At 40.5% G+C, this 138,174-nt stretch overlaps 1 protein-coding gene across 4 annotated transcripts; it reads left to right on the forward strand.

Annotated features, from left to right (window-relative positions):
- Nucleotides 1-18,296: 18,296 nt before the first annotated feature.
- On the forward strand, nt 18,297-70,524 carry LOC126175333 (2-aminoethanethiol dioxygenase). Of its 4 annotated transcripts, none has more exons than XR_007535551.1 (3): nt 18,297-19,228; nt 28,364-28,529; nt 68,310-70,524. XR_007535551.1 is itself a non-coding variant. In XM_049922052.1 (2 exons), exons 1-2 carry the CDS (start codon nt 18,519-18,521, stop codon nt 68,156-68,158), a joined length of 717 nt encoding a protein of 238 aa, XP_049778009.1. In that variant the 5' UTR covers nt 18,300-18,518; the 3' UTR covers nt 68,159-68,293. The 4 variants fall into 4 exon arrangements, 2 of the variants coding, with proteins under 2 accessions (XP_049778009.1, XP_049778008.1); XR_007535552.1 differs by lacking the exon at nt 68,310-70,524 and adding an exon at nt 68,152-68,259; XM_049922052.1 differs by lacking the exons at nt 28,364-28,529; nt 68,310-70,524 and adding an exon at nt 68,152-68,293 and having other exon boundaries at nt 18,300-19,228.
- Nucleotides 70,525-138,174: the final 67,650 nt, after the last annotated feature.

The following is a 138,174-nucleotide window of genomic DNA, read 5'->3' on the forward strand; positions in this document are numbered from 1 at the left end:
TTTACTATTATTATTTTGATAATTTCTTTTCATGTACAAAGTTAATGTTACTAATAAAATAACACTCCTCAACCTATGTACTGCAATTATTAAATACCTGTCAGGGCCTGTATACCTATAAAAATTCATGTTCACTAGTTCTCCGTACAACTGTAGCATTATACTCACCACCAGACCCAGTGTTAATAATTGATAACTACTTGTTAACTATTTGTTACACTACTGTTAACTACTGGGCAGTAGGATTTTTATGTAAGTCTAACTACCCCACTATTCAAAGAAAACTACTCTGTCATTGTGAATCACAAGATCGTCTGATCTCATGGCTCTAGGTTTCGTCGTGGATGTCGTCGTGAAAATCTGTGCACAATAAAGTGCACGTCTGCACACACAAACATACACAAATGAATGATTAGGTGGGTCTCTTCTTCACTTTATGCTTCGGCTTGTTTGCTGTGGACAATTATAAACTACATGGAAAGTTTAATATAAATTACTGCAAGCTTCTTTAGTCATATTTTTACGTACCTTTACTCATGTTCTTACTCAGTACTACCTTCTCTGTCGCTGTTACGTTTCTCTGGCGGTCTCTTCTTTTCATCTTAATAAACTAACATTTTATTTTACTAGTGGCACATGAATATTTAAAGCTATTAGTACGTTATATAAAATCACTGCTTATCAACACCACTGTCATGTCCTTATGTATTACCCTCTGTGTCATGTGCTTTGAACGCACAGCTTTGTACTTTTCCTTTATTACACTTGTCGTGTCTATAGCTTCTTATTACACTTCCATTTCTTGTCCCTCTAACACTCAAAAAATATTTCGGTGCATTCATACGGAATTCCGTAGAACTGGCCACCATATACCCGAATAATCCGTCTATTTGAACAGCATAAGTACAACATTCCCATACAAATAAAGGTGCGCTCACGCGAAGCCACGTGGAGCTGGCCACCTAGTAAATTCTCGTTTTTCTGAATGCAGACTAATCATAGTTCGACAACACCTGCATGTCACTGCAAACCTATTAGCAAGTCACTCATTTATGATCCCATTGCTAAACATGTAAAATAGACACTCATTTCTGAAATTTTTTACTGACGTTCTCTCCTCATACGTTCCACATCAACTGGTTAACAATTTTTTATCTATTCAGACATCTTTACAACTATTTTGCAGTACCACGTGTCTCTCAATTTCACTTTATTCCTTCATGGACAGATAGCGTATCTTAAACTCTAAACACCTTCTAAAACTGTACGCCCAGCTTCTGTCACATAGGTATAACCTACCAAGAAACATAGCCTAATTTTCTTACCCAAGACATCCTGCCCTTTTATCTACTGTAGTACCTCTTTTAACATGATAAAATTATAGAAAATTTGATAAATCTACAGATCCCTTCAGTGTAACACTTAACTTAATTGCTAACTATATACTATACTATACTTTTGCCATACAAGCTCCCGTCAGTTCTCCCTACTTATTCTATAAATGGTTTGAGATGGCTCATATGATGGAGTCCCAAAGATTTTTCCTGTTTTTACAGACTCGATTAAAAACCGCATTTGCCTGCTCTAGTCTTCTTATACGGACAGGGCCGCTGAATCTCTTGAAGAACTTTTGACACAGCTTCATTTGTTTGTTGGACAACGTTGCACCTTGCGCTTCTCACCAGCGACCCGATTATTGCACAAAGCCTGCTCCACTATGGCATTATGCTGTCAGCGCGTCTTTTGTGGAAAATCGACCAGTCCTCGAATTTTATCTGGAGAGTCCCTATTCTTCAGAACCATCATAGGTGGCATCAGTGTAGTACTGTGGGGAAGCTCGTTTATCACACCCTAAAAATCTTTAAGAAATACATCCCAGCCAGCATGACTCTTTCCACAGTATAATCTACATAAATTGCCCAAATCTTTCATCGTTCCCTCCGTGGTGTTCAAACTTGGGTGAAACCTACTGATAAATATGAGATTTATCTTATACCTCCTTAATGTTCTTTTCCATACCTCAGATTTATATTGAGGTCCATTATCTGAGATAATACAGTCTACAGTTCCCACTTGGTTTATGATGTCTCTACACAAGCCTCTACTTACAGTTGCACCAGTCGCCCTTTTTCCTTAGCTTCTCAGGAATAATTGGGTATAAAGGAGTCCGGGTTCCTAGTCATGGATTTCGCTTTTTGGCAGTTTTTACAGTTGGCTAGTACTTTCCATATGCGTTTCTCCATGTATTTAAAGTATCAGACACTCCACATTTTTATAAAACATTTTCGTGGACCGCAATGTGCGTAACTTAGATCTGTGTACCATATAAGCTTATTTATTAACTCATTTGGTATGCACACCACCCACAGCGAATCATTAATGTTTGCCCTATAAAACAGAATCCCTTTTCTCAAAAGGTACTGCTGTCTTATGCAGGCCTGCGCCCGAACCTTCCATTTTTCTTCTATTTTGACTAAATCAGGGTCCTTGTCCTCCTCATTCTGGATATTCTGCATCGTTCCAGTAACGAAGTTTTCAAATGCCACGCCTTTGAGATAGAACAACGAAAAGTGCTCTTGCTCTAATGCTTCAGCCATCTCTTCTGTTACACAGATAGGTGAGCAGGACAGGGCGTCAGTGATGACGTTTGTCGGACCAGGTGCACAGACCGTTGAAAACTGGTATTCCTGAAGCACAGCTACCCATCTCGCTAGTATTCCAAGAGGAAGTGGCCCGCATCTCGTGGTCGTGCGGTAGCGTTCTCGCTTCCCACGCCCGGGTTCCCGGGTTCGATTCCCGGCGGGGTCAGGGATTTTCTCTGCCTCGTGATGGCTGGGTGTTGTGTGCTGTCCTTAGGTTAGTTAGGTTTAAGTAGTTCTGAGTTCTAGGGGACTGATGACCATAGATGTTAAGTCCCATAGTGCTCGGAGCCATTTGAACCAAGAGGAAGTTCGGCGGTTAGGAGGAACTCTAGGGCCCTATGGTCCGTATAGACTTTTGTTTTTCTACCGAACAGAAAATACCTGAACTTTTTAAATCCCTATACTATTGCAAGGGCTTTAAGTTCGGTAACAGAGTAATTTCTTTCACTTTTGGATAGTACCCTGCTACCAAAGGCGATTGTTCTGTGTACTAATTTGCCATCTTGTTCAAACTCCTGAAACACCAAGACTCCCAGACCGGATTTCGCCCTGTCATGAGTCAGGATGTGGTAAGTCAGGATGTGATAAAATAGGAGCATTGACGAGTGCCGCCTCCAAATTATTGAATTCTCGGTCTGCACACTCATCCCTCACCCAGGGTGTTCCTTTTCCTGTCAATTGGTAGCGTCTGGGACTTGGTAATGTTTCCATATAGATAAAAGTCTTATAGAAATTTATTATTCCTAGAAACCCTCTCAGTTGTTTTCTGGTTGTAGGAGTGCTGAACTTTGCACTTGCCGCCATCCTCTCTGGGTCGGGACTAATCCCTTGTCCTGTTATCACGTGTCCCAGAAAGCTAACCCTAGTGTTCCCAAAATAAGACTTCTCAATGTTTGCGGTCATCCCGTATCTTTTCAAACTGCTTAACACTTCCTCTAAGAGTTTGTTTTATCCCTCCCAGGTCTTTTCTGCTTTCAGTATATCGTCTCTTTTAACTCTTCACTCAATATTTTACTGAAGCCACTGATAAATGCAGCTGAAGATATATTCAATCCAAAAGGGAGCCTTTTGAATTGAAAACACCTTCCGAAGGCAATAAAGGCCGTGTATTTTCGGCATTCAGGACCGAGCTCAATCTACCAAAAGCTCGAGGGCAAATCAAGTGAGGAAAACACCGAATCCCCGTGAAATCTTTGAAGCAGCTCCTCAGGCCTTTCAGGGCGATCTGTCTCTATCACAATAATGGTATTTATTATCCGTGAGTCTAACACCATTCGAATTCCACCGTCCTTTTTGTTTACTATGCGTAGTTATGCTATGTTAGCACAAGGCACTGGTGAGGGGAATACCGATCCAAGGGAATTTTGTGAGGATGATAGACACAGGAAAGCCCATCGTGGGCAATCTGATAGTGAAGATGCAGAACAAAGACACACTGAGGCAATTGCAAAGATACAGGAATATAATGTAGAGAGTCCAAGTGAACGCAGAACAACTAGGAATTGCGGTAGATCGCCGTCAGTGGCATCGTCATGCGGCAGCACTTCAGGGGCACAAGGTGATGACTTTCTTGAATATTAAGAAATGGAAAGGGAAAAGGGTAGAAGATCACCTAATAGTTGAGGAAGAGAAAGTCACAATCAGAAATGGGGAATAAAATTCAAAAGGTCAGCGCTGAATTGGGAGAGCAAATAAAAAAGGGGAATGATGAAGTATGCTCTGAAATGGGAAGTAAAATACAAAACGTCAGTGCTGAAATGGGAAGTAAAATCCAAAACGATAGTGCTGAAATGCAGAAGGACAGCTCAGAAATGGGAAACAAAATTCAAAATGTTAGTGTCATAATTCAGTCAATAAAACGTGAGACGAGGGAAGTGAAAAATGATGTAGTGACGCTCCGAACAAAACTAGAACGAGAAAAAGCGAATGTCAGAAGAACTGCGAGCGAGGCGCGATTACTAGCGAGGGGCGCGAAGCGAATTGCTATTGAAATATTAGAGAAAACGAAAAATACGACGAAGATAGGTAGAGGTGCACTAACGATGTTGCATAGGTGCGTGAAACAAGTAGAAATAACGCAGCTGCAAAAGACGGAAATTGCTTCAAATAAGGCATTGACCGAGGAGCTCTCCCAATTTAAACAGAACATAGAAAGCGAAATTAAACAAATATCTCAGGAAATCAGGTCGCTACCAAGGCAAAAATCACCTCTCAGAAAAGAAATAGTTGGTGATTTGGAAACAAGATATACCAAAAGAGCCAGTTCAAACGAATGTGCTCGTACGTAAGAGTTGCTCATCAACTACAAACTGAATGCGTATCTGCAGAGCAACAAAATATCGCTAGAGATATGGGCCCCGCGTCTACACAGAGCACGACTGGGTCACAAATTTCGAATACGGAGAACGGCAATGAGATATTTCATATGCATAATTATTACCCGATAATGCGCACCACAAAACATTTTTCCACTGATGAAAACATAACAGGGATTAGTAGAAAGGATGCCCAAAGTAACGGTAGACCGGAAACGTCAGCGCCAAGTGAGAATGTGATTTGCCGAACGGGAAGAAATCCCAATGAAATTTTCGATTTTAAACATTTTATCTTTGTACGAAAATTTCAGCAATACAAAGACGAGGGTAATGCTTTACACCCGAAAACTTTTATTAGTCAATTTGATTTATCATTACCTCCTCACTGGCCTCTGATGTACAAACTGGACTTCGTATTTTCACATATCGAGGGAACAACGGCCGAATCAATGCGGAACATTGCCAAAACGTGAACGTCATACGAAGAGCTCCGAGATGCATTTTAAACAAATACTGGTCCAAGGAGACACAGAACAGGATCAAACAGGAAATAATTATGAGTAGAGACTTAGAGAGTTGAGGGTTCCGTAGTCTGGTGAAGTTTTCCGAAAACTTGACCAAGAAGAGTCAGTATTTCCGACCCATGCACACCGGCTGAGATCATGACGCTGCCAATTTCCTACCAGCAAACGCTCGTCGGGCGATGTGTAAGTTATGTAGAAGGATTCAAGAGTATCCTAAGAGAGAGAGAACGTTCGCTTTCAACGAGCAGCAGATGCGAGAAAGACGTAGGCACAAAGACATGCAAGACGAAAACAGGGAGACCATGGAGAGAATAATAAAGGCCATACTTGGCAAAACAATGCAAATCGTCTGCCTCAGCAAAACATGGACCAGAGAGATTGTAGCGGGAATAATGGACAATGGAGGAACTATGGCAGAGAATATAGGCAACAAAATGACTGGAGATGGGAGACACAAAATAATGGCGCATCATGGGGCGACAATAGAGAAACTCGAGAATGGTCTGACTGAGGATGGAGTGGACTGAACAACAACAGGAATCGGGCACAATCGATTGGAATTAGACCATCTAACCCTGGGAGAGTACACCAAGATAACACAGAAAATGAACACTGACTAGGCCAGACGAGGGGCACTAGAGAAAATGCGCTCGTAAACCGTCACGGAAGTAATAATATAAATATTATAGAATATGAGGACATGACTGAGATATTACTTGAAGAAAAGGAAACGTTACCTAACCAGGACATCTATCCAGTGGTAAAAATACAAATTGGAGGAATTAGGGGTACTGTGGTAATAGACAGTGGAAGTGAACTCTTAGCTATTTCAGATAGGCTGTTTGCTAAATGCAAAGATTGAATTGTTCCACTGGTGCTCACAGTACAAAAAACAAAGGTACGAGGTGCGTTAACTGGAAAGGGTATGGAAATATTGCAACAAACACGTATCGACTTTGATTGCCAAGGACACCATATGATTGCAAATCTGTTCATAATACCGAAACTAACAGCTGATATAATAATCGGTGTAGATTTTCTCTCAGCGCAGAAAGCTATCATCGATCTAGGAAGAGGGGAGTTAACGTTAGGGAAAGAGAATAAAATAAAAATCAGATTTGATGAGAAGGCAATAAAAGATCAAATTCCGGCGAGCTGTCTAAAACGGGCCAACATGCAGTTAAGAGAGAAGAGTGTAAAAAATATGGTGACAATAGAGTAGAGTTCAAATCAGAATGTGAACATTTTAATGAAATTAACAGTAGAAGTGATTCGAAACTTGAGAATCTGGATAACATAGATAATAAGGACAGAAAAGCTTGCACTCAAAAATAACGCAGAGATCTTCGTACCCAAAACCGTATGCATTACGAGGTATCATTATAAATTTGAGGTAAAGAAACATAGACCATTTCGGGCACCCCTTTACGCCATCCCATGGTCATACCAGGAAAGGGTTCTAAGTGAAGTACGAAGAATGGAGGACGAAGGTTTAATTGAGGCCACGAGATCTGCGTACAATAGTCCACTACGCATAGTAGACAAAAAGGACGATGGAATTCGACTACACCACGTATCTGTAATTTCTATATTGTTACAACTACTGCTGTGTTGTGCTACTAAGTGCACTTAATATGGACTGACCCCTGATTACAATTCTCTCTCAAAATACACTCGATTTGCAATACTCACATTTATTATGTAATGGCATGTAAGATAACTATCTACAACAAAGAAGCTAAACTAATGGTAACATCGTGAATGAGCAGTGTTGCTACGATACAACAAAATACACTGACACATTACATAATATAAATCAATAAATGGCAGCCAGTGAGCTGCAGCGCAACACCTCTGAAAAGAAATAGAATAAATACACAAATATTACTTTTAATGTTATCGCATGACTTTACCACTGCAAACTATACACGCAAGCAGGTGATCACTATCAATAACACCTAAACATTAAATGGAAAAAAAAAAAGGTTTGAAAATTTCCGAAGTTTCAAACCACTTTATGACTACTATCAGAAGTCTAGTAGGACCCTGGCAGGAAAAGCCATATCCAAGATGCTACTCTATGCGGGTGTAAAATGCATGTGTGTAACAGAAAATAATAAACGCAAAAATGAAGATTTGGCCCTGTCTCACTACCCCCTGAAGCAGATCATAGGATCTCTTAATTCTATAAATTACAATCTAAACATAAATGACTGATGAAGGTATCTAATACTACTAAATGATAAATGTTGTTTCTTATTATACGTTTATTGCAGATTAAAAAAGAAAACACCCTTTCTGACAAATGTCTATATTTCCTAAGTAAAATTTATAATCAATTGCCAAACTCTGCCCCCTTTTTATTTCCACGCGATCTAACATTAATAACGTGAAATGAGCGACATTATCTATGTATCAAACGTTAGAAGACACAACTTTCAAAGATGATCTACAGTGGTGTGGAACCTCAGTGGAAATTAACTAACGTGATCACAGCTGTTTAGCTTTATAGCCCTAATAAGTCAAAGCAATTTACGATATCACCATATCTACTGCATCTGGTGCGTCGGCGTGCTGCTTCTCGTACACGTCTGCGTTGATGGAAGAACTCCAGCCACAAAATGAAACTCTTTCAAACACTAGGACGGCAGAAAGTGGTCCTCTGACTAATGCTCTCTAATACTGTCTTCTCCTCTCTGTGTTCTACAGACGAGAAACGCCTACTCCCAGACACAAGGACAGAGTTCTAATAAAGTCTCAATGTAAGTATAGACAGAAGAAGTGCTCTCAATCACCGAATGTTGCATACTCAATGACGACTTCCAACCTGGAGGCGAAGTGCAATTGTGAAGTGAATTGTATTGGTTCGCAACAGTACAGTGCCTAACTGTTCTAACTATAAACTTTCCTGAGAGCAAAGACACCCAGTCCATCTGTCTCAACAAACCTGATATTGAGCGATCATCATACCTTCTTCACTTCACCGCTGGCCTCCCAGCAAGGCTCTGCTCCCCACCGTCGTAATTACAAAAACATTCTTCCGAACGCCGACCAACCATATTTTAGTCTTTCATCGTTCAGCGCGGAGAGTTTGCGAAGAAAAACCTATACTCGTACAATGGTAGGCTTCTGAGTAAAACTCCTTGGAAATAACCTAGCCTGCATGGTTTCCAAGGTGTCGCTTCTTCATTCATCTCACCTGCGTCCAAGATTATCAGCGTTTCCAAACTATAATCCTTCCAGTTCAGCAACAACATCGGCCGGTCACGACTTTATTCTGCTCTAGCGCTTAGGTGCTACGATTCCATCTTGCTATTTCCTGTATTTAAGCAGGACCAACACACTTGTGTGGGTCTTCCACCCAGAACTTCAGTTCCGCCAGCCATTTCATTTCCACTGGCATTCCAACCTCTACTAGTAGAGGCAATCATTCATTATGCCGTTTTTATAATAAAGACACTCCGTCATCTTTCATCCAATAAGCGTTAACAATTACTTACAAGATGTACGTGACAATGTCAGTCTCCTTTATATATTCATATATATAATCTACAGTCTATCACATGATACCTAATTGTGTTTTTAGATCACGGCAAAGTATGGGGATAAGTGCTTGTAAGGTGCGAAATTACAGCCTCTTTACAACTACATTGTCGACTTTTGTTAAAGGTTCGTCACTACCTTCACAATCACTTACCTTTCTTATCGTTAATTTTCCTTCAATCTACTCGACCATGAATGTTCTCTGCATGCAAAACAAAGTTCTCTGTTCTTTGCACTAGCGATACTAATTGGCGTAATACATCTTTTCTGTTGGTTTTCGTCATGCACATATTCTTCAGAACTGAATTGCGTTAACACTGTTTTAACATTCTGCAAATAATTTTCACTTGCTGCAACTTCGTTTCTTATTGATTGTGTCAAGGATTATTCCACACCAGTACTAAATTTCGTGTTCACAATTTTTTGGCTGTTACAGTGTGCTGAACCATATTCACATGACGGATTCATCGTATTTAAATTCGCCATATAAAACCGGTAAGCCACACACGAATGAGTGGATATAGTCTACTTCTTTTCATCACTGTTTTAGGCACTATACATTCTAAGTTAATGAGATTCAGAAATTCGACAAAGTAATTCACTATTATGTCTACGTATGATGGCATCTATACTTGGCCACTGTTTCTATGTTTCGATACAGTGTATCGATACGCGGAACTGTTTCAGTGTTTCGGAACGGCTGTGGTTCACTGTTTCGAAACAGTGGTGTTTCATTCCGCCGCTGTCTCGGATAACCGGACCAGATTCGATCTCGAGCCAGACACAGAAACTATATCGTTGTTTCAAAATAAGGCTGTTTCAGTCCACCTGTGCTTGGAACGGACTAATTGTATCGAAACAGTGATGTTTCATTCCGCTCTGTGTCGGGCGAGATTCGGGCTCGGCACAGGTACTGAAACACAACATACCACTTCGTGAAACACTTTCAAGAGTGTCGAAATCTTTTTGACAAGCAATAGCATGAAGCTTAAGATATCCGAAAATAAAGCTTCGTTTCTAGCTGACTGTCCTATTCCGAAATGGCGTAACATCTGCTTTATAAACACTAACCAAACAACAAAACAACGCATACTATTCACATTCAAAATAATAAATAAGTGAAAATAATTCAGTTAAATTACACTTTTTTTATAACATACGCTTCTCTGTTCATGTACAGTAATCATATTACGAAACGCAAGTAAGCCTACAACATTTCGAATAAAAAAAGGCGTAGAGTGACAGTTATTAGACATATACGTAAATTTGATGTAGGTATAATTGCAAGCAATCTGTTTGACATATCACTGATAGTGTAATGGTGAACGGGAATGGCTGGCAAGCATAGTGAATTTATAGTAACGGTTAGAAACACCTTGAAGGACAAAACTGAAAAGTATGAAAGTCACACGACACGAAAGCAGCGCATTTGCTGCAGGAAATACGAAACTACCAAGACACCTAAGTGATAGTTTCACACTTTCTGCGATATGATTAGCGCTCGCGCACCTCATTTGTGTTTATATACTGTATAAGTATGTCCATACTTATACAGTAGACATTCAAGATGATAAAATGTGTAGATTTATTAGATAACAAAACACAAACTGTTTCACTGTTTCGAAACAGCGTATCAAAACATTGCATTGTACTGTTTCATTTGTTTCGAAACAGTTATGTGTATCAGTTTGCCCATCTCTAATGGCATCTTGAACTGCTTCTGAATAATACCCTTACAATTCTAAAAAAAAACTCTCAAACTTTTTGACCCAATTCATGTACTGACAGGAGTTTAAGCCAAAGGCCTGAAAATGACAGAATGTGTGTAATCAAAATCGGAATTTTCTTGCCATTTATACACCTTAAAACTTCAATTTCTGCAACACATTTAGCATAAAGAATGTTCCAGAACTCGGAATATTAATCTTAATATGCCCTGGTAACTTTTTCACATTTAGTTCCAGAATGGAAATACGTATCAATTCCAGTTGATGTTGCCGGCTGAATTTTATTTTGGTTTAGCCTACTGGTTTTTTCTCTGGTTTTTCACAAGCTGATATTTTGTGACCTTTCTATCAATACTTATAACGCTGAAAAATAAAACGGTTAGCACCACTGTCATCTGATTTAATATTATTATCAGACTTTGATTCCTGCCCTGATTACGACAAAACACTTTCGATGACTTAATGTAAACTTCCTTGACAACAGCTTTCCTCTTTGTCTCTTTATCCAATAGTCCATTCTTCACGAAATTTGGTGTTAATGTACGTAGTGACAGTTTTTCTAACATTGTAAGTAGATTCCCTTATTCCAACAACATTGTCAACAACAAATGGCAAATAATGTCAGTTTCTTTTAATCTTCCTCCAGACCTTAACATAGAAATTAATTTGAGGAATTGTAGGAAACGATCAAAAAGTAAGTTATTTGTTGAGTCAAATGTTATTATTAGCAAAATTTTCCAAATTAATAACTAACTTGGCATTCCTCTTCGTTCGAAAACAATGCACAGCTACAATTTTGCATGTGGGTATTCTGGTTGTTGAAGGTTTATTTCTCGCTTGTCATTTATTTGTTTCCATGTCACTGTTGCTATTTATGTTTACATACTGGCATTTTCTCATTTGGAAGTAGTGAGTGGAACAATAGATCCTGGAGAACGGAGTGACAAGTGGAGAAATCGAAACATTTCCAATATATTCTTCTGTTTCAGTTCAGTAAAGGGGCGACAGCAGCAGAAGCAGTCAGAAACATTTGTGCCATGTATGGGAATAATGCCATTGTACAGAGCATGGCTAGAAAATGGTTTTCTCATTTTAAGGAGGAGTGTTTTGACATTAGTGACTCTACACATTTGGGAAGACCTTTGGGATTTGATGAGTATCGTTAAACACATTAATTCACAGTTATCCACGTCATTGTACTCAATAACTGTCAAACATGATGAACTATGATCATCATGTGGCATTTGCATGCAATAGGGAAGGTTCAAATATCGTGTTGTGGGACCACTAGATTCAAGCTAAAGTCTAAAAAAAATCACTGGGTGATATCTGCTTGCTCATCATCAATTGGTGCATGAACTGTACTAAACAGTCCTATCCTGTGTCATTAATTGTGGTGAGAAATGGAGTCTATACGCTAACATAAGGAAAACAAAAGAATAGTTAATTCCAAACAAAGTAGTAACTTCCCATGCAAAGACATGTGCACATCCACAAAAGATAATATTATGCATCTGGTGGAACAGTGACAGTGTGCAGTACTAAGGATTGCTTCCCTGAGGTATAACCATCACTGCTGAATTTATTGTCAACTACTGACTCACACTGCAGGAACAGTCCAAGAACAACAATCAGGAAGAGCAAAGTGATGCTACTTCATGATAACACCCATCTGCATTCTGCTGTACTGACAAGAAATGCTATACAGGAATTGAGGTGGGAAGTCATCCCATTCCCACCTTACTCACCTGATCTTGCGCCCTCAGGTTTTAACCTTTTCTGCCTTCTATCGAACAATCGTCATAGAATTTCCTTTCTGCGCTCAGAATATGGCTTGACGAATTGTTCACCTGAAAATCACGTGATCTCTACTGCTCTTGGAATCTAAAACTTGTCCCAGCGTTGGCAGACTGTTGTAAATAGTGAAGGAAAATATAATATTGGTGATTGAAATCTCTGTTATGTCAATCTGTTGTGATTATTAAACATATGGAAACTTATGCGTCTACCTAATAATTATCCGAGATTCTCTGTATGATTTGAGACTCATATTTGCTGTAACATTTTTGAAAGGTGCTAAATGCACATCTTTGTTTGCATATTCTTCTGCTGAAACATTTTCTTCATATAAGGGCATTTCAGAATATTTCATTCTGATAAATTCCAGCAAGTGCATCTCATTTAAAAGTACCTCGAACTGAAATTTCCAATTATGTACTAAAATTGTTTCCAACAAACAGTGAAATTTTGTATTTCTCTACCTTACCATCTTTGGTCAGTAGTGAAGTAACGTCCAAGGCAAAGGAAAAAATTATACAGGCATATTATATGTGCTATAAACAATGTAGTGCGGGACAATATGTTGAGAATGTGGGTTTCACGGGAGGCGTGCCAGAGATAAATCCCTGCAGTTGCGCTATCCTCTGTGTCCTCGGTGACTCACATGGATAGAGTGTCATCCATGTAACCAGGAGATCCCGGGTTCGAATCCCGGTCGGGGCACACATTTTCATCTGTCCCCGTTGACGTATGTCAACGCCTGTAAGCAGCTAAGGGTGTTCATTCCATTGTAATTTCATTCTAACGAGCTTCTAGGTCACCGATGGTATCTGTTCTTTCGGACATGTCCGAAAGAACAGATACCATCATAGTAGATATATAGTTAAGGCTCATCAGCCACTTGACCATCTTCTTCTTCTGTGTGAATGCACAAACAGTGGCCGAACTCTTACGGGAATCGGCAACGCGCCGCGAGTAATGAGTATAATGGGCGGGGCCACCATGAATGTAGTGTGGGACAATACGCTGAGAATGTGGGTTTTGCGGGAGGGGTGCCAGAGATAAATCCCTGCAGTCGCGCTATCCTTTGTGTCCTTGGTGGCTCAGATGGATAGATCGTCTGCCAAGTAAACAGGAGATCCCGGGTTCGAATCCCAGTCGGCGCACACATTTTCATCTGTCCCCGTTGACGTATGTCAACGCCTGTAAGCAGCTAAGGGTGTTCATTCCATTGTAATTTCATTCTAACGAGCTGCTAGGTCACCGATGGTATCTGTTCTTTCAGACATGTCCGAAAGAACAGATACCATCTTAGTAGATATTATTGATATTACTACAGTATGTGTTTTTGTGCCTTTATTCTACTGAAATTCTCAATAGTGTGGTTGAAATGTGCTTTCATTCGAAATTTTTCTTTCCGTTAATAAAATGGACAAATTGGCTAGTCATTCTTGATTCATCATAGAGAGAAGATAATTTTGTACTAGTTCCAATTTTGAAAACACTAAACTGCATCTTATTTACTGAACATGTTTTGGCCTTGTTTGGAATTTGATTAAAAGTGGTCTGATACTGGGGGAGAGGGAGGAGGGGCTTCCAGTTCTCGAGGTCCTCGAGTTTTGGATCCCCTAGTACCAATCGCCTAGTGCACACCACCCCATCAATCTGACCGCCCCCCCCCTCCTTTAGTCAATCACTGGTTTGGACACACATATTTATGCACTTTGGAGCACTAAACCGTCTTTTGTTCTAAATGAGCCCCACTAAATGAGCCCCACGCCATAATAGACTGCAGGAGGATCTTGGAACAATACTATTAACTTTCCATCAAATACTAAAACACTAATGGAGTAGAACAGTCTTGAAATTAACAATTTAATATCATGTTACCTGCACGATGTGAACATAAACCTCTGATGTATGTAGGCTAATTCACAGTGGCTGTCACACTGAGTCACATCTGAACACCATCAAATCAGAGTGTATTCACACTGTCCATCACTCTGTGTCTTTTATTCTTATTTATTTACAGCATGTGGTCAGCGCTGTTCAGTTATTGTAAAACCTAAATAACTTTTCACTTTCTGATGTCTGACTCCGCTTGTGGAAGAACACTCAATAAAAAAAAACATCCAAGTCGTCATGGAACGTTAGCAATATGCCATGAAAACCGAATACTGTACAGTAAGTCCTGCAGTCTTGGCACTAGATAACTCAGCAGTCCCGATATCTCAGCCACCCCTGCCACATCCTATGGCGGGGCAGATAACCGTTTTCCTCACGTCACACTCCAATTCCTCCATCATGAGACTGACACCAGCCCTCTCCATCTACCAGCACCCTAAGCCATGGTTAGACAATTCATTAATCGCATGCCGTAAGACGATGTGAGCTGTTTCAAAGTTTTTGCATACTTTACAGTGCAGTACTCTGCAATGGGATCTTCTGTTAAGAAAAATAGGTTAACTTGTCTATCGAACACAAATTTAGCACATTAAAGACACGGGATAAGGGAAAAAGAGTCAATGCAATAGTTAAGAACTTGGGAGTCGACAAAAGTACGATCAGAGACTGGATGAATAAGTGGATGGTCATGGATTCTTGATGTGTTAAGTGTAGACACACTAAAAAAAAGAGGAAAAGTGTAAAGGAAAGTGAGTTTAGTGAGGTAAATGAAGCACTTAGCATTTGGTTTTGCCAAATGGGAGAGAACAGCATGCCGATTAGAGGACCGAGCTTGCAAAGCCTTGGAATTTTATGAAGAATTAGAAAAAGGCAATGATCTTAAATTTGTAGCAAGCACTGGCTGGCTTGGTAGCTGGAAAAAACGATATGGAGTCCGAAAGCTTAGTATCTGTGAATGAAAACTATACATGGAGATTATATCTCAGTTTAAGGAAAAGTTTCAAAAATTTATCGAAGTTGAAGGTTTGAGCAATTGTACAATTGTAATGATACAAGGTTGAATTATAAACTTTTACCAACTAAAAGTCCTGCTTTCAAGGAAGAACAGTAGCTCCTGATTTTAAAAGGAACGAAGAGAATGTCACATTCCTAGCATGCAGTCACAGAACAGGTGACTACAAATTAAAACTTGGTCTCATTGGAAAATCAAAGAACCCACATGCCTTTAAGCATACTGAAACGGATACAATTTCAGCTTGATACCGAAAACAGTCAGTTGCTGAATGAGTGGTGTAGTTTCCAAGGAATAGTTTCATTAGTTGAGCATTTTTTAAAGTCTAAATATCTATCAAGGAAAGCTACTCTGATTTTGAACAACACATATTTGCACCCAGACACTGAAGAGTTAAAAAATGGGGACATAAAATCAATATTATTACTACCCAACATCTCAGCACATGGACCAAGGATTTTGTTTAGCCTGAAGAGAAGACATAGGCTCTAGCTATTTTCCTAACTTCTGTCTGCAAACGATGAAAGATCTTATCCAAAATTTGAAGAAAATTGACCTATTGGATGTTACTCAAAGGGTGGCGATCTCCTGGAACGAGTTAGGGTCACAAACACTAGTTTGTTCCTGGAAAAACTCTTGGTCACCAGAGGAATGAGTTCATTGAATATCATGATACGGAAAATGTATACTTAATTGACCTTGGTAACAAAGTTCCTGAATGCAAAGAAGCCAATGGAAATGAAGTCTAGGAGTGGTTCCAGAACGATGCAGAAATTATTGCTGCTCTCATAAGTAATTTCATGAAAATTATGCAAGCATTGAGTTTGAGGTCTTTACTGTTCAAGATCCTAAAATATTACATAGTGAGGGATTAAAGGCTGTTCAAACTGCTTGTCAGTATTCTGAATAACATTTCCATCGGTGAATTTGAGGTCTTTACCGTTCAAGATCCTAAAATATCACATAGTGAGGGATTAAAAGCTGTTGAAACTGCTTGTCAGTATTCTAAATAACATTTCCATCGGTGAATTTGAGGTCTTTACCGTTCAAGATCCTAAAATATTACATAGTGAGGGATTAAAGGCTGTTGAAACTGCCCTTCAGTATTCTAAACAACAATTTACATCGATAAGAGATTTATTGTTCCTTTTCATCTTCATGATAAAGCAGCAAGGTGCAGAGTGCAGTGCAGGAAACACCAGGGTATTACGCATTTCTTTTTGTTGGAATTGTGTGAACAATATATTTCGTGTGTGACGGCGCAAAGTGCACTGTGTAAAATAGACCTCTTTGACATTGTCTAACACTCTTTGTGTGCGCTAATTATTCTGTTGTGTTCGCTGTAATTTTGGTTGTTCTTGAATGTGCAAATATAGTTATTAGTAAGATGTCCTTTTTTCTCCTTAATACTTATTCAGCTGCGCAAATTCCAATACTTTTTAAAAAATTATTGAGTTCTTTTTTAAAGCAGGCCAGTTAATTTTCACTAGAGGAAGCTGTATGCCTTCATGAAGTAATTTTTTGAAGTTTGTCTTATGACTACTGTGTTCATTAGCAAAGGGTCTATGCGTTCATAAAGTAATTTTTCCTCAATTTAAGTGTAGATAGAAATATATTCGTAAGTTACATTGATATAAAGTTCATATATTAGGTATTTTATTAAGTTTATTTGTACAGTTTAAGTTTGAATTGCAGCATTATTTGTAAATTGTTGTATCTCAAACAACAAACAAAAGTATTTTATGACGAAACATTCATTCTTTTTTTTTAACACCTTTTCCGATAACTTGGCATTTTCACGAAATCGGCCACTCTACAGTCCTCGTCAGGCCAAGGTTTCGAGACTTCATGAACTGATAAACATGAAAGGAGATTTAAAACCAGAAGTATTAAGACGAATTAAATTGGGCTGGCAAGCGTATGGGAGGCACTCTTCAATTTTGAAGTCTATTTTTGACCAACATATATTGCCAGTAATAATTTATGGCTGCGAAACATGGACATTAAATGAGTTCATTGTTAGGAAGCTAACAGTAGCCCAAAGAGAAATGGAAAGATCAATGTTGGGTTGCATGAAAAAAGACAGGAAGAGAGCAGTTGAAATATGACAACGAAGCTCACCAACATAATGGAAAGAGTGAATACATTGTAATGGCAATGGGTTGATCATGTTGTTCGAACAAACGATGGTAGATGGTCTAAACTAGTCCTAGACTGGAGCCCAATTTACCAAAAAACACCTAGAGGACGACCACCAGACAAATGGGACAGAGATATAAGAAAGACAGTGGGATTCAGTTAGCAACGGGAAGCTCAGGATCGGAAGAAATGGAAGATCTTACTGGGATAATTTGTTACACGTCGACTCAAAGGAGGCCACATTATTAAGTGATAGAACTGGCTGATGATATATATTAAGAAGGTACAAAAGCACAAGATCCACTACTACGTCATTTGTAAGTGCGGAGGAATAAGACAACTTCTGATGTTAGTAGATGACGACGCCATGAAAAATTTCTCCCTGAGAAATCTTAACATGACATGATGGTCCGCTGATGCCTATAAGAATGCCGCCATTTGAACTCATCAAATATGCCAGCCAGTTGGAATTGGCCTAATTTTTAAATTTATGTATGCGTATAATAGCAGTATATTGAAGATTTAACTGTCTTCAGTAACCTCCGTGTAGTGTAGTGGCTGTATTGTTTCCAGTAAAGAGTCAATAATATTGTATTTTAAAAAACACCACTACAACACTCTGTATGTATACCCTTTGCTGTAGGTTATCTTATCCTACATGCGTATTTTCATCTATGATAAGCGGAGCTAATCGTTTAACTTGGTTGATTATTTTGAGACACGTTATCATGTTATTACATGAACAGTAATTCTTACGCGTATTGTGGCTCAAGAAAGGAAGCTTAACATACATTTTTATTTATTAAATGTACTTACTGTTCTGGTGTGTTGAAATATTGCCGCTTGGGTTGCTAGCGTATTCTACCAAAAGATCTTTGGTAGTAAGTTAATCTTTCAACTGCGCAGACTCCCCCCCAAAAAAAGGCCAAAAAATGGTGACACTTATGGAGAGGTTATGGAAACAGGCATTACGTACATTTTCAAAGCGAAATGTACTTTCACAGCAGTCATTCGAAGAGAGCTTTTTGGTACTGAAATCATTAGCTGATGCGGTAACTGCTGCGGACGTTAAACTTGACCTGAAGTTGCTGGAAAGGCATCCCTTAGGTCCTCTGAGCAGAAGAAAGCCACCTGTGACTTACATCGAAATATATGAGGATGATAATGTTACTATTGGAATATTTATTTTAAAAGCTGGCGTCAAATTACCCTTGCATGACCACCCTCAGATGTACGGTATTTTGAAAGTGATTTCAGGAACTGTTACCATCCAGAGCTATAGTGTTGTACCAAGTGACCGCATAAGTCCTAGATGTGGTTCTGAAGCCAAGTGTGTGTATGCAGAAAAACTACCAGAAGTGACAGTGAATCAGAGTGATAATTCATGCACTCTAACGCCTACAGAACGAAACCTGCATGAAATAAGAAGTGTAGATGGCCCAGCAGCATTTTTGGATATCCTGGCACCACCTTATGATTCAGAGACAGGTGACTCTGATCTGACAGATCGGTCGTGTCATTACTTCGTCGAAGTGCCGTGGACAAGTGATGTTTGTGACAAAAATATCAAGAGGCTTTGTGTCATACCCAGTCCACCAGATTTCTGGAGCGATTCTGCGCCGTATAACGGCCCAGAATTACGGTGGGTACATTAGCCGATTAATCTGTTTTTGTCTGCACAGAAATCACAAATCTTTGTTGCTCTTAGACTGTATGATCGCAGATGAAGCAGGTAATAACACACCAAGAAATGTCAGAATTTCTGTACAGCCGTTAACAATCGAAAAGTGCATAATGTGTTTGAGTAGTACGTGCCCCACTTCATACTGATTAGGCTAGATATTTTGTGAGCTGTTAGGAGTGCCATAGTTCTGTGAGACTGGCAATATATAAGTACCACCTAACAGTGATATTGATTTGTTTTGTTTTGAAAACGTGTTTATATGTTTGTAGTCCTGGAAAAGATGAGATATGCTGGCGAATAATGATTTCAGAATGACAGATGCAGAAATTTATTACAGTCATTGAAGCAAAACTTTGTAATCCCTACTAATACTCTTATTAGGGCTAGTTTGTTTCTTCATCCAGGGATCATGTAGGATTTGCATCATAATACAGTGGGATTAAATAGTGCAAATACGTAGGGGTGGCATAGAACACACAATGATTTTGGGAGGACAGGACACGTTTACCTTTTCTTGTAGATACTCCAGTTGTTACATTTACAAGTAGCAGATTGTACCTCCTGATGCATCTCAGGGAAATCATTAGCACTGGCATTTTTTTTATATTATTTATTTATTTATTCAGTCATGATGGTGTCATCTCATAGCGATAAAGAATTTGTTATTATAAAACAGCGAAAATAAATAGATAAGTATACATATAGAATACACAAGTATGTTTCTACAGGAACAGGACAAGTGGTTGGCCATGGCCTTGCAGAAGGAACTATCCTGGCATTTCACTGAAAATTGCTTAAGAAAATATGCAGTCGTATACTCAGTCAGTTATTTTGTTGTCAATGTGTGTTTTCAGCAGCCAAATGCTTCTGATCACCTCAGTATTTATTTTTCTGAAATTTATTACATTGAGCTATTACAGAAAGTTTCATTTGTCAGTTTTTACTTCCATTTTTAGTTATTGGCATTTGAGCATTTAAATTGCTTAGAATAATTATGCTAATATTTTTTCCCTTGACATATAGCGAAATTATAGTTGCCATCCAATTACAAATAGTGGTTTAGGGCACTTCAATACTAAACATCCTCACATCTTGAATAATTTCACAACAAAATTTGTTTAGCATACCTGTTAACTATCCTTACTACTCCTGGGGGTCTAGTTTATTGGGAATGAATTGGGTGACTCAGATTCTAGTCTTGTGTGGGAGTAACCATCAATTTTCCTGGGACAATAACATTGGTAGTGAAGACTATACCAATAGACCATTTAAAATTTCTTAGACAAGCAATTTAATCAGTTGACAAGCATTCAACTCAAGTTGATCTTACATCAAAATAAGTAATTCTGAGGAGTTACTGACACCCACCTCGTAGGTTCGTATCCTTCATGAAGTACCCTACCAAAGAACATGCTTCAATACAAGTTATTGTATGTTACGTGCAAGTTATGTCATGAACATATGAGAAGGGTTTCAAGTGACTCAATCTAATCACTATGCTATGTTTCTTTGTGAGAATTTGATTAAATATATTTTGTGCCAAAGAATTGTCTTGGAGAAAGAAGTGAAAAGTGCTAATAAGAGTTGAAGGAAAGTTTTGCCAGAATATAAAAGAATATAATTGCTTTTGGATCAAAGGAGATCATTCACCATAAAGCAAGTGTTGACTAGTATCTTCACAAGTGGTCTCTTCTTATATTATCATGATAAATGGTAGACAGTCTCCAATTGTGTTCCATATTTGGCTGCTGTTCTGGACCTGATTGAACTACCAAGATGAATGTTATATGCCCTGGCATGTATCAGCAACAGTGTCCTCCTCCAACTTATATTCAAACATGTTCAACATCTCTCATATCTCGCACATAATCATTGTCATAAAATTCAGTTCACAATTCAACAACTGGAAAAAAAAACTGAAGGAGAGTACGGTTAAAAGGACTGAGCACCTGAATTCTAGCAGCTAATATCAGTTGTGAGCAGAAAAGCCAAACTCAGTATTGAAGTTGATAGGAAAAGTATGAAGAAGTATGGAATTGAACTGGGCAGCTGTTGTTACTGTAGCCATATTGGGCTTGCAAGTAACAGTGAAAGGCAACTTTGCCCATTTCTGCATCTGTCACTCAGTTTGTTGTCCTGATACAAGTGCATGTACTGACCCCTACACTTGATAAATTTGGAAAACAGAAGGAAACAATTCTGTAATAGAATATTCATTGCTGACCACATGCCTCTCCATATTCGCATCCAGTGACACCTGTGGGCTGAGGATGACACGGTGGCCAGTCGATACCGTTGGGGCTTCATGGTCTGTTTGGGCGGAGTTTAGATTTTTTGTCTCTCTCTTGAGCTCAGACCCACACAGATATGTGATAACAAATATAGTATGTCAAATAAACGATACTGCATATAGTCAGTCACAAACTGTGTCCCATGGTGAATAGATCTCCACAAGTTGGCCCTCCAGCAGTACAACATAAATCCATCACTGGTTCAGGAAGGGGCATCCTTCACCGTTTTCTTATGATTTCTATAGTGATGACCATAACCAGCCTAAACACATGTAGAAAAGTAATGGAACTAGCATATCAACTTTGTCAACAAGTAGCTATTATATTTGATAGTAAGATCTGTGACATCTCAACTTGAGGAACAACTTTTAACTAATAATAACACAGCCAACGATTTTCCAGTCATCAAAATGTAACACTAGAGTGTGCCACCTGCTGCTAGGTACCTTCTCACGCACTACCTTTGAAACACACTGCCCATATATGGTGTTACATGCCACAACACGATGATGTGATGTTCACAGCTGAAGATTTCTGCTGACCCAAGATTTTTATAGCTACTTTCTGTGCCACATTAAGTCTGAGTGAGGGGTAGCAAAAGATCTTTTCTTCATGAATGTTACTGTTATTTTTTAATCTAATTGATTGTCGATAATGAACTTAATAAAAGAGTTAGTGTACTATGATAATGTCAGTATGCCCAACTATTTTGTCTGCATTAAATTCTATAATGGATACCACATATTATCTTTATTATATATGTCTCTGCAACAAACACTTTCATTTTAAGTGACAGGTTATCCCAGAATATAATGTCATAAGTCTTTAGTGTAAGAAAATAGGAAAAAGTAAGCCAACTTTTTGAAATTTTCATCTCCATAATCTGGTGTCATTAGTAGCACAAAAGTTGCAGAACTTAGACATTTAAGAACTGTAATTTGTGACTTCCAATTCAGTTTCTTTTCTGCATAAACACCTAAGAATTTATAATATTCTGTTTCATTCATTGATTTTTCCTCGTACATTATTTCCATTGTTGTGGATCGGCCATATATGGTATGGAATTGCATTGTTGTGTTTTGTTTAAGTTCAGGGCCAGTCCATTAGCAGAGTATCAGGCAATAATATTCAGTAAAATATTGTTTACATGTTCATGTGTTGAAGTTTCTCCATGAGGTGTGGTTATAATAGGGCTAGTTGCATTGTCAGCAAAGAAGACTATTTCTACTTCTTGGAAATGAGATTATAAATCATCAAAGATAATTATAATTAATTATATTTTAACATCCTAATGGTACACCTATTATGATTATTTCCCATTCTGACAATCCTGTTTCATTTTTTATGCTCTGTGGGTTTTTTAATGTAATACTGTACATTATTGTAGATAACGTAAGCCAGTTACTGGTACTAGCTAGATCTGACAGTAGTATTTGAGCTTCTCTGTTTAAGAAAACAGTGAACTGCACCATCAAATGCTTTGACAAGCCCCAGAAAATACCGGTTGGTAGTGTTTTCTTATTAAAATGTGTATAATATGGTTCACAAATTAAAAGTGGCAGGGTTCGTCAAGAGACCCTTTTGAAATCCAAATGGAGATTTATTTGAAGTATTTTATTTTTGAATCGGTATGTTATTGTTGTTGCATACACAATCTTCTCTAGTACTGTGAGAAGGAAGGATGCTGCAACACACATTTATTAGCATCTGCCATACTACCTTTCCAGTAAAAAAGTGGCATATAGCAGTCTGTATGGATATATTCCTTGTGATAGAGATGTGTTGCTTATGTGACTTAATAAATTGCCTATATATTCCTTACCTGTCTTGTCAGTTTCTCTTATGACTGTTGCACAGTGACATTTAATTTTATGATCTGAAATTTTTATTTCAGATGGTATACACAGGTTTGCACTCTCCCTCCCCCCCCCACCCTCCCCATCTCTCTCTCTCTCTCTCTCTCTCTCTCTCTCTCTCTCTCTCTCTCTTTCTCTTGTTCTTTTAAGTGAATTTCTTTAAGGGAGCACAGTATTCCTTATTACATGAAATTAGTTGAAGTCTATTAAATTCGGAATTGACATTAGTCACATTGTACACATAGTACATATAATCAAATCTAAATCCCAGTCACCTTCCTGTAATGCTGCCTTCAAATTTTCAGTCTGTTTATTAATTACTCCATTTTCCATAATACCACTTCATTGTAATCATTTAAGTTATCAGTTGGCTAGTTGTGTGTCATGGTCAAAGAGTCAGTAAATGACTAGATAAACTTTCATATCATAGAGTAAGTGTTAACTTTCAAATCACTATCATTGCTTTATTTGTTTAATAATCATTTTACAACAATATATGATCTGTCAGCATAATACAAGGAAAACATAATCATATATACAGAAAAATAAATATAAAAATGTCTAATGATTAGAGAAAAAGGGGTGGGGGGTGACATGTTGAAGGAATCACCCCGAAATAGTTTATAGGAAAACCACACAATATCTAAACCAGAATGAATGGGCTGAGCAAGACCTCCCATATCTTAGAGCAATGTATTAACAAATGCACTATCTCAATTGGTTATACATAACATACAGTTCTCTTATGTACATACTTGAGACAAGTTAATTTAATAATATAAGAATGGTTATGAACTGTTTCTTTAGTCCTTTCAGACTTTTCATTGTACAAAACTCCACACTCTTGCAGGTGTTTTTATAGCCATGGCCATGCTGCCATTCCTCTGTTTACATGTCAATCTCTTCCTTTATGCCTGTCTGAGGAACTGGGCCAATTTCTCCTCATGATGAGTGAGATGTTGAATTCAGGAAAATAGTGAGATATTGGTATCCCACAACAGCAGTTTCCGTTCTGTATTATTCACCTCTACTCTTGAGTTTTCTAAGTAATCTTTAACTGTGTAGTATGCATTTTTACGGGGTATGCTATGCGATTGTCTTATTAAGTAAATGTAGTGTAGTTATCTTTTTCATCTCCTTTGACAAATTATCATGCAATTTTAATCACTGAAATAAAATGCTGCACAAGAGATTAGTTTAGGAATTCACTTGCTGCTATAATGATACCCAGTTTTAAATACTTGGTTAACAACAAGCCATCAGTCGTTATCCATACAACTTTTATCTGCAGTTTGAAAATTGTATATGTGTTATATGCATTTAATCCATGGAACTGAATGTACATGGGGTTAACATGTCACCACAAGCATCTGGACTGTTACTCTGTAATGATAAGGTTCTGTGGATACAATATGTTGAAAACACTATTACTGTCAGTATTTTTGTGTGTTCATTCCACATAAGTTGACAATGTATATTTATCCCTAAAACCTTTGTGTTTACTGTATAATGGGTAAATTTATCATCTGTGTTTTAAAGAGACAATAGTTCTACCCCCTCTTAAAATGCTGTTTGTTTTCTCTCGTTTTAATGCCAGTTTATTACATATCTTTTAGCCTAATTGTACCGTTCCTTCATAGTGTTATTTGTCAGCTCAACAAGGAGCTCTGATGTTATACCAGTGACTACAATGTTGTTGTCATCAGCAAAGAGAATTTTGTATCCATGTCTTATATTGTCTGAAAAGTCATAGACACCTGTTGAGAATGTAGTTGGTCTCAATAGACTGTCTTGAGGAACACCTATGTTAAAATGTTTGCGATCATGCAATAGTTTCATTAAAAATTATGCATCTTTGTAACTGTGGGCCATCCCTCACCTTTTGTACATTATTTTCCATATGTGACTGGAACCTCATATTAGCTGTTCCTTTTATGTACAATAATGTTATGTAACGAAATTATGTACTAAGGTAAAAGGCACCTTTCATTCATTTCTAACTCCCAGTTACTGCACACACTATGCACATTTTATTTCACAATGTAACGCCACACACACTATCAGCAGACATAAAACCTAGTGCTCTCAACAGGGATGACTGTGTCACAGATATATTTTCAGAAATAACTTTGGGCAAATGCTGGAATGGTTCCTACTGTAATGCCACTACCTGTCCCATCCTTGTCGAACTAGCCCTGTATGTATGTAAAAGCCTTACTTGAGTTATGTTACTTTTGTTGTAATTTAATTGTAGTACTGACACATGACTAATATCATCGTAAAAGTGATCCATGGGTGAATACTACTACTACTACTACTACTACTACTACTACTACTACTATTACTAAGTATACCATTTTTATTAACTCTGCTATTGTAATTTTGCTGCCTTGGAAGCTAAACTGTGCTTCTTTAAGAATATTGTGTTTATTCGGATAACTCAGTAGTAAGAGTATGGAAACTGGCCTGTAGTTTTTATATTTTCACATCATCTTTCTGTAGCTGAGGCACAATCTGTGAATGCTTGAAATACTCTGGAAAGTTATCTGAATTGAAAGACTCATTTATTATATCAAAATCTACATCTAGCACTGGAGTATCTCAGTGACACTTTCACATTTACTGAACAAATCTGTAATACAGTTTGCTGTTTCTCTTGTTGTCTTCATGTGTTATCTCTCCGTTCTCTCTGGTAACGGTCCCATACTGTTGAGCAGTACCCGAGTATAGGTCAAATGAGGGTTCTGTAATCCACCCCTTACATTTGTTTACTGCTGTTACTGTGGAATCTGCCAAAGAATCTCAGTCTGGCATCTGCCTTTCCTTTAATACTTTTTATGTGGTTGTTTCACTTTAAATTACTTTGCACGCATACTATCAGGTGTTTAATAGATGTTGGCTGCTTCCAGTGACTGTTCACCAAACATATAATCATACAATAACAGGTCTTCCTACTTCTTTATGAGCAACACATTACATTTGTGTTTGTTGAGTGTCAGCTGCCAATTCCTGCACCAAGCATCAACCTTCTGTAAGTCTTCTTTATTTTCTAGCTTTGCAGGTTCTCTATGTACAGCATTATTCATAAGTACCTCTGAAACCTTGAGAGATGCTCTACCCACTGATATCTGTCATTTTATGCTATGTTCCTTGATGACCAGAAGGCATTCAATACAGTTTTACACTGTTGTCTAATGAGCAAAATGTATACTCTTGGAATATCAAATCAGTTTTGTGGTTGTGCTGAGGAATTCTGTGCAAATAGAAAAAGCATGTTGCCATGTCGTCGTCATCGTGTTCAGTCTGAAAACTGATTTGACATAGCTCTCCATGCTGTTGTATCCTGTGTAAGCCTTTTCATCTCTGAATGTAAAAGTAACTTCAGAGGCATTATACATCCATCACTGTTCACTATGTATATATGCACTGCATGACAAATAAATTAATCAGCCAGAGGATGTGGTCAAATATCTGTGTAACCTTGTATTAAAGTACATATGCACCATCAGTGGGTATGTAAATGACATAGAGCGAAAATTGTCTGTGATGGGTAGAATGGCCACCAGAATGCCTTAATATTGTTTGTGCACCGTGCTGTTAATGGGCATGGTAGGTTGTATAAGGGGCATGACAGTGTCAGATGTTGAGTGATCACATACTCATGTGAGGCAGTGTTACCAGCATCTGACATGGTTTGGAAGGGTCTTCATTGTGGGTCTCCATTTGGCCAGTTGGTCAAATCATTGATATCCAGATTTGTGGAACATTCAGATGTCACAATCGCCTAATGTTGGCTTTCGGGGAACATGAAGGCAGCCATATGCATCGTCAAGGTACCAATCAGGTGCACCTGACCACCGCATGGCAAGATCACCATATTGTGCACCAAGTAAATTGTAACACCTCCATATCTGCACCTGCAATCCAAGAACAAGTGTATTGGTATGAAGTACTGAGTGCTATTGATGGGATCTCAAATTCTCGATTACCATCCATTTGGGTATCAGAAGAAATGAATGCGTAATAAGGATTAATAACATTGCAGCTTTAATGTGGTAATACTTTGTTATTTTTTATTTTTACTAAGAATTAATAATATTGCAGCCTTCAATACTTATAAACTTAAAACTAATTAGGAAACTAAAATCTTAGGGAACATTCAGTGGCTTATGAATCTTGACAAGGCAGAGCACACCTATTTCACAGCAGGGAGAGAAATGGTGGCTGTTATTTATGTTGCCTACTTTCAGCATCATAACTGCTGTTATCTGTGTTGCCTACTTCTGAAAATCAAGGTACACAGCATGAACCTGGATGCTGGTATCTACTGCAGAATTTCTCTGTCCATGTATGGTTTCATAACAACTCATCTAGTCCTGCTGACTTCTGTTTTTGTAATTTTTGTGTTGTTCTTCTGACTTCCTGCTCTGATGTGGCTTACATTGTTGGTCTGGCTGCAAAATTCATTTTGGATGCTACACCTGTCTCAGGGAAATTTTGTCGCAACTTCTCAGCAGTGCCTGAGAAATAATCATTTACAGTGGTGGCCAGTTATCATGTGCTAACAATTTAGTACTGGAGGGCAGTGTGGAGGGTAAAAATCGTAGAGGGAGACCAAGAGATGAATACACTAAGCAGATTCTGGAGGATGTAGGCTGCAGTAGGTACTGGGAAATGGAGAGGCTTGCACAGGATAGAGTAGCATGGAGAGCTGCATCAAACCAGTCTCAGGACTGAAGACTACAACAACCACAAACAATGTGTTACAACACACTGTAAATACCACAGTAAAATTATTTTATTTTGCTTTGAATATGAGCTGGAAATTGCACTAAAATTATGACATTTCTCTTCGAATGCGAACCGGAAATCGCACTAAAATTATGCCATTTCTTTTTGAATGCACGCTCATATGCAAATTAAACATACAAAAACATGTTTTGTAGTGCTGTCTCGTGATAACTAGAAACCAGTGTCGAGTGCTGAAATGACTATCAGCCGCTCTCCGATCAACTCAGAGAAGCGACGCAGCTGTGTGTTTTCTACTGCGCATGCTCTGTTATGACATCATCCCTTCTAGCTCTACAAGTGCTGTGTTGCTCACAGCACCAGGTCAGTATTTTTATTTGAAATTGCATGTAACGTATTGTGAAAACGTAGAGTATGAGGACTTACTAAAGGGCTGTTGTCCCGATGGCACTATGGGAAAGTGTTTACACACTGATAATTCCAGCTGATATCAATATTTTTTCCATTTTATTTTATTCCTCACAATGTTAAACTATTATAAAATTTAAAAATAATGGTTCAGTGTATATACGTAAAATTAATATACTCGATTTAGTTATGATTACTATCATGTAGGTCAAAAGGCTGTAGACTAGATTGTGGTAAAACAAGTGAGTATACGAGAAAATTTAGTAGGAGTGTTTTTTCTGTAGATGACCTATTAAAGACGACCTTTTCCAGTAGGCCTTTGGATGAGAAAGTGAGATTTAAAGAGTTAGGTAGATGTACCTCAAATGTAAATGTAACAGCAGAAGAGTGTGTAATGAGGCTCACCGAATTGGCTTACATAACACTGAACACTTCGAAATATCTGCAAAATATTTTGATCAGTTTCTTAATTGCCCAGAAGCAATCCATAAACTAGAATACTCGAACACTCATGAAAATTTAGAAGACGATTGACCTCCACCAAAAATTAAAAAAAAGAGGGGGTTAAAATTAATCTTTGAGAAAACTTGGAAAACAGAAAAACTCCCAGGAGAGTGGAAGGTAGCCTCGATTCATCCACTACATAAAAAAGTCAATAAACAAGACGTTAACAACAACAGAGGAATTTCTTTGCAACCAGTTGCATATAACATATTTTCCAAGATTATACTAAATGGAGTAAAACCAGCACTGGAGAGTAATGTAGATGAATATCAAGGTGATTTTCGGAAGGAAAGATCATGTTCTAAACAAATATTTAATCTGAAGTCAATCATTTGCCCCAGATTACTGAATTTAAAAAATCGATATTTTTCTTTGAAATAGTGTGTAGCGTATTGTGCAAGTGTAGAGAATCAGGGATTTTAAGCACTGTTGTTGTGGCTCCACCCTGGGCGAGTAGTCTAAAGCATAGACTGGTAAGTCGTGGGCCCAGGTTTGATTCCCACAGATACCAACATTTATTTTCATTTTATTTTATTCAATGCATTGTTAAACTATTAATTATAAAATTTAAATAGTTTTAAACATTTCAATTTATACACATTGTTGCTATTCAGTTTAGTTTTGATTACTACCTTTGTAAGTCAAAAGACTGTAGGTCACCACATTGTAGGACATTGGTGCAATATTGCATGAGGTGCCAATATTCATTTACAAAATTTACTAGTTATTCTGGATTTTCTATAAATCTACTCCCATTTTTATTGTTCTATTATTGTACTTGCGTCTGCCTTCTCTAGTCATTCTTTAATGATGTCCCATGCTACTTTTTTCCCAAAAAAGCAGTACCCTCAGTTGCATCTTTTTGTAGTTGCGATGATAATTTAGGAACTCAGAATTTGTACAGAGTTATTTAAAGGAGTGTTATATTTAAGAGCCTCAGAAGACTTTCTAATGCCTACGCACTTGTTTTCTTTAGCTGTTGCTGCTGCTGCTGAAGTGACCACTTTTGAAAATGTCTCCTCCAAAATTAGTTTAACAATCTCTAGAACTTAAAAAAAATGCATCTTCTTTATTTTATGTATGCACTTCATCCCAGGTTTGGTTTGCCAATACACTTGAAAAAGTATGTATTTTAGGCTGAAGGAAGACTTTTTTATATGCCCATAGTTTTGTAGTACTTCCCAAGACTGTGTTTATCATCCACCATTAATGATCTCAGAGACCAAGATAAACTCTGCAGTGTTTATTAATAATATGCTGTCTGTACGAATACTTGCTTTCGCAGCAATATCCATTAATAAAACATTCTCGGCTTTCAAACCTCATCAAGTGGTTTACTGTCCACGAGCTTTCGGCTTCATTTGATGAGACGTCTATTATTAAAGGAACTAATGGCTTCTGGGATAGCGTGATAAACGAGGCCATAGAGATTAGAATTTCTGACAACACCTTCAATAGAGATGGTGGATTGCAGCTGAGTACAGCATGGGATCTGGTGTTGAGGGAGTTGAAGTGGGCCCGGCGGTCACACAGCCAAAACATTACCATATATGGTGCGGGACCGAGCACCAGTGAAATCATGAGTGACGGTGCGGCTATATAAGCACGGCAATGACAACCACATGACAGTCATCCACTTGACAATGGCAGAGGAGATCTCTGCCAAAAGGTCGTGGGCAGTGAACCACTTGACGCTGCTTGAAACCCAAAAATGTTTTATTAACTGATATGCTGTCTGTTAGGGTCTGCATTCCTGTGTTGAACCGGGGGGGGGGGGGGGGGGGGGGGGGGGGCGGGCAGAGGGCAGAGGAATTAGCAACAGGGCTTAGGCGATGAGTGTTAAATAGCATTACAAAATCATTTAATTTTTCTGAGTCATTCAGAAATTTAATGTTAAAATCACCACAGATTATAATTTGATTTCTTTTGTCAGCTAATTGTTTCTGTATGAGAAACTCATTTTGATTATGTGTGTCAGTTTCCTCATCTAGAAAGGCTTTTTGAGTGTTTCTCAGCTTTCCTACATCGTTATTGTCATGTATGAAGTCCTGACTGCGTAGATGTTTAATGTTGCATTGACATTTAAATGTATAGGTGGTTGGTTGTTGACAATTTAAACATGTTTAAAATTTGTTTAGTTTAATTTTGCTGGATCCAAATTGCTCTTGAAGGGATGGTTGATATGGGCCAGTCCGTATATCATCTAACCCGGCTACCAAATCACTGAGTTGAAACTGGATGGGCTGACCTGCCATCCACTATAGGCCACTAGAATATTTTAAGATTCCTTGCCATTACAACTTCCTGTCCTTACAGTGGTAAGCCATCTTTTATTTTGTAATGTGTGCACTTTTCTTCTTTCTCCTCCAGTGCTATAACATTAGCGGAAGAGAGATTCCTACTTGTTCACATTTTTTATCTCTGAACTTTGTCAGAATTGTCAGAAGTACTTGAAAGCTTGTGAACAGTTTATGTGCTTCATTTTGTGTCAAACTTTGCAAATAATGTATTGGTATAGCAGCAACCTTACTTGTATTATTGCTGAATTAATCATTTCTTAGCAGTGTCCCCTTTACAAATCAATCCCAGCTAATGGTGAAAGAAAATATGAAGAATTAATAGATTGTCTTCCAAAATGTAACAAATAATGATAAAGGGGAAAAAAGAGAAAGAAGAGTTGCACTTCTGCTGGAATAGTATTTGAAGAGAGATATTAGTTGGTAGATTAAACACCTTTCAGTAGAGCAGATGGTGTTTTAGATGGACTAAACTGATTAAAGTAATACGGAAAACCTTAGGGGATTGGTTAATGGACTGAGCCGAATACGATGTACATCTCTGCTGTCTGTCCACAAACTTGTAGTATTTATACATTTATGTTACTTCCACTTACTTAAGTGAAAATTACAGAGAAACTCGTGTAGAGCCTCCAAAGGCTTTGTAATTTAATGACAGAAATACATATCCTTACTCTTAGTAGATTACAAAATTAAACATTCTGCAATTTTCATTGGTGTTTGTCTTAAAATGAAAGAACCTATTTTTTATCTAGTTTCATCTACAGTGCGCTATGGAAAGATTTGTGACTTATGTGTTGGTGAGTTGTCGGTGCAAATTGGTTCACGATCGTGGGAGTCTGTTCTTTCCACCTGTAAAGTGAACATGTTTGTTATGAGTTTGAATATTTCTTCTTATCCTTCTTAATAAACCCTTCATGAATGGGATTGCACCACCTATTTTACTGCCTTATTTAACTGTACAAAAGAAACAGTCAGTCCAGACATCTGCAGTTGTCGATTAGTACTTTTCGGTATGCACAGCAGCTCTGACAACCGGCTCCACATGTCATCAAGGAGCTCATGGTGTGAAGACGGTTGCTTAGACTGAAACCAGTTACTAGAAATAATAAGTAAATAACTGTAGCGATCTGGGCTTTTTCTGTTCTACTATGAAATGTGACCACTGCCAGTCTGCTGCGATATCAAAAATTATTATTATAACTGCTTAGGAACTTAAAAATGCCTATTCAAAATAATAAATCTATCATAGCCGCCAGTAGGATACTGTTCAAAATCTCTTTAAGCACCATGTGCTTATTTTGACAGTATAGGAGGTGTGTATATCATATCTGGGCACTGTTATGTATTTTAGTTTGTAGCTTGCCACTTTTTTTTGTATTCAGTAAGTTCAAACCACATTCACCATTCTGGTTTTCAGTTGTAGGAAATGGTAGGTGTATTAACAGGCCTGTTGTGGTCAGTGGACTGAGTGTCGGCTGCCAAGGCAACAAGACATTTGCACAAGGGAATAAAAAAGTATGATGAATTAAAGTAAGAAATAGTGGTAAAAGTAAGTGAAATGAGTGATCAGTATGATCTAAAAGTGACTAGGTATGTGATTCTTCTAGAACAGAAGTTTATATTTTGAACATTGAGCATGATCTTCATTTGGCATCAGTTTACCGACACTGAAGCTAATAAATGGTCAGAGTTACATGTCTGAATGTATTTCTGTTTCTTTTAAAGAACCTTTTGTGTAATTAATCAACTGAGACAACAAAGTTCCTTTACAAAGGAAAACCCATGAGTATTGCCACAATTTATTCTCATACCACTGGAAATATGAATGAAATAGATGTCAGTGGCAGTGGCATTGAGAAACAACTAAAATCATTAAAATTGAACAAAGCTCCATGGCCCGACGGAATCCTTATCAGATTATATATGCAATTTGCAGCTGAGTTAGCCCCTCTGTTAACCACACTCTTTTTCTGTTAACCACGCTCTATTGCAGATCTTTCAAACAAAAACCTGTGCCTTGTAGTTGGGGGGGAAAAGAACAGGCCACCTCCATCTACAAGAAGGATGGCACAGGTCACATCCATCTACAAGAAGGGTAGCACAGATTTCAGAAACATCCATCAAGCAAGCCTAAATTAACATTTTTCACATGAGACGTACTGAAAGTTATGGACCAAGGCAGTTAGGTAGACACACTATTTCTCAATTTCCGAAAAGCATTTAACTCGATGTCACACCTAGTTTCTTATCATAAGTATGATAATATGGGGTATAGCATGAAATTTGTGGCTGGATTGAGGGTTTTTTGGTAGTGAGGACACAGAAAATTGTCTTGGATGGAGAGTCATCGACAGATGTATGTGTAACTTCGAGTGTACCCCAGGAAGATGTGTTGGGACCCATACTGTTCATGTTGTATATTAAAGACATTGTTGTTGTGGTCTTCAGTCCAGAGACTGGTTTGATGCAGCTCTCCATGTTACTCCAATCTACATCCTTCTGAATCTGTTTAGTGTATTAATCTCTTGGTCTCCCTCTATGATTTTTACCCTCCACGCTTCCCTTTGATACTAAATTGGTTATCCCTTGATGTCTCAGAATATGCCCTACCAGCCAATTCCTTCTTCTAGTCAAGTTATGTCACAAACTCCTCTTCTCTCCAATTCTATTCAATACCTCCTCATTAGTTATGTGATCCACCCATCTAATCTTCAGCATTCTTCTGTAACACCACATTTCGAAAGCTTCTATTCTCTTCTTGTCTAAACTATTTACCGTCCACGTTTCACTTCCATACAAGGCTACACTTCATACAAATACTTTCAGAAACGACTTCCTGGCACTTAAATCTATGGCGATGTTAACAAATTTTTCTTCTTCAGAAACGCTTTCCTTGTCATTGCCAGTCTACATTTTATATCCTCTCTACTTCGACCATCATCAGCTATTTTGCTCCCCAAATAGCAAAACTCGTTTACTACTTTAAGCGTCTCATTTCCTAATCTAATTCCCTCAGCATCACCCGATTTAATTCGACTACATTCCATTATCCTCGTTTTGATTTTGTTGATGTTCATTTTATATCCTGCTTTCAAGACACTGTCCATTCTGTTCAGCTGCTCTTCCAGGTCCTTTGCTGTCTCTGACAGAATTACAATGTCATCAGGTTAACCTCAAAGTTTTTATTTCTTCTCCATGGATTTTAATTCCTACTCCGAATTTTCCTTTTGTTTCCTTCACTGGTTGCTCAATATAAAGATTGAATAACATTGGGGATAGGCTACAACCCTGTCTTACTCCCTTCCCAACCACTGCTTCCCTTCCATGTCCCTCGACTCATAACTGCCATCTGGTTTCTGTACAAATTGTAAATAGCCTTTTGTTCCCTATTTTTTACCCCTGCCACCTTCAGAATTGAGAGTATCCAGTCAGTGTTGTCAAAAGCTTACTCTAAGTCAACAAATGCTAGAAACATAGGTTTGCGTTTCCTTAATCTATTTTCTAAGATAAGTCGTAGGGTCAGTATTGCCTCACGTGTTCCAACATTTCTATGGAATCCAAACTGATCTTCCCCGAGGACGGCTTCTATCAGTTTTTCCATTCGTCTGTAAAGAATTCGTGTTGGTATTTTGCTTCTGTGGCTTATTAAACTGATAGTTCAGTAATTTTCACATCTGTCAACACCTGCTTTCTTTGAGATTGGGATTATTATATTCTTCTTGAAGTCTGAGGGTATTTTGCCTGTCTCATACACAGTATTAATGAACTTACAGACAATATTAATAGGAACTTCAGACTTTTCACAGATGATGCAGTTGTCTACAATTAAGTACAAGAAAGTGAAGAGATATTCAGTCAGGTCTTGATGAAATTTCAAATTGGTGCACAGTTTGACAGCTTGCTTTAAATACTCAGAAATGTGTACTTCACAAAACAAAACAAACAAAAAAAAAACTAGCTTATTTTATCACTACAGTGGCAATGAGTCACAGTTGGAATTAGTAATATCATATAAATCCCTGAATGTAAAACTTTGTAGGGACATGAAATGAAGCAGTCGCATAGGCTGAGTGATGTGTAAATCAGGTGGCAGACTTTAGTTTATTTGTAGAATGTGAGGGAAATGCAGTCAATCTACAGAGGTGATTGTTTACAAATTACTCATGTGAGAACAAACAGGTGACCATAGAATGCTGGCTTTCAAAGCCGTTATTTGTGATATTGCTGATATTTGTTTTATGTGTATTAGGCTGTCATCCAACCCCCTGCGGGTTCGGGGGTTAGAATACGCCCATGGTATTCCTGCCTGTCGTAAGAGGCGACTAAAAGGAGTCTCAACTGTTTCGGCCTTTAATGTGATGGTCCCCATTGGGGTTTGACCTCCATTTTTTCCAAATTCAACAGAAGTACGAGCCTTTTGGGGAAGGACATCTTACGTGGTGCACCATCAGTCCTCTGTGCCCTATGACCTTGGCACTCTTTATCATCTTGGCATCGTAACTGCACCCTCCATCCCTCATTTTGGGCATACACACCTGATGGATTGTGTAAGTTACGCCTTTAGTGCGTTACCATCTGCACCCATGATCACTATGGACTGCCCATGGCACCCAAAATCCAGCACGGTAGCCAGCCCGTTGTGGTGGGGTCGTCATGTACCCTCTAGGTTGTAGCCCCCTGACAACACAGGGATCGTACTGCCGATGCCTGAGCTGACACCTCCCCAAGTAAGCCAAGGAGTAGATGCCCATCTCTCTGGGGCATCGGGACTCCTGGCAACAGCCATCCTGCCAAGTGGCCTTTGCTGTGGCTGGGTGGTGCCCGTGGGGAGAGCCCCTGGTCGGAGTCGGTGGCATCGGGGCGGATGCCCCGCAATGAAGCGGGTGAAATCTCAATCTGGTGGTCACAAGACCGCCAATGTCTCTAAGCGTGGTAAGGTGGAATTTAACGCTGTGACATATAACCCCAAATCGTTCCCTTCCCTAGCCACACCATGGGAGGAACGTAGGGCTGCAGACAGACAGGAGCCGTATTCACCGCAATACCTTGTGTGCAGCAGAACTGATGGGGATTCGTTTTTGGGGACTAAGCCTCTTTTCTTTGTGCACAATCTCGAAGATAAGTTTGGGGAAGTGGTGTCACTTTCCAAAATGAGGCGCGGGGCCATTCTGATACAAGCAGCTTCATTTGCACAGTCACGGGCATTACTCGCCTGTGAGAAGCTCGGTGACATCCCCGTTACCGTCACTCCCCATAAGTCCTTAAATTTGGTCCATGGGATTATTTTTCATAAAGATCTTCTGCTACAGTCTGATGACAAGCTACGGGAGAACCTGGCACAATGAGGTGTACACTTTGTCCGTCGTGTCTTTAGGGGGCCCAAGGATAATAGGGTCGCTACCGGTGCCTTCATCCTGGCCTTTGAGGGCGACTGCTTGCCTGAGAAGGTCAAGGTCATGATCTACCGGTGCGATGTCAAGCCCTATGTTCCACCCTCTATGCGATGCTTCCAGTGCTGGAAATTCGGACACATGTCCTCCAGATGCACAGCCAGCCCCATGTGTCGTGATTGTGGACGACCTTCGCATCCTAATGCTCCATGTGCTCCGCCTCCCACGTGCGTTAACTGTGGGGAGCATCATTCTCCCTGCTCACCAGACTGTGCAGTCTACCGACGAGAGTGGAAGATACAAGAAATTAAGACCTTGGACCGTTTAACTTACCAAGAGGCAAAGAAGAAGCTAGAACGACTCAACCCCACACCTATGTTGAGGAGTTATGCTACCGTCACACTGCCGCCACCAGTTCCTGCAAAGACTCCCTTCTCTGTTGGCCCACAGAGAAATCACGTTATGCCTGCCCCACCGCTGATACAGGCCACTCTCTCTTCCACTACTCCCGAAAGACCCAGTTTGGGAGCAGTGCGGCCCGAACAACCGGGAACGTCAGTCCCCACCTCTCAGCCGGAGAAGCGACAGCCTTCTCCAGCTACTCTGCCGGAGATGCAACAGCCTCCTCCGGCCTCCTTCATTCGGAAGGGGTCCCTTGGGGGAGTCCCTTCCAAGGACTCTACCAATGTCTCCCAAGACACTAGCCAGTGGCTGACGAAGCCACCAGCTGCTGGTCGAAGGGTTTCATGCTCTTCCTCTGTTCCTGACAATACGTCAGGAAAGCCCTGCCAGCATGCGCACCCTCCTCCCAAAGACAAGAGAGAGAAGAGGAAGCTCTCTAAAAAGAATAAGGACCCAGTGGTTCCCGCGCCACCACTTCCTGTTAGTTCATGCGCACCCTCCTCCCAAAGACAAGAGAGAGAAGAGGAAGCTCTCTAAAAAGAATAAGGACCCAGTGGTTCCCGCGCCACCACTTCCTGTTAGTTCAGCTTCTGGGGATGAGGTCGAGCTCTTTGTGTCCCCTGATGACCTGGATCTCGCAGTCTCATCAGAAATGATGGAAGTTGCGACGTCAGTCACTCAGTTGGTGGCAGCATGTGACTCTGCGAAGTAATTTGCCTTTTCAGTGCCTTCATGCCCCTACAGGACACGCTTTGTACCATCCTCCAGTGGAATTGTGGCGGTTATTTTAGCCATCTACCTGAGCTACGCCAGCTTCTAAGCGTGACACCTGCTTTCTGCATTGCCCTCCAGGAAACCTGGTTACTGGCAATGCGGACCTCTGTCCTTCGTGGATACAGGGGCTATTACTGTAACCGTAGCACTTACCATAGTGTGTCAGGTGGAGCCTGCGTGTATGTCCTTACCTCTGTATATAGTGCTCCTGTGCCCCTTCAAACATCATTGGAAGCTGTGGCTGTCCGCGTAAGGACTACCCAGGACATAATCGCCTGCAGTGTCTATCTCCCTCCAGGTGGTACAGTCCCCCTGACCGAATTGGCTGCACTTGTCACCCAACTTCCCACGCCTTTTCTTCTCCTGGGGGATTTTAACGCCCACAGTCCCCTGTGGGGAGGAACGAAGATTACTGGCCGAGGCAGAGATGTCAAGAATCTCATCTCCCAACTCGACCTCTGCCTGTTAAACACTGGCACTGCCACACATTTCAGTGTGGCGCATGGCACGTTCTCGGCCATAGATCTGTCGTTGTGCAGCCCAGGGCTTGTACCATTGATCCACTGGAGAGTCCATGACGACTTGTGTGGTAGTGACCATTTTCCCATCTTCCTTTCACTACCCCAGCGTCGCTCCCCTGAACGCTTGCCCAGATGGGTATTTAGCAAGGCAAACTGGGAAGTGTTCTCCTCTGCTGCCACTGTTGACTCCCCACGGTACCATCGATGTGGCAGTTGAGACACTGACTGCAGCGATTGTTTCTGCTGCAGAACATACCATTCCTCGTTCGTTCGGGTGCCCACAGCGAAAGTCAGTGCCTTGGTGGTCGCCGGAGGTCGCTGAAGCCATCAAAGAGCATCGGCGGGCTCTTCAGCGACATAAGCAGTACCTGTCTTTGGAGAACCTCATTTTCTTCAAACGTCTCTGTGCTGAGGTCCGGAGGCTCATCAAACTGCGGAAACAGGAGTGCTGGGAGAGGTACGTTTCCACCATTGGTTCCCGTGCTTCATCCTCCCAGGTGTGGATGAAGATTCGGTGCATCAATGGACTGCAGCACTCTACGGGTGTCCCAAGGCTTTCCATCCACGGGGCGCTGTGCACCGATGCCGATGTAATCGCTGAGCATTTCACTCAGCACTATGTTCGGGCGTCTGCGTCGGGGAATTACTCGCCTGCGTTTCGCGCGCTAAAACGCAGGGAGGAAGGCAAACGGCTTTCTTTTGCTTCTCGCCACCCTGAGGCGTACAACGCCCCATTTAGTTCGTGGGAACTCCAAAGCGCCCTGTCACAGTGCCCCGATACAGTCTCTGGGCCAGATGGCATCCACAATCAGATGCTCAAACACCTGTCCCCGGACTGTCAGCGGTGTGTTCTTGCCATCTTCAACCGCATGTGGGGCGATGGTGTCTTTCCGTCGCAGTGGCGGGAAAGTACCATCATTCCGGTGCTGAAGCCTGGTAAGGACCCGCTTAATGAGGATAGCTACCGGCCCATCAGCTTGACAAACACTCTGTGCAAGCTACTGGAACGTATGGTGAGTCGATGGCTGCGTTGGCTGCTCGAGTCTCGGGGTCTTCTGGCTCCGTGCCAGAGCGGCTTCCGTCAGGGCCGTTCCACTGCCGATACTTTAGTCTTTCTCGAGTCTGCAATCCGCACTGCTTTTTCCAGGCGCCAACACCTCGTCTCCGTCTTTTTCGACCTCTCCAGAGCATATGACACGATGTGGCGGCACCATATTCTCACCACATTGCATGGGTGGAGACTCCAGGACTCTCTCCCCATTTTTATTCAGAATTTTTTATCTGTTTGGACATTCCACGTTTTACTTGGCACATCCCATAGTTCCCTTCATGTCCAGGAAAACGGCGTACCACAGGGCTCTGTATTGAGCGCGCCACTTTTCCTTGTGGCCTAGTCTGTCTCACCCACGTTATATGCTGACGATTTCTGCATCTTTTTCAGCTGCTCCACCATTAGTGTTGCAGAACGTAGGTTGCAGGTAGCCATGCGCAAGGCGCAGGCATGGGCCCTCACCCATGGGTTTCACTTTTCTCCTGCGAAGACTTGAGTTATGCACTTTTGTCAGCGTCGGACTGTCCATGCCCACCCTGAGCTCTATCTTCAGGATGCCATGCTCAGGGTTGTTGACACTTACCGTTTTCTGGGATTGCTGTTCGATGCCCGGCTTACTTGGCTTCCACATATTCATCAGCTCAAGCGTCAGTGCTGGCAGCATCTGAATGCCCTCCGCTGCCTCAGCAACACAACTTGGGATGTAGATCTCCTCGGCACATACCATAAATCGGAGGTTATCTATACAGATGGCTCGATGGTTGATGGCCATGTGGGGTACGCTTATGCTCATGTGGACTGTGTCGACCAGCGTTCCTTGCCGGAAGGCTGCAGTGTTTACACTGCAGAACTGACAGCCATTTTTCGTGCCCTTGAGCGTATTCGTACCAGCACTGGAGAGTCCTTCGTCATTTGCAGTGACTCGCTTAATAGTCTGCAGGCTCTTGACCAGTGCTACCCACACCATCCCATTGTTGGTGCCATCCAGGGGTCCTTTCACACTCTTGAACAGCGTGGTCGTTCAGTGGTGTTTATATGGACCCCGGGACAAGTTGGGATAGCGGGAAACGAACTCGCCAACAAGTTAGCCAAAGAGGCTACCCGCAAACAGACGCTGGAGATTGGCCTCCCGGCAACTGATCTCCAATTGGTGTTGCACCGTCGGGTCTTTGGGATGTGGGGAGACAAATGGCGCACTCTGTCTGCACCTAACAAGCTGCAGCGAGTAAAGGAGACCACGACTGTGTGGGGTTCCTCCATGCAGGCCTCTCGCAGGGATTCTGTTGTTCTGTGTAGGCTCCGCATTGGTCACTCTTGGCTGACGCATAGTCATCTGCTGCGTCGAGAGGACCCCCCTCATTGTCGCTGTGGTGCAAACATGACGGTGGCCCACATATTGTTGGAATGTCCTCTTTTAACCGCCCTCAGGCGAACTTTTAATCTTCTGGGTGATTTATCATCTCTTTTAGGTGACAGTGTCTCTAAGGCAGATCGTGTTTTAAGTTTTATTCGAGCAAGCGGCTTTTATAGGTCCCTCTAATTTTATTGCGTCACCCTCTTTTGTGCTGTATAATTTACTTAGTTTTGTGTTGTAATTCGACTCCACCCTAATCTTTTAGGCTGGAGGTTTTGACGTGTTGCAGAGTGGCTGGCTCATCCTATTATTTTCGTGATCAGCCAGCCACAGTCCTCTGCTGTACAGTTTTAATTCCTTCTTCCTTTCTTCTATATGTTGCTGTGCTCCGTTTTCCATTTTGTCTTACCATTGACCTTGGAGCTTTTCTTCCCCCGGAATTTTTATTTTGGTGCTTCGCCTGACTGGTGGATAGTTTCAATATGCTCTGTGTTATTATGAAATAAGGGACCGATGACCTTTGCAGTTTGGTCCCTTTAATCTTTAAACCAACCAACCAGCTGTCATCCAAAGCAAAATTCTCTGCTTCACATTTCGTTTACCAATGCTGGAGACATCATCAAAGGTTTTAATGACTCAGAAAGCTATTGCAGACACAAACAAGCTCAGAAAGTCAAACAGTTTACATGTATCCATGATGGCAGTTCGTGATGCCATCAGCCTCCTGAATAAGATCGTGAAGTCACATCAGTGTATGTTACAGAGCTCCTAATGGGAAAGAGCTATCTCTGTTTGCTCTATGTAACACTCAGGTGCTCATCTTTTGTAATTTCAATCATTCTTGTGTTCTGTTGAAATTGTATTTGTGCTTCTGTATTTCTGTGGCCTCTCCATACAAGCTAGCTTAGTAATTGTTAGATCTTCCTGAAACAGTGGTGCCAGAGAAACGAATGTGGTGATTTCCCGGTCCAGGTGTGTGATCTGCTACTGCTGATTTATTCATCTTGCCCAGGTAACAGTTGCTCTTGTATTCATTAAGGCAGGTTTTAATACTTCTTTTTGTAGTTCCTGTGCACACTTGGCCACAAGTGCAAGGTATTTTATTTACTCCTGCTGTGGGATGCGGTGTGCTAAAGTCCTTTCAGTATTCAAATATTTGTGCACCTTTCTTATTGGTTTAAACACTGTACGTTTTCTGAGTACTCTGCTGATGTGATCTGTGGTGTTTTTTATATATATATATATATATATATATATATATATATATATATATATATATATTAATGAAAGGAGAACTTGTCTCTTAGTTGTTTGTTTTTTCCTTAGAGGCTCTACAGCTTTTAGTATGTAGTTTGTTATTTGTTTGTCAGAGTAGCCATTGCTTCTGAATGTTTTCTTAAGTGATTGAGCTCATGTGACAAGTACTGTGATTCACTTATTCTCTTAGTTCAGTCCACCAATCACTCCTAGTTTCTGCTTGGGATCATGAATGGAATTTCTGTGAAAATGTCTATCCTTGCGACTAGTAAAGACTAGGCTTTATGCCCTAAATTGATTGTGGGGCAATGGGGAACCTGCTCATCACAGATGTAGTGAATTTTTATATGAAGAAAACTTGAAGAAGAAGCCCTTCAGATGGCAAAGAAGAAATCTCATATTATTGCCTTCAGTATATGGATGATACTTTTGTTACACGGCCTCATGGGGAAAAAGAACACACTGAATTCCCAAATCTTCTGAATAATGTTAATTCTAATATAAAGTTCACTATAGAAAAAGAGAAAGGAGGTCGAATTTCATTTTTAGACGTAGAAGTACTTTGGATACATGACAGAACTTTGGAACATAACATCTACAGAAAGTGCACTCACACAGGTAGATATCTTTGCAGACATTCTGATCAACCCAAGCAGAAAAGAGGAGTGATCAAAACATTGGTGGACCATGCTAAAAGAATCTGTGAACCACACAGTTCTTTGAAGATGAGCTGAATAATTTAAAAATGGTATTCAGAAGAAATGACTACCCTGCATTACAGGTTTGCCATCAATCTGAAAATTGAAGGTTTAGGCATCTAAACTGAAAATTATTTTACTCAGGCAGAAACAACAATCAGGAAAGAGAGATGGGGGGAGATTTTTTTGTGCATTGCATTTGATTCACACACCCCAAAGCAGAACATTTTGCTCACTGTAACAGTAGAATCACTGTACAGTAGATTTGGTGGGTGTCTCACCCAGTTTTTTGTGTGTAAGCTCATTGAGCAAAGAGACAGTGGCACACACATCAGGCGAAACTGAATGGGGGTCTTGTTAAGTTAAACTGGAGGAGGGTCTGTTTAAGTTTCCCTGTGAATGGGTCAAGCTGTGTGAACATCTTGTTGACATGTTTATACTGTGGTGTTTGTCGCTCATTATGCTGAGTGTGATTTGGCTATAGCATCAGTGACCAGTGCTGGATCAGCTTCCAAGGTGTGCTGTTACGAACACAGCTATGTGTCCACTTTTGCTACATTGATTACATTCCTCATCCCAGAAAGAACATTTGGAACAATAATGCATAATGATAAAACAGCAACCCAGAAAAACCTTTGTAGGTTATTTTGGAGGAACTGAAGCATGCAACTCATGACATGTTCTGTGGGCATAGGTGTTACTATTAACAATTGTGTGCTGTATCACTATCCATTGAAGAACACTCTGAATTCTCTTCATGTGAGAATTTGCATGTCCCCCAATCCCTGTTGGAAGACATATCAGATGACTCCCGATCTCAATACAATTCACAGGAATGGGAAGGTTTAGACATGGTAAACACCACATGTTCTTAAACTGTAGAGTGTGCTCATTTTGAGATTTTGTTAGCTTTAACGATTGCAAGAACCTCTTCCAACATGGAGGTTTCTAATTTCAAGGCTTGCAATGCTTCAGTCTGATAAGGAACACAATGAATTATGACATTGCACACCAAACAGTCGGTTCATGATTTTGCAGGCCATGTTTTCACAGGTAAAACAACACTTTTGGAGACACTTTATAAATGTCCTGCCCAAGCTGGTAACTGCAGCAACTACATGCTGCTTTCGTTCATTGTAGGGCATCACTGTACATGTTAGTGCCTCCTTGGTGCAGGCCACACTGTCTTGTGAGTGCCACCTATTGCTGACCATGGCCATCTCCATAATGGTATTGGATCGAGAGCCTGTGTTGTCATTATACTGGAATTCAAGAATGTTGATCGGGATAGTGTTTCTTCATGGCTGCAGAGGAAGAAGTAAAATTTGGATCCCATGTATGACTGTAGTAAATAAATACAAGAAAGTTTCATAGGAAACTCTTTAGGGAAGGTAAAGTCATAAGTCTTCAAGAGGTTATACCTAGCATGAAGTAATAAATGTTGGTAAGAGAACCTGAATGTCTTCCCTGGTCTTGTGACTGTGTTGTCTTTTGATGTCAACAGAAATGTTTATTGCAATATTGTATATTTTCACATAACATTTTATGGTGTATGATGGAGAGGCTTATCAGGTTTTGCAAAATCCACTGATATCATTTTACTCCAAAACCATCAGTGTTTTCTACTTTATCTGTATGTTACTCGATTAGTTCTCAAAACAGCCAACTGATTAGTTTTTTGTTTACATGTATATATCAAATAGTATATTAAGATTTCTGTGGTCTCATGCATAATTTCTCTGCTGTGGGATTACTTTGACCACTGGGCATTGTTACCCACTAGAATTACATATACACAATTTACTGAACAATGTTGATGCCAACGACAGTGTGGACCTAAGGACTACAAACATTAAGCATCAGTGTATAGATGAAGTCTCATTTATAATTTTTAATGTGCCTACAACTAAGGAAAACAAATATCAGTTGTATATTGCTCAAATTGCGAGCTGTTGTTGTCCAGGCAGTGATTCAGGTATAACGTGTAATGTCAAATATCTCCAGAAATAAGAAATGAGGTTTGTTTGGCCACAGGTGCTAGATATTGACACAATAAATGAAGAATGGATAACCTTAGTTCTAACTGCACTGGATGTTTTGAAATGAAGATTTAGGTTTAAGATGGACGAGATGTAAGTTGTTATGCTCAATGAAATTTGGAGCTGTGTGCGTGGTACTCTATCTGCGTACCTTTCGTTATATTTATAATCTGATGATGCCTCATACTGTTTGATTTATGTATCGTACTAGGTATTTTCTTTTATGAGGCTTCATAAGGCAAGTCGAAGTTTTAATATGTTTTTGAAATATTGACCACAATTCACAAATGGAATGGTAGTTGACAGTCATGACGGAGGTATAGGCCAGTGAATGTATCCCCAAATCCAAGCTAACTTTAACCACCTACAATTTTTTCATTATGTACTCTGCATTTTAAAAAATGCATCCCTCTAATTAGTATGTAATCCTTTTATGCAAACTCCTCTGTTCACTAACATAAATATAAAAGTTAAAAAGCAGTCATGATAATCACATCAAGTTAAAATGTGACCTGAAAATTGTTCAAAATATTCCCAATATACGGTAGTTATATTTTTAGAGACCAAGCCAAGTAGTCATTTTATTGTTCTCCTGTAGTTCTGGAGTTTTGACAAAGTTTTTATCACATGCATGGAAGAAAATATTCCTCCAAGCATACTTTTCCTTCAGGAGTAAAAGTCATTTCTGATTAAAATGATTCAAAATTCAAAATCACGTTTGACATTGCACATTATAAGAAGTTTCAGTGATTATTACTGATTTGAAGCTTTAAAATGGAATAAAGAGTGGATGCGTAAGAACGTAATATCCTGTCAATAATATTATGTGCTCATAAGAGATGAAGTGTAAACCCAGGCAAGAAATCAGCTGTGGTCTTTTTTTGACAGAACCATATGGCATTCACCTTAAGTGAAGTCAAATGAAAAAATAAATCTCATTGACCAGAGTATCCTTCTCCTGAGTGAAAGTCCAGTGCCTTAACCATGGCACAGCCTTACTCGGTAGACATCATTGCACAAATTACAAGGATGAGACACATTTATCACAGCAGTGTGTGAGAAAATGATTAAAGCTCTCACATATTCACATGCTGGTGTTCTTGTATGAATTGTGGCGAATTTGAGTAATAAAAAGCAGCTAAGTCAAACCACAAAGCTTGCACCATTCAAAAATGTTTAAAATATAACATAGCTGCTTTGCTGAGACAAAACAAGCATCGTTCATGTGGAAAAAACTATGAGGGTTGGTACTTTAATAGTGGCAGCTGTTAATAAACCTTTTGCAAAATAGATACCTGTTTCAAAGTTTTACTGTCCTTCTAAGTAGTCACCAGTGTTGTGTATAAACCATTGCCCACAATGTGGATGTTATGGAATACTTTAGCAGTGTCACTTGTGTTGATAATTCTAATGGAGCAGTCTTTTGCCAGATGAGTCTCTGTAACAGTTCTGAAGCAAATGCCATAAAGTGCTTCCTTCAGTTTAGGAATCAAGTTGAAGTCACAGAGGCTTAAGTCTGAGGAGTGTGATGGGCGCTACAGCACTTCCCAGCTCCATCTATCAAACAAATTGGTCACAACTTGTGCCATATGCAGTCAAGCAAGTCCTCCAAAGTGATGGGTGGATCCTGAAGGAAGTGTCACTGCTTCTTTTTCTAAACTGTTCATTTTGAAACACAGCATGTGACCAACTTAGAGAAAGTGGCAGTGGACTTTCTGCAGGACCCACCCATCATTTTGCTGGTCTTGCTCATGTGTGTGTGGCACAAGTTGTAACTGATTTGTGTGAGTGATGGGACTGGGAAGTGCTGTACCATTCCACCACACTCCGTGGACTAAGCTCTTGTGACTTCAGCTTGACTCCTAATTTGAAGGAAGCACATTATGGCATTTGCTTCAGAACTGTTACAGAGATTAGTCAGGCAAGATACTGCTCCACTAGACCTATCAACACAACTGATGCTGCTAAGGAAATCCTATGACTTTCACATCACTGACAATGGATTGTACACAATGCTGGGGACTACTTTGGAGGACAGTAAAACTTTGTAATATGTATCTATTTTTATAAGTTTTAAGTACATAGTTGCCGCTATTAAAATTCATCCCTCATACATAATGCATGTGAGTAAAGTTGCTGCAGAGGCTTAAGATGCTGAATTCATGTGAAATGGAGTGTAAATCCCTGCCCAGTCATTTTATGTGGTTTCTTTAAACCACTCCAGGTTAATTCAAGGGTGGTTGCTTCAACATGATATGGATTTTTCCTTATGAGCCCTTCACTCCTCTACTAAAATAGCTCTCCCCCTTGTCTTCTTACATCATTATCGACAAGGCATTAAAACCTCACTTCCTTTCTTGTGAGTAAGGGCTTAGAGAATCATTTATTGCAGTGTGAGAAACAAAAGCAGATATGAAGGCAAAGTAAAAAGTTCCTTGCCTGGCACAGAGAAAGCATTCATATACAAGAGCATATGCAGAATCTGACGTAGAGGGGGCAACTCGTATTAGTTTCATGGTGAAATAGATTTGAGGCTTCATGACCAACAGTTTTGGATGCACTTGGTACTAATCAACATTTCTTCAAACTGATCTGAATTGATCCAGCAGCAAGTGTGATGGGGTCAGGATGTGAGTTTAGTTTGTGAAGATAACTTTTTCTCGGGTTTGGTGGAGGGAGAGGAGTAGCAGCTTTGTCCCCTCTCTCCACTTCATGTTGATATAAATGAAGTCTGTTTTTTGTTATGCTAGTACAAGAACAATAAAATGAATCATATAGGACCCTAAGAATGCTTTCGTTCATGCTGACTTCTAGATTAGTTATGTCGTTTATGTTTCAGTCAAATATATAAAGTGGACTATTGTGCTGTCATAAAATTCACTGTTTTGAACAATTTATCACCAGTAGAAGTTCACCGAAAGTTTGTGAAAGCTTATAAGAAGCCTACTCCTTGATTTTTAACATTTAAGAAATGGGCAACTAATTTCAGATGTTGTGATTCTCTCTTAAAGATCACTGACAGGAATCAGTTTTTCAGCAATAAATTTATTCAGAGGATTCCATACACTACTTTTTTGTGCCTATTTTATTCCAAAAACGAAACAGAAGTCAAAGCAGTGGGTGGAAGCAGGTGGCCCTGCACTGAAACAACAAAGACCCTTTTATCTCCCACATAAGGTGGGACATAGATGCATAATCATGCTCATGCAGTATTGTAGTGAGATATCAAATAACTCTTGTTATAGCTTTGTGGGAACATTCTTCTAAATTTTCATCTTTGCTTGTGACAGATGTGTAATCAGGACCTAGTTGTCCATAATTTGTTTGTAACTAACTGTTGTAGTAGAGACAGAAGCTTTCATGGCTATGAATGACATTCCTGCTATCAAAATTTTATTCTTAAAGTAGATATTTCATTTGTATGGAAAGGAAATTTCACTTACTTGCTGACAAAGAGAATTCTGATAATAATTTGGAGGGTCCTATGGCAGACTGGACAAATCACAAATTACATATTTTGAGATATTCAGCTCTAAGGTTCAGCCACAGGGGAAAGACTCAGTTAAGACACTGGGGATAGTAAATGACATTCAGTACAATTTAATGTATACTCGGTTTCATCTGTTATCTATCCAAACAAATTATGTGCATTACAGACCTGAAAAAATTATGGCCATTAGAGCTAACTACAATGAAAAACAAACGATGACACTGTCTCATCACAGATGTTAACCATACAATAGTCATATTTCTTTCAACTAAGGACTATGTTGTAAGCTGTTAAGAGATGATGTCTTTAGATAGAATTTCGAGGGTTCTCACTTATCTACTAACATTGCTTCATCACTGGAATCTCCAACACTCTGAGTAGCATTTAGTAAATTCTTGTAAAATTCGTGGTGATATGGAGAATGCAGCACAGGATTGACTGTAGGACTTCCTTCTTTACACTCATAAGTGGTTTTCCAATGGGGTACTTGAAGTTCAGGGCAGTGACATTAAGATTAGCTGGACAGTCCGTTACACATTTAGTGAAATGCTGTTCATAGCATTTCACATCATCGTTGTGTGTGAACTTCAGGTGCTTTACATTCACTTTATATTTGCTGATTGTGATGTATTTTTTGTTCATCCAAGCTGGAGTTTGTCCATAATTTTTTCCTGTTTTTTTTTTTAAACTGTCAGAGCATTTCCACCACATGGAACTTTCGGTTTTTAAGTCTGCATGTGTTGATGGTAAATATGTTGGCTGCATTTAAGCTTGCTCTCAGTGTTGATTGAAATTAGTATAACTGGTCTGAGAAAGCTGGCCTGGATTTTAAAATTTTTGAGCAATCTCTTTGATATGCTGGGTAGGATCTTGAACTTTAGAATGGTTACAAGTTGATACTTTTGTTGTGGTCACCACTAGAGTTTGAATAAAGCATTACAGTTTCTTCTATAGAATTAGTATTTAATGCCTTCGAAAGACACAGTCTTGGCCCTCGGCCTGGCATTCTCTCATGCTAAAGTTACATAAGTCCTTTGGACATGCCCAAGTCATGGACACCCCACATTAAAGCAAGAAAGTTATTTGCAATACACAGTATCTGTGGGGACCTTGGGAAGTGAAACTATCTTTTGTAGATCAAATGTCAGTACCTCTTCTGCCCCCTCTCCCCCGTATTTTGTTGCCTTGAAAAGTCAACTTGTTGATTATGCCTTCGCATATTCAGGATTCCTGTCAAATACACTAAGAGACATGGTTTTTATTTTAAATATGTCATAATTTTTGTGTAATTCTCTTACATGGAAGTGAACCAAATGTGTTCCTGATGTTTAGTTGCTGATGTTCAGTTGTTGTAATAACAACTTAGGAATATGTCTATACACACATTCAGTTTTGATCTTCAGGCTATGCTTATTGTTCCAAACTTTATAAATAAGTTCTGTGGGGTTATATATCCATGTTCATTTATTGCATGAACATCTACAAACATACTTTCCATGTTGGTGTCTGTATTACACTGAAACAACCTGACAGCTTGTCATGAGATTTGATGTATACATTTTTGAAAATGCATGCTTCCTTTGTGATTTTTACTGTCGCCTACTCTGAGAGGCCCCTTCAGCAGTCCATTTTGTTTTGGAAGCTCCATCACATGCTTGTTGTGATGCAAAGGAGCCTTCTGGTGAACTCCAGCCACCACATGCTGCCCAGGGAGTACCTCAAACAAATAACAATTCAGTACAAATAAATATTTGTTCTAACATATAATCTCGTATATGAAAATGCAAACCTGCACATTATTTGAAACCTACACTTTAACATAACAATGATAAACAACAAATTTACTAATTTATATATGACAACGAATGTACAAAGAACTTCTCACCTCTAACTTCAGAGGAAGAACCCCGAATTTCACTATGCAAAAACTCTGCACCCTCTTATGCATATTCCACTACATAGTTCTCACTTTACTCTCTAGATGGCACCATAGCACACCTACAAGTAGTTAGGTCGCTTCCATGTGTAACCTCAACTTCATACAATTGTTTTAAACCTTTTTTTACCCAGATCTGTGTAGTTTTAAATATAAAATGTACCTTCACTAACTGATTGACCAGGAGTTAGCAAGTTTTCATCATTAGAACCACACCTGACATCAGCATCACTGTCATTTGACTTGTGATCTTTTGTGTAGAAATTTTTCTGCTACCTTGTCAGTAGATTAGTTCACTTTCACAACAGAAACATTTGCAGATTTTACATATGCCGGAAGTTCAAACATGAACAATACTACTCAGTGTCCAGACACAGTCTTGGCGCAGTTAGCCATGTGAATATTTGCAGTATTCAACATCAATTTCCATGACAAACTTAAAAGGTCTAAAATTTATAGTTGGTTCAGTCAGGTGTAAGACCATACATCTAGACTAAAGCATTAGCCCTTAGTGGGGAGGCAGGAAGATGACCATCACCATACTTATGGTATTCAGTAAGACACACATGCTTTATGGGTCGTGCCAAATGGCTGTCACCTCAGGAATCTCATCTTTTGTTACCCTTGGGGTTTCAGACTTGAGGAATACCAACAGTTATCCTCTGTTCTGGACATGTTTCAGTGACCACCATGCCATGGAGCACTGGAACATGAGGATCTTGACTTAATCCCCATCCTCATATTGCAGGTATGGTAAAAACCTCTATTGAAAACCCTCATCCTCACTCTCAAGGTGTACTATGTTGCAGAGGGATGGATGAAGGTGAAGCAGCCATTAGTGTGCTATCTTTAAGGTATTTTCAGGCTGCCACTTGTATAAGGTATGTCCATATAAGTGCAATTCTGTCTAGATTGGCTTGTATTTTTGTAGTTGCTTCTAGGAGATTAGTGAATTTTACATCAACCACAAACACCCCCAGTTTTTCTAGTGATCTGTTGGGCAGTATTAGCACCCAAACAACCAATAGACTCTGTGTGACTAGCCCACATTAGAAATCTGTCAATAGTAGCTAAATTAATGTCAGTTACAAGCCATGTCCTGTGTTAAATGATGTAGACTACTTTTGTGGCCAAATTTGTGGGAGATGCCTTTGTGAAATTACGTCCTTTGTATATAAGTGAATCCACTGTGTAGTGGCTCAATCCTGGCAAAAACATAAAAATGTACCCAAGTAACCCAGCCAATAACATTCAAATTTCCTTTGTGAGTATGTTATAAACATTGAGCCGCATACCAAGCTGAATGACAGTAAATGAGTTGTCAGCTCTAGGGACTACATGGACTACAACTTAAATGGGCAGTAAATAATTGTGAGCTTGGAAAGACACTCATTGTACCAAAGTTAGCTGAGTACACATGAGCTACTTTAATCCATCTGGAAGTTATGCTTTATTCATGTAATCCTAAGTGCTGCTTCAAGTGTCGACATTTGGTTACAATGCCACAGTGTGTGTGGACCAAGCAGCATGCAGCAGATGTGGTTCAACTGCCCACAAAACAAATATACACCGTTCCACCCACGTGGCTAATTTTTTCCAAAGGCATCCAGTTTGGAACAGGGGATGTCTTTGTAGAAGAAGAAGAAGGAAAAAAGGATCCATGAAGTAAAAACTGCATGATGTATCTCATATTCCGAGGCAACAAAGATATTAAGGCCACTTGGCTACCTTTTATTCATGAACTCTTTGCTTCAGAAATGAAATGGCGTGCACTCAAGACCAGCATTGTCACCTAGACAATGTCGCTCTCAGGAAATGCCAAAACCTGCATATTTACAAGCAGTTGCAGGTGTACACTAATACATCTTTGTCATTGTCTCCAACAGGAAAATATACCTTAAAGATCAGCTGTAAAGCTGTAAAACCATGCAATATTGCAAGTAACTCCCCACCCTGTATCCACTTGTATTCTCCCAACCTTCTGGGATGAAAGAGAAAAAACTCCTCATTAAACTACCTGCCATGGACGAGTTCAAAACCCATGTGGAAGAATGGAAACTTCTCACATAGGGAAGATCCTTTGCATGTCAAACAATTTAAAGTTTTTGATGCCACTGTGCTATTCCCTACATGATGTGGACAACCTGTGTGGTGTAGGAGCTAAAGATGAAATGGCAATGTTTGTCAGTGTCAAAAATCATTCGCCATCTCTCACTCAACAACTGACTACAAACAGTCGCTATATCAGTACAGGTGCATTGTATGGTACATATGCCTTCCTTATATCTGCATCCTCTTGAATATTTAGCTGAAGAGGTTCTTACGTATAAGACTGAGCAGTTTCCCCAACAGTTCCTCTTATGTGGTAATTTGAATGGACACTTGTGCTTGTGGAATCAACAACCACCTGCTGCAGGGATCAAGCCTTTGAGAGACTCTTGTTATCACCACACACATCTACGGAACATGAGGTAGGGCACACACTTCAGCACTGCTATGGCTCATTCTCTGCTATTTGTGAAGCCTCACTATGCTGTCCAGCCATTGCACAGACCACTGGGTATGCAATAACTGCACTTGTATGGGCATTGTTTGAAAGTAAACTGCCTAGATGGATGCTAGGCAAAGGGTAACTGGATGGTTTGCATTGAGTGTGCTAATTTCAAACATAGTACAAGTGTCTATAAATCGGTTTACAACTTTACCAGCATGATCTAACACAGCACTGAAGCACCCATACCATGGTCTTCATACAAAGTAAGATGATTTTCTTTCCTCTGATGCAATAAAGAATGCCGTTGTTGCATTAGGGGCTGATGGACAGTTCTGCATAGGTTCAAATTCTGACAAACTGCAGAGAATCTTATAGCCTTTATGGTGTTACAGAACTATTCAAGAGAGCAATAAGAGATCATGACAGCAGTTTCCAAACAAACCAGAGCAGTCCATTAACAATACAGTTTTAGGAAAGACAATTAAGGAAATTTCAGTAAGAAGTGTGAAGTGTACAGTTGCTGCCCTGATGTGAAACTGATGTCTCTTCTTTAAAAATGTTGAACATGGTGCACTGTGATGGAATTAGTCTGGCCACTGAGGCCTTTAGAACCACCCTGTACTGAGCCTTTGCGCGGAGGCTAGTGAGCCACTGCTCCACATCAGGTGACAACTTCTTATGGTGCAACAGACTTACAAAACAACATCCATGCCAAACATTCCTGTGTACCAGACCATTGCTCAGCCACCGTTTGAAAGGCATTTTCGTCATTGACAATGAGCAACAAGGCCCTATTGGGTTTGTGTGAAGGATTGCCTTTTAGAGATGGGTGTGGGTGATTTTAAAGTTTAATACCAAGGTTGGAGCAGGATCCTACAGGGGTGCAGAAATATTTTAGACTTGACAAATTATAAGAAAGATTGCACTCCATCTTTTACATTTCAGTCTCCGTTTATTAACATTTTAGATGGTCATCACAGTTTTAAAGTTGTGTATACTGAGGGTTCCAAATGAGGGCACTCCTCTAGCTATTCAGTAGTGTTTCTCGACTATGTCTTCAGGATTCGCTTTCCCTGTAAATATACTGCATTTACTGCAGAACTCCACAAGATCTGGAAAGTGCTTGAGCAGTGAGATATTTTGAGGGCAAACAGTTTCTCATCTTCCCAGATTCCCTTAGTGCCCTGCCATCATTGCAACACATGTACCCAGCAGAGAAAATGCTCCAGCTAATATGTATTCATCTGTACTCCCTTCAGCAGTGAGGGAAGCAGATAGCATTCTGCTGAGTGCGAATTTTGGAAAATAAACAGGTAGACCAAGCAACCAAGGAGGCCTGCAGAGAACATGATGTGACACAACGTGACATCCCCTTGCAGGCTGTCATTTCACTGTTGCATTGGAGATATATGTGAGGGTGAGGGGAGGCTGTCAATGACAAATAGTAAGCTGAGGTGGGTGAAGCCATCTATCTGGCCATGGCATTCTTCACACTGATCACTCCAGTGGGTTGAAGTGTCACTGACTCCTAACACATAGCTTACTACTCCGGTGAGTGGACCCTCCAATCTGTGATGCCTGTGGCATGCAAATCACTAATGCCACATTTTAACTGAGTGTACTGTATATTGTGAGACGTGGCCAGAGGCAAACATAGATGGTGATCTTACCTCTTATTTTAGCTAATGATGATATTTGTGGGTGGCCAGGTGTTTGTTTAGGGTGTTCTCTGTGCAGTTTTTCAATCATAATCCACCACACTCATCTCGTACAATTTTAGTATGGGTGCTAAAAACCATATCATCATCATCATCATCATCATCATCCATGTATGAGCTGGCTTCAGTATTGTCTTTGGCTTGTGGCACATCACCTAGTTATGACCGGATCCATTACAGCATAATTTTATGCATACTTTGCACTGTGCTGCCACCACTGTTGATACATGAAGATATAGAAATCACTACCTCAGTTGTGCTAATGCTTTAACTTATAGCAGCATTTACATTCATTGAATATAATCAAGAGACAATTGTTTGACATCTTGTGGAGTGAGCTCAGTTTTCTGCTGTGTTTTGACACAATACAGTTGGTAGATTGCTCGTGTACACATACAAAGTGTGTTTGGCGCACATAGACTTGGCTCTTTCTTAGTTAATGGCAATATATCATGAGGATATGTATATAGCTACACACTACTGGAACTGTTTTAATATTCACTTCAGCATTCCACAAGATCACAGCCACTTGTCACCTGATAAAGATCAATGAACACAACTTATTTTGAGAATTAAAATACTTTCTTAATAGCAGCTGAGGTGATGACTTTATCTGTTACTGGATGTCACAGCACGTCACAGTCAGAAATAAATAAATTTTCGTTACCTTTTTTAATTGTATCTGGATGACAGACCATTTTGTGACTCATAGAAAGGTGAAAAGTTAATCCTATTTCTAAAATCTGGGAAATTCCCAAGCATAGCATAGAGGAAAGAACTTGAAGATGATTTTCAACCACTGCCTTGTCTGCTTTTGAAAATCCACACAGTGTTCAATGAGTGTTCTGGAGCTACCACTTCACCATTAAAAACTAAACCCTACAGTATGTGACTAGAACAGGCCTGCCAATGCAGATGTAATCTAACAAATGGAAGAATGCTCCTCTCAGAGCACAGAAAAGGTGAATATATTCCCCTTTACAAGACACTGACAGGCAAGTGAGCAACCAGCTGCCTCATTCTGCCTTTGTCACCAAAAGTTTTGGCAATATGAACATATTTGCACTATTTTAACACAGAACTTTCTAAATCCTTTTACTTGATACTTTACCTGTGGGTAGCGAGATATTGATGCACACATTGAAGCTTTGGAAAAATTGCAAAAACAGAGGAAGCCACCAGGCAGAAGAGCTGCCTGCAGAAGAGTAACCCAAACTAACAGTAAGTGAGCAAAACACGACAGACAGATGCAGACAAGACAACAGACTAGGACCAGGACAAGGACAAACAACCTAGAAGACAATGAGGCACTAATTGAAGTCTTCTCCAAAATGATAACGAGGCCTAGAGCAATGGAGAGCGAAATCCAAAATGCACCTAGTACAGCGAAGATAGCTCAACAGTTTAAAGTGCGAGCACCGAACTACCAATTATGCACTGGGTTGCCACCTATGTACCAGCTACATGGAATGCTACTGGCTGCTGTATATAAGTGGCAAGATGGAGGCACTCTCTCTGTACGAGCACAGCACTACACAGCTCTGGTACCCCATAACAGCCATCTAAATCCATCTCCTGTGGCAGGCATTCAACCCCCACAGCACCCGATACACAAGTTAAGACTTCATCCTCATGGTCACCAGAAGGGTGAGACAAAGGCAGCAGTTCAGGTAAGTTCCTTGGGCGAGGAAGAAAAGCGATGACAGTGACGTTTTGATCACTAGATTTGATTTCTTCTTTGATGAGCTTCGGCCCCAAATACCCCACATCCATCTGTAACTGAGAACTCTACTCTTCTCCAAAGGGCAATGAAGACCTGCATTGTGCAGGGTTGTAAATAGGGTGCAGAAGTTTTGCGAATGCTCCTGACAGGAGGGTCCTGTAACAATGAGATCATCCAGATAATTCACACAGGCTGCAATCTACTGTGTGTCAGTTGTTCCAGATATTTTTGGAAAATTGCGGGGGCCGAGGCAGTGCCAAACGAGAGATGCTTGTACTCATATAAACCAAAAGGTGTGTCACTGACAATGTTCTGAGATTCTCATCTAAGGATAACTGAAGGTAAGCATCATCAAGGTCGACCCCTTTTAGCAAGTTTCCATGGAATAGGATCAGTTTCGACCTGTGATTGAGCATTAATTGTAACATGTACATCATTATTTAAGACTGATTATGCCTTTCATCGTTCAGTCTGGAGCATAGCCCCCCTTATACAGTTACTCCATGATCCCCTATTCAGTGCTAACATTGATGCCTCTTCTGATGTTAAACCTATTGCTTCAAAATCATTCTTAACCGAATCCAGGTACCTTCTCCTCGGTCTGCCCCGACTCCTCCTACCCTCTACTGCTGAATCCATGAGTCTTTTGGGTAACCTTGCTTCTCCCATGCGTGTAACATGACCCCACCATCTAAGCCTGTTCGCCCTGACTGCTACATCTATAGAGTTCATTCCCAGTTTTTCTTTGATTTCCTCATTGTGGACACCCTCCTGCCATTGTTCCCGTCTACTAGTACCTGCAATCATCCTAGCTACTTTCATATCCGTAACCTCAACCTTGTTGATAAGGTAACCTGAATCCACCCAGCTTTCGCTCCCATACAACAAAGTTGGTTGAAAGATTGAATGGTGCACAGATAACTTAGTCTTGGTACTGACTTCCTTCGTGCAGAAGAGAGTAGATCGTAGCTGAGCGCTCACTACATTAGCTTTGCTACACCTCGCTTAAGTATGCAATAGAAAGTGAACTGCACAACACCTTGAACTGCATCAAAGGTGTTGACACTTGCAGGCATCTGGTTGATGTTCCCCAAGAAGAACTGAAAGCTGAGTGATCCGGGGAAGGCGTTGTTGATGTGCAAAACATTATGAAAAGGGTGGATGGCGATCTTGTCAAATCAGACTTTTTATACTTGCATTTAACAGCACCAAACTTCCAGAGTATATTGAGGCAATTTTCCTTTGACTAAGTATATGGCCTTATTTCATGTACCCAGCGCACTGTTTTAAATGCCAGCACTTTGGGCACACTGCTCTTGATTGTGAGAGAGAAGCTGCTTGAGGCGAATGTGGTGAAGACACCCAAGGCAGAGTTGGTTGTTCCTCTGCTCTAAAGTGTGTCAACTGCTCTGAGGATATCCTCATCAGGAATAGTGACTGCAGTGTCTTCCTTGAAGATTGGAACTCCCTGCCCTCTCCAAAGATCCAGTTTTGTCCATCGATGCCACTACCACCTCCATGGTTGTGGCTGTGGAGCCTCCTCAGACAAAAAATCTAAATCAAAGGTGAAGAAGCACCCCTGACAGAGTTGAGAAGTACATAGTCCGGCAATGTCAACATCATCCTCTCGGATGTCTCTCTCGAATCGTCTTCAGATGCAGTGGGCCTTGATGTCAGATGTGGGCAATCAGCTCACCCCAAAACTAAGCCTCCACTCATTGCTGGCTTGCCTCCCCTGCAGAAAGTCAGGATGAATGTGCTGCCCACATGATAAATGGCTCCCATCCTGCAGTGGAACATTAATGGATTCAGGACACATGTGGAGGGACTAAAACTCCCAGTACGGGAACACACCCTGTGCTTTTGTATGCAGGAAATGTGTTTTAAAGTGTCTGATCCCGTGGACTGTCAGGCTAAATGCTGTATCGAGAGGATGACCTGACTGGGGAAAGAGCCAAAGAAGGGAACACTGTCTATGTGAATAACTACTTCTCTGTTCTCCCCCTGGCTACTGACCTGCAAGCAGTTGCCGTTGAAATTCATGTGTGTGAGGATAACTAGTTGCTCACAGTATCTACCTCAAGATGCAATAGACTCCAAGGCTCTCGCAGATCTTATGGACCAATTGCTCCGACCATTACTCATACTGGAAGACTTAAAGATCGACCATCTCTTATGGGGCTTGACCTCTGCTTGCCCTCGGGTATTTATGCTCTCCAGCCTACGCAGACTCTGTTCGGTGGAAAGTCATTGATGACCCCCATTCCACTGACCACTTCCTACTCAGCTAGATGAAACATTACCTGATGAGTGACCACCAAAATAATGGTCAGCAGGGCTAACTGGATGCTGTTCAGTCAGCTTGGATGTATTTGAACACTGTAACAGTGTCCAGGAATGGGTGGACCACATTACACAGGTAATCTGTCATGCTGCTGACTCTCAGGTCATCTTATGAGGCAACATCTACCTTGATGGATTGTTGAGTCCTGCTCAGAAATCCGGGACAGGCGTGTGGCTCCTTGACAGTTTAAGTACTGCCCAACAGCAGAGACCCTCACAGCATTTCAGGTCGCGAGAACCAAGGCTTGATGCATAATTAAAGAGAGCAAGGGAAGGCCATGGCAAGCATTCCTAGACTCCATCAGCTGTTCCACTTGTTTTACAAAAGTATAGGAAACCCTCAGCAGGATTTCTTGTAAACACAGTCATTTACCGACAGCAGCTGTGCTGAAACAGGAGTGTCTCGAAACAACGCCCCGAGACACCACTCATATGGCAGCAGAACATTTTGCAAAAACTACTGCCACTGCCAGCCAGGATCCAGTGTTTTACCACTACTGTGCAACTGTAGAGAGGGCCAAGTTGGACTTCATACTCAACAATTCTGAGTCTTACAATCATCCATTCTCCATGTGGGAGCTGAACATAACCTAGTTGTTATCAGAGTATCATCTTAATGAGCTGTGTAGGAGATACCCTGGAGTGAATGGTTAACTGTTGTTTGGTGTGGTTGTTAGAGGCATCTATTCAGCAGACTTTCCTACATAAACATCACTATCTCGGCATATTCCTTGATATCAGTAAGGTGTACGATACTACTTCGAGACAAAGTATTTTTCAGCGGTTTTGTAGTCCTGAGTTGGTGACACACTGTCAGATCATTTGGAGCAGGAGAAAGATATGTTTTAAGTGTTACCCTCTTTGTCATAGCCATTAACAGTATCATATCTATCATCAGGATCACATCTACCATAAGGAGACCCGTGCAATGCTCCTTATTTGTGGGCAATTTTTCTGTTTTCTGTTCGCCCTCCAGTGTTGCAACAGTGACTTGTCAGCTGCAATTTACTGTGCAGAGGTTAGAGGAATGGGGTGCAAAGACAGGTTTTCAATTTTCTACAGATAAGTGTGTGTGTGTGTGTGTGTGTGTGTGTGTGTGTGTGTGTGTGTGTGTGTGTGTTTCATTTTAATCATTTCCTTTGTTTTTTTAATTCACCTGACTTGCATATGGGGGATACCTTTCTACATTTTAAAGACTCAGTAAGGTTTCTGGGCCTCATTTTTAACTCCAAAATCTCTTGGTTACCATACCTGAGAGACCTGAAAGGCAGAACCCAGAAGGCAATGAATATCCTACAATGTCTGAGCAAAAGGTCGTGGGAAGCAGACAGAGCACAGCTGCTCCAGTTTTATATGGCTTTTGTGTGTTCACGACTAGACTGTGGGTCCACAGCGTATGGATCAGTGAGGCCTTTCTACCTGGATATTATTGATACTATCCACTGTAAGGGTATTAGGCTGGCCAAGGAGGCCCCTTACCCATTCTCTATGCTGAGGCTAGGGAACCGCAACTCACCATCTGGCGGCAGCTCCTCGTAGTGCATCAGACTTGCAAGTTTCTTGCTGCTTCGACTTCACCTGCATACCATACTGTTGCTTGTCCACCTCTGGAATGCCTTTTGTCAAGTTGTCCATGAGCAACAATACTGTTTGGGATCAGTGTGCAGTGTTTATTTTGCTGGAGTCACTTGTAGTGGAGCATTTACAACACCAAATCCAGGATTTTAAGTGCCTGCCACCATGGTTACTGCAGAGGTCCAGAGCAGTTTTTGATTTGGTGCCGTGAAGGAGAGATTGCACTCCTACATATGTTTTTAATACATCAGTTTATGACATTGTAACTGAGCACCACTATTCTACAGCTGTCTTTACAGATGGGTCGAAACAGGGGGACTCCGTTGGTTGCTGCGTTGATTTCTCTGATCGTGTCCTTAAAGTCTGACTGCTGTCTTCAGTGCAGAATTATATGCGATCTTGTGAGCACTGGAGCAGATTAGATGTGCTTCAGGTGCTAAATTTCTTGTCTGTTCTGATTCTCCGAGTGTCCTGAACTCTCTACAATGCCTATATGCAGTAGACCAAATTTTACTAGACTGTGTTTTATTTTTGCACCAGAGGGCAGTGGCAGATTTGCCAGCAGATCTACAATCTATTTTAAATGACATTAAAACAAATGTAGTTAGAGTTCTAAAATTTTGCGATCTGTCCAATTTGTTTCCATAAATTTTATGGAGATATTATTAATGTGTCAGCAGGGTGACTGGCTAGCCCTTGTTTTTTTCTAAGTGATCAGCCAGTCACATTTCCCTGTGCCTTTCTTTTATCTGTTCTCTGGTTTTATTTCTGTTTTAATCCCATGTCTGGTACCTGTCACTCTTCTTCACTGTATTAGGGCCTGTGAGATAGTGTGATTGTGTGGGTCAGTGGGAATTAGGGAGCGAATGTCATTTTATAGTTTCCTTTTCACTGTGTGACGACAATTTTTGTCATTTTATCCATATCTATTTCCTTTAATATATGTAAAGGTGGTGATAGCCTTGGCTTTGAATGCCTGTAAGCTCCACACCCTCCCTTTCACCCTCCCCCCCTCTGCCACACACACACACACACACACACACACACACACACCACACAGTACTCACTGTCCCCTTTTCTCTCATTGATTTACAGTGTATACCACTGCCAGTGTCTCCTCCGTCACTCATACTCTCTCCTCTCTCACTTACACTGTCTCTTATTGTCTTTCTTTGCCACAGCCTGTCCCCACCGTACCTCAGTAGCTCAAAAATGCTGGAGGGTCCAACTTGTTCTTTCATCGGCACCCAAGTATTTAAAATTTCTGTCCAAAATGCAGCATCCCCTATACCTACATGTTCAACTGTGCCGGTCTGGGAGGGTCCAGACACTCCAAGCCTATGTATGGTCTCCACTCATATGTATTTTTCATTTCCACTTTCTCTTCTTCCTTTCTCTCTTGTTGGCACCTTCTTGTCTCTCTTCCACCTTCACTGTCTTTGTGCTACTCAGTTTTAGCACGAAAAAGTATGCATAAGTTTGCATGCTGTAATGTTTGGCGGGGAAAGCAGAATGAGGATTCAGTCAGCTGGTTCTCCACTTTTCTGTTAGAGTCTTTAAAAGAAGAATATATTCGCCTCTTTTGTGCTCTGACAGGAGCATTTTCTGCTTGTTTCACTATTTTCCATGCTACAGCAGGGTGCGCTGCTTGTATAAAACAAATTCTGTAGGTCTGTAAAGTTTTGAAAGTTTATTTGTTTGGTTCATCATATTTATCTATTTTAACACACATAAACAACAAGTAATTGTACATAATAATAAGAGTAACACGAACTCTTTTGTTTTACATTTTTTATGGATGCTTTCCTCATCAATCACAATTCATCGAAAATGTTCAGCTTATGATTGTAGAAGGTATGCAACTTTGCATCCGCCATTTTTTCCCCAACATTTGAGGCTTTAATCAAACAGATTGGTTACACATGTATCATTCAAAGTATTTTCCATCGCTCTCCCATCTTTTGGGCAGTGTACGAACCCCGCGTCGAAAAAATTGTTCATCTTTTGAAGCAATCCACGAATCAATCTAATTTGTGACTTCTTCATGAGATCGCAAGTGTTGGTCAGCCAAGCCATGCGCCATTGATCTAAACAGATGATAGTCAGAGGGAGCAATGTCTGGAGTATATGATGGGTTGGATAGGCCTTCCCTTTTTAACATTTCTAAGTACGTTTTGACCTCTTTTTGCAACGTGGTGTTGAGCGGTGTCATGCTGCAAAGTCACTTTATTGTGCCTCTCAATGTATTGTGGTCGTTTTTCTTTTAATGCTCTGCTCAAACTCATTAACTGCATTCGATAATGAGCACCTGTGATTGTTTCACTTGGTTTTAACACCTCATAGTACACGGCGCCAAGCTGGTCCCACCAAATGCAGAGCATGATCTTGGAGCTGAGAATATTCGGTTTGGCCATCGACGTGGAAGCATGGCTGGGATATCCCCATGATTTTTTGCATTTCGGGTTATCGTAATGAACCCATTTTTCATCCCCAGTCACAATGTGCTGCAGAAATCCCTTCCGTTTTTGCCTGTGAAGCAACTGTTCACTAACACACAAATGCCATTCGACGTCTCATGGTTTCAGCTCACACAGGACCCAAGTTCCTTCTTTATGAATCATGTCCATAGCCTTGAGATGTTTTAAAATGGCTTGCTGTGTCACTCCCACCAACTGCCAATTCTTCTTGAGTTTGATGCGAGTCTTCACTCAGCAATGTCTCCAATTCTGCATCTTCGAAAACATTCTCTCTTCCACCACTATGCTGGTCTACGACGTTAAAATCACCATTCTTCAAGCGGTGAAACCACTCACGACACGTTCTTTCACTAATAGCATCCTTACCACACGTACTTGAGAGCATTCGATGAGACTCGGCCGCTGTTTTCTTCATATTGAAACAAAACAGTAACACCTCCTGCAAATGACGAGAATTAGGCTCGTAAACTGACATTTTCAATCAAGAACAACTTTATTATGCAGAGACAAATTGACTAATGTTTGAATGAGGTTATGTTGACCAAGGTCCAAGCTAACTGCCTGACGTCTATGATCTGTTTCTTTCGGTCTCTACTTACCATTGTCGCCACCTATCAGCAAATAGCGGAAGCAAAGTTGTACACCTTGTAAATAAAGACCAAAAATGTTGTTAGAAATATTTTACTGGATTTACAGTTTTTCCTGTTCTATATAATTTTTATCATTCATTTTAAGTTCTTTTCAGGCATGTTAAGACCCATTTTATCCCATTTTTGTCACAGCAGTACCACATTGTGCATATTTGAACAGGCATGAAGTGCCTATTATACAGAGACCATGCATCATAATGTTGGTGAACAAGTAGTGCCTAAAACACCGTTTAATGACCCCAGAACCCTTTGATGACCTATGAACCTGTGTCATGGGTTCACTGTGTCAGTTACAACTACATTTATGCCTCAGCCCAGGTATTATGTTCAGAAATTTAAGTTTCACCCCAGAGAAGATCCTCTTAAGAACACATGGTAAACATTTTGATGATTTACCATGAATACAAAGTGTAGAAGTGGCTGCCCCCTGGCCCAGCATTGGTGCTTTTTGCCCTCAACAATCAGGGATTTTCAGGTGTATCTTGGCAATGGATAATGATTTTCGAAAATGGGAAAATAGGGTGTGTCAGTGAATGTGTAAAGGCTGTACAGTTAAATTTTGAGCAATTTTCTACATTTAGTTACTTAGGTAATTGCACCCCACAGTGCAAAAATGGGTTTTTGTTGTTATCTGCTTAAGTACTGTAACAATGAACAAATGGAGCATTTGGAAGCCACCTAAGGTTTCAGCTGAGAATTCTGTTTGTGTGCTTTTTAACCATTCTTGTTCTGATTTTAATAAATTTTCAAAATTTTAAATAACCAGTGAAATTTCAATGTCACACATTTAACTTAAAGCGTACCTGTTTGATACACATTAGAGATCTGAGAACTCCTCCCAAACAGGCCATGAAGGCCCAATGGTACTGACCGAATGCCGTGTCACCCTCAGCCCATAGGCATTTTTGGATGCGGATATGGAGGGGCATGTGGTCAGCACACTGCTCTCCCACCCATATGTCAGATTCCGAGGCTGGAGCCGCTACTTCTCAATCAAGTAGCTCCTCAATTTGCCTCACAAGTGCTGAGTGCACCCCACTTGCAAACGGCACTCGGCAGACCGGATGATCACCCATCCAAGTACTAGCCCAGTTCGACAGCGCTTAACTTCAGTGATCTGACGTGAACCGGTGTTACAAGTGCAGCAAGGCCGTTGGTAGAGATCTGATAGCATGCTCCTTAATATCACCATGTATTTTAAAAGGCAAGAGCCATAGTTCACTGAGAATGGATCAAACCTGTATTCTCCAGTTTTACAGAGCCTTTGTGGAAATGCAGATTGATATTAGTTGTGTGGAATTGCAGATTGATAGTAGTTGCATCATTTATGGGTTTACTAGATCATTCTGTTTAAAAAATAATAGGTTTGTTGCATGGTGAGGGAAAGAGGCTTGCTGTTTGAGCCTTTAGGGCTAGCTATATGCTCAGCATCTATTCTGCAACTGGTGGATCAATGTTCAACATCAGGTAAATATTCCTCATGATGCAACAAGACTATAAAATGGTATCTGCACACCATATTGTTACTTATTCACATACAAAATAGATTTTCATCCATGCTGTCTGAGAGTAACAAGCACAAAGAATTGCCTTTTAGAACTGACAGTAGCTAATAACTAAGTTTTACAGTAAGACTGGAGCCGATCAACACCTTGGCATCTTAAGAGACCCAAAACTCTCTTTTGGCAAATTTAAAGAACAAATGTACCGTAGAGATAACTTCTGAGAATTCATTTTATTACTCATAACAATAAGGGAAATTCCTGGATGGAAAAATTCATAAAACAAGGGAAAGGCAATAACTTACATATAAAGGACTGGCACATGGCACACACAAACATGTAATAGAAAACAGTTAACACTAACTTTCGTGCTCTTGCTCTTTTTCTAGTAAGATTACACACACACACACACACACACACACACACACACACACAAATGAGCACAACCACAGTAGCGATGTGACTGATTATTGAAAGCAGTTGCCTGGGTAGATGGAGGCTGGCAGGGGTGGGGAAAAAAAAGGGCAAGAGAGAGACAGAGAGGGGGATGGGTGGGAAATGGGGGGAAGGGAGGAGAGGTTGTGTGTGTGTGTGTGTGTGTGTGTGTGTGTGTGTGCGTGCGTGCGTGCGTGCGTGCGTGCGTGCCTGCGCGCGCGAGCGAGCTATATTTTTCTGCTGTATTAGTTTTGTACCATACATGTGCACACTTACAAAGAATGGACGTTTCAAAGATGAGCTGCCTTGGCTATAGGTAATCTTGTGTGAGTATAAAACAGTAGTAGCTGGGACAGATGTTCCAACTGTTAAAGAGCAAGAGTCCTTATTGCAGTAATGGATAACAGGAGCTGCGGTCACAGGGTTGCCATCGGTCTTACCGGAGTGGTATCACCAGTTCCCGTCAGATCACTGAAGTTAAGTGCTGTCAGGCTTGGCTAGCACTTGGATGGCTGACCATCTGATCTCCCGAGCACTTTTGGCAAGCAGGGTGCATTCAGCCCTTGTGAGGCAAACTGATGAGCTACTTGATTGAGAAGTAGCAACTCCAGTCTCGTAAACTGGCATATGGCCGAAAGAGCGGTGTGCTGACCACATAACCCATAACCCTCCGTATCAGCATCCAGTGATGCCTGCGGGCTGAAGATGACACAGCGGCTGGTTGGTACCATTGGGCCTTCGTGGTCTGTTTGGGCGGAGTTTAGTTAGTTTAGTTTAGTGGTCAAACAGTAAAAGGATTTTGTGAAAGTATGGCTTGAGCTTGGATTGTATGATTATGAAGGACCAGATTGGTGATGGAGAGGAATCAATGGAATTGGAAAAGGTGAAAGTTCTTGTGGCAGAATGGATGACAGCTGGAGATGCCAATTTTAATAGTAAGCCCATTAGGTGGGATACAATGTACCAGAAAAGATTTCATAAAGAGGATTTGTGATTGGAGTATTGCTAGGGTGAAGGAAAGTTATTGGACTTGGTGGTGGTAGAATGAGCAGGGATACATGGCTGGATGGGCAGAAGACAAAAGGAGTGACTGGAAAAAATGGATATTCAATAATCAGTCTCGCTGCGACCACAGGCATGTGTGAATGTGTGTACTCTTGCTAAAAGAGAACAGAAAAACTAGTGTTAATTGTTTTCTATTACATGTTTGTGTGTGCCACACACCAATCCTCATTTTATTATTTTTTTATATAAGCACCATAATTCGAGTCTACGCTACTCAGATGATTGAAAGCAGTTGTTTTTATAGATAATCTCTTCAGTATTCACCTTCAGAATAACTGCACTATATTTAGTGCAGAAATGCATGGACTCGTGAAGGCACTGGAGTATATAAAGCATCATTACTGTAAGAAATTTCTCATCTGATCAAATTCCCTTAATGTATTGCAAGCAGTGCAACAAATGTACCCGGCAGATAAAATGTATAGAATCCCTTCATCTTTGTACAAAAATGAGGCAAATATGTTATTCCCTGTGAGAAACTGGAGAAACAAGCAAGATGATGTAGACATTCCCCTACAGGTTGTCATCTTGCTGTTCCTGAAAGAGATGTACAAATGTGGAAGGAGGAGGGCTGGTCATGAGGGACAATATTCTGGTCTTGGTAAAAGCAACTATCTGACTGTCACATGCCAGATATGACCTCTTTGAAAGGAAAAATTCACTCTAACCTGCCTCTGAGTGAGTCACTGTCTCCAGGTTGTGGTGCTCATGGCATATTAATCACTGAATTCCATATTTTAATTGAGTATATTTTATGTTTTAATGATAAAGCAGAAGCTAACATGTACAGGGCTCTGCCCTGAAATGAGTGTGCTAAAACTTCTAAAATTCTGTATTTTTGGCTCATTTCTTTTATTTTTATTTCTGAAATCAGCTAGCTATATTTTTCTGCTCTTTGTTTTGTACCATACATGTGCACACGTACAAAGAATGGATGTTTCAAGATGAGCTGTCTTTAGTGTCAACATTTCCTTAAGGTTGATGTCTTTCCTCTTGACATTATTCATCTATTGCTTACAATTTTCCTTAAAATGATGGTTAATATATATACAAGACAACTTAACACATGCTTGTATTAGAGATAAACAATGGAAACACCAGGTAGGAATGTCAACCATGTAAGAAAAGATAGGTTGCTACTTACCATAAAGGAGACGCTTTAAGATGCAGACAGGCACAATTAAAAGACACTTATATAAAGCTTTCGGCCACAGACTTCATCAACAAAAGAGAAACACAGATCATTTATCCGCACAAGCACACGTGACCACCATTTCCAGCATCTTGGGCCAGAATGCCAGCCCAAGATGCTAGAGTTGGTAGTCATGTGTGCTTGCTTGTGTGTATGAATGATATGTGCTGATGGCGGCTGTGGCTGAAAGCTTTATGTAAGTGTACTTTGATTGTGCCTGTCTGCAACTTATTGTTTCTCCTTTACAGTAAGGAGCAATCTTTTTTTCTTACATTGTTGTTTGTATTAGAGTTGTTCTCTTCATGCTCAAGTGTTTATACAATCTCATATTATCAGCAATTAGCAGTTGGGACTGGAGTAATTGCAAGGCTGTCATTTCCATACTGTCTTGATTTGCTTTTTAAGACATTTGTGCTCCCGAATACACATATTCATAAATGCTTTTGACTTATCCTGCAGTCCTCGGACATCATTAGTCAGCTACAATGATTTTCCTTTAAATTTTCAGTTGTTCTCTTGCTGAGTTACTGTTGTTTTGTACCCTTATCTGTGACATAGGGAAAGTCTTATATGTTTGATAAATAATGAAATTTAGTTATTATTAATTTTATTGTTAGAATAGTGCCAGTCTCCTTTCCATAAAATATCATTGACTGAATATCTCGTTTTTGTTTTTTCTTGTTCCAGGATGTGAGGCATAGGATTAATGGTGAAATAATTATGAGAGAAATGGATACTGACAAGGGATATTATAATTTCATAATTTGATATAAACTGTCTTGCCAGTCTCCTTTCCATAAAATATCATTGACTGAATATCTCGTTTTTGTTTTTTCTTGTTCCAGGATGTGAGGCATAGGATTAATGGTGAAATAATTATGAGAGAAATGGATACTGACAAGGGATATTATAATTTCATAATTTGATATAAACTGTCTGCCTGAAGATAATCAAGAGGCTGTATCTTTTGTGTTGAACAAGTGATTTCACTGAGTGTATACTGTCAGTATTTAATCAGTTCAACTGTGTGGGGTGCCATGTTTTCAGTTCACATATTATGAAGTGCAAAATGAATAAAAACATCATCAAATGACTGTAATACTCATGAAACTTTGAATGGATGTAACTTTTTTGCTCGGGGATTGTGTATATAAAGTGCAACTCAGAGTGTAAATATTAATAAGAATAGTTAAACAGCTATTCCATGCTGAACTGGCTTGTATGTCTTTTACAAGGAACGTGAGACTGTAAGTCTATAAAGTACTTGTTTCATAATTATATTTTGGTTTGTATAATTTTTGACAGAAAAATACCTCAGTATTAAGTTTAGTTAGAAAAATCTAAGATTTCATTAAGTTTGTAATTTTAAAGTGTCAGCTCCCTCCACAACCACTGCCTGAAATGGTCTTGTGCTCAAATTACTCAAAGGGCAAGATAACTTTGATGATTGTCCGGAGACATGACAATTTGAATAGTTAAATTTGTCTGTGTAGACAAAATACTAGTGCAGTTGTGAAAATGTAACTAATACACTATTGCAGAAAGTGCATGTAAGAATGAGAGCTGGTTCTCTGTGATTTTTAAAAAAAATCTTTATCAAATAATTTCTTTGTAATTCCATGGACACATTTGTTAAATTATAAGGTGCATAAGTCTAAACTTGACATTAGAGCTTTCCAGTAGTACCTACAAAAATCAAAATTAATTGATTTTGTTTTGGTTGAACCGCATTTTCTAATAGTAATTATTACGCAAAAAGGTAATTGATAAATGCGTAGAGATGCAAAATGCAGAAAATGAAATGCAGCAATTGACTTTAATTGTGACTTAATTTTTTATAGTAATACTTTTTACTATAGCTGCATGAAAAGCAAAATTTATTTCATAATTGATAATATAAAGCCCTTCCATAACCTGGCTCACGACAATTATTGAAAAGATGTACTGTTTTCAATAAGATCTCATCTTTGCCAGTGGAGGGTAATAATGCATCTTATCAACATGTTTTGTTCCTTTGTGGAGCTTTGCTGGCTAGTAATACAAAACCCTTATATTAGTTAAAGTTACTGGGAAAGTAATCAGGCTCAAGCGATATGTTACAAAAGTGACAAAAATAAGGTCTTTTATGTGTTTCTTTCTTTCTTTTTTTCTTTCTCTGTGATAAATGCTATATTAGCATAATTTACCAGAATTCTACCTCATAGGTGCTACCCAATTCATTGAATTAACATTGCAAAGTTCTACACGAAGACATTATTAATTTGAAATTCAGTATATTATTATTTCTTTCTGGTATTCCTTATGAAATGGGCATTGACAGTGTTAACACCTAACACACAAAATAATTTTGTGTCCAGTGTTCCTGGCTTTAACTTCTCTGTTATTTTAAACTACATTGCACCATTCTGATTAACTTTTTCTGGTTTTTCAGCAATATTTTCAGATTTATGGTTCTTATTCTGGGTAACAGGTTTTTGAATATATCTAAAGAAAAAATATTCATCAGTAATCAGTCATGATTTCTTGTTCTATGAAAACATGTGATATTATTGATAAGTAATAAACTGTCTGTACTAAAGCAAATTTGTTTTAATAGTGCATTTGTGATGTATATCCATTCTGCTTTTGATTATTCTATAGTGTGGTCCAGATATAGTTGTAAAATTAAAATTTTAGTCTTAATGAAGAACTACCCATTGTGTAAATTGTTTATAAATTCGGTAAAATTTTGACTTGATGTATAGACAGTTAAATTCTAAAAAGAACAAATTGTTAGCACTACATTTGGAAGTAGTACTAAGTGTGAAACCCAGTGTACAGTTCAGTATTCAGTTGCTATCAATCATTGCAGTATAATTTCAAGAACCATAAATTATCAATTAAAGCAGAACATTGATTTGTGAGTACAATTTGCTGAAGGAAATAAATTACATATGTTTTTGTATAATTAACATGATATGATTATGACAGACCGTGGAACTGCATTGTTTGCAAGGTTTGGTACGACAGCTAGTGCATAACTGTATATCTACTTGTTAATGAAAATATTTATAAAATTTACACATTTGTTTAATTAAAATCACCTGGCAACTAAGTCCTTACCTTTTCACATGCATGCATGTTTGTGTTTATGCATGTTCATATGGAGTTGAGAAACTGGCCACTTTTGCATGTTTTTACAGTGACAATCAAAAGTATCCTTTGGTGACAGCTGGCTGGAATCACATCTGCGGGCAGCTGTTCCTCCTGCCCTGATGTGTTCAACAAACATGAGCTGTGCATACTTATTATTTCCACCATGACTCAGAGAGATTTCCTCAACAGTTATATGTGATTTGTATCAGCAGCTATATAAAAGACAAAGAAATGGATAACATGAAGGAATTATTTCCAAACCATGCTTTATTTCTCTGAAATAATCAAAAACCATATTGTCAGTATGTGGCAGTGCAGTCATCTAATTTCTTATAGTGAAGAAGCAACTGATTTCTCAGGGGTAAATCTGAAAATTTGAATAAGAAGACAAGTAGAATAGGTCAAATAAAACCTTGGTACTCATAGTAAAATGGGAAGGCCTGCAGCAGCTGCTAGGGATCACAAATGAGCCCTCTTAAATGTCAGTGTCAAGAAACGACACATCACCAGAAGTGCACAGAAATGTCTATCTATCTGTCTGTGAGTGTGGTTATTGCCTGCCGCTGCCGCTATTCTGCTAATTTCCATCACCATAACTGTGCAAGAAAACAAACATTGAGAAGCACGCATAATGTTCTGTCTCCAGTACCTCTTATCTTTCTCAAGACTTGTAGGACTTGATAGTATGACCCAACAAAAAAGTTTTTTTGATCACTCACAGATAGTAGGCACTCATTATAGAGAACCAATAACATTCTCAAACATCCAAATCACTTTGCTGGTGCAACACAAAGTGAAAAGACATGCTTTGTTTGCTTGGGATTGGGCAGCTGCAGCTGTAACGAGAAAATTAGTTGGAGGTTTTCCAGAATAGACTCAGAGGAATGCACATTTTGCCAATTTGATCTCTGTATCCTGTAAATCAGATGCCTATCATAGACATTGTACGCAATAACAACACCGTAAACACATTAGAATCAACACAAGTAGTCTGAAAAGGCACCCAGAAGTATTAGCTTTGGAATGGCCTGTAAATTCCATCATGTTTTGGAAAATGATAATTCAAGACTTGGAGCAGTTTCAGAAACATGCTTGAAAGACTCTTCAGAATTTTGTTTGTGCAATGTTGGAGAGCAGTAGGCAACATCAGTGTATTTGTAGATACCTCATCTCATTCACCCCTCAAAGACTCAACAAAGTATTGGAGACAGAGGTTTTGGACTTCATGTTAAAAATATAAGTAGAATATAAACATTTAATGATACAGAATGATGTGGTGCCATGATAGAGATGCTGGACTCACATTAGTGTGCATTTATAGTTCAGTTGCTAGGTAGACCTGTTTTTAAGTGTTATGTATGTTGGTGTGGTGACTTAACCCATATATTGGTTGTACTTTCTTCATTTTACTTATGAACTTCATCTTTAGTAGTTGTGCCTATACCCACAGTGGTTTTGCCAAATTCTTATTAGGGATGCCATCACACTGTCCCCCCCCCCCCCCCCCCCCCACATTATTGTGTAGATCATAACATGCTATTGCTAGATAATGCCCATGTGAGCAAAATTAGCTAATTACTAATAACAAAATAGTATTAAATTCAACAGAAAGAACAGCCTATGTAGGAAGGTGATTTTTTAAAAGAAGCAGTTATTAGTGAGCAACGTCTGGAGCACTTTATTTACCCCAGTTATATGTTATGAGACGTAAGCAAATGTACACTGATCAGCCAGAACAATATGACTAATGACCTACAATCCATATAAACCCGTCCATGTGATAGTAGATCACCTGGTGAGGAATTACTGCTAGTCAGGCAGAGGCACAGTGCCTGTAGTATCAGTGAGCATGCTGTCCATATGTAGACTGGGGAAGGTGCACGATCTGTCTGAATGTGACTGAGGGCAGATAGTGATGGCTCAGAGGCTCAGCACAAGCATTTCAGAAACCGCATGACTTGACAAGTTTTCAAGGAGTTTTGTGGTGAGTGTCTTCAACACGTGGCAAAATCAAGCTGAAACCACGTCCAGATGTTGTGGGGTTGGGCGGCCATCCCTCATTATGATGTCTGACATGGTTGGCTGGGTGGACTGGTAAAACACGACAGACGGCGAACTATAGCGGAACTAACATAAGACCTTAATGCTGGGCAGAGTACAAGTATGTGTGAACACACACTGCACCAAACACTCCTAACGATGGGCCTCTGCAGTTGATGACTCGTGCACATGCCAATATCCATATCATGACATTGGCAACTATAACGAAAAAGGGGCATGTGTGACCATTGGCACTGGACAGTGGCACAGTGGCAGTGTGTTGCACGGTCTGCTGAATGCTGATACCTGCTTCATCATGCTGATGAGAGGGTGTGAATCTGTCATCTTCCAGGAGAACAGCTCTTTGACACCTGTATTGTGGGATAGAGACAAGCTGGCAGTGGCTCCATTATGCTCTGGGGAACATTCACATGGGCATCCGTGGGTCCAGTGGAGCTCATGCAAGGCCCCATGACAGCCAATGAGTATCGTACACTGGTTGCAGACCACATACACTCTTTCATGACAATCATGTTTCTCAATGGTGTTTCTCAACCATATAATGCACCATGTCACAGGGCCAGGAGAGTGACAGTTGGTTCCAGGAACACAGTGGCAAGTTTGAATTGATCTACTGGCCCCCAAAATTACCAGATTTGAATCCAATCGAAACGCATCTGGGATATGATTGAATGTGACGTCAGAACTCATCGCTCCCCTCCCCAGAATTTGCGGGAATTACGTGACTTGTGTGTGCTAATGTGGTGCCAACACCCTCCAGTGACCTGCCAAAGGCTCATTGCTTCCATGTCATGACACATATCGCCACTGTTATCCATGCCAAAGGTGGATGTACTGGCTATTAGGCAAGTGTTTATAATGTTCTGGCTGATCAGTATATATCTCTAGCTGCTTTTGGAATGACTACCAAACCTATTACACCCAACCTGGATTTAGACCCCCTGAACACACACATATCTAAGATGTGAGTAGATACAGTAACAGAAAACAAATCAGAACATGTTATTGATTGTTAAGAGACAGGAAAGTCCACTGAAGGAATTGCCACCTTTATATATGGAAAGGTTTTTTATGATAAAGCAGGAACCCTGAAGTGACAAAATGGCTCTGATAATGGTTTCTGATAGGGAAACTGCTACTTCATGCCAGGCAGCACTGTTGCAGTGTGTGAAACAACTTGATGAGTACCCACTTATGATGGAGCTGCACATCACCTTAAATTTTAGCAAAGATGTTGTGATTTGTAAGGACATAATAAAAAGACACTGGTGAATAAAAGGAAGAATGAGAGGCTCATGCAGTGACGCCTATATGTCTGACACTAAAAAAGACTTGCTGGGGAACTGTTTTTGTATTGACTGTGTTCTTTCTGAATGTAAAACACTTTTAAAATTGTGGCCCTTCGTACCAAATCCTTTAAGTTGTTTCAGATGTCAGTTTTTCCAATCCACTAATCTAGTAGGAAGGGCCAGAAAATGTGCAGAAATTTTAGAGAAGCTGCCCATGAACTTGGCAATGCATGTACAAATCCCCTTCGTGTATTAATTGTGGTGGGAGCTAGCTTGAAGTAGGGTGCCCATGAAATTAAAGTGGCCAAATATGTACCTTACAGTGGAGGAAAGTGTCTACATAAAGCATAACAGGTACATATATTTCCATAACCATTTGCAGCCACAATAAAAAAATAATAATAATAACATGTCAGCTCAGACAAAGGGTAATAATAAAAAAGAAACAAAATGCACCAGCAAATACACTTGTAGAAGAAGTGCAACAATACATACAAAGGAGGTAGGGCGGAAAATTCATGTAGTCACAATTTTTTTACATTGGTAGGAAGGAGTGCCGTGAACAACATAGAAATTCTGACCAGTGGTGTTGGGGGATTTTAAAGAACACTTCTTTATGCTTTTCTCGAATCACTTTAAGACTGTGGTTTCTAGTGGGAATGTTTCCCAGTACAAAATTAAACTGTATTAAATTTCCCACAAAAAAGATTGTATTCATTTTTTCTGTAGTACTAACCGGCACAGCTTTGCAGGGAATGGAAAAAAACAGCAGATTGTAAGAAATAGTATTTTAGTGGTATAAAATTAATGTTTATTATTAAATGAACTGGGCTAAGAACAAATATTAAATGTGTGTGCCAGATCTAAATACAGTGGAATTGTATTAAGGGATAAACTGTGTTTTGGTGGGTGCGATGAACTGTAAGTAGTGGAGGGGGGTTAAGAGCATGAGGGAAGGCAGTTCACCAGATTGTGGTCATGCAATTCCCTCCTTCATAGGACTTTAGTTTAAAGAGTGAGCGGGGATTCCTCACACCACTTTTCTACCCTACCACATCTCACAAAGCAATTGAGGGTGTTTCAAAAAGTTATACCAACCCTTCCACAGCTCACCATATTAAACACTGGCAACACAGTGCACAGACACATCTGGGGGTATTTATTTTACAGAAAGTGTGCTAACAGGTTATGGAATGCATATATCAGTTACTAATAACATTAATTCAAGAAAAACCTATGTACATATTCTATGTTCCGTTCTACACTGCTACAGGAGAAAATGAATCATAGTCATCCCTTATGGCAGCTGAAGCATACTTCCATGAAAGGAAACTTCCCCTACCACAAATGCTGCTCACTTAGTTTACAGACGGGCTATACCACTTCAGCAATTCCTATCCAGTTCTCTTCTATGTATAGACAAAATAACTTCACTGAGTTTGTGTTTATGTAATTGACTTATTTTCAGTTTACTAACTGAGCACTTATTTCCAGTTGCTATGTGAGATGATGTATAAAAAAGCTCAACATGTTGTCAATATGCATTTGATAATTTCTGTTTCAAAGTCTCCGCTATCAATGGATGGAACACTGTTCGCAGCATGAGGGGTACCAATAGCATCACTCCAGTTCTGCTCTCCTGACATCTGGAGAGGCCCAGAGGCAAATTTTCTCCCTCTGCAACAGAAGTAGGTTTCTTAGGTGTTATTCAGATATTTCAACATAAGTCAAGCACAGAATTACAGTAGATTACTCTTACATGATCTGTCACATTCTATGATCCATGATCTGTCACATTCTATGATCCATATTCACATCCACCTTGCAGGATATACTGTGGATTTGTGGTAAGTGGTTCACCTTACAAGTGCCACCAATTCTGAATGGAAGAGATTTATGCTGTCTATCAGTAACACAAGTAATGGTGAAAGAAGTGTAGTGACTTTTTGATCATTCATTAATTAACCGCCAAGTGACTGCAACACAATTTACAATACACTGCCAATGATAGACAGCAGCAAAGTGGCACATTTACCAATACAATCCCTTTCCTGCCAGTTCTACAAAGGTCACTAACAACATCACACTTACAGATTAAATACTTCTCAGCCATTGTTCATAGGAATATGTTTTATATAAAAGCTCATATTACAACTGTGAATGACTGAAAATAACCGTACTATATTAACACAAACTCAGTGAAGTTGTTTTGTCTACTCACATAAATGAAATGGACAGGAAATGCTGAGGAGGTGTACTCTGTGAACCGAAAAGTGAGTGGCACTCATGGTGGGGGAAGTTGCCTTTCCCAGAGGAATGCTTCAGCTGCTGTACAGGATAACTAAGAATCATTCTCCTCTAGCATGTAAAATAAGTGTGTATAAATTTACATAGTTTCTGTTCATACGTGTTTCTTGTGTTGGTGTCATTAGTAACTCGTAAAAGTGTTCTGTGTAATGTGACTACAATTTGTGGAAAATACATTCCAAGATGTAGGAGGAGGGGGAGGGCCGGGGGGGGGGGGGGGGGGGGCGTGTTACGCATACAAAGGAATAATCAAAATAGGATGGAAATCAGTAGATGTGCTGTACATGGACAGGCAAACAAATCAAACAAATGATTACAATTTCAGAATATCGGATGACTTATTCAAGAGCAAGTCAGTAACATGTTGGTCCATCTCTGGCACTTTAGCAAAGCAGCTATTTAGCTTGGCATTGATTGATAGAGTTGTTGGATGTCCTCCTGATCAGTGCCAAAGTCTGTCCAATTGGTGTATTAGATCATCAAAATCCTAAGCTGGTTGGAGAGCCCTGCTCATATTGTTCCAAACACTCTCAATTGGGGAGAGATCTGGTGACCTTGCTGGCCATGGGAGGATTTGGCAAGAATGAAGACAAGCAGTGGAACATCTTGCCATGTATGGGTGAACATTGTCTTGCTAAAATGTGAGCCCAGGATGGTTTGCCATGAATGGCAATAAAACAAGGTATAGGATATCGCATGCGCTGTGCTATGAGGGTCCTGCAGATGACAACCATAGAGGTCCTCCTATGAAATGAAGTTAGTAACACAGAGCATCAGTCCTGGTTGTCGCACTCTGTGGCAGGCGATAGTCAAGTTGGTCTGTTCAGGATGTCTCCAGACATGTCTTTGACCTGGAATCTGATAGGCTGGGGTAGAATTGTCTTGAGTGATCAGGCCCATTTTGAAATGGGCCCCAAAGACCATCAAAGACGTATCTGGAGACACCCTGGACAGCGGTGGGTTACCAACTTTATTTAACAATAAACATTCATTTTATACCCTTAAAACACAAATTTTAATAATTTTCAGTTTCTCCGTCAACTGTAACATGGAAAACATTAGTCTCCGAGAAAAGGTGGATAGCACTGCTCTTGTAGAAAATTTAATATAGTTTTAATTTTGTAGGGAGAAACATTTTTGTTGTAACTTGCAATTTTTAATTACTTAAAAAATATTAAAAAGTGACCTCTCCCACCACTATGCTCACACCCCACTGGTCATGTGTTCAGTATGTTGTTCATGGCAGTCCAGCACACCACTGTATCAAAATTTTAGACTGTATAAAGAATTTTTCCTGTAATTCTCCTTCGTTGACTGGTCTCTTAAGGATTTCCACACTTACAAATACAGGTAGCGCAGAACAAACCATGTCTGCACAAAGTACACACAAAGACAAATCTTCTAGCATTTGTACAATATGTTTTTATTAAAATTATTTTGACCACACTAAATAAAATGACGAAGTTGACCAGATTCAACTGCTTAAGTGGTCATCACAGAAGACACAATGCTAAATATAAAACTGAAAAGTACATAATGAAAAATAATATAACCATCCAGCATGTTACAAGGTAATGTGTCAGTGACTGTGTATCTTGGCCACATAATATGAACAGTCTTTTACGCTTCTGCCACATTTATGGGAATAGGAAAAATTCTACCAATAGTGGATGCAGATGTATGCTTGGCATATAAATGTAAGTCCTCTCCCCATGAACCATGGACCTTGCCGTTGATGGGGAGGCTTGCGTGCCTCAACGATACAGATAGCCATACCGTAGGTGCAACCACAACGGAGGGGTATCTGTTGAGAGGCCAGACAAATGTGTGGTTCCTGAAGAGGGGCAGCAGCCTTTTCAGTAGTTGCAGGGGCAACAGTCTGGATGATTGACTGATCTGGCCTTGTAACACTAACCAAAACGGCCTTGCTGTGCTGGTACTGCTAACGGCTGAAAGCAAGGGGAAACTACAGCCTTAATTTTTCCCGAGGGCATGCAGCTTTACTGTATGGTTAAATGATGATGGTGTCCTCTTGGGTAAAATATTCCGGAGGTAAAATAGTCCCCCATTCGGATCTCCAGGCGGGGACTACTCAGGAGGACGTCGTTATCAGGAGAAATAAAACTGGCGTTCAACGGATCAGAGCGTGGAATGTCAGATCCCTTAATCGGGCAGGTAGGTTAGAAAATTTAAAAAGGTAAATGCATAGGTTAAAGTTAGATATAGTGGGAATTAGCGAAATTCGGTGGCAGGAGGAACAAGACTTTTGGTCAGGTGAATACAGGGTAATAAATACAAAATCAAATAGGGGTAATGGAGGGGTAGGTTTAATAATGAATAAAAAAAATAGGAGTGCGAGTAAGCTACTACAAACAGCATAGTGAACACTTTATTGTGGCCAAGATAGACACGAAGCCCATGCCTACTACAGTAGTACAAGTTTATATGCCAACTAGCTCTGCAGATGACGAAGAAATTGAAGAAATGTATGATGAGATAAAAGAAATTATTCAGTTAGTGAAGGGAGATGAAGATTTAATAGTCATGGGTGACTGGAACTCGATAGTAGGAAAAGGAAACGTAGTAGGTGAATATGGACTGGGGGTAAGAAATGAATGAGGAAGCCGCATAGTAGAATTTTGCACAGAGCATAACTTAATCATAGCTAACACTTGGTTCAAGAATCATAAAAGAAGGTTATATACCTGGAAGTAGCCTGGAGATACTGACAGGTTTCAGATAGATTATATAATGGTAAGACAGAGATTTGGGAACCAGATTTTAAATTGTAAGACATTTCCAGTGGCAGATGTGGACTCTGACCACAATCTATTGGTTATGAGCTGTAGATTAAAACTGAAGAAACTGCAAAAAGGTGGGAATTTAAGGAGATGGGACCTGGATAAACTGACTAAACCAGAGGTTGTATAGAGTTTCAGGGAGAGAATAAGGGAACAATTGACAGGAATCGGGAGAAGAAATACAGTAGAAGAAGAATGGGTTGCTTTGAGGGATGAAGTAGTGAAGGCAGCAGAGGATCAAGTAGGTAAAAAGATGAGGGCTACTAGAAATCCTTGGGTAACAGAAGAAATATTGAATTTAATTGATGAAAGGAGAAAATACAAAAATGCAGTAAATGAAGCAGGCAAAAAGGAATACAAACATCACAAAAACGAGATCGACAGGAAGTGCAAAATGACTAAGCAGGGATGGCTAGAGGACAAATGTAAGGATGTAGAGGCTTATCTCACTAGGGGTAAGATAGATATTGCCTACAGAAAAATTAAAGAGACCTTTTGAGAAAAGAGAACCACTTGTATGAATATCAAGAGCTCAGATGGAAACCCAATGCTAAGCAAAGAAGGGAAAGCAGAAAGGTGGAAGGAGTATATAGAGGGCCTATACAAGGACGAAGTACTTGAGGACAATATTATGGAAATGGAAGATGATGTAGATGAAGATGAAATGGGAGATATGATACTGCGTGAAGAGTTTGACACAGCACTGAAAGATCTGAGTCGAAACAGGGCCCCGGGAGTAAACAACATTCGATTAGGACTACTGACAGCCTTGGGAGAGCCAGTCCTGACAAAACTCTACCATCTGGTGAGCAAAATGTATGAGACAGGCGAAATACCCTCAGACTTCAAGAAGAATATAATAATTCCAATCCCAAAGAAAGCAGGTGTTGATAGATGTGAAAATTACCGAACTAACAGTTTAATAAGTCACAACTGCAAAATACTAACGCGAATTCTTTACAGACCAATGGAAAAACTAGTAGAAGCCGACCTCGGGGAAGATCAGTTTGGATTCCGTAGAAATATTGGAACATGTGAGGCAATACTGACTTTACGACTCACCTTAGAAGAAAGATTAAGGAAAGGCAAACCTACGTTTCTAGCACTTGTAGACTTAGAGAAAGCTTTTGACAATGCTGACTGGAATACTCTTCTTCAAATTCTGAAGGTGGCAGGGGTCAAATACAGTGAGGTAAAAGCTATTTACGATTTGTACAGACACCAGATGGCTGTTATAAGAGTCGAGAGACATGAAAGGGAAGCAGTGGTTGGGAAGGGAGTGAGACAGGGTTGTACCTCTCCCCGATGTTATTCAATCTGTAATTCTGTCAGAGACAGCAAAGGACTTGGAAGAGCAGTTGAACGGAATGGATAGTGTCTTGAAAGGAGGATATAAGACGAACATCAATAAAAGCAAAACGAGGATAATGGAATGTAGCCGAATTAAGTCGGGTGATGCTGAGGGAATTAGATTAGGAAATAAGACGCTTAAAATAGATGAGGTTTTCTATTTGGGAAGCAAAATAACTGATGATGGTCGAAGTAGAGAGGATATAAAATGTAGACTGGCAATGGCAAGGAAAGCGTTTCTGAAGAAGAGACATTTGTTAATATCGAGTATAGATTTAAGTGTCAGGAAGTCGTTTCTGAAAGTATTTGTTTGGAGTGTAGCCATGTATGGAACTGAAACGTGGACGGTAAATAGTTTGGACAAGAAGAGAATAGAAGCTTTCCAAATGTGGTGCTACAAAAGAATGCTGAAGATTAGATGGGTAGATTACATAACTAATGAGGAGGTATTGAATAGGACTAAGGAGAAGAGGAGTTTGTGGCACAATGTGACTAGAAGAAGGGATCGGTTGGTAGGACACATTCTGAGGCATCAAGGGATCACCAATTTAGTATTTTGAGGGCAGTGTGGAGGGTAAAAATCGTAGAGGGAGACCAAGAGATGAATACACTAAGTAGATTCAGAAGGATGTAGGTTGCAGTAGGTACTGGGAGATGAAGAAGCTTGCACAGGATAGAGTAGCATGGAGAGCTGCATCAAACCAGTCTCAGGACTGAAGGCCACAACAACATAAATGTAAGTAGAAATAGACATATACTAACTAGAAAACTGAAAATAATGATATAAACTTCATTATCTGTGAACTTACAAAAAAAAGTTTTGACACACAGAGACCATTTAAGAGAAAATAGTTTAAACACACTTCTCATAATTATAATTTGAGAACTGAAATAAGTAGGCTAGAAAATACTACCACAGACAGGTCAGAAGGGTGTATTATCTTTCATAGTTTTGCACATTCAGTTTCATATTTCACAATTTTATATGTGTGTGTGCGCACACGTGCACGCTCACATGCACTTAGCAATCAGAGCAAGATAATTCTGATAAAACATATTTGAATAACTATGGTTGTTTGCTCCAAGTGTTGTTAAGTTTGTATGATAGTAAATCCTGACCTTCATCACCAGAACATGAGCAAGGAAGAAAAAACACAAGATATAAAAACAGCCCAAACCTGTCAGACCTCACAATGCTAATTGTACCTCATCAGACTTCTAAAGATGCTTTAGAGCAGTGATTGCCAAACTGCCGATTGCAAGCTACTAGCGGCTGGTGGGGCTATTTTCAGTATATCATGGTAACACTCATGTTTGCTTACCTGGATTGCTCCACTGAGCTCAGACCATGCTCATGGCAGCAACAGCTTGTTTCTCCCACACAACTACCATTGTCATTCAGGAACACTAATTGGTCAGCCTAATAGCTGAGCATGAGGTTCTGCATGTTATGTTTTTCATGTGTATATTAGACATTTGCTAAAGCGAGTAGTTTGATTTACACCTTGGTACTAAGGTAGGTGTATTGTAACGATGGCAGGCTAAAGCAAGAAAATCACTTTCATCCAGCATGAGAAACCAATTACTTCTTTACTCAGGTAAGGACAAATGTGTATGTTTACTTTACTGTATAAGGTTATCCGTTGGGAAGAAAGGGAATGTTGAACATCACTTTAAAGTCATTCACTCAGGGATTGAAATGGATTTCCCACTGGATTCTGTTCTAAGGATAGAAAAGGTAAGACAGCTAAAAACCAAACTTCATGCTCAACAGTCAACTTTTTTAAAACCACTGGATAAGAATAAAGCAGCAACCGAGGCATCATTCTCAGTTACAAAAATTAATGCACAGAGTAAGAAACCATATAAACAAGGTGAATTCACATCTACATCTATGTGATTACTCTGCTATTCACAATAAAGTGCCTGACAGAGGCTGCATTTTTAGAAGCTCCAAATTCATTATTTGATATTTTTAAAAATAAAATCTGTTAAGGCAGTAAACAATTTTTTTAATGTCCTTATTTCTGTCCTAGATTCTTTTGGCAGCTCACAGTAGGATTTAAAAATGTATGGTTACTCAGAAGTTTCATGAATTTGGCAGCCATTGCTATAGAGCATGAAATCAGTCTGACAGAACCTCTGGGCCGTCGCATCCAATCCAGCATCTGCCTTAGGTTTGCCAACTCAGCAGAAGTATAAGGGATTAGATTAAGACAAACTTCACTATTAAGGACTGGCTCCAATACCGCATTTGAACATTAACAAATTCAAGACATATACAGAGGAAATGGAACTCCCAGTGCAGGGAAGCTCATTTTAAACACATTGAGACCCTTGTGTTAATTAGTCACTATCCTCTGTGAGGGTGGTTTTACTGAGGAATGGTCCAAAGGAGGATGGCTGTCTTTCTAAGACTCATGTCACTCTTCTGCTGCACACACTTTGAAGTGGCTTTCCTCTCTACTGTAACATAAATGATAAAAAAAGTCAAGTTCAAAGTAAGTGTACCTTTTTAGCTCACATCACTGAGCATGTGCAGCTAATAACTAAGTGAGAATAATGTCTCTCAGTACCTGCTTCTTGCAGTTCCTTGATGAATTTCTGGCTTGTAAATGATTATTGCTCACTGAAACCAATAATTGTTATGTCTAGTAGGTGTGATTGGGCCTAACTTTGAAGTCAGAACAGTGCTTCTGTCTGTTTATTCATCATTGTTTTATTTTCTTGATTTCACATACATTTCCACATACTTGCAAATATGAAACTCTATTGTAATAGAAATATCAACCAAACACCTTCCAGCCAAAATCAAATGAATTCACAGTCAAACTGCTCATGCCATAGCTCCACCAACTTCCAACTCACTGCTTAATAACTGACTGATGCATTTGTTGACATTTACTGAGATATGGAAATTTTAGTACAAAGATATGTATGTGCAGTCAATATAATCAATGTTTCTAAGCAAAGAATGCAGTTAATTAATACCTCAAAAATATGTAAATAATTATGTTTCTTATCAAATAATTAATCTTATAATCATTTCATTATTTATTGCTATAGACACATCATATTATTTCTATTGTAACACCAAAACTATAGCAAATGCAGAATCATAATTCCGATTTCACTGGATTGTGTTCGAAGTTATAGTGCACTGGGTTTTCCAGTTCTTGAGGAAAAAAGATTTGTTTTGAACATTTCCATTACAACATTTGACAGATGCTGTTGCAATTCATAAAAGTATTACAGAATTGTCCCTGTACTTGACACCACAAGAGACTTTACATTAGAAGGCTATCAAAGCCCATATAACACAATTGTCTTGACAAAAGAGCCTCTTGACGTCGGTGGAGTTGTATACCCTCAACAATGGTAATGACACACATTTCAGCACTACTACTGGGTCTTCCTCAGTCATAGACCTGCATTCTGTATTCCAGTTCTCACAGATTCTGTCAGTGGGAAGTTATTGATGATGTTGATTGCAATAATTACTTTCATTTGGGATATATCAAACAGATGGAACAGTCTCTGAAAGCAAGCCACCAGAATGGGTGACCAGCAGAGAAAACTCGACACTGTAGAGAAACACAAAATTGTTAAGGCTTTCGTGGCCACTTGTTGACAAACTGCCTATTGGCTTCTGTCTCGGGTTCTTCGGCCGACGTTCATCTAATGATTTTTCTGACGTTTCGCCAGCACGAGTGGCTGGCATTGTCAAAGCTTCATCCCAGCAATGGAGGATGAAGCTTTGACAATGCCAGCCACTCGTGCTGGCGAAACGTCAGAAAAATCATTAGATGAACGTCGGCCGAAGAACCCGAGACAGAAGCCAATAGGCACACTGTAGAGAAAGATGGTGATTTTTGAACATAGACAGTCTCTAGGACTGGGTGGACCACATCACAAACATGAGCCAAACCGCTGCTGAATTATTCAACCCCCAGTCCTCAGGCCACCTTGAAACATGGCAGGGATTTCCTATCTCATCAACCGCTCTCATTTCCTACACTAAAGTTTTTTAATCGAGTCAGTAGAGTTAGAGGAGAAACGATAATGAAATATATTATCAGTATGTGCTCTGTTTAATCAAATATTTACCTTTAGATCATTAGATATTTGAATTTAAATTGAGTGCATGCAGCAGAATTAACAGGAATCCATGATGACCCTGTATGACCATTGTTGAACTGAGGGCCACTGAGTGCCAATAAAAATGCAAGTCACTCCTGGTGAGACAAAATCAAGGTGTTAGGAGGGTTCTGGGGTCTTGACACAGGGATGTTTCCAGAAAAAACTAACAGTGGAAACTTCAGGTTGGAACATCAACAAAATTAGGACTGAAAGTAGCTACTCATCATATAGCGGAGATGCTGAGTCGCAGAGAGGCACAACAGAAAGACTCTCACAATTATAGTTTTCGGCCTTTGAGGCCTTTGTCAACAATAGACAGACATATGCACATGCACACACACACACACACACACACACACACACACGGCTGCAGTCTCAGGCAACTGAAAACCCACTTCGAGCAGCAGCACCAGTGCATGAGAGGGAGTGGCGACTGGTAGGGGTAAGAAGGAGGCTAGAGTGGAAAGGGGGATGGATAGTATGGTGGGCATGGCAGACAGCGAAGTGCTGCAAGTTAGACTGAAGGCAGGGGAGAGGGGGGAAGAGGGAAGCAGGAGGAAGTAGCAGAAAAGAGAGAAATAAAAAGACTGGATGTGGTGGTGGAACGACGGCTGTGTAGTGCTGGAATGGGAACAGGGAAAGGGCTGGATATATGAGGACAGTGACTAATGAAGGTTAAGGCCAGAAGGGTTACAGGAATGGAGGATGTATTGCAGAGAAAGTTCCCACCTGCACAATTCAGAAAAGCTGGTGTTAGTGGGAAGGATCCATATGACACAGGCTGTGAAGCAGTCATTGAAATGAAGGATATCATGTTTGACAGCATGTTCAGCAACAGAGTGGTCCACATGTTTCTTGGCCACAGTTTGTTGGTGGCCATTCATGAGGACAAACAGCTTATTGGTCATCTTGCCTATGTAGAATGCAGCACAGTGGTTGCAGCTTGGCTTGTAGACCACATGACTGGTTTCACAGGTAGCCTTGCCTTTGATGGGATAGGTGGTGATAGTGACTGGACTGTAGAAAGTGATGGTGGGAGGTGGTATGGGACAGGTCTTGCATCTAGGTCTATTACTGGGATATGAACCATGAAGTAAGGGATTGGGAGCAAGGGTTGTGTGAGGATGGATGAGTATATTGTGTGCGTTCGGTGGACAGCAGGATACCACTGTGGGAGGGGTGCAAAGGATAGTGTGCAGGACATTTCTCATTTCAGGGCATGACAAGAGGTAATCAAAACCCTGGCAAAGAATGTAATTCAGTTGCTCCAACCCTGGGTGGTATTGAGTTACAAGGGGAATGCTCCTCTGTGGCCGGATGGTGGGACTTTGGGAGGTGGTGGGAGACTGGAAAGAAAGGCATGGGAGATTTGTTTTTGTACAATACTGGGAGGATAATTACAGTCAGTGAAGACTTCAATGAGACCCTCAGCATATTTTGAGAGGGACTGCTCATCCCTGCAGATGTGACGACCATGGATTGTTGGGCTGCACGGAAAGGACTTCTTGGCATGGAACAGGTGGCAGCTGTTGAAGTGGACGTATTACTGGTGGTTAGTAGGTTTGATATGGGTGGAGGTCCTGATGTAGCCATCTTTGAGGTGGAGGTCAACATCTAGGAAGGTGGCTTGGTGGATTGAGTAGGACCAGGTGAAGCAAATGGGGGAGAAGTTGTTGAGGTTCTGCAGGAATGTGGATAGGGTGTCCTCACATTCGATCCAGATAGCAAAGATGTCATCAGTGAATCTAAACCAGGTGAGGGGTTTAGGATTATGGGTTTTTAGGAAGGATTCCTCTAGATGGTCCACGAACAGGTTGGTGTAGGATGGTGCCATGCAGGTACCCATAGCCGTACCCCAGATTTGTTTGTAACTAATGCCTTCAAAGGAGAAGTAATTGTGGGTTATGATATAGTTAGTCATGGGAACTAGGAAGGAGGTTGTTGGTTTGGAATCCATCAGGTATTGGGTAAGGTACTGTTCAATAGCGGTAAGGCCATAGGCATTAGGGATGTTAGGGTACAGGGAAGTGGCATCAATAGGGACGAGCAGGGCATGTGGTAAGGGGACAGGAGTAGTGGAGAGTCAGTGGAGGAAATGGTTGGTGTCTTTTATATAGGAGGGTAGGTTCTGGGTAATAGATTGGAGGTGTTGGTCTATGAGAGCAGAGATTCTCTCAGTGGGGGCACAGTAACTGGCCACAATGGGGCGTCCTGGATGATCATTTCATGGGCTTTAGAAAGCATGTAGAAGTTAGGAGTGGGGGAGTGATGAGCAGAGAAATGGACTCCAGGGAGAGGTTCTGGGATGGGCCTAAGGATTTGAGTAGTGACTGGAGATTTTGTTGGATTACTGGAATGGCGTCACTGTGGCAAGATTTGTAGGTGGAAGTATCTTACAGCTGGTGGTGTCATTCCGCCAGGTAATCCTTGTGGCTCAAAACAACAGTGGTTGAGCTTTAGTCCATAGGTAGGATTATAAGGTCAGGATCAGTTTTTGGATGGTGGACTGTGATTCTTTCTGTGGCTGTAAGGTTAGTTTGCATGTTGGGATTTGGGTAATGACGGTGAGACAAGGTTCGAGGTTAAGAAATTCTGGAAAGTTAACAGGGGGTGTTTGGGGGGGGGGGGGGCAGTGGAGGTGGATCACAGTTAAGAAAGTCTGGAAAGTTAATAGCAGTTGGTTGGGAGGCAGTGGGGGTGGATCAGTTAAGGAATTCTGGAAAGTTAACATGGGGTGGTTGGGGGCAGTGGAGGTGGATCACAGTTAAGGAATTCTGGAAAGTTAACAGGGGGTGGTTTGGGGACAGTGAGGGGGATCACAGTTGATCCACCAACACTGCCCCCAAACCACCCCCTGTTAACTTTCCAGAATTCCTTAACCTCGAACCTTGCCTCACCATCATGTCCAAAATCTCTCAACATGCAAACTAACCTTACATCCACAGAAAGAACCACAGTCCACCATCTAATAACTGACCCTGACCTTATAATCCTACCTCTGAACAAAGGCTCCACCACTGTTGTTTTGAATAATAAGGATTACCTGGCAGAAGGACACCACCAGCTGTCAGATACTTCTACCTACAAACCTTGCCACAGTGATGCCATTCCAGTAATCCAGCAGGATCTCTAGTCACTACTCAAATCCTTAGGCCCATCCCAGAACCTCTCCCTGGAGTCCATTTCTCTGCTCACCCCTATCACTCCCCCACTCCTATCTTCTACATGCTTCATAAAGTCCATAAACACAATCATCCAGGACGCCCCATTGTGGCCAGTTACTGGCCCCCACTGAGAGAATCTCTGCTCTCATAGACCAATACCTTCAATCTTTTACCCGGAACCTACCCTCCTATATAAAAGAGACCAACCATTTCCTCCACTGACTCTCCACTGCTCTGTCCCCTTACCACACACCCTGCTCATCCCTATTAATGCCACCTCCCTGTACCCTAACTTGAACAGTACCTTTCCCAACACCCAGTGGATTCCAAACTAACAACCTCCTTCCTAGTTCCCATGACCAACTATATCCTAACCCACAATTACTTTTCCTTTGAAGGCATTAGTTACAAACAAATCTGGGGTACGGCTATGGGCACCCCCTTAGCACCATCGTACACCAACCTATTCATGGGCCATCTAGAGGAATCCATCCTAAAAACCCAGAATCCTAAACCCCTCACCTGGTTCAGATTCACTGATGACATCTTTGCTATCTGGATCAAAGGTGTGGACACCCCATCCACATTCCTCCAGAACCTCAACAACTTGTCCCCCATTTGCTTCACCTGGTCCTACTCAACCCAACAAGCCAACTTCCTAGAAGTTGATCTCCAGCTCAAAGATGGCTACATCAGTACCTCCATCCATATCAAACCTACTAGCCACCAGTAATACCTCCATTTCAACAGCTGCCATCTCCTCCATACCAAGAAGTCGCTTCTGTACAGCCTAGCCACCTGCAGTCGTCGCTTCTGCAGTGATGAGCAGTCCCTCTCGAAATATACCGAGGGTCTCACTGAAGCATTAACTGACTGTAATTATCCTTTCAACTTTGTACAGAAACAAATCTCCCGTGCCTTATCTTTCCAGTCCTCCACTACCTCCCAAAGTCCCACCGTCCAGCCACAGAGGAGCATTCCCCTTGTAACTCAATACCACCCGGGACTGAAGCAACTGAATTACATTCTCCACCAGGGTTTCAGTTACCTCTTGTCATGCCCTGAAATGAGAAATGTCCTGCACACTATCCTTTGCACCCCTCCCACAGTGGTATCCTGCTGTTCACCAAACGTACACAATATACTCATCCATCCTCACACAACCCTTGCTCCCAATCCCCTACCTCATGGTTCATATCCCAGTAATAGACCTAGATGCAAGACCTGTTGCATACCACCTCCTACTATCACTTTCTACAGTCCAGTCACCATCACCACCTATCCCATCAAAGGCAAGGCTACCTGTGAAACCAGTCATGTGGTCTACAAGCTAAGCTGCAACCACCGTGCTGCATTCTATGTAAGCATGACAACCAACAAGCTGGTCCACATGAATGGCCACCTACAAACTATGGCCAAGAAACGAGTGTACCACCCTGTTGCTGAACATGCTGCCAAACATGATATTCTTCATTTCAATGACTGCTTCACAGCCTGTGCCATATAGATCCTTCCCACCAGCACCAGCTTTTCTGAACTGTGTAGGCCAAAGGATTTTCTGAACTTTGCCTGCAATACATCCTACATCCCTGTTACCCTCCTGGCCTCAACCTTTGTTAGTCATTGTCCTCATCCATCCAACCCCTTTCTTGTTCCCATTCCAGTACTACACAGCCATCAATCCACCACCACACCCAGTCTTTTTATTTCTCTCCTTTTCCCCACTACCCCCCCCCCCCCCCCTCCCGCAACCTCTCCCCTGCACTCAGTCTAACTTGCAGCTCTTTGCTGTCTCCCACTCCGACCATACTATCCATCCCCCTCCCCACCCCAGGCTCCTCCTTATCCCCTATCCACTCACCACTCCCATCATTCACTGTTGCTGCTGCTCGAAGTATGGTTTCAGTTGCCTGAGACTGCAAGCATGTGTGTGTGTGTGTGTGTGTGTGTGTGTGTGTGTGTGTGTGTGTGTGTGTGTGTGCATATGCACACATGCGCATATGTCTGTCTATTGTTGACGAAAACCTTAACGGCGAAAGCTATAATTGTGAGAGTCTTTTTGTTGTGCCTATCTGTGGGTCAGTATCTCCGCTATATGGTCATAATATTATTACATTCTATCTTGGATCTTACATTGTTCAATATCAGAAAAAGGATAGATCGCTACTTACCATAAAGATGATACATTGAATTGCAGACAGGCACAGCCAAAAGACAATTACACATTACAGCTTTAAATGTAAGCCTCTTCAGCAAAGAAAACACACCCATTCACACAAGCAAGCGCACCTCATTCACACATGACTGTTACCACTGGCAGCTGTGGCCAGAATGCAAATGCCACATGAATAGCAATCTGGAGTGGGGCAGAGAAGGGAAAAGATAGCAAGGAATGAGGGTGGGGGGACTAATGCTGCCTGTTGGGCATGCAGGGACTAGATGTTGGCCTGATGAAACTGCCAGGTGCAGTGCATGGAGGTGGGATTTGGGGGAAAAAATAGTGTGGAAAAGGAGAGGGTAGGGAAGGGGAAAGGATGGGCAAGTGCACTGGCAGAGGGCAGCACACAGTTTTGGTGGGGACGTGACAAGGAAAGAGGTGATAGTACAGAAGAGCCAGAAGGTGTTGGTTGGAGGATGTGCAGTCAGTAGGTTACCATAAGTTGACGTTGGGATAATTTTGGGAGTGGAGAATGTGTTATGCAGACAACTCCCAACTGTGCAGTTCAGAAAAGCTGGTGGTGGAGGCGAGGATCCAATTGACCTGAGTTGTGAAACAGCCATTGAAATCAAGCATGTTATATTCAGCTGCATGTTGTGCCACAGGGTGGTCTACTTCGCTCTTGGCCACCATTTGGCAGTGGCTTTTTGTCCTGGTGGACAGCCAATTGGTAGTCATATCGATATAAAATGTTGTACAATGGTTGCAGCAGAGCTGGTATATGACATGGTCTACTTCGCTGTTGGCCACCATTTGGCAGTGGCTTTTTGTCCCGGTGGACAGCCAATTGGTACTCATATCGATATAAAATGTACAATGGTTGCAGTGTGGCTGCTTTCACAGGTGGCCTGGCTTTTGATGGGTTGTAGTGAACAATGACTATTTGGCAGTACCCCTCTGCCAGTTGTCTGACTTGTCCACCTATAGACTCTGCTATAGTGGTCCAATTCCAGAAGACCAACATTATCTCCAATCCCTGCTTAAAGCCTTAGGCCTTGCCAGAACCTTTCCCCTGAATCCATTTCCTTCCTCCCTTATGACACCCTGCACACCACCTTCTACATGCTCTCCAAATTCACAAACTCAACCATCCTGGATGTCCCATTGTAGCTTGTTATTGTGCCCCCAATGAAAGGATTTCGGCCCTCATTGACCAACACCTCCAACCAATAGCCCATAATCTAGCCTCCCGCATCAAAATACCAACCACTTCCTTCACCAGCTCTCCACCACCTCCACCCCTTTACCTCGTGGTTCCTTACTGGTCACTGTTGACCAACATCTGTCATGCCCATGGTCTTGCTGCAACTCAACACTATTTTTCTGAACATCCTTAAGACTCAAAACCCACTACCTCATCCCTCACATACATAATTAACTTTATTCTAACACATAACTACTTATCCTTGAAGGGCAGATACATAAAGAAATCTGGGGCATAGCCATGGGCACCTGCATGGCACTCTCCTATGCCAACTTGTTTATGGGCCATCTAGAGGAAACCTCCCTAGCCTCCCAAAACTCCAAACTGCTGGTCTGGTTGAGGTCCATTGATGAAACCTTCATGATCTGGACTCTCAGCCAAGATACCCTTTCCTCAACACTTTCTTTTCCATCCCCTTCACCTGGCCCTCCTCAACCCAGTGTGTCACCTTCTGAACATTGACATCCTCCTCCTCCTCCTCCTCCTCCTCCTTCTCCTCCTCCTCTCTGATAACTCCATCCACACCTGTCCACATGAAATCAACCAACAGTGCCTGCATTCTGACAGCTGCCATCATTCCCAGACCAAAAAATCACTTCCATGCAGTGTGACCTCCCAGGGCCAGCATATCTGCAGTGACAAAAACTCCCTTTTCCATTATCCTGAAATTCTCACCAAGGCCTTCACAGACAAGCACTATCTCCTGGATCTAGTCCACAAACAGATTACCTGTGCCATTTCCCCACACACCCCAATCCTCCCACTATCCCCAACAGCAAGCTAAAAAAGAGTGCTCCCTTCATCACCCAATACCACCTCAGACTCTCCATGCTGCTCTATCCTGTGCAAGCTTCTTCATCTCCCAGTACCTACTGCAGCCTACATCCTTCTGAATCTGCTCAGTGTATTCATCTCTTGGTCTCCCTCTTCGATTTGTACCCTCCACGCTGCCCTCCAATACTAAATTGGTGATCCCTTGATGCCTCAGAATGTGTCCTACCAACCGATCCCTTCTTCTAGTCACATTGTGCCACAAACTCCTCTTCTCCTTAGTCCTATTCAATACCTCCTCATTAGTTATGTGCTCTACCCATCTAATCTTCAGCATTCTTCTGTACCACCACATTTCGAAAGCTTCTATTCTCTTCTTGTCTAAACTGTTTATCGTCCACGTTTCACTTCCATACATGGCTACACTCCAAACAAATACTTTCAGAAACGACTTCCTGACATTTAAATCTATACTCGATGTTAACAAATTTTTCTTCTTCAGAAACGCTTTCCTTGCCATTGCAAGTCTACCTTTTATATCCTCTCTACTTCGACCATCATCAGTTATTTTGCTTCCCAGATAGAAAAACTCATCTACTTTAAGTGTCTCATTTCCTAATCTAATTCCCTCAGCATCACCCGACTTAATTCGACTACATTCCATTATCCTAGTTTCGCTTTTGTTGATGTTCATCTTATACCCTCCTTTCAAGGCACTGTCCATTCCGTTCAACTGCTCTTCCAAGTCCTTTGCTGTCTCTGACAAAATTACAATGTCATCGGTGATTGGGTTAACTACACCACACAAATTGGAGCCCAATGTACGAATGACTCAGACCAAATAAGGGCAAATGGGTTTTAACAGGCAGATAGACTATGAGTATACATAGACTGTCACCGTGTCACACAACCCTGTTATTACTCCGTTTATGGCTTCAGGCAGCTCATTCTAATGTACATTGCTGCCTTGTTTTTGGCATAGTTCTTCTATCTGTTCTAAACTGATGCACTAATTATTCATGGCTATACAGCCTGAGATGTTTCAGAGTAATTAAGTTCTAAATCAATGTCCCCAATAATAATGTTTGATACTGCAACCTTGGAGGCAATCTGTACCTAGTCAACTGATTAATGTCACTCAGCAATCCAGGTGAAGCATGCACATCTGCGAGGGTTAAAATACCAATCACTGACAGAAAACCTTGAAGCCTTTCTGGCAGCAAGGGTCAAAGTTCCAAGTATAATCAAAGAGAGCAAAGTAGGTCATAGTGAATGTTCCAGGACTTTATCAATCAACCCATTAGTTTTAGAAAATTACGGTAAGCCATCAGCTGGATTTCTGCCAAATGCAACTGGCCATCTATTGCAGTGATGCTGTGGAAAGATTGTCTCCAGCACCACTTGTGGACAATTCCCAAACAATGGTAGAGTACTCTGTAATGGCTGCTGCCATTGCGAGCCAAAATTCAGCATTCCATTGCTACTTGGTAACCATGGAAAGGAAAGAGTCATATAACTGCCTGTCCCCATGTGGAACTGGAATAGTCACTGTCTGAGGCTCACAATATTGAGCTTGGTAATGGCCAAATCCAATACACCATGCCGTGATATTAGAGAACATAGTAAAAGGAAATCTGAGAATGTTTTAATTCAGTGTAGTAGACATGACATTTTGCCAATGAGTGGAGAGAGGCAATTTTAATACTTCTATGCAAATCTGGTGATGACTGAATGCATCCCAGAAGTTGTAAATGTCAGCCTTAACTGGTTCTACACTAGAGACCAAGTAGCGAAAAATGGTTGCGAAAACACACTTGACCTCTTAGCCACAAACAATCCAGAGCTAATAGAGAGCATCATGACTGATACAGGGATTAGTGATCACAAGGTCATTGTAGCTAGGCTCAATAGCGTTTCTTCCAAATCCAACAGGAACAAACACAAAATAATTTTATTTAAAAAAGTGGATAAAGTGTTACTAGAAGCCTTCCTAAGAGACAATCTCCATTCCTTCCGAACTGACTATGCAAATGTAGACGAGATGTGGCTCGAATTCAAAGATATAGTAGCAAAAGCAATTGAGAGATTCATACCTCATAAATTGGTAAGAGATGGAACTGATCCCCCATGGTACACAAAACAGGTCCAAACGCTGTTGCAGAGGCAACGGAAAAAGCATGCGAAGTTCAGAAGAATTCAAAATCCTGAAGATTGGCTAAAATTTACAGACGCGTGAAATTTGGCACGGACTTCAAGGCGAGATGCCTTTAATAGGTTCCACAACGAAACATTGTCTCGAAATTTGGTAGAAAATCTGAAGAAATTCTGGTCGTATGTAAAGTACACAAGCAGCAAGACGCAGTCAATACCTTCGCTGCACACTGCGTACTGTTACCGATGACTGTACCACTAAAGCAGAGTTATTGAACGCAGTTTTCCAAAATTCCTTCACCAGGGAAGACGAATGGAATATTCCAGAATTTGAAACATGAACAGCTGCTAGTATGAGTTTCTTAGAAGTAGGTACCTTAGGGGTTGCGAAGCAACTCAAATCGCTTGACATGGGCAAGTCTTCAGGTCCAGATTGTATACCGATTAGGTTCCTTTCTGATTATGCTGATACAATAGCTCCCTACTTAGCAATCATATACAACCGCTCGCTCACCAATAGATCTGTACCTACAGATTGGAAAATTGCGCAGGTCACACCAGTGTTTAAGAAGGGTAGTAGGAGTAATCCATCGAACTACAGACCTATATCATTGACATCGGTTTGCAGTAGGGTTTTGGAGCATATACTGTATTCAAACATTATGAATCACCTCGAAGGGAACGATCTATTGATACACAATCAGCATGGTTTCAGAAAACATCGTTCTTGTGCAACGCAGCTAGCTCTTTATTCGTACAAAGTAATGGCCGCTATTGACAGTGGATCTCAAGTTGATTCCGTATTTCTTGATTTCCAGAAAGCTTTTGACACCGTTCCTCACAAGCGACTTCTAATCAAGCTGTGGGCCTATGGGGTATCATCTCAGTTGTGTGACTGGATTCATGATTTCCTGTCAGGAAGGTCACAGTTCGTAGTAATAGATGGCAAATCATCGAGTAAAACTGAAGTGATATCAGGTGTTCCCCAGGGAAGCTCCTGGGACCTCTGCTGTTCCTGATCTATATAAATGACCTGGGTGACAATCTGAGCAGTTCTCTTAGGTTGTTCGCAGATAATACTGTAATTTACCGTCTAGTAAGGTCATCCGAAGACCAGTAAGACCAGTATCAGTTGCAAAGCGATTTAGAAAAGATTGCTGTATGGTGTGGCAGGTGGCAGTTGACGCTAAATAACGAAAAGTGTGAGGTGATCCACATGAGTCCCAAAAGAAATCCGTTGGAATTCGATTACTCGATAAATAGTACAATTCTCAAGGCTGCGAATTCAACTAAGTACCTGGGTGTAAAAATTATGAACAACTTCAGTTGGAAAGACCACATAATATTGTGGGGAAGGCGAGCCAAAGGTTGCGTTTCATTGGCAGGACATTTAGAAGATGCAACAAGTCCACTAAAGAGACAGCTTACACTACACTCGTTTGTCCTCTGTTAGAATATTGCTGTGCGGTGTGGGATCCTTACCAGGTGGGATTGACGGAGGACATCGAAAGGGTGCAAAAACAGGCAGCTTGTTTTGTATTATCACGTAATAGGGGAGAGAGTGTGGCAGATATAATACGCGAGTTGGGATGGAAGTCATTAAAGCAAAGACGTTTTTCGTTGTGGCGAGATCTATTTACGAAATTTCAGTCACCAACTTTCTCTTCCGAATGCGAAAATATTTTGTTGAGCCCAACCTACATAGGTAGGAATGATCACCAAAATAAAATAAGAGAAATCAGAGCTTGAACAGAAAGGTTTAGGTGTTCGTTTTTCCCGCGCGCTGTTCGGGAGTGGAATGGTAGAGAGATAGTATGATTGTGGTTCGATGAACCCTCTGCCAAGCACTTAAATGTGAATTGCAGAGTAGTCATGTAGATGTAGATGTAGATGTAGCCAATCTCAGTGCAGGTTTAGGTAGTGTCAATCTACTATCAACAACTTGACCATGATGGAGGTGGTATGCAACATGCTTTTCTATCTGGATATCATTGTCTAGACTTTTTTTTTTAGATAGGGTGTTCAAGTTGTAAGCAGGAGGAAGACTCAAGGAATTATTTTGATTATTGCCCTCTTTACTGCAGCTATAATAGTATAATGTCCCACACTATGCACCTTATTCACAGACAGTTCTGCAGCTTTTTGTTCCTTGTTCCTATACTAAACCTGCAACAACAACCAATCAGTTGTAAGGCATGGAACAATTTCAAGTCCCATAATTACAGATCTTGGAGAACAGACACTGTGTGCCTGTCCCAGTTTTATAAGACTTTCATGAGATCATGGCTTGATTATAGGGGCACGCTGCAAATGGATCAGCAAAATCTATTTAAAATCATTGATGCTATCCAGAATGCAGGGAGCAGGCTGGCTTCAGATGCTTAAAGGATAATCTGGTGGCACTGTTCATAATGCTTCAGGCATCTGTTGGACAGAGCATTAGCGACAGAGCACCTCATGTTCCTGCTGCTAATAAGCCGAATACACCATTTGTTTGTTATATATTTTTACAAGCTTCAGACATGAGCGACTTATTTACAGATACCTGTGTAGTTACTAGATTATTTTTGTAATTTTTTGTGTGTTCGAGTGCTTATTGGGCACAACCTTTTATTTTAATAACAGCGTAGAGTACAGTACAGCCATCATTATCAACCCTTGTGTCATACAGGCTTTTGTTTGTTTTGCTTAGTGTAGCTCAGTGTTGGTTAGACTATCAGTGAGAGAGTACTTCAGATGCCTGCTCCTAATAAGCCAAGTACACCATTTGTTTGTTACACATTTTTATGCGCTTCAAACAGGAATGACTGTAGTAATGGATACAAATTGTGATTGCTGTGTACAGATGCGAGCTGAGTTGGCAATGTATGCTCACAGATTCATGCTGTGTTGGCTTCTTTCATACAACTTGAGGATGTGGGGATGCAAGGGATAACAAGCACGTCCCATGTGTCCCCAGATCGGTACACTGCTGTGGCCACCCCAGGTACTGCCTGCACTGAGGTTGACCTCTCACCATGGTCAAGTGGGAGACCATTCCAAAGTCTGGCAGACAGTGAAAATTTTTCTGAGGGGCCGATTGTAGGGCCTCCCCGGATCATTTAATGAACAGGTTTCTGGCGTTATCTGTGGCTGATGAAGTCTCTAATCTGGATGCAGTTGTCCACCCTGTTCCAAAGGAAGCTTCTTGGTCCACAAGCTCTGGGCATTCACAGAGGGTGGGTTCGCTGGTAGTTGGGAGTTCCATCATTAGGCGTGTAATGGGGCCCCTTAGGAACATGGTTGCCAAGGAGGGGAAGGAAGCCAGTGTGCACTCCATGTGCATACTGGGGGGAGTCATTCTGGATGTAGAAAGGTTGCTTCTGGATGCCATGAAGAGTACAGGGTGCAGCCAACTGCAGGTGATGGCTCATGTCAGTACCAGTGATGTGTGTTGCTTTGGATTGGAGGAGATTTTCTCTGATTTCAGGCAGCTAGCGGAAACGGTAAAGATTGCCAGTCTTGTTTGCAAGATTAAGGCAGAGCTCACCATCTGCAGCATTGTTGATAGAACTGACTGTGGTCCTTTGGTGCAGAGCCGAGTGGAGGGTCTGAATCAGAGGCTTAGGCAGTTCTGTGATGGTGTAGACTGCAGATTCCTTGACTTGCGCCATTGAGTAGTGGGTTTCTGGGTTCCGCTTAGAAGGTAAGGAGTCCACTACACACAGGAGGTGGCTACACGGGTAGTGGAGACTGTGTGGAAGGGACTGTGTGGTTTTTTAGGTTAGAGGGTCTCAGGGAACCACAAAGAGGGTGTTCATCTAAAAGGGGGCAGGTAAAACACAGTAAGGTAGTTGTAGAAACGATCAGTATTGTAGTTGTAAATGTCGTAGCTGTGTTTGGAAAGAACCAGTGCTCCAAGCCCTAACATAAAGCACTGAAACTCAAATAGTTATAGGTACATAAAACTGGCAAAAGCCAGAAAGAAGTTCAGCCAAAATTTTTTCAAATGATCTAACTGTGTTCAGAAAGAATTGATTAAATATAGTTGGTGGTGGAGTATTTATTGCTGTCAGAAGTAGTTTGCCTTGTAGTGAAATTGAAGTAGATAGTTCCTACGAAATAGTATGGGTACAGGCTACACTTGACAGTCGGACTAAACTATTAGTTGGATATTTTTACTGTCCCCTGACTCAGAAAATACAGTTGTTGAACAGTTCAAAGAAAACTTGAGTCTCATTTCAAACAGATAGCCCACTCATACAATTATGGTTGGTGATTACTTCAATCTACCCTCAATATGCTGGAAAAATTATAGGTTTAAAGCTGGCGGCAGGCATAAAATGTCATCCAAAAATATACTGAATGCTTTCTCAGAAAATTATTTTGAACAATTAGTTCATGAGCCCATTCGAAGCATAAATGGTTGTGAAAGCATACTTGACCCCATAGCAACAAATAATCCTGGACAATAGTATCGTGATGAATACAGGAATTAGTGACCACAAGGTAGTTCCTGCTAGACTGAATACCATAATACCTACAACCGCCAAAAAGAAATGCAAAGTATATCTATTTAAAAAAGACGATAAAATGCTCTCAACACTGTAGTAATACTGTTCACTTTTACATCGCACTTCACTTAGCGTAGACCGGGACTGTGTCCTAGGCATGCCCGATGTTAACTAACTGGGCCTGGCCCGTGCTGCTGGAGTTCTTGTTGTTGTTATGCCGGCAGAGGTCGCGTCCGAATTCTCACGTGCCCTCTGGTGGACGGGACTCTACTTGCGGCAACTACCGTCTGTGACGCGCCGTGCCTCCCGCGATCTTTCTGGTGGCTACTGCAAACACCTTTTTAAGAGACAATATTCACTTCTTCCGATCTTATCATGTAAGCATAGAAAAGTTGTTCATTGATTTCAAAGAGATAGTATTGACAGCAATTGAGAGATATGTACACATAAATTAATAAGTGATGGTACTGATCCCGCATGGTACACAAAATGGGTCAGACTGCTGGTGCAGAAGCAGCAAAAAAAGCATGCCAAATTAAAAAGAACGCAAAATCCCCAAGACTGGCAAAGTTTTGCAAAAGTTCAAAATATAGCATGTACTTCAATGTGAGATGCTTTTAATAATTTCTACAATGAAACACTGTCTCAAAATCTGGCAGAAAATCCAAAGAGATTCTGGTCATACATAGAGCACACCAGTGGCGAGATGCAATCAATACCTTCACTGCATGATAACAACAGTGAAGTCACTGATGACAGTGCCACTAAAGCAGAGTTATTAAACATGGTTTTCCAAAACTCCTTCACCAAAGAAGCCAAAGTAAATATTCCTGAATTCCAATCAAGAACAACTTCCAAGGTGAGAAACATACAAGTAGATGTCCTCGATGTAGCAAATCAGCTTAAATCACTTAATCAAGGCAAGGCTTCTGGTCCGGATTGTATACCAGTCAGGTTCCTCTCAGAGTATGCTGATACAATAGCTCCATATTTAGCAATTATATGCAACTGCTCGCTCCATACCTAAAGACTGGAAAATTGGTCAAGTCACACCAATACCCAAAAAGGGAAGTAAGAGTAAGCTGCTGAAATACAGGCCCATATCACTGACATCGATTTGCAGAAAGTTTTTGGAATGTATATTGCATTTGGACATTATGAAGTACCTGGAAGAAAATGATTTATTGACACAAAGTCAGCAAGGATTCAGAAAATATCAATCTTGTGAAACACAACTAACTCTTTATACTCATGAAGTAATGAATGCTAGCGACAGGGGATGTCAAATTGATTCCATATTTTTAGATTTCCAAAAGGCTTTGGACACTGTTCCTTTCCTCACAAGGATCCTCTAACCAAACTACATGCCTATGGAATATCGCCTCAGTTGTATGACTGGATTTTGATTTTCTGTAAGTAAGGTCACAGTTCGTAGTAATACACTCCTGGAAATGGAAAAAAGAACACATTGACACCAGTGTGTCAGACCCACCATACTTGCTCCGGACACTGCGAGAGGGCTGTACAAGCAATGATCACACGCAAGGCACAGCGGACACACCAGGAACCGCGGTATTGGCCGTCGAATGGCGCTAGCTGCGCAGCATTTGTGCACCGCCGCCGTCAGTGTCAGCCAGTTTGCCGTGGCATACGGAGCTCCATCGCAGTCTTTAACACTGGTAGCATGCCGCGACAGCGTGGACGTGAACCATATGTGCAGTTGACGGACTTTGAGCGAGGGCGTATAGTGGGCATGCGGGAGGCCGGGTGGACGTACCGCCGAATTGCTCAACACGTGGGGCGTGAGGTCTCCACAGTACATCGATGTTGTCGCCAGTGGTCGGCGGAAGGTGCACGTGCCCGTCGACCTGGGACCGGACCGCAGCAATGCACGGATGCACGCCAAGACTGTAGGATCCTACGCAGTGCCGTAGGGGACCGCACCGCCACTTCCCAGCAAATTAGGGACACTGTTGCTCCCGGGGTATCGGCGAGGACCATTCGCAACCGTCTCCATGAAGCTGGGCTACGGTCCCGCACACCGTTAGGCCGTCTTCCGCTCATGCCCCAACATCGTGCAGCCCGCCTCCAGTGGTGTCGCGACAGGCGTGAATGGAGGGACGAATGGAGACGTGTCGTCTTCAGTGATGAGAGTCGCTTCTGGCTTGGTGCCAATGATGGTCGTATGCGTGTTTGGCGCCATGCAGGTGAGTGCCACAATCAGGACTGCATATGACCGAGGCACACAGGGCCAACACCCAGCATCATGGTGTGGGGAGCGATCTCCTACACTGGCCGTACACCACTGGTGATCGTCGAGGGGACACTGAATAGTGCACGGTACATCCAAACCGTCATCGAACCCATCGTTCTACCATTCCTAGACCGGCAAGGGAACTTGCTGTTCCAACAGGAAAATGCACGTCCGCATGTATCCCGTGCCACCCAACGTGCTCTAGAAGGTGTAAGTCAACTACCCTGGCCAGCAAGATCTCCGGATCTGTCCCCCATTGAGCATGTTTGGGACTGGATGAAGCGTCGTCTCACGCGGTCTGCACGTCCAGCACAAACGCTGGTCCAACTGAGGCGCCAGGTGGAAATGGCATGGCAAGCCGTTCCACAGGACTACATCCAGCATCTCTACGATAGTCTCCATGGGAGAATAGCAGCCTGCATTGCTGCGAAAGGTGGATATACACTGTACTAGTGCCGGCATTGTGCATGCTCTGTTGCCTGTGTCTATGTGCCTGTGGTTCTGTCAGTGTGATCATGTGATGTATCTGACCCCAGGAATGTGTCAATAAAGTTTCCCCTTCCTGGGACAATGAATTCATGGAGTTCTTATTTCAGTTTCCAGGAGTGTAGATGGAGAGTCATCGAGTAAAACAAAAGTAATATCCGACATTCCCCAAGGAAGTGTTATAGGCCCTCTACTGTTCCTGATCTATATTAATGACATAGGATACAATGTGAGTAGCTGTCTTAGATTGTTTGCAGATGATTCTGTCATTTACCATCTAGTAAAGTCATCAGATGACTGAAACAAATTGCAAAATGATTTAGATAAGATGTCTGTATGGTGTGAAAAGTGGCAGTTGACCCTGAATAAGAAAAAGTGTGAAGCAATCCACATGAGTACTAAAAGAAATCTGCTAAATCTTGATTACATGATAAGTCACACAAATCTGAAGGCTGTAAATTTAACTAAATACTTAGGGATTACAATTACAAACAACCTAAATTGGAACAATCACATGGATAATGTTGTGGGTAGAGCAAACCAAAGACTGCGATTCATTGGCAGAACACTTAGAAGGTGCAACAGGTCTACTAAAGAGACTGCTTACACCATGCTTGTCTGCCCTATTCTGGAGTACTTCCACGTGGTTTGGGTTCTGCATCATGTGGGACTAATGGATGCCATCAAAAAAGTACAAAGAAGGGCAGCTCATTTGGTATTATCACAAAATAGGAGAGATAGTGCCACAGACATGATATGTGCGTTGAAGTGGCAACCATGAAAACAAAGGCATTTTTCATTGCGACAGGATCTTTTCATGAAATTTCAATCACCAGTTTTCTCCTCCAATTGCCAAAACATGCTGTTGACACCCACCTACATAGGGAGAAATTTAAGTGCTTGTTTTTCCCGTGTGCCGTTTAAGAGTGGAACAGCAGAGAGACGGCTTGAAGTTGGTTCATTGAACCCTCTGCCATGCACTTTATTGTGAATAGCAGAGTAATCATGTAGATATAGATGTAGGCATATAAAATATTCACTGTTCCATATTCACCAGTATACCAGACCATTGCTTATCTTAATACAGAAAAAATTTCTCAAATCATGCATAAGCACAGTCGTTTAGGGCACCCCACACTTTGGGGAAAGGGGCATGTACTGGGGTTCGAATGATAGACTGCAGCTTGCATATGTTTTTAACATATCTTATGAAATTTTAAATGAATACCACAACTATGTTGCTTTGTTCACAGATGGGTCTAAGCAGGGACTTTCTGGGCTGGTCTGTGTATCCAAATTGTGAAAAACTGAAATTTGTGGTAAGGTCTTATGGGACCAAACTGCTAAGGTCATCAGTCCCTAAGATTACACACTACTTAATCTAACATAAACTAATTTACGCTAAGGAGAACACACACACCCATGCCTGAGGAAGGGCTCGAACCCCCAACAGGGGGAGCCACGCGAACTGTGACTAGGCGCCTTAGACCGCGCGGCTACCCAGCATGGCTCCAGATTGTGTTCTCAGGGTCCACCTGCCAACAGAATTTATTTTATATGCTGAAAAATTACAAGCAATCTTGAGGACAATGGAACAGACAAGATATGTTCAGGCTGGAAAATTCCTGACATGCTCCAACTCCCTGAGTCCCATTCAGTCTCTACAGTGCTTGCAAGCAGCAGATTAAAGTATCCAAGAATATCCAGGATGCTCTTCTCCATTCACAAAGGCTGCATAAAGAGGCATCATTCATCTGGATACTGGGCCGGCCGCGTTGGTCTCGCGGTTCTAGGCGCGCAGTCCGGAACCGCGCGACTGCTACGGTCGCAGGTTCGAATCCTGCCTCGGGCATGGATGTGTGTGATGTCTTTAGGTTAGTTAGGTTTAAGTAGTTCTAAGTTCTAGGGGACTGATGACCACAGCTGTTAAGTCCCATAGTGCTCAGAGCCATTTGAACCATCTGGATACTGGGGCACAGTGGAATTCTGGGAAATAAGTTAGTAGATTTAGCAGCCATGGTGTGCAGCAATAGATGGTTCAGCCACATAGAGAAGACGAAGTCCTCTTCACTCATCCATGTATACAATAAAGTCCTATGATGGATAACTTATTGTTACACCAGGGAGATCCTTCAATGTTTGTTGATTGTGGAGTGCAGATCACAGAGAGTTACATTTTAATTGACTGTGTTTTATATTCAGACAAGAGATTAAAGGCTAATAAACTCCAGGTCTGCCCTCTATTTTACAAGGGTTGCCCAGAAAGTAATGAACCGCATTTTTTTTTCTTCACCAATTCTTTATGGAACATAATGAGAATTACACACATGAAAGAATGCTGTTTTTTCTATACACCCTATTTTTTCATGTAATCTCCATCCTGTTCTATGGCATTCCTCCAGTGCGAAACAAGGGCATGTATGCCCTGTTGGCACCAATCCTTGTCCTGGTAATGGAGCCAGTGCTTCACTGTGTGAATCATCTCCTCATCATCCTCAAAATGTCTTCTATGAATGCATCTGTCCTTCAATGCAACATGTCAGTTGTGACAGCCATGGATGGTGTCCCTGACAACTGCTAACTGTGGCACTCCACCAAACCACCTTCTGATGACCTCACCCTCCGTGCCCAGTGACTAACTGTACTTCTATCAACAGCAGATGCTCCATAGACTTTGCGCAAGCATTTGTTGCTTGTAACATACATCACATACAGATACCATTTTGAAATGGTCCTGTAGCTATACTATCTGGCACGCTCACTCAGGAGACTCAAAATCATATATACATAATGTTTCACATTCATAACATTGTTTCTGACTGAGAAAAAAAATGTGGTGCATTACTTTCTGGGCCACCTTGTAGTTACCAATGAGATGAAAAATTAATGGAAATTGATTACTTACTCTCCAAAATATTAGGGAAAAGTTTCTATTATCAGTGTTTTTGCCTCATCCACATAAGTGATCAGAGAGCCATGTATCCATATGTTGGGGTTTTAGTCTTTTTCTTGTATTATCCAAGTTTTAAAAAGAGTTCTAGAGCATTTGGCCAAATTTAGATTATTTTACAAGTTATGTGATAGTGAAGTAACCTAATGTAATATTTTGATAGATGTTGCTTAAATGAGGCAGAAACTCATCCAGGACCTGACTACCTCATTTTCCCACACAACAAATGTATCAATGACTTAGTGGAGAAAGTGCTTGGGTCTTAGGAGGGCAGTTTGCAATGCCATTTCCTCACAATATTCCATGTTTAGAAGAGCTATACAAAGGAAATAAAATTAAAGACAATATTCCAGTAAGGGATGAGACAGTAGATGAAGATGAGGTGGGAGATACGATACTGAAAAATCGCTGACATAACACTGAAAGACCCATGTTGAAACAAGGCACTTGTAGTAGATGACATTCTTTAAAAATTATTGATATTCTAGGGAGAAACACCCATACAAAAATATTACATGTGATATGCACAATATACAAGACAACTCTTTAATGCTGTTTCTATCTTAGACCATGTTAATGGGTTTCCATTGGTTTGGGCTTAATTAATTACTCTACAGTCACTGACAGTTGTGTGGTTCCCATCTCCGTTTAGCAGCACATTGAAGTACTTTTTCATTTCATCCATGATCCCTTCCTCTGTTTCTTAAGTTAACATCATCTGTTTCCAGGGCAAGGATATTTACATATTCATTTTGTTTACTCTTTAGTACTTTTTATAGTAATTTCCTACTTCCCTCACAGTCTTTCTCTATCCTTGTAATAAATTCTTCCCAGCACTTTTCTTTTTCTTCATAGGTCAGTCTTTTTACAGCTAGTTTCTTTCTTTGGTATTCCTGAGCTAGATGTTCAACTGCTAATTCATTTCATCTATCATCTGTTTTTTGTTTTTCATGGTCTAATTTTCTTTTCAGTACATTTCCATCTTTTACTACTGCCTTTACCCAATCATTTCACCAAGGTGTTTCGTTCTCTTTTTGGTGTGGCACTCATTTTTCCACATATGTCCTTGACTTCTGTAACATGGTTTTCTTGAATAACAACCATTATTCTTCATTTTCAGTTTTGGGTAATGTGGCAGTTATTTGTGCTTTATACTTTATACTCTTTCCCATGTCCTTCAACAACCAAGTCTTAATCTTTGGCATCCTCTTTCATTTAAATTTTGACATTTGAACATCTGTTAGGTCAGCAGTTAACAGCCGGTGGTCGCTATCTAGGCACTCACTGGGTATGACTTTAACATCTGCAACATACTGACCAGTTTTTCTATCCTTACCATCCCAGCTCTATCTCATTATTTTATGACTATCCCTTTTCTGATACCATGTGTTTTGTATGGCTAAGTTGTTTTGCACACAGAAATCAATTAGGTTCTCTCCTTCCGGGTGTCTATTCCCATAACCATTATGACTGATGATGTTTTCAGATCCTAGTCTCTCTTTACCAACTTCAGCATTCAGGTAACCCATAATGATGGTGTTCTCCTCTATTATTTGTACTTCAAGTTCATTAAGGAAATGCTTTTTCTCCTCCATGGTGCATCCTGCCTGTGATGCGTATACTTGCAAAACAGCATACTGCGTATTACCAGCCCTTAGTCTCATCTGAATGATAATGTCATCACATATTTGACATCTTTTTGTATGTCTATATCTTTATGGAGGACGAGGCCAGCTCCATTTTTGGATTCACTATTGTTACCACTCCAGTGTAGCACACATCCATTTCTCAGTGATTTCTTCCCCGTTAACATGGCAAGAGGTAGAAACAGCATTAAAGCACATGCAGAATGGAAAGTCAACAGGTTTTGATGACTTCATCTCAGACATGATAAAGGCAGCTGGAATATTAGGGCTGAATTGGCTATATAGAGTGTTATCAGTGGAGTAAAGGAGTCATGATCCCTCTGTTCAAAAAGGGCAATTGACGAAAATGTGGAAATTACAAAGGCATCACACTGCTGTCACATACCCTGAAACTGTTAGAAAAGATCACAGAAATGAGAATTAGAAAGATAGTAGAACCTTCGCTTGAGGAAGGGCAAATGGATTCAGGAAAGACTTAGGTACCATGGATCTTATTTTTGGAGTAAGAATGCTGACAGAAAAGTACTGGGAATATGGAAGAAATCTTGTGATTGTATGTGTGGACATTGAAAAAGCATATGACAGTGTCCCTTGATACAAGATATGGGAATTTTTGAAGACCTAAAGGTGCCAAAGTACCTAATTAATAAAGTCAAAATGTTATACCAAAAGTGTTACAGCTGTGTCCAGATAGGCAATGGACAATCAGAATGGTTTGAAACAAAGAGAAGTGTCCAATAAGGAAGAGCCCTACCACCACTACTGTTTGTAATAATAATGGACAAGGTCATAAAATCTATCGAGAAAATAGACAGTGAACCAAATGCCCTGGATTTTGCTGATGATTGATATTATTGAGAGAGACAGAATCTGAAGCACAGAAGAAACTTAATGACTGGAACAACACATTCCCAAAAATTTTGGACTAAAAATAAATAAAACAAAGACAGTAGAAATGATCATCAACAGTGAAGGAACAATCTCAAATATATTTCGAGAAGGATTCAAAGTGGAATCTGTTTCACATTTCAAGTACCTAGAAAGCATGATCTCAATAGACAACACCATTGAGCAGGTAATACTCAACAAGACACAGAGAGCATCCAATTTTTACAGTCAAATCAGAAATCTTCTCAGGGATGATAAAATACCATAAAAAGCAAAAGCGACCATGTACCACACCTATTTTGTACCAGTTCTAACATGTGGTTTAGAAACATGTATCCTATTAAGCAAAGGCCTCAGCAGAATTCAGGCAACAGAAATGAAATTCATTAGAAGTATGAAACAATCAACTAGAAAGGACAAAATCAGGAATGAGGTGAATAGAAAAGTGGCTGGTATTGAGGTTCCTGTTACCAGTGTCATAAAGAAATGCAGGCTTCAGTGGATGGGCACATAAAGAGAATGAAAAGCCAAGGACCTGCCAAAAGGTATTTCAACCTGAACCTGTTAGGAAGAAAGCCACAGGGAATACCAAGAAAATGCTGGATGGAGACTGTAAGATCAGATGTGGAGAAAGGAGACAAATGGGAAGCTGCTCTGGAACAGAAGACATATGAAGACAGAAGGAGATGGCAAGCACTTGTACACCACACCCAGGAAACTGGAGTTGGAAAACGATAATGACGATGGTGATGATGATGAGACAACTGACAGTTGTCACCTGCCTATGAAGCTGAAAGCTAGTTTGTGATAAAATAAATATAATTTTGCAGGACATTAGGAAGTATTTGTTATTTGATATTATTCCTACCCATTTTTTATGCGACACTTCTCCATAGTCAAACCTCTTTCCCTTTTCTAATGTTAAAATTACCAATTAATAAGAGTTACTGATGAAATCATCTTGGGCAATCAGCTGAGTGGTGACATCATCTCATTATAACATTTATAACATTTGATGAGATTTGTACCCATTGCCTTCAAGCAAAGTGCCAGGGTGTTGTGTTCCACCTATCTGTATAGTAATTCAACCACTGTCCACTTCTGTGAGCAGGCCAAGCACACACCACCGGAATTGGATGCCATATTGGTGGTGGGGGAACACAATTCAACCTGTTGTGGCAGATCACAGTGCAGCCCTGGCACAGGCATCAAGTCCCAGTTGCTGTCCAACAGGTCTGCAGACACCATCACCTTCGGAATGGGATGTTCCTAATGTATTTTTTCAACTGCACAATGCTGCACTGCGCTATGCTGAAATCTGCTAACCTGATTTACTAGGTTGTTGTGCAGATGTACTTACAGTGCCTCTCTGACAACTGAGTCCCAGAAATCCTTGGTGAAGAAAACTTCTTGATTTTTTTCAAATTCGAAGGTGTGTCCCTCATTGATGCTATCGTCTGCTATTATGTACTTGTTTGTCTATACTAGTCATGTTTTACTTATTTGCTCTGTATGGTGCTGTAAGATACATCGCTGAGTCTGCCCATTTACTGCATCCCACATTCACACTCGATACTGTAGATACCCAGGATCTGCAGGCCTAGTTAATCACTGGTCAAGTCAAGTATGTCCTTAACTTTTCATGTTGCATGAAAGATTGTCATTATAATATGTGCCTGATGTACAGATAAGAGGCAGGAGGACAAACCAGAAGAATACGAAGTAAAATGTGTGGTGTTCTTGTCATATGCTGGGCTGCTGGCAGCCAAGATCACAAGAATATTAAAAGAGCACCAAATAACAACAGTCTTCCATGCAACTTGAAAAGTTTCCACCTTGCTGATTATTCAAACCACCCACCTCTGTTCAGTCCTGCACAAATGTGAAACAAATTGACCATGCATGGTATGTGTCTCATGACTTATTCACTGCCTAATACTGATTTACTATTTTGTCACAACCATCTTTCCATGTCATAAATAGGAACTGAGAAATGTCATTTGCCTAACTGGCATGTAACAGTACAGATTCTCCCACTTACAGGGAAGATGTCAGGATAACTGTTTACTCTGCTAGTTACAAATGAATACTCATAACATAAAACTGTAAAACAAATAATTACTTAAGGCTAATTGACCTTTCGTTCAGGAGAAAATACTCCATCTTTAATAACAAGGAACTAGTCTTGTACAATCCATTTCCAGTGCTCAAAATTATTTTTAGTGCTGTCCTTTCAATTTTAACCTTTTATTTACCTGCTAAACACACACACACACACACACACACACACACACACACAAAGGCAGACACAGTGGTCATGTGTGTATGAGTTGTGTTTGTGTGAGTGTGTGTGTCTATGTTGTCTATTTCAGAAGGAGGCCTTCTGGCCGGAAGCTTACATGTTTAGTAGTCTTTTTGTTGTGCCTATCTGCAACTCAGCATCTCTGCTATGTGGTGAGTAGCAATCTGTCCCTTTCATAATATTGTCATTATTCCTCCTGCATTTTCCATGGTTTGATACTTCACATTCCATTTATCTAATGCAGTTAAGTGTTATGTAATGACCAATCTCTTTATAAAGATAGGTGTTTCATTTTAGTATGTATATGGATCTTCTAGACAAAATTTGTGGTTTCTCTGTTTATGCTATCAGCTGCTGTGTTTTCTTTAATGTTGTACACCATTTATATTTCTTTCTATTAATCTATTACTTGAGAATTACATTTTTATTTTATTTCAAATAAGTATGTATAGATATATGCTTATGTGAGTCTGAACATACTTTCCAACACTTTCTTACATTGTTGTTACCTAAGGATTTGCCTGTCAGATATATATCTACTGTATGATCTCTAGAATCAAATTTCAGTATATGCCCTTGTCAGCTTTTAATAACATTTCTGTTCCAAACCATCCTTCATCTTGGCTTTCAGGTAAGTCTATTCAATTTTATAATTAATTTGGAGAAAACTTCCATATCGAGACCATTAGTCACTACACAACTTCATACTTCCATATTAAGTGTACTTACACTTGTTCTAAGGACAGACACTGTGTCAAACCTCTGTACTATTATAGATGCCTTTTTCCTTTTACACACAAAAAATGTGGTACAGTTCATTCCCCCACTGGGTTCACCTGACCAAGGTATAGACCATCCCCTCCATGGGTGCACCTATTCTTACACCTCTCCTACCTACGTAAATTGGTACATGTCATTCCTCACGTGGATTCATCTGACTAAAGCATAGGCCATTCCTCCTACAGATCTGCCAATCCTTTTCTTCTCCAAGACCTGATTTGTGATTCTGGGTGTGCTCCATCTTAACTTCATCAGTAAACACAGCTGTTAGCCCTTTTCTACAACCTTTATTCACTTTAAATGAGAAGTTTCTCCATAATCATTTTATGCTGACTTCCCTGATTATTCTCTACACCTGTATTTTAACTTGTCTTGTTTTTCACTTTTTTTTTTTTTTTTTTTAACTTGTTACTCACTTGTGCAACTGGTTCTAGAAAAGTGCTCAAGTGTGTGGGATCTGTACCAGACAGGACTAACAGGTGATACTGAAAATTTACAGAGCAGGGAAGCACAAAGGTCACAGGTTTGTTTAATCTATGGGAGACTGTTGCAGAGATACTAAAGGAATTGAACTCTTGAAAGAAGACATAACCTATACCTAGAAAGTCTATTAGCAAGGTTTCAAGAATGGGCTTTAAACGATTACCCTAGGAATATATTACAACCCCATGCGCATCACTCACATAGGAATCATGAGGATAAGATTAGAATAATCACTACATGCACAGAGGCATCCAAAGAATCATTCTTTCCTCATTCCATATGTGACTGGAATAGGAAGAAACCATAATAAATGGTACAATGGGATGTATCCTCTGTCATGCACCTCACAGTGGTTTGCAGAGTATAGATGTAGATATTTATAACATGTAGAACAATACCACATACACATAGTTCTCACCCTGTGTATTCTGCTTCTGCTTACTGGTACACATTTTCTTATCGTTCACTCTTTTACATCTAATAGATTGAGACAACACTTGGCTATTTGAGTATATTCAATGTACTTCTTTTTAGAATACTAGGAGAATGTTCTATAATACCCTTCATCATGAACAGTCATAACTTCTGTCCTGCATAACATTGCTGAAGATAAGTTAGCACAGCATCTCATTAGTTTGTTAATTCTTCACTGTACTTGTCCTGTTACGCATGGTAGCATGCCACCAATTTTCCTAGCCTTCTATGTCTTTCACAGACTCTGCTCCCCTACAATACATGGTGTGACTAATATATGTCATCTAATTGACACTCCATAAAATTGTCAGCCTATTGTTGTCATCAAGCAAGAAATACTCTCCAGTGCACTCCTATTGTTGTAGGATGTACCTTCAATTATGTGGACTGTAAAGATAAGGGATCCTGTAATAGGAACTTTGCATATGGGCAGAGGGTGGATTGATTTGATACTCCTAAGGGTAAAATAAGAAAAGGAAACAAAGAGATTGCTATGTTAGGATCGAAGAGGAAACAGAGGCAATGCTTCATAGATAGATTCCCTTACCATCCCCACCTGAAGTACTCTATGTGCTAAGGTTCTTCACTGTGGCGTCAGAGGAAGAATGTGTTCAGCATTTCCTACAGAACAGCTTTGCCATGATTTCATTGTCACAGAAAACTCAAAAACTGACCTTAACAAACCCCTATGAATTGCAATAGAAAGGGAAATATTTTCACGTAAGTTGTGATACCTCACTACCCATGACAGACCTCCCCCCCCCCCCTCCTCCCCCCACCCAAAAAAGACCTACAAACTCATTTACACTATTCTTCTTTATTCAGTTTTATAAAAGGTATAAAATTGATACCATTTTACTCGTAATTCTTAGGCAGTCATTTCACTATGTTCATAGTTTATTGAAAGGACATTGTCATTGCTGCTTCACTTCTCTATACATTTTATAGTACAATATATTCCTCCAACTCCTAACACTATCATATGCAAATAAAACTAAAACCATTCTTATTCTTAGTTTTTCATATATCACATGTACATGGTAATATGCAATTAAATAAATGAGATGAAAATATTAACTGTCATTTATTCATGATAAATTTAATCTATAGTACAGTTAAGTTTATGGATGAATTGATCATCTGTTATCTTATTGTAGTGGTCCAATTGTCTTGTATAATGGTTACTATTAAACATTCACATGTAGTTCCATGACTTCATGCAGTTCTCATATTTTCTTCACCATGCTATGCTGCTATGTTAACATAACAGTGACAGACAATGGATTCTGATAAAGGCTTTGTTTCTTCCCATTCATGTACACCAGATATATCACAAGTTTCACATTAGTTGCCTTCTCCAATATCATATGTACAGCTGTACAATACTATGATTGCCTGGATCAATAAAAATACAATACAATACAGTACAGTTTTCAGCCACACCTTGCCTGTTTGTGCTTTTTGACTCACAAATGCAGCACTATAACCTGTCTGTGTGCATGACTCCACAGCAGGAGAGCCAAGCCACACTACCACCATGTGGTGCTTTGTCGACTGGACAATGCAACAGATCAACATGTCCGTATTCCAATACTATGCCTGTTAAGCAAGAGGATTCATTGGCTGTGATGGTTGGATCATGGAATGCTTACTTGTCTACCAGTGCTGCCCCCTTCAGTGTGCCTGTGTGCCTGCCACCGTGCATCAGGAACCATTACCCACTTCCACCCACGAGGGCATCATGAGATTCATAGTTGACATCTTGGCGTACCCCACCAACAATCTTTCTCTTCACCCAGAAGATGGGCTGCTGGTTGTCCTCCTCGCTACATGTGCTCTCTGGATGATCCTTTCATCGCCCATGTAATGCTACTTTGCACCTTCCACACTCTGTCTGACATAGACGAAGACAATATCTCTGTGTTCATCGATGCATGCAGATGCCTTATCATTGTCACCCCCCTACTTCAGTGGCACACTCCATCACAACCACATTCCATGCCCGTTACTAGAATGAGTCATCCTGTACATTCTCCTTGATGGCTCTGCAATTCTGAGGTGTTCACCATAATGGCCAAGACTCCATTCAACAGGTCCAACAATCTGATATTGCCTCCTCAGCCCCACTGGATGGTCACTTCCACCGACGATGACACACACCATCATTTTATTTATTTATTTACACTTCAAGTTCTGAAGGACCAAATTGAGGAGCAAATCTCCAACATCATGGAACATGTCAGTACATGAGATTACAACATAAAAGTAATAAAAGATAAAAATAAAATGCAAAACTTTTAGAAAACAGCTAACCAAATACCAATCCCCAAATTTATGTTTTAAAGATGAAGAGAACAAGCTAGGTTTGACAAACAAGACTAATTGTGAAATACTAGCAAAATATTTCGAGAATCTACTAAATTGTGAACCACCCAAAGATAAAATGAGTTTTGAAAACCACCGAAATACTAATACCGAGTCAAAACCTCCAGATGCTGAAGAAATAAAACACATAATACACAGTCTAAAAAACAATAAAGCCCCAGGTGAAGACTCCATAGTACCAGAAATCCTAAAAATAATGGATACCAACCTCCCACAAGTTTTGGAACATATGTTTAAGAAGATCTGGGACGAAGAAAGAATTACTGAAGACTGGCAGTGTGCCCTGATACACCCACTACACAAAAAGGGGGATAAGATGAATGTTAATAATTATAGAGGGATCTCGCTACTACCAGTAGGATACAAAATTTTGTCAAGGAAATTACTTCAAATCGTGGAGCCAGTTCTGGATAAAAAAATAGGTGAATATCAAGCAGGTTTTAGACAAGGTAGATCCTGTGTTGAACAAATATTTAACCTGAAAACACTAATTCGTTACAGAATCTCAAGAGGCCAGAGATTTGCAATAGTATTTGTAGATTTCAAAAAAGCATACGACTCGGTAGATAGAGAAACATTACTGAAAGTATTGGAAGAATTTGGGGTCGATAAGAAAACAATTCAAATTATCAAACAGACGCTAACAAACAGTAAGGCCAAAGTTAAATTTATGGGTGAAATTTCAAGGAAGTTCGAAATTAAAACAGGTGTTAGACAAGGTGATGGTTTATCCCCAATCCTCTTCAACTGCGTACTGGAAAAGATACTGAGAATATGGAAAGAAGAACTCAAAGGCACCAAGAATGACATCAGAATTGGAACAAAAAAAGAAAAAATAGAAGTGGACTGTTTAGCTTTTGCAGACGATCTGGCAATAATTACAGAAAACGAAGAAATAGCTCAGAACTACTTGGAGAAACTACAAGAAGTTTCGGCCAGAGCTGGACTGCAGATTTCATTTGAAAAAACCGTGTATATGTCTAATCATAGAAATAACAAGAAAAATCTTATTACTAAATACGGCAATATTAAGAGAGTAGAAAAATTTAAGTATTTAGGTGAAATAATTCAAGTGAATGGTTTAGACAAGAGTGCAAACCAGGCGAGAGCAAGGAAAATGGAATTTGCTTTTCAAAAAACCAAAGACATATATAACAAAAAAAAAACATTTCGATTCAAGCTAAATTAAGACATTATAAAACTGTCATTAGACCAGAATGCCTGTATGCATCGGAGTGCCTAACTCTTAACAAAAAGGGGGAAATAGAAAACATGGAAAAGAAAGAAAGGAAAATTTTGAGAAAAATATTAGGACCGAGAAAGATTGGGGAAGAGTACAAGCTAAAGAGTAATAAGGAAATATACAAAACTATTGAGAAAGTGAGTGAGGCAATGCGTAAACGCAGACTAACGTTTTATGGTCACCTGTCGAGGATGGATGGAAACAGACTAACAAGAAAAGTGTTTGAACATAGTAACAGGAACGAAAAAACCAACAATAAATGGATACAGATGGTGAAAAAGGATTTGGCCTATTTTAATGTCACCCGTGAGTCAATCAGGGACAGGGAAAAGTTTAGACAAATAGTGAACGAAATTAAGTGTTTTCCAGAAGAAACGAAACTAAAGAATAATAACAGGAAATGGTCGGAAGAACGGAGGAGGAACCACTCGAAAATGATGAGGAAATATTGGGAAGAGAGAAAAAAAGATCAAAAAGCCGGGCAAGTGAATTGTTGAACGTGGTCCAAAGATGGCCGAAATCGAAAGAAGAAGAAGAAAATGCTTATGAACCCAAAAAAACATGAAGCTGTGAATTTTAGTAAACACAGTCAACAATATAACGTAAGAACCAGCTTAATTTTCCAAGGAACTCCTCAACCGAATAGGAGTGATCCATGAGGGAAACTCTTCAGTTTCAGTTTGAAAGTGCGTGGATTACTGTGAAGATTTTTGAATTCTTGTGGTAGCTTGTTGAAAATGGATGCACCAGTATACCGCACACCTTTCTCCACAAGAATTAAGAAAGTCTAATCCAAATGCAGGTTGGATTTCTGCCATGTATTAACTGAGAGAAAGCTGCTTGTTCTTGGGAACAAGCTGATATTGTTAATACGAAATGACAGTAGAGAATATATATATTGAGAGGCCAATGTCAAAATACCCAGACTACTGAACAGGGGTTGACAAGAGGTTCACGAACATACACCACTTATTACCCGAACTACCCATTTCTGAGCCAAAAATATCCTTTTAGAATGGGAAGAGTTACCACAAAATATAATACCATATGACATAAGTGAAAGACAATAAGCAAAGTAGACTATTTTTTCAAGTCAAATGATCACTTACTTCAGATACCATTCGAATAGAAAAAATGGCAGCATTAACTCTCTGAACGAGATTCTGAATATGGGTTTTCTGTAGCATTTTATTATCTATTAGAAATATTAATTATACAGATTCACTAATCATATGACCATTCTGTGAAATTACAATAAAATGTGTAAGAAAATGTAAAAACTGAGTCTTGCTGTGATTTAGTGTTAGTTTATTTTCTACGAGCCATTAACTTATGTCATGAACTGCACTGTTGAAATGGAGCCAATGTTGCACACAACATCCTTTACTACCAAGCCAGTGTCATCATCCTTCCCTATGCTCCACACTGCCGGGAAAGGAGGCTCTGTGTGACTATCAATACATGATAGTTGCCTCTTTGGACTGAACCTCTTTGGATGACAGTTCTATTGTGATATTTTTGGTTTGTTAACACATGCACAATCATGTTGTACTGGATTCTAAGACCAAAAATAAAATGTCGTATGCTACTACTTGTACAGTGGTTACTATCAGACATTCATATGTAGTTCCACACTTTATTAAAATACAAGGGGATAGCCCAAGAAGACAGAAACTGTCTCCAGGAAAACTAAAAGGAGAAATACAGAAACATTTTAACTGGTACAGCCAGTTCCACACTTTATTAAAATACAAGGGGATAGCCCAAGAAGACAGAAACTGTCTCCAGGAAAACTAAAAGGAGAAATACAGAAACATTTTAACTGGTACAGCCAGTGGTTGTCAATCCTTCAAATTCACAAGGATGTAAACTCTTCTGGGACTTTGAATCTTTTAAGGGTATCTATATTGTACAATCCTTTATTTTGTCCTGTGTCATGGTCTACCAAATATGTGGTATGTCTTGCACTCTGAATGGTCCCCTTTAAGGAGTGAAAAATTTATTTGTCTCCTCCTTTAACTTTGTGCTATGACAAAAATTATTCACTAATACAAGATGGTCTATTTGAAAGCTAGATATAATAGCTTTATCATTAAAGGTCTCAATTCTCTTCTGTGCCTGTGTGTGCATATTCTCCAGCACCCTCTTCTGCAATTTTTCTGTCAGTCTCTGGCAATAATGGTCAGGTGAATTTTAATCCCATTGACATATGCAGTAGATCATTTAGGATTACCTGAAATTCTGGAACTAGTTGAGCCCATGTTGTATGTTTCCTAGAACAGTGAGCCCTACACAGTTGTCCCAGTTCCTTTTATTTTTCTACAACATCTTCCTTAGAATGAGTGCTAGTGTTAGTTAATTCTACTTTCTCTTGTACTGTATGATTTTCAAATTCTTGTAATCATTCCTTCAAATTAGATAAAACTTAGGGTGTTCTAATTATCTCCCCAAATCCTTTGCATTTTTCTAATGCAGTAACACATTCCTTTGTCTCTGAGATTTGATTCTTAACTGGTTTGATTTATTCAGCAGCAAAGTGACCTGCATTATTAATCTCTCCATCTAATTCTTGAAACTGCTCTTTGACTTCCTCTCAAACTAAATTGCACTGGTTATCTATTTCATCCTTCAACTCTTTAAATAACTTTGTCAAAATATTTTTTTTAATTCATTAAATTAATTCCTACTATATTAATTATTTTAATTTTGTGTGGAGCCACAGTCATACAAAACTTTTTGACAGATATAGCCACCATGAGTGTACAACAGCTTTTATTCCACAATCTAGATTTCAGCCTTAGGCCATTATCAAGTGTTACAAGTACTGAAAATCATTAGACTTGGGCAGAACACAATGACTTGATGATGACTTGTGTTCTACTCAAGTCTATTGATTTTCAATATTTCTAACACTTGATGTGTGGAATAAAACCTGTTGTACAGTAAAATGCCAGTTATACAAATTATCTACTATATTAGTTAATTATTCCTCAGTGGACTCTAACTTGGTGCTTACTGTTTCTACTGTTAATACAACTCTAACTTTGTGCTTACACCCTTAATTTGCAGCATCAAGGCTTGTAACCAGTCAGGAGACTCTGCAGCCATGCTCCATGTGAGTATTGGCACACAACACAAATATACCCTTTTCTTTTGTTCACCTTCTACTCATCTAGGTAAATTTTCACCTCACACAGTTTTTGCGCTGGACTTGCATTCGGGAGGACGATGGTTCAAAACCCGTGTCCAGCCATCCTGATTTAGGTTTTCCATGATTTCCCTAAATTACTTCAGGCAAATGCCAGGATGGTTCCTTTGAAAGGGCACTGCCAACTTCATTTGCCTAATCTGACAGAACCAATGACCCACTGTTCGGTCCATTTTTCCAAATCAACCAACCTACCAATTCAGTTTATGCTGACCTGATAATACTCATATAAAAACAATGTCAGATTATCTCCACAAAATGTTTTACAGATTTGAATTTTAACAGCTCACCCTTTCTGTCAAATTACATCCTTATGTTTGTAGCTGATGCAACATTGTGCACAACATGATGCAGTACAATGTTGTACCACCTAGCACAGCCAATGTCTCAAAAGAAGCAAAAGAAGTGATTCAAAGACTGGAATGTGGCATACTATGATACCCCTCCTGTATTACTCAGCTAGTATTGTGTTATTGCCATTGTCAGGGTTTGAAACCTTCTACAAACCATCTGAGGCTCATTTACATTCTAGTTATAAAAAATGCTTTCAAGAATCATTTATATTGCAGCTAAAAAATGCTTTTATACAAATGTTGACATTATTTACAGAACATATGCACTGTACATTATGGCAGCCAGGCAAAGAACATGGTTTTAGCCAATAGCGTGTATGGGATACTGATCACGTGTGTGGATGCTGGAGTCTTCTGCGGTGCCGAACACAGTTGCTTCTCTCTCTTCTAACCCAGACCTCAAGCAGAACAGACGTCTTCTTGGAAGGCAGAGCCTCAGGCACTGCTCTTCGTGACCAGCCACCAACGTAAGTCAACATGAATTGCTTCCCCTTCCATTACCAATTCCATTTAATTGTTCGACCTCCTAGACTCACCTAAACCTGCCAACTTCCAATCCTAGGTGCACCTTTTGTACTCTGTGTATTGAAATATATCCTCTTAATTTCCTGTTTTGTCATTTAACGGCAGCCCTGGATACCCACTCTCTAATCTTGACCGCTCGACCTCCTGCACACTGCCACCACGAGGCATATTTAACAACCTTCATCCCCATTTCCTGCCATTTTATACATTAACATTTGTGTCAGAAGTTTCTCTCCCCATCCTCAAACCACATACTCTTTTACATTTGGTGTCATGAGTGAGATGTAACAATTGTATCTCTCCTTCCCGGCACGAAATCTTTTACAGAATTTTATTTCAGTTGATGTATTTGTTAGTCAACAAGTGTAGCTTCCCAATTTCATTACTTGTCCAGAATATATCAGTTCACTTTCTTCATACTATTTTGTAAATAGCTTTTGGCAATATGGCTATATACTTCCACATATATATTTCTTTAGTCAGTTTATTCTCTGTTGCTTTTGGCAACACTGCAATTTATCACTTATTAATCTCCAAAATCTGGAAAATTTACACTTCACGCCTTCCTTATTCTCTTCCTTCTCACCAATTCTTCAAATCCTGATCACTGGGAGCCAAAATCAAGTGTCTGAGATCCTCTTCTTATGTGGCTGGAACTGAGTATGAACACTCACATTTGATCTGTTACCTGATGTGTTAAGTGTTAATTTCCCTCTAATTAACTTCTTTAGGTGAAGGATCTGCAAAGCAGTATCTCCATAGCAACACGAGTAGCCCTGGAAAGACTTGAACTCTTTTCCTTTGCAGCTATTATTGGTGGAATGAAAAAACAATATCTACTCTAATTATGAAATGCATCAACATTTATTGATTCAGTGTCTTGTATTTGTTCAGAACAGAATTACTTCATAATTTGTAGCAGATACAATTTAACTCAAACATGACATCCTCCTCAAAGACTCAATAAGATGTCTCCTTAATAAATCAATTTCATTTTAGAGCTTCCTTTGGTAGTTTCTGTTTACATTCTTGGAGAGGGTGTCTGCTACTTGACAGTCAGGCTACCACCAAGCCATAAAAGGCCCTGCCCACAGCAGGTGAAGATGCTGACTCGCTGTTTTGCCTTGCTGATTACTTGAACTGCACACTCCTCTGTTCAACTCTTCACAAACTTGAAACAGAATGGCTGTGCACAGTAAATGTTTCACAACTTATTCCCCAGCTAATACTACTTTACTATTTTGTCACAATCTTTCCTTGTCATAAACAGGGAGTGGAAAATGTCATTGACCTAAACATCATCTAACACCACACAGCCTCAATGTTGTTGTGGTCTTCAGTCCTGAGACTGGCTTGATGCAGCTCTCCACGCTACTCTATCCTGTGCAAGATTCTTCATCTCCCAGTACCTACTGCAGCCTACATACTTCTGAATCTGCTTAGTGTATTCATCTCTTGGTCTCCCTCTACGATTTTTACCCTCCACATTGCCCTCCAATACTAAATTGGTGATCCCTTGATGCCTCAGAACATGTCCTACCAACCGATCCCTTCTTCTAGTCAAGTTGTGCCACAAACTTCTCTTCTCCCCAATCCTATTCAGTACCTCCTCATTAGTTATGTGATCTACCCATCTAATCTTCAGCATTCTTCTGTAGCACCACATTTCGAAAGCTTCTATTCTCTTCTTGCCCAAACTAGTTATCATCCATGTTTCACTTCCATAGATGGCTACACACCATACGTATACTTTCAGAAACGCCTTCCTGACACATCTATACTCGATGTTAACAAATTTCTCTTCTTCAGAAACACTTTCCTTGCCATTGCCAGTTTACATTTTATATCCTCTCTACTTTGACCATCATCAGTTATTTTGCTCCCCAAATAGCAAAACTCCTTTACTACTTTAAGTGTGTCATTTCCCAATCTAATTCTCGCAGCATCACCCGACGTAATTTGACTACATTCCATTATCCTCGTTTTGCTTTTGTTGATGTTCATCTTATATCCTCCTTTCAAGACAGTGTCCATGCCATTCAGCTGCTCTTCCAAGTCCTTTGCTGTCTCTGACAGAATTACAATGTCATCGGTGAACCTCAAACATTTTATTTCTTCTCCATGGATTTTAATACCTACTCCAAATTTTTCTTTTGATTCCTTTACTGCTCACTCAATATACAGATTGAACAACATTGGGGAGAGGCTACAACCCTGTCTCACTCCCTTCCCAACCACTGCTTCCCTTTCATGCCCCTCAACTCTTATAACTGCCATCTGGTTTCTGTACAAATTGTAAATAGCCTTTTGCTCCCTGTATTTTACCCCTGTCACCTTCAGAATTTGAAAGAGAGTATTCCATTCAACATTGTCAAAAGCTTTCTCTAAGTCTACAAATGCTAGAAACGTAGGTTTGCCCTTTCTTAATCTAGCTTTTAAAATAAGTCGTAGGGTCAGTATTGCCTCACGTGTTCCCATATTTCTATGGAATCCAAACCAATCTTCTCCAAGGTCAGCTTCTACCAGTTTTTCCATTCATCTGTAAAGAATTCGCATTAGTATTTTGCAACTGTGACTTATTGAACTGATAGTTCGGTAATTTTCACATCTCTCAATGCCTGCTTTCTTTGGGATTGGAATTATTATATTCTTCTTGAAGTCTGAGGGTATTTCGCCTGTCTCATACATTTTGCTCACCAGATGGTAGAGCTTTCTCAGGGCTGGCTCTCCCAAGGCTGTCAGTAGTTCTAATGTAATGTTGTCTACTCCCAGGGTCTTGTTTCGACTTAGGTCTTTCAGTGCTCTGTCAAACTCTTCACGCAGTATTATATTTCCCATTTCATCTTCATCTACTTCCTCTTCCATTTCTATAACATTGCCCTCAAGTACATCTCCCTTGTATAGACCCTCTATATACTCCTTCCACCTTTCTGCTTTCCCTTCTTTGCTTAGAACTGGATTTCCATCTGAGCTTTTGATATTCATGCAAGTGGTTCTCATTTCTCCAAAGGTCTCTTTAATTTTCCTGTTGGCAGTATCTATCTTACCCCTAGTAAGATAAGACTCTACATCCTTACATTTGTCCTCTAGCCATGCCTGCTTAGCCATTTTGCACTTCCTGTCGATCTCATTTTTGAGACGTTTGTATTCCTTTTTGCCTGCTTCATTTACTGCATTTCTGTATTTTCTCCTTTCATCAATTAAATTCAATATTTCTTCTGTTACCCAAGGATTTCTAGTAGCCATCATCTTTTTACCTACTTGGTCCTCTGCTGCCTTCACTACTTCATGCCTCAAAGCTACCCATTCTTCTTCTACTGTATTTCTTTCCCCCATTCTTGTCAATTGTTCCCGTATGCTCTCCCTGAAACTCTGAACAACCTCTGGTTTATTCAGTTTATCCAGGTCCCATCTCCTTAAATTACCACCTTTTTGCAGTTTCTTCAGTTTTAATCTACAGTTCATAACCAATAGATTGTGGTCAGAGTCCACATCTGCCCCTGGAAATGTCTTACAATTTAAAACCTGGTTCCTAAATCTCTGTCTTATCATTATATAATCTATCTGATACCTTTTATTATCTCCAGGGTTCTTCCATGTACACAACCTTCTTTTATGATTCTTGAACCAAGTGTTAGCTATGATTAAGTTGTGCTCTGTGCAAAATTCCACCAGGCGGCTTCCTCTTTCATTTCTTTTCCCCAATCCATATTCACCTACTACGTTTCTTTCTCTCCCTTTTCCTACTACTGAATTCCAGTCACCCATGACTATTAATTTTTTGTCTCCCTTCACTATCTGAATAATTTCTTTTATTTCATCATACATTTCTTCAATTTCTTCGTCATCTGCAGAGCTAGTTGGCATATAGACTTGTACTACTGTCGTAGGCATGGGATTCGTGTCTATCTTGGCCACAACAATGCACTCGCTGTGCTGTTTGTAGTAGCTTACCCGCATTCCTATTGTTTTATTCATTATTAAACCTACTCCTGCATTACCCCTATTTGATTTTGTATTTATAACCCTGTATTCACCTGAACAAAAGTCTTGTTCCTCCTGCCACCGAACTTCACTAATTCTCATTATATCCAACTTTAACCTATCCATTTCCCTTTTTAAATTTTCTAACCTACCTGCCCGAATAAGGGATCTGACATTCCACGCTCCGATCCGTAGAACGCCAGTTTTCTTTCTCCTGATAACGACGTCCTCCTGAGTAGTCCCCGCCCAGAGATCTGAATGGGGGACTATTTTACCTCCGGAATATTTTACCCAAGAGGACGCCATCATCATTTATCCATACAGTAAAGCTGCATGCCCTCTGGAAAAATTACGGCCGTAGTTTCCCCTTGCTTTCAGCAGTTTGCAGTACCAGCACAGCAAGGCCGTTTTGGTTAGTGTTACAAGGCCAGATCAGTCAATCATCCAGACTGTTGCCCCTGCAACTACTGAAAAGGCTGCTGCCCCTTTTCAGGAACCACACGTTTGTCTGGCCTCTCAACAGATATCCCTCTGTTGTGTGTAACGGAACATATTAAAGGCTTTACTGTACCGAAGTATGCGATACCCTCCAAATTCAACCAGTTTAACGAGTATTTATTATTATAGCAAAGGTATTGTGTATGTTAACAATGATTGCATAACATGTCTGCATAAACAGTCAACCCATTAAATTATACTGAGTAACTGACCCACACAAAAGTTTATATCACTTGATCACTGATACAGCAAATGTCATCATGTAAAAACACTAAGTTCATCTTAAATAATTAATATGAAGTACGAAAAATAGTTGCCAACTTAGGTATTGTGGATCTCCTTAAATAAAAATCATCCAGTGAAACCTATTTGTTCACTAGGAGCGTTTTCACTCAGTATTCACGTAAGCAATCCTATTTTAGACGAAAACCAATGTAATTCTTGATAATTCATGTTATTTACTTATTTATGCAAATTAGAGAAGTCAATTGACAAACTTCTAAAAAACGGCCTTTTTGTAACAAAGAATTATTCTGTCAAGTCAACAAATCTGTCTGTCATTTTAATAACATGTTAAATTATGTCACTCGATGCAAATTAATAACTTTTCTGCACAAATTATGATAACAGATGTACATGTGACTTATAAACTATATCTCTTTTTAGTAGTTCTTTGACAATGTTATAAATACAAGCAGCAAGAAGGGTCGGGAGGCAGTCGGAATGTCACTTTGGTAAAGTGTGTTTGTGTGTTATTGTTTGAGGTGGATAAACAAGGCAAAGAACATGTAACGGAAGTACTACTTTGTGTTGAGTCATGGTCTTTGGTGGACAGTGGAAGTAAGATGGCCACCAGAGTAATAAATATTTGAAGTTTACATATTTGTTGGTTTCTCTCGTTCTTTATCATCAAAAGCACATAAACACGGGACCTCATGTTTTTAACCCTAGACAACCAGATTTAGAGCCAGCATCAGCATCGAGAGACAGCAGCCATCCAGCAAGTAGCAGCGATTACCACAACACAATGCATTTCAATGGCGCCAACCTAACATCAAGTGCTAACAAGCTCCGTAAATGGGAGTGAAATAGTGCGATTATAGCAATTAGCAATATCTACGACCAGGCGACCATTACATGTGGTTGCACCTACGGTACAGCTATCTGTATCGCTGAGACATGCAAGCCTCCCCACCAATGGCAAGGTCTATGGTTCATGCCTCAATAGTCTTCCACAACTGTGAAAATGTTGCCAGTGCATGATTTTGTGCACAAGCTGACCTCTTGATTACGTCCAATCAGTGTTTGGTGGGATTCATGTCAGACAATCTGGTGGCTAAATCATTCCCTCGAATCATCCAGAATGTTCTCCAAACCAATTGCAAACCACTATGGTATGGTGACATGGTGCACTGTCATCCATAAAAATTCCATCTTTGTTTCGAAACATGAAGTCCATAAATGGCTGCAAATGGTCTCCAAGAAGCTGAACATATACATTTCCAGTCAATGATTGATTCAGTTGGACCAGAGAACCCAGTCCGTTCCATGTAAACACAGACACACCATTATGGAGCCACCACCCGCTTGCACAGTGCCTTGTTGACAACTTGGGTCTACGGCTTCATAGTGTCTGCACCACATTTGAACCCTATCATCAAGTTTTACCAGCTGGAACCAGGAATCACCTTCAACTCTGACCAACTGAAATCAGGACTCATCTGATCAGGCCATGGTTTTCCAGGCATCTAGGGTCCAACCAATACGGCGGTGAGCCAATGAGAGGCACTGCAGGTGATGTCATGCCATTATCAAAGGCACACACGTCACCTGACTTCTGCCAAAGTCCATTAATGCCAAATTCTGCTGCACTGTCCTAACAGATACATTCACACTAGATCCCCCATTGCTTTCTGCAGTTATTCCAAGCAGTGTTGCTTGTCTGTTAGCATTGACAACTCTAGGCATACACTACTGCCCTCGGTCGTTAAGCGAAGGTCGTCAGCCACTGTGCTGTCCATGGTGAGAGGTAATCCCTGAAATCTGATATTCTCAGCACACTCCTGACAGTCTGAATCTTGGAATGGAATTCCCAAACTATTTCTGGAATGGACTGTCCCTTGTGTCTAGCTCCAATTACCATTCCGCATTCAAAGTCTGTCAATTTCCATCGTATGGCCATAATCACGTCAGAAACCTTTTTACATGAATCACCTGAGTACAAATGACAGCTCTGCCATGCATTGCCCTTTTATATCTTGTGTACAGGATACTACTGCCATCTGTATATGTGCATATTTGCTATACCATAACTTTTGTCACCTCACTGTATATTCCATTAATAGATTGCCCCAGCAGTTATTGGTAAAATTTTTCATTTACTGTGAATGAAAAAACACGCAACATTGGTGTAATCTTCTACAGTATACAAAACACTAGCAGTTCTACCATATTGTAGAACATTATACCAGTGTTGTGTGTGTTTTCATTCAGTTTGAAAAAATATATATGGCAATGGAACTAATTCAGAACAGTGACATCAGTATTGTAGTATGGGTTGCAAAAGCTATTTTTCTTTCTGATCTGTTCTTAAGTGCCAAGACTAGTATTGCTCTAACATTTAATATTCCAGTTTTCATTCTCATTAAATTATTTTGATTTTTGTCACCAGAAAGTGATGCAACCATGTACATGCAGTTGTCCAGGCGGAATGACATGTGACTGCCAATGTTTAGTCCACATATTTTGAGCCTTCCCCACATGAGACAGGTTTCTCTTTATAGGTTAGGTGCAGGATTGGACCCCTGAGTAGTCACATGGTCTCAATGAGCATATCTGACATCAACAGGCATGTTGAAGCTAGATATTCCCAGTATCACGCATATTTATCTTACCCAATTGCTTTTGGACTTTCAACAGAAAGAAGGAAACACCATGAAAGAATACCATCAGCTTGACTTTGTTTAAGCTGTACTTCAACTTGCCAAGAAGTGCTCCACACAACACACTTTTGAAACCAACCACCACAGCCCATTTAGCATGAGGCAGGGAATGGTATTCCGTATTTCCACGGAAAAATGTAAATTTCGGTGGTAAAAAGAAAGTGTGCGTAAATTTTAAGGATGAGATATTGAAGCTTCAATGAACGAATATTCAGTTTACAGTTTTTAACCAGTGTTCTAAAAATGGACATGAATAAACTACAATGTGAAAAATGTGGGATGCTGATGAAGAAAGAAGACTTGGTTTCAGGGAGATGGAAGATAGTGATGAAAGGAAACTGTATTGAGAAAACAAAAGATCAGAAAAACAGTGAAATTTTAGTGCATAAAAACTCTTCTGAAGTGCTTTCTTCTGTGGGCTCAGAGAACACATTGGAAAAAACTGAAAAGTTGGAAAATAAAGCACACAGAGTAAACAAACCATTGATCATTGAAACCAGGTGAAACAGTGAAAATACTACATCAGGAAAAGAGCTAAAAATTCCAAAATAAGTGCACGCACCCGTAATGCCACTGACATCAGTTCAATAAAGAAAATTATGAACACACAAACTCAAGTACATTTCAAACAAGTGCAGCAGAAAAATGACACTAGTCAGAGGAGGAAAAGAATCTTAAGTTCTGCGAGTGAAAAAAATGAGAAATACAAAAGAATCTGTGTATTAGTTGATAGTCACGGCCATAAAATTTGCACAGTGTTCATGGAAATATGTAATTTCAAGGCATCTGGCTTCATAAAGCCAGGGGTTCCACTGAGTGAAATAATGAACATAACAAAATTAACTGACATAACTAGTTTGACTACAGACAATTTTGTCATGTTACACTGCATTTACAGTGGTACTGACAATTGTCGTCATACACCGTGTCGCCCAATAACATCAGCCAACAGCGTGATTATAGTGCATCACAATCTCCTTCATCAGTTTTTGGCAGGGTCAAGGAGGTTAGGTTAGAATCTATTGTAGGTATGAAGCAGGTTAGATTTTAACCTCTTAGGGTGGGGTGGATACCAAGACACCTCTGTGCTTGGATATGAGTGCTGCATAGCAGCTTCTGCTATTAAAGAGATGCCGAATGCATGTGAATGAGCTTTCCTGTCTAGTAAAGAATGTGGCCTCTCTGCTCTCAGTTATCGGAATAACCAGACAAATTTTATGAGTATATGAGATGATGGGAGAAAAGTTCTTTTACATACACAAGACGATTTGTCGTGACCTTGAAAAGCAAGTTATAAACACTCTGTTTAACTGTATTTATTTAAAGTTGTGCAGATGTAGAGAAGTTAACCTTTCATGACTGTCATTTAGCTTACGAGTGAAAGACAAGCATAAACTGTAGCAAAAGATACTCAGAAAACCCAAAGCACTTAAAATTGGAAATTTGCAAACCACTTCATACTAACAGAATCACTACACTACTGGCATAAAACACCAGTAAACAATAATAATAATTTGTAGACAACTAATGACAACCTACCACAAAAAAGATCCAGTACAGAAGCTATAAGCATATAAGATATGGCATGCTTTTCACTTAAATAAAATTTTTTTCAGGTTATAATCTATTCCTAAAATTTTCAATAAAGATTTTCCCTATTTCAGGTTTCAAATAAATATGTGATTGCACTCCAAAGATTTTGAACTATAACCTGATTATGATATTTTCATCCCCAGGATGTCACATACTTACTCTTTCTTGGACTAAATTTTTCAGTTTCTCAGGCTCCATATTTTGTGTGTGAGGACATCGGTCAATTTGGCAGAAGGAAACAAACTAATTTGAATTTCACTGATTGTCATACAAAGTCTTATGTTTGGATGATCAGATCAGCTATAGTGTGACCGTGATGATTTGAAAGGTCGGCCATCTGCGGCTCAGATCCGTCGTCGGCAGAATCCACCAATATCAGAGTCACTGTGACAGCAACCTTAATTGGAAGCTCAAATGACATCTATAGAAATGAGCTGTACAAGGTTACTACATAAATGAAGAAATGTTTAAATAATTTAATTCGTAAAAATGGGCTTGTGAATATCCCACCTGCGGTCGTCACACAGTGGTGTTGCCAGCAGTCCACATACGCAGAAGTGTGTTGGAGCATGTCAGAGTACGGTGCAGCGAGTAAGTGTGCAGATGTTTTCAGACGTGCTAATGATGACTGTGTGTTGAAAATGGCTCAAAGAACATATATTGATGATGTTATGAGGGCTAGAATACTAGGGCGACTGGATGCTGGTCAAACACAGCAGGTCGTAGCACTGGCCCTCCATGTGCCACAGAGAGTGATCTCATGATTATAGCAACGATTCCAGCAGACAGGAAACATGTCCAGGCACTACAGCACGGGACGTCCACAGTGTACAACACCGCAGATGGCCACAGAGTACTGCAGGTAGTCTTGCTCAGGACTTTACCACAGCCACTGGAACAGCTGTCTCCACACACACAGTCTACAGACGACTGAACAGACATGGTTTATTTGCCCGGAGACCTGCAAGGGGCCTTCCACTGACCCCTGGTCACAGGAGAGCCTGTAAAGCCTGGTGTCAAGAACACAGTACATGGTCAATGGAACAGTGGTCCCAGGTTATGTTCACGGACGAGTCCAGGTACACTCTGAACAGTGATTCTCGCCAGGTTTTCATCTGCCATGAACCAGGAACCAGATACCAATGCCTTAATGTCCTTGAAAGGGAGCTGTATGGAGGATGTGGTTTGATGGTGTGGGGTGGGATTATGATTGGTGCACGTACAGGCCTGCATGTCTTTGACAGAGGAATTGTAACAGGTCAGGTGTATCGGGACATCATTTTGCTCCAGTATGTTCATCTTTTCTGGGATGCAGTGTGTCCCACCTTCCTCCTGATGGATGATACTGCATGGACCCACTGATCTGCCATCATGGAGGAGTACCTTGAAACAGAAGATATCAGGCGAGTGGAGTGGCCTGCCTGTTCTCCAGACCTAAACCCTATCGAGCATGTCTGGGATGCTCTCGGTCGACATATCGCTGCACGTCTTCAAACCCCTAGGACACTTCAGGAGCTCTGACAGGCACTAGTGCAAGAATGGGAGGCTATGCCCCAGCAGCTGCTCAACCACCTGATCCAGAGTATGCCAACCCATTGTGCAGCCTGCATACGTGTGCATGGTGATCACATCCCGTATTGATGTTGGGGTACATGCACAGGAAACAGTGGCGTTTTGTAGCACATGTGTTTTGGGACCGTTTTCTCAACTTATCACCAATACCGTGGACTTACAGATCTGTGTTGTGTGTGTTCCCTATGTGCCTACACTGTTAGTGCCAGTTTTGTGTAGTGCCACATTGTGTGTGGCACCACATTCTGCAATTATCCTTAATTTATGAGCATGAGTGTATTAAAAGCATGTGCTCATGGCATAGCAAACCTGTTGGCAAAAATTTTCAACTTCTCTCTAGAAACTGGCATCTTTCCAGATATTCTCAAAATAGCAAAAGTTTCACCAGTGCTAAAAAAAGGTCCATCTGATCAAATATCAAACTACCGACCAGAGTCACATCTAAGTTCCTTCTCAAAAATTCTAAAAAAAACTCCTTTACAACAGGCTTTTAAGTTTCATAAATAAATATTCACCTCTTAACTGCACAACATGGTCTCAGAAAGTCTAAACCTACACAGACAGCAATTTTTTAATTCTTAGACTGTGCTTTAAAATCCCTTGATCAACATAAATAAGATGCAGGTATTTTTCTAGACCTGTCAAAAGTTTTCAATGTCATACACCATAACATTTTTCTTGAAAAATTATAAAGACAAGGAGCAAGAGGTGTAGCATATAGCTGGTTGTGTTCGTATCTAAAAAACCACAGGCAGAAGGTATCACTTCAGTATGAATTCAACACTAACAACAAAACAAGAAACAACTCCTTCCTTTCTAGTGAATTATCAATAAAATATGGTATGCCGTAGGGCTCAACCTTAGGCCCAATGCTCTTCTTGATTTATGTGGATGACTTTGTTGAATATATGACTCCCCAAAAAGCTATCCTGTTTGCAAATGAATCCAGTATATTACTTACTGGATCTAGCTCAGAAGCCTTGCAGTCAACAGTAGAAAGTTCTATGAAAAGACTTTCTGAGTGGTTGGCAACAAACAAAAAATCCTTGTAAATACTGAAAAAACTGTGTGTCAACATTAATTTTTTTCCTACATCTAAACAAATGTCTATTCCAGCATGATTAAAAAGTTATTCCCTAGAAAATATGTCACAGAATCTTTCGGTTTGTAGTTTCAGCAAGACTTAAAAGTAGGATACACACATAAATAACTTGTCTAGGAAACTCTCATCTGTGTGCTACGGTCTAAGAATACTAAAGTCTACAAAAAGCAAAACAACAGTACTGCAGGCATATTATGCACAGTTCCACTCACTGCTTCGATATGGGATCATTTTTTGAGGACACTGTACACACACCATAAAGGTTTTCTGAATGCAAAAAGGAGTCTAAGAGTAATTCGTGGCCTTAAAAAGATGGAAATATGTAAATCTCATTTTATTTAGCTTGGTGTCCTGAACTTGCCAACTTGTTCATTTATGAAACTATCTATTTCACTGGAGATTTCCCATTGAGGACAGGCAAAGTACTACAAAACAAAAATGTACACGACTTGTAACAGAGGGCACTATTTCTATTCTGTAAAAGAATATCTGAATATGTAACAAAAAAGTTACTTAAAAATTAAATTGTAAGAATACATATCTAATTTTACATTGCTATTTGCTAAGACTATGTATAATTTCAACTTTTCTTTGACCTGTCCAGTATCAATTGTACAATTTGTCCTGTATTATATTACTGTATTAATAAAAAACCGATCAATCACTCAATCAGAAAAAATTGCAACATCAAGGAGGAGTTGTGTGACATAAAATAAATGGCAGGAATGTTTCTTCATCTGAAAGATGATGTCTATTCAAACTGTGAGCCAGTGGCATACCACCCACTACGAGGATGCAAATCAGGTTTGCTTTAGATACACACTGGGATGGTTGTGAGCATTAGTTACCTTTGAGATTCGACTTGTTGAGCTGATGTTAGTCAAGACTGCCTTTAAGGTGTCAAAGATGCTATTATCAACACCTCACTGAATTTGAACGAGGTCATGTAATAGTGCTATGAGAAGCTAGATGTTCCTTCTGTGATATTGCAGAAAGACTAGACAGGAATGTAGCTGCTGTACATGACTGCTGGCATCAGTGGTCATTAGATTGTATGGTCACAAGAAACCAGGCTTCAGACAACCACGTGACACTACCAAGAGGGAAGACCACGGTGTTCACTGTCTGGCTCTGGCACATCATACTGAATCAGTAATTTGAGCAGCAGTTTGCGCCACAGTGACACAAAGAACTGTTACAAATCAGTTACTTTAAGGACAGCTCTGAGCCATAAGCCCTGTAGTGCGCATTACACTGACCCCAAACCAATGCCATTTGCGACTTCAGGGGTGTCCAGCAAGAGCTCATTGGAGGGCAGGGTGGAGGTTTGTTATGTTTTCTGATGAAAACTGGTCCTGGCTTGGCACCACTGATGGCTGTGTGTTGGTTAGGAGGAAGCCAGTTGAGGTCTTGCAATGAACCTATCTGTGTGCTACACACACTGGACCTCCACCTGGAGTTATGGTCTGAGGTGTGATTTCGTACGACAGCAGGCTATCCCACACACCCTCACTGCAAAATTGTGCATCTGGTGATATGACCTGTTGTGCTGTCATTCATGAACAGCATTCTAGGGGGTGTTCTCAAACAGGTACCCCTCGCCCACAAGCCACTATTATAACCCAACATGTGTTGGCATGTTGCCTTAGCCAGCTTGATCACTGTATCTGTCTCCAATCAAGCCCATATAGGACATCATCAGATGACAACTTTCGTGTCAGCCAAAAACAGCATTAACCATCCCTATATTGACCAACCAAGTGCAAAAGCCATGGAACATATACAATGGCTTATCTCACGCTTACAGTAGCTTGTGATCTTGCAGTGTTAATCACTTAAATATTTTACCCAGCCATGGAACACTTGCAGTAGCTTGTAATCTTGCGATGTTAATCACTTAATTTTTATTACTCCTGAATTTTTATTACTTCCTGAATTTTTATTACTCTACATTAATTGTTTTTCAGTGCTATGATTTTTTTCAGCCGTGTATTTACAAAAAATATGAGTGCAGGCTTCAGTTTAGAATGGCATTTTCCCTACAACTGGCCATGATATTCTGCGCGCACTCTATGCAAAGGGCACTGAATCCAGCAATAGTAGTGGCATTGTTGTGGGGTGTCAGTTAGTTGCGGTTAAGCCAGCTTACGGATAGTACTCTTTGTGGTCCTCTGTCATGGTGTCAGAAGAATGTGATGTTTTGGGAATGGTGACTGCAGGAAAAATGTCATGTGGCAGCTGTGATATAATGGCTGCTGTGTCCATGTCACTGGGCAATTTGCAAGAATATTGCATTCAGGAACTCGTCAAGAGTTTAACACTCGGGCCGTCAGTTTGGAAGTATTTGGTGCCAATCTGTATTACAAAATTGATGATGACCACAGTGTGTCTGGTCACATCAACTTCTTGTAGTTGGTGGAAGTTGATGTGTCATCAGTGGAGGAACCGTCTTGAAGAGACCATGTATGTTCCAGATGGTTTGCAGGTACTATGCTGGGTCTACCATTGGTTGTTTGGTTTGGGGTATAAAGGGACAAAACCACAGGGTTGTCAGTCCCTTTTTCCTGACAGAAACCAACCACTAGGTAAAACACCCTAATTAAGTTTGGGAAAGTAAAAGGGGGAAAAGGAATGGGGAACCACACTGAAAGAGAAAGCAAAAGAAATGAATATAAAGCAGGGAAAAAGTACAGCACAAGGAAAAGTAGAGGAAGCTATTAAAACCATAGAGCAGACGGTCTGGGCTGGCTGATCACAAGAATAAAAGATGAGCCAGCCACTCTGCAATACACTAAAATGTCCACCACAAAAAGACAAGGTGAGATGAAACACATAGGGAAAAAACAAACACCAAGGCAAACAAGTGCAAAGAAAGAGTGACAAAGTTAAAATGGAGGGAGGGTGGAGGCTTTGGAGAGAAGGCCAGATGCCCACCCTTAGATGGCACAATAAAAACTCCCCTCACAAATAAAATGTAAAACTAAATCTGCTGTTGATGTTGTAGTATTGTCACTAAACACAGTAGGCACAACGCTGGGAAGGTTAAAAGTCTGCTACAGAGTGGCTAAAATTGGGCAGTCCAACAAGATGTGGACAACAGTCATAGGGGATCCGCAGCGACATCAAGGTAGGTCCTTGCGATGGAGGAGGTGACCATGCGTTAGCCAGGTATGGTCGATGTGGAGCTGGCAAAGGACAACAGATTCCTTGTGAGTGGCTTGCATGGGTGACCACCACACATCTGTTGTCTCCGTGATAACATGGAGTTTATTTTGTGTAATCGGGGTGTGCCATTCAGTATTGCAGAGCGTGAAAACTTGGTGGTGGAAGACCAACCATAAATCAGTCTCCGGCAGACCAATCTCTGGAGATGGTTTACTGGTAGTCTGTTTGACCAGGCAGTCAGCATGTTCATTGCCCAGTATTCCAACATGTCCTGGGGTTTAAATGAAGGTCACTGGACGTCCACTGTTGCAGAGGACATAAAGAGACTCCTGGATAGTCATTGCCAAAGGATTTATATGGAAGCACTGGTCAAGAGCTTGTAGGTTGCTTAAGGAGTCACTACAGATGACGAAGGACTCACCGAGGCAGGAGCGGACATGCTCAACAGCGCGATGGATGGCAACCAAATCTGCAGCAAAAACATTGCACCCATCCAGCAAGGAGAGCTGTTCAGCATGGCCAAAGAGAGTGTAAGTGAAGCCAAAAAGACCGCCAACCATTGATCCATCTGTGTAGATTATTTCTGAGCCCTTAAACTCTCTGAGAAGAGAGAGAAATTGTCAGCAAAGAGCCTCAGGTGGACCTGAGCCTTTGGGGCCATGCAATAGGTCCAGCAGAAGCCGTGGCCTTGGTATTGACCATGGAACTGTACAGAAGTGGACGCACAGGAAAGATCGTAAGGGGAAAGCATCGAGTTCATTCAGAAGTGACCAGACATGGATGGCGAAGGGATTCCCAGTTCTGGGCCACAGATATGAGAGATGGATCACTGTGTTAGGGAACAGGAGATGGTAATTTGGATGGCAAGGCAAACTATGAATGTGGGCAGTATAATTTGCAAGCAATAGTTGCCGCTGGAGCCGCAATGGTGGAACGCCAGCTTCCACAAGGAGGCTGTTCATGGGGCTCCTTCAGAAGGCTCCCATCCTGAGGCGAACTCCACAGTGTTGGATAGGGTCCAGCAGACGCAGTGCAGAGGGCGATGCTGAACCATACACCATACTCCCATGATAAATACGGGAACATACGAGGGCTTTGTACAGCTGCAGTAGTGTAGGATGATCACCACCCAGTCAGTGTGGCTCAGGCATTGAATAAGATTAATGTGCTGCCAGCACTTGTCCTTAAGGTGACGAAGATATGAAGATGGGGAAGCCAAGTTATGCGGGCATCGAAGACCAGTCCCAAAAAGCGGTAAGTATACGCTACATCTAGTAGTTGGTCACCGAGGTAAAGTTCTGTATGGGGATGGACGGTATGACGGCAACAGATGTGCAGGACAAGTTTTGGCAGCCAAAAACAAAGTTTTGAGTGAGGGCCCATGACTGTGGTCTTCCACTCGGGAGTATTTTAAATGTATGTGTATCACATTTCAGATCATCAGGCAGGCCTGTATAAGGAGACTGTAAGGCAGGTTGAATTGTATCATCATGAAGCATAACATGGGTGCAATCTATGAGTGTCTTACAAATGAAAACTTTAGGGAGTGCTGCGAGTTTGTGAGGGTGGTATTTTGCGCTGAGCACTGTTTTCTTTTACCCTTGTAATGAGGGTGGGAAGTTTCTGCTGGTGGCACCTGTAGCACAAAGTCAGTGGGAAGGGAAAATGGTTCACCACATAGAATTTCAGTGAGGGAGGCACCGAGGTCTGTGTTCGCTAGGACACTCAAGAGTGGCTTTTAATGTGTAATGCCACCATTCTACAAGGCCATGGCTTTGCATGTTGTAAGCAGTATTTCAATAATAGTGGGTGCCAGAGAGGTTACATAGTTCACTGAACATATCAGATTCAAATTTTTGACCTTGGTCAGTGGTTACGGACACCGGACACCCATATCAGATGAAGGGCCTAGCTGTTGATTCTGCTGACTTGTCTCAGAGAGGGATCGCTTCTACCCACAAAGCTACATAATAGATGTTTGATAGGATGTATTGACAACCTTCAGATTCAGGGAGGGGTCCCACCAGATCAATGTGCATGTGTTGGAACCATTGTTTGGTTACTGTAAACTATCCAAGGCATGGTTGTGTGTGGCATTCGCCTTAACTTTTGTGACACAGTAGGCATGTGAGTGTACATTCCTTGCCATCTTTCTTGACATTCAGTCATAGAAGGTGATCTGTAACAAGTTGTGTCATTGGCTAAATGCCAGGAAGTGACAAGTTGTGCAAATGGTCAAAGATTACTTCCAAAATGGCTAAGGCACTAAGGGACAAGTTCAATTTTGAGAGATCACTCAAGATGTCTTGTGTCTGGTATCAGGCAATGTTCAGTTCTGCGATTCATAGTTTTATCACTGAGGAGGTCTTGGAGTTCTTTGTCCAGCTGTTGAGCTTCTGCAAAATTATCGTAATCAGTTTGTGTGAGGAAATTGATCCATTACATATCATCAGTCACAATATTGTCCATGCTTTTTGGCTGGTGTACACTGTAAATTGTGTGATGTATCCATGTGGTGGAAGCATCTGGGCCAAAAGCCTGTTGTTTAGTTATGGACTGAGTCCACAAGTGGTTCGTGGTCTGTATAGATAATTAGTGGCCTACCTCCTACATCATCTTTAAACTGATGATCTGCCCTGTAGACCATGAGGAGTTTGCATTCATAGATGAAACATTTGCTTTGAGAAGAAGTCAATTTTTGTGGGGCGTGGGACAGGGAGGGGTAGGGGGAGGAGGGGGGAATTTGAGTGGTTGCTAGATGCCTGCCACTTCCTTTTGGGTGACCATGCCAATTGTGAAATCACTCACATCCGCTGTTATGGTTAACTGTGCATGGAGAAATGAGTTTACCAGATTTGTTGTCTGGGTGAGAATCTTCGAACTGGTGGAAGGCTTTCTCCATATCAGTGGTCCACATCAGCGTTCATTTCTGTTAGTGTTCTTTCTTTTCAATGCCTCTATGAGTGGGGCCTGCACAGTGGTTGCCTTTGTGAGTCGGCACTGGTGGAAATTAATCACCCCTAGAAATTGACGTAAGTCCTGGTAGTCTTGTAAGCAGTGGTAATTGGTGACAAGTTCCATTCATTGTGAAGTAGTGCAGATGCTCACAGTGTTGACAATGTGACAGAGAAAAGTAACCTCATGTTTTTGATGTTTGCTTTTTTATGATTTCATTTGCAGTAAGTACATTAACAACTTGTTTGAGGTGGGAGTCATGCTTGTGATTACCTAGTGAAAACTTGAGGATATCATTAAAGTCGGCATAGGAGAATGGTAACTTAAATAGGATACCATCCAAAAACCACTGCCATGTTTAGGCTACATTTTTGTGGTTATATGGCACACAAACATACTCGCATAAGCCGAGAGGTTGTCTATTGCACATCTGTTCTCGTCAGTATCTGGTGACAAGCTTGTTTACAGCCCAGGATACTGAAGACAGATGCACCTGCAAGTCCTGGGTATTTGGTATTGGGTAACTGTCAATTACGGCACATGCATTTAGAGTTCTGGGTCACCACATATATGTAAAGTACCATCTTTCTTTGACACTAGTTTAATGGTTGAAGCCCAGAAACTGTTTGAAGGTCTGACTATTTTCATCTTCCCAAGTTCCTCAACTGCCACCTTGGCCACATGAACTTTGTCTGGCAGGAGCCAGTGTGGTCTGTGTTGAAGAGGGGAGCCAAACACAATGGTGGTCTTGTTTAGTGTTCCATTTGTGACAGTGCACTGGGTGAATAACATCCAAGAAGAATTTAAGGGTGGTTGGGAACATGGGTTAAGAACATGAAGCAGGAGACACATTACTAACCTTGTTGATACCTGAAGGCAGTGTAGACAGCAGCACTTCCACTGAGGCTGTCACAGTTGCATCAGAAGTGTGTTGCACCTGCACAACGGAATCGTCATTAATGGGTGAGGTCAGTAGAAGGTTTTGTAGGTGATGTCATGCTGCGGTGAGCTCTTTGGACGTTTCTTTGATAGCCAGTCATACTTTTTTTTATGCTGTTGCTGTTGGAAGTATGAGGACTCCAGATGCATCATGAAGTAAAGGATCTGGTTTTGCTGAGTTTTAGTGAGGGAGTCGATGTGGTGAAGTAGATGACAATACCGGTCATCTGTCGGGGTGCTCTGCTGCTTGTCAGTTGGAGAAGATGTAGTAAACAATTGTTACATCTCCTGGAGGGCACTGTCAATGATCCTGGTGACTTCATGACTGATGTCAGGTTGAAACAGGGTGCCATTGGAGACATCGAGAAGGAGCCAGAAATGGCCCAGAAAATATGTACCAAGTACTGGTTCACTGACATCAGGAAGTTCTATGTGACCATCATTCCAAACTCCATGTCCAGTGTGCAGGGTTCAGAGTCATAAAATGGTGACTGCCGAGTTGTTCACAGCACAAGCTGTATAATGGCGTTGTTATGTGCTCTGGCAGGGATTGTCAGAGATGCCATACTTACGTCAGAGCCAGAACTGCCTAAATAGTATTGCTGTCCGAGATGATCCAGAATATAGAGCCTGCATTCGTCCTGCTTTGGTGAAATGTGTGACGGTCCGTCGCTACGTGAGATGAGGCGGCTTGTCCAATAACTGTGATTCAGTGCAGCTATTGCAGGCCATTTGGCTCTTATGGGTTGTTGCGGGGCAAACAGCACCTGTGCATGGCATCGCTGAACTGTATGTGGTATCTGCAGAGATACAGAGTGATGGCTTTGGGGGCGCGGTGCCAGTAGTTGGTTTTGATGACTCAGCTGCATGAAGGTCATTGTCCCAAGTGAGTCTGCAAA

The sequence above is a fragment of the Schistocerca cancellata genome, chromosome 3 (genome assembly GCF_023864275.1).
Source record: "Schistocerca cancellata isolate TAMUIC-IGC-003103 chromosome 3, iqSchCanc2.1, whole genome shotgun sequence".
NCBI classification, from domain to species: domain Eukaryota; kingdom Metazoa; phylum Arthropoda; class Insecta; order Orthoptera; family Acrididae; genus Schistocerca; species Schistocerca cancellata.

Bases quoted from the DNA above. Each gene is read 5' to 3' on its own strand.
- LOC126175333 (XM_049922052.1), top strand. From the start codon at position 18,519: ATGGTGACACTTATGGAGAGGTTATGGAAACAGGCATTACGTACATTT.